The sequence below is a fragment of the Varanus komodoensis genome, unplaced genomic scaffold (assembly GCF_004798865.1).
Source record: "Varanus komodoensis strain SLA01 unplaced genomic scaffold, ASM479886v1 scaffold50, whole genome shotgun sequence".
Taxonomy (NCBI): domain Eukaryota; kingdom Metazoa; phylum Chordata; class Lepidosauria; order Squamata; family Varanidae; genus Varanus; species Varanus komodoensis.
In genome coordinates this window covers 4890582-5034760 of record NW_025336088.1, presented here as the reverse complement: position 1 = coordinate 5034760, position 144179 = coordinate 4890582, and the positions used below count along the sequence as shown (strand labels likewise).

Sequence of the window (144179 nt, the reverse complement as noted above, 5' to 3'; positions counted from 1 at the left end):
GTTTCCTTCCTTTGAAGGTATGATTATGAACTGAGTCTGCGCCAGCGGGATGATGCTGACATCAGCGATCTTCGCAGAGTCTTGGATGATCTCACCCTGTGCAGGGCTGACTTGGAAGCTCAACTTGAGTCCTTGACTGAGGAGATGATGTGCCTGAAGAAAAACCATGAGGAGGTATGGCCCAAACATTGCCCGTATGACGCACAGAATAGTCGCATGGGTGCAAGGACACAGAATTACAGAGATGGGACCACACCGAGGCCATCTAGTCATTGCTGCCCAAAGGAAGGGCACAATCTGTCCAGTAACTCCCTTCTAGATCCACCCCCATGAAGTAGTCCAACCTTCCCCAACCTCAATGTGTTGGAATATCACTCCCCTCATCTGCAGCCATTGTTTGTGCTGGCTGGGGAAGACTGGAGTTGGAGACCAACACGTATGGATGGCCCCTCTTTGGAGAAGGATGAGTTACACCCCAAGCAGAGCAAAATAGCTCAGGGTACTTTATGCAACCAGCTGCACCCAGTGGGTGAAAGCCAAAACTCCTGAGGGTTCCTAATCAGCACAGGGAGATTTACTTCCATTCAGTTCCAGCCATCTGACTCTGGGCTCAAAGCACGCCCTGGTCATTGAATCGCCCCTCCTGTTTTTGCCTACACCCAACAAGTCTCACCTGTGCAACCAGTTTGCAACACTTGTCCACTTCCAGTGAACAGATCACGGCATATTCAGCACTCCATTTTGGTTGCAGAAGCAGATGTCAGGATGAAAGTTTGTGCCCAGCATCCTTTCCACGTCCTCCTCTTTGCTCCCTTCCCCAGGAGTCCTATGCCCTTCGCTCCCAGCTTGGTGACCGCATCAACGTGCAGGTGGATGCTGCCCCGTCTTGCAACCTTAACAGGATCCTGGAGGAGATGCGACGCCAGTATGAGGCCGACCTTGAAAAAAATCGCCAGGAGGTTGAAGACTGGTACTCTACCCAGGTATGGCCCTCCTTGGAGGCCTCTAAACAAATGTACACTAAAAATGTTCTCAATGGCCATCTTTCATGTTAGAATCCCATTCTCGACCCCCACTTTTGTTCCTTTAAACGTATTCCACCAGATGGAAGAGCTAAACCGGGAGGTGCTCTCCAGTGGAGAACAGCTGCAGTGCTGCCAGACCGAGATCATCGAGACACGACGGTGTGTCCAGGCCCTGGAGATCGACCTACAGGCTCAGCAGAGCATGGTGAGCAGCATGTGGATTGCCCAGCGCGCCCCCGGTTGCTCAGCAGCACGTCCACACAATCTCAGCACGTCCTGCTTCGGAGCAGCTGCTCCAAAGGAGCAGGGGAAGGAATCCCAAAGTCTAGCACGTGTGGCACAGGGCTGGAGAACCCGTGGCTCTCCAGATGCCCTTGGACCGCAGCTCCCATCATCCTCAACTGTGGCTGATGGGGACTGAGTACAGCAGCAGCAAAGCAGGGGCCATGGGCTCCCCATCCCTGCATTTTGTACTTATCCTTGGAGCAGAGGAGCCCCTTAGTTCTGCACCATTAGGGTCTACACAAGACAAGAGGTTAGGCTGCCAAAGCAGGTGTTGATGGTTCACTGAGTAACCTGGATCAATTCCTGATCCACCGCAAAGGCTCAGCGCAAGCTGTATGGTTTGCTTAGCTCATTCAACCCTTGAAAGACCCCCGGAGGGCACAGGAAGCTAAAAGCATACCTGGCTGTCACCTTCTTCCACCAGTGGCAAACACTGGCCACCAGGCTACTTGCTGTGTGAGGCAAGGCTTGTTGACCAAAAGGGCACCCTGAAGAAAATGGACGGCAGAGTCCAAATACTGGAAATGGATTTCATTTCCCCTAGTTAATTGTTGATATTTGAAGCTGCTTTCATAATGTTCTATTATAAAGCTATACATATAGATATAGCTGTCAATCATAAGACACTTTGGGAAGACTATGGCCTTGAAAGGCATCTAAGAAAAATATTGCACATATTACTGTGAAGACAGGTTTAATGTGCTTGCATTTGCACTGTGCAGATATGATGGATGAGCAGGGCTCTGCATTCCACAACATCTGTGCAACTTCAGACCTGGTGCAGGTGGGGTGGGGCTTTCTGGGGGGCACGGGAGAAGTGGAGAAGTGGAGCCATCCTACTAGGAATTCCGGAGGTGCACCAGCCCCTCCTCCCCGTGAGCAGGGGTAAAACACCTGTCCGCATAAGGGTTTTGAAGGGCAAGGGAAGTGTGGAGAGAGCTCTTCTTTCCGTGCTTCCTCCAGCATCCCACTGGATGCCTGTAATCTTCCCAGTTTGGAGGGCTTGGCCAGCCACATGGACGGCACTGCACTGCTGCCCCCCCCCCCCAGCTAAGACCCTTGCAGTCCATCGCACCCCTATTGCCATGAGTAAGCACTGCCCGCTGCTACCCTGCTGAAGCCCCCTGCCTCCTTCCACTCTCAGAAAGGTGCTCTGGAGTGTACTCTGCAAGAGACAGAGTCCCGCTACGGCACTCAGCTCTCCCAGCTCCAGTGCCTGATCAGCAACGTGGAGACCCAGCTCAGCGAAATCCGTTGCGACATCGAGCGCCAGAACTGTGAGTACAAGACCCTCCTCGACGAAAAGGCCCGCCTGGACTGTGAGATCGCCACTTACCGCAACATGCTGGAAGGAGAAGACTGCAAGTATGTATGCAAAAGATACACCTGGCATGGGGATTTATATGGCTTTCACCTTGTGAAGCTCACCTTTGCTTCAACCCCAAAGCACACCTGTAGCGGGGATTGACCCAACCCAGAGCTGGAGCACAGCCCTTCCTAGTATAGCTGCCCAACCTGGTACCTTGCAGACTATGATGCCCGCAGTGGGCAGCCAGCAGGGCCAGCGGGGAAGGTTGCCAAGCCAGCGTGTTGGAACTGAAGTGTGCAAGGTGATGCAGCACAGAACACAAAAGGGCTGCTGCACGTAGATGCTTCTAACACGCTGCTTGGAAGAATCTCTCCACACAGAGCTAAGACATTCCCATCGGGTACTTCATTTTGTTCACACAGCTTTAATAGACCGATAGCCATATCCATTCAAGAATAACCCTGCGGCTCAGCTGGGCTGTGATCTGAAGCCCAGATACTTGGAAATAAGGGCAGATGAAGTAAATGGGTCAGCAAACTTACAGCTAGTCCTGTCTAATCTTGGAAGCTCAGCACGGGTGGGCCTGTTTGAAATCTGGATGGGTGGCTTAAATGTTGTGAACTGCCCGACTGTGGGCAGTATAGAAATGTAATAATAACATCCCTAAGAAGAACACTGTTGTGAGAGCAACCACAATACAGAGCGCAGAGCTTTGGTGCCGGACATCTCAGCTCACCCCTTCTTAAAAATACTCTCACGTTGTCAAATGAACTTGCTTGCAAGGACATGGCTGCCTCTCCTGAACGCTGCTATGCTCTTTCTCCAGGCTGCCCAACCGTCCCTGCAACCCGGAGTGCGGGACCGCCATCCGTTCATCCGTCTGCCGCCCAGTCTGTGTGCCGGAGCCAGTCTGTGCTCCTGCCCGCCCTCCGAGCTGCAAGCCATGCGTGCCGGTGGTGGAGCCCAACCTGGCCCCGTCCTGCATCAATCCCGGGGGGCCCATGTATGCCCCGTGCGGCCCTCCGCCCTGTGTGCCCCCTCCCTGCGGCCCATGCCGACCTCCGGTCTGCCCACCCCCTTGTAGCCCATGCCCACCGGGCCCTCGAGTCAGCACCAAGATCTGCCGCATGTGAAACTCCAACAGCATCAAGGAACTGACTGACCCGAAAACCAGAAGAGAGAAAAATAGGGGGGAAGGTATGCTTATCCTGTGCTTAGAAAATTCCTCCAGGTGTTATACTAAAGATGGTGAGCGCTGCCTAGAAGGTGGCTGTGGTAGCGAGGTAATTCCTCCCTTCCCTGCTGCTTTCGTACTTGCTGGGATGCATGGGAGAGCCTTTGGTTAAGTTTGAATAAACTTCTGTTTTCTGGCATAGCAACAACGGGGCCTCTGGGCTGTTTTCTAGGAAAGGGCTTCTGATCACAAAGGGGTGAGATTTTCTGGAGGGAAGCAAAGGGTGGGATCACAGATCTGCCTTCGGCTGACAGAAGAACTCTGCTCACAGAAGATGCCTCCTTTTCAGGGCTGCCCCCTTTGACTCCCCTGCAGTGCAGCTCACCCAGAGAGCTAGAGGAGCTGCACCAGGGAAGAGGGACTGGGAAGCTGCAGGGGCACCTGGTCTCCTTTTGGGTAGGTCCAAAGAACAGCACCCCTCCCCCTTTTGCTCCTCCACACCTGTGCATAGGTGACTGAGCTAAAAGCAAGCACGCACAGAAACAAGGGGCCCTTAAAGGGCCATTCCCCCCACCAGGGCTCCTTTCCAACTCTCTCAACATGTTCTCAAATACTGGCAACAACATCAAGCAGCAACACCCATGAATAGCACGAGGAAGATTGCAGCTACCCCACAAGGAGCCTTGCCAGGTGTGCCAAGAATGTGGGAAAGTCTCACCATCAGGAAATCTTCATGAAACGAAGCCAGGGGCTTCTCTACAGGGGGCTGTTTTTCCAATACAAACCTCCCCCCCCCGCGCCGCTTTTCCCCATTGACAATGGCCTCTACACCTGCTCTTTGCTCCTCTCCTGAATTGCACCGTTCACGTGAGTGGAGCTTCCACATGCATCACGATGGAAATGCAGTGTAACTCACACAGGAAGGAAAAACAAAGTTCCCCCTTTCCCTTCTCCATCGCAAAGAACGTAGAGACTGCGGCTGAGCCTAGCGGCCCTTTGGAGATTTTGTACAAGGCAGCGAGCTGTTACCTCGCAAAAGCTTTACAGCTCCCTTCACCACTGGCCAGCGCTCTCTCTCTCTCTCTCTCTCTCTGTGTGTGTGTGTGTGAGAGAGAGAGAGAAAGAGAGAGAGAGAGAGATCGCTACGGTGGTATTTCAGTACTGCGCCATTTCCTATCCAGTTGCATCTTCATTGATCGGGGCAAGCAGGGAATGGATTGCGTCATTTGCTCCTTCCCCCCCCCCATCTCCCCCGCTACCTCCACTCTCTCCCGTGGGATTTAGGAGACATGTGGTTCAGGGGGACAAAGGAGGCAGTCAGGAAGGTACCACAAACCATTTTTCGGGGGGGAGGCGTCATTTGGAAGTCGGGGAGAGAGGAGGCTGTGGGAGTGCCGGGACAGGTGAAAACAACCCAAGCCCCCTTGTGTGCTTCCCCCTTCTCCTTCCCTGCTCCTTTCCCCCCAAATGTCCAACCAACGGAGGATTTCCTGTTGCCCCCCTCGACCACCTCAATGGAATCGGCCATGCAGAAAGAGACACGAAGGAGAGGAAAAGCAGAAAAGCGTCTCCTCGTCTTGCAGGCACGTGGCGCAGCAGCAGCAGAATAGTACAGGGCAGGCAGTGCAAGCGAGGGGGGCTTTCCACCGCCTCGTCGTTGCCAATAGCGCAACCACGTCTCCAACATCCCCCTTCCCCGGAGAGTGGAACATACCACCACGAGGGGCGCACACCGAGTTTGGTGCCAAATGCAACGCGATAGACGAGATAATACAGTTCAAAGAAAGAGCAAGAAAAGCACAGAAAAGGGGTTGGAGGGACGACGCCATGAAAAGCCCTCACAAACTTCCAGAGTCAGAGCACAGTAACTGCCTTGGGGAAGATCAGGCCCTAGGGGAGGCTCAGGCTCGGCTTTGGCTGGAGCCGATCGGTTTTCATCTCTCGCCGTGAAGAGTCAAGCAAGGTGTTGGCGCCACCTGCTGTCGGAAGGGGCTTCCTGCGTTAGGTTTTCTACCGAAGAGAAAAGGCAGGCTTCCCGCATGGCCAACGAGCAAAAAGCAACTTAACTTGTCCAATTCTTTGCCCTCCCAAATTCTAATCATGAGGTCAGCAGGAATAGTAATAATACAGAGAAAGATTTTGTTTGATGTGGGCCATCTCATTCTAAGATTTCTGCAGAATGTATTCACTCCAAATAAAACCTAGGTTCTATCCATGTCACCATCCAAATAATCCTCTTGAGAGGGAACTAGAAAGATGCACAGCAACCAAGCAGTGTGGATCAGTAAATGGGTGTCCGCTCTCTCAATAATTATTTTAAAGATGTGTGTAAGTGCAGACACACCATTTATTTATTTATTTGGTTATTTATTTCATTTCTATACCACCCAGCAGCTGAAGCTCTCTGGGTGGTTCACAACAGCAAACAATACGAAATATACCAATTAAAACATATTAGAATGTCATAAAAGTAGCCAATCCAAAATTTCAAACCAAATAAAAACCAGACAAACAAAAAGGATGCATTTAAAAGACCCTGTTAAAGCCTATCCAACAACCAGCAGGCCCCAGTAATTAATTAAATGCCCTACAGTAGAGGATGGCCTTTACTTAGTGGCCAAAAGGCAGCAAAGTTGGCACCAGGTGGGCCTCAGTGACAAAAGCATTATCATAATTGTCAGGGCCCCCCCCCCATGTTAGCATTAAAAAGTAAAAAAACAAATAGATGTATATCTAAAAAACAGAGGCGGGGGGGGGGAGGGCAGAAGCATTTAACATTGCATCCAAAAAGATTCCCAAGTCTAACCCCACATCTTCCCTAGATACATCATGGGCAAAGCAATCTTATACAAGCAAGGGCAGAAATATTCATGGCTGAAGAACCAGCTCTATTTCCAAAATCCTACTGTCCATGTACCAGCCGTGGCAGAATAAGGAAAGATGCAGATCCACCCTCCTATTATTTTTCTTATGATCTGTTGAGAATTTGCCTGCAAAAGAAGGGAAGGTCTCTATGCCAGCTCAAAAGCTGACACAGTTTCTTCTCTCTTCAAAGGGGAAAGAGCGAGCTTTGGATCGGGTGCATTAGAAATTTCCCCTGATCTGTCTCTGGGAAAGATGTAGCAATGGAAAGCTTTGTCATCACCTGAGCAAACTTCTCTCTCTGACCATGGAGGGAAAAGTGAAATATTCAGTATCTTTTGGATCCTGGGTCATGCTCTGACCATAGGATTGCAGCCCGAAACAATTGCAGTCAAATCTTCTCCTACCCTTCACTGCTCCTTCTTGGACCTCACCCAAAGAGAGACAATCTCAATGACTTTTAAATTGCTTACAATCTAAGATACACAACTCAAAGAAAGAAAATATACCTTGGACTGAGAATGTAGCAAGAAAACTGTTCAGAACTCTGCATCCAGCACACAGTATCCAGTATGGCCACATGGTGGAACTAAAGTGCTGTTCAACTTATACAAGAAAAGATTTGGTCGTACTCAGAATGTTAGTTGTGGCAACTGAATGCAAAATCTTATTTAGAAATTGTCTGGTCAAAGTCCTGAATTGGGTCTACTGTATCAGGAAAGGTTTCCTCACTGTCAGAGCAATACGACAGTGGAACCAGCTGCCTAGAGAGCTTGTGGGCTTTCCTACACTAGGGACATTAAACTAAACTAAACTAAAAAGTCATCTGAGGGGGATGGTGGAAATTGGTGTCCTACAACAGCAGGGAGTTGGACCTGATGGTCTTCTTGGCCCCTCTTGACTCTGCTATTTTATGCTTTTGTGATCTGGGCTTTGGAGACAGAGAATCTGCTTCGTCCTTAGCATGGCCTCTGCTCTTGGGGCATCACAGCTCTTCCAAACATAGCACGAACATTTGCATATGAACAAACGGCCCATTTTTCAAATTTCTCTCTTCCAAATGAAACTGCCTATAAACAAGCTTATGACAGTGGTCCTTAGGGCTGGATCTGTGTTTACTTATTAAGAGTAGATCCATAGAAATCAATGGGAATTGTTATTCATAATCCCATTGATTTCAGTAAGTTAACTCTTCCAAGTACAAATACGTATGATTTCAGACATTATGTGTCAAAGCCAATCCACATCAAATTCTGCGCATGAAGTCAGGTGCCCATGACTCTCTATGGCATCATGGCTGGGCATCAGCATGGGTGGATTAAAAACACAGCATGACATAATCATGTACAACCACTGACAGCTACACCTGCCTTCACTGTCTCACCCCGGGAGAAAGAAAATAAAAAAGGAGTGTTGTTATTTGTTGAAAGGGTTGAATTGGTGCAGCTGAACCCATATAGATGGAAGGGCAGCAATCTAATCCTCCTAGCAGTCAGTCAACACTAGCAGAAATCCTAGTGGGAATGCATAGCAAGGCTGAACACCATATAAATCCCTTGGATGAATCTTGCACGCAAGCAAAAGCTTTATTGGATCAACAGCACAAGGTGTCAACACAGCTTCCAACTGGTACCTATAAACAGGATGGTTTAGGTGTCTGATCTGGACTTTAAAACATTCCAGTCAGTTGAGAAATGGGACCACACCAGCACAGACAACCGGTTCTACAAATAGTAAAGTGGCTGGAATCTGGAAAGAAACAGGTCCAGAGCAGGAAGTGGGGTGGACTTGAACAAGGCGAGGTCCTGGCACTGAAACCATATTTGGTGATGGGAGAGACCCGATTGTCGCGCTGCGGAGGATGTGCCATGAATCATGGTTCAGTAATTCCACTGGATTGGCAACATTTGCCTTAGCAAGGGGTGGGCGACATGCTGCAGGCATGTGGTTGCTGCCACTCCCAAAATGGGTGGATTCCCTCCACGTGGCTTTTATACAGGCTACAGAGTGCCCAAAGGGTCTACATTAGCTTGTTTGCAAAGTCTAGTAGAATCTTCTTGGTTCTTGGCCTCTTTCTGGAAACCTGGAATCCTTTAGGTTTGTTAACCATATGTTGGCCTGTCTGAAGTTGAGATGCCTTCTGTACTGCCTCACTATGCTCTTTGGTAAGGGTCCTGGTGGTCCTTCACCCCATGTAGGGGCTCATAGCATCAGAGACTGGTTTCCTCCAGTTACTTGTCTCATGGCAACTTTTGTTTTTTGGCCTCAGTAAAGTTAATGATGTAACTGGAGGACAATGTCTTTGGCAAATGCTCCAGCTAACTGTGGAGCACTTACTATGTGGCTAACCCTGATTCTCCAGCAGAACCCCCAAGCAGCGGTGATGGGGAAGGACACACACCTGCCCTAACACCTTTGGTCTGCACCAGGATCCAGATGTATCAGCACATGTAGGAAGCATCAAAGGTTAGTCTAACTCATGACTAGATCCAGATTATGAATGGGCAAAAATGGAAAATTTACAAGAATCTAAATGGAGCGATGCTTCTTAACAAGTCTGCCAGATTCTGGACCTCCCCCTCAAAACTGGATCCCCAGTCATCTTAGCAGTAATAAGTTAAAAAGGTACAGCTCTTCAGCAAATCTCTGGCTTTGAAGACTGAAAGGAGTGCAAGAAACTCACCAGAAAGTAGGGACTTCTGAGAGTTCCATTTGAGGGGTAAAAATCCGAAGCAGGGGCTGAACCAAATGTTTCCATTTCAGCCCCTTGGTTTTGTTCCATTTCCCCCATATCGGCACTGACTTGATTCGCACTAAGTTGAGCCAACACATTAAATTTGGTTTTGAAATTTGTGCAAATTATTATTTTTTACACTTGACTTTCAAAAGCAAGCTCCTCTGTACTTGTTGGAATCTGAAATGAAAGGCCTTGCTTTATTAATGTCCTGGAAACTGTTTCCTACCAAAGGGCAAGCTGTCAAGTCAGAGCGAAGTCATGAGCAGATCTTTCTCATGAAGGAGGGTGGCCAGCAGATGACCATGAGATCTAGTAGTGTTTGGGCCTGACAGTTCTCAGTGTCCTGCACTTTTCTCCCCTTTCCCACACCTCTAAGTGCTCAGGAAAATGGACTATTGCTAGCCAGCCCACTTTCATTTTGACAGGCTCTGTTAAAACTCAGTCTTCCTTTTAAAATTGAGTTTTTGACTGTTTTTGGAGAGACATGTGCACGTTTACTGGATCAACTCAGCGGGTCCCAGTGAGAGAAAGTGTCATCATTACTACTAGATCTCATTATTGGACTGGCGCTGAAAACAAGACATGGTTAGTCAAAAACAGTCGTGGGCTGCAATCTAGTCCAGAGCACGGCAGGGACAGATGCGACCTCGTTCTCTTCAAGAGATGCCCCGCAGATTTTCCGCTGCGTTTGGCAGCGGTCCACACTGAATAGGCAGCCTTGGCAGGCAGAGAGGTCTGTGGACACAGATGCCGCTGGACAAAGTGACGGGCTCTCTCTCATCCAAGTGCATTTGTCTGAAGGTTAAGGAGGACCTGACATATGGGCAGTCCCTTTCAACTTGCAGGCTCCACTGTTTTCTTGAAGAACTCTGCATACCGTTCACCCTTTTACACATTAGGTTGTGGGCTGCAAATGCCAGGAACTGTGCTTCCTTTAGGCTTCTGAATAGACCCCTCACCCACCTAGCACAGCCCACCAAAAGTGGGGAGAAACAAACAGCCTCAATGCGCAGCAGTTGTGGGGCGCTGTGGACAGTCTGTGGTTTCAGCGTTTTTCAGCAGAGGCGCTCTGCAAAGTTTCTTGCACTGAATATTATCCAGAGAGTCTTGATTGTGTGTGTGTGTGTGTGTGTGTGTGTGTGTGTTAAAGTTCTAATAGGCAAAAAGAATGTGTGTTTTTTAAAGAATTAACGAGGTGCAGATATTTAGCATAACAAAGTAGTACAATTACAGAGTGTTGTTTTTGCCCACACTCAACAGAACTTTGATGTATAAAGAGGGATCAGGCAGTCCGCTGTGAAGAAATAGATCAAATGTGCCTCACATGCCCTCTTTGAAAGAGCGAGCGAGTGAGCGAGCAAGAGAGAGCTTTGTTGCCACTCTCAAGTGCTGCAAATGAAGGCTGAGCAGATGTTTGCTCTTCCTGAACCAGGCACTGCAGTATGTGAGGTGATTAATCTTATATAGGCTGGAGAGCTCCACTTTGGCCAGTTAGTGAATGAACTGGTTATTGCTGGATTTCTAAGAAGAATGTACAGCCTGCTGTCAGTCAGAATCCCAAGGGTAGCTCACAATGTTTCAGAAGTGTCGAATGAAAAATGTGCTGAAGATATCAAAGGCCAGAAAGTCCGTAAGAGCAGCATAAAAGCAAGATAAAAATCTGGCCAGATAAAAGAGGTTACAGTGAATTAGAAGGCTTCACAAAATAATAAAGTAGACCTTCATCTGGATCCAAATTTATATCAAAGTAGGTACCAGGTGAGCCTCCTTGATAAGGTTATTCTAGAATCGGGGCAGTATGTCCAATAAGTTCCTTTCCTTGTGAACCATTTGCCATAATTCAGATGGTGAAGGGGCCTCTGTTGGAAGTTTTCAGCGGACCGCTACTCGAGGGGACAAGTCTTCCTCATTGCACAGCAGATCTGAAACTTCCCAGAAGAATGTTTCTGTGAGCATTTCTGAGATGTTCTTCTCAGTCCTTCCCTTCCCAGAAAAAGAAGGTACTTTATAGCATTTTCTCCTAAAACTTGCAACTATATTTGCTGGGCTCCAATTATTCAATGGTGTGAGAAAAACACTCCGTATATTCTCAGAAGGGCTTTGAATTATTATTTCTTAATCTCTCATATCTTCTGATGAGTAATGAGTTAAATTAATCTCTGCTAACTCTGGAAGTGTGTCTGCTTAGCTCAGAGTGCTTCCTTTCCCTTGTACTGCAACCTCTTTGCAGCCTCCATGGGTCAGTGTCCATAGCTGGCACCGGCTGCACTTGGACAGGACACATCCCCAGGGACATTGCCCAGGCAAAGCTTCCCATCCCAGAATTGTGCACCTCTGTGCACCTTTTAAGCACAAGTCCAGCTTAAAAATATTTTTAAAAAATCATAAAAATATGTGTATAGATTAGGGGGAAAATAAAAAAAAGTGGCGAATTGCTGACGGCCCCTTCAATGTGCCACTTGGGCACATTGAAGGGACTGTCAGAAAATATAGGAGGGGGGCTGGACTGGGAGGAGATGTGGCAAGCAGAGAAGGGCTTGCCGTCAACAAGAGGAAAGGGAGACAATCTGGGCCTTTGTTAGAGACTCGTGGGAGAATTGAGGCGCAAGCACTAAGACAACCCATGGTGAGCCCAATTACCTGCTGGGTGCCCCACCGGTTGTTCCATGAACAACCCACATGGTGTAGCTGATTTACAAGGTGTGTTATAATGTTGTGCAAAGTCTACCAAAGACTGTCTGGATGTCACCAAACATGCCATCAGGCCAAATGGGGATTTGAACTACTTCAAGCGCACTACTTTAACCACTCAACCACAGTGTTCTAAATTTCATTAAATTAGAAATATATCCAATTAACATTCTTTAGGTATGGGTTGTTTACTTTTTAATTGCTGCCTTGAGAGCGATTGCCACAATAACCCAAGGGATAATGCAAGACCATAAACAGGAAGGGAGGTTTCTATAAGGCAATTGCCATGGCCACAGGAAGCTTGGTCATGGCCACAGAAAAGGTCAGTAATTTTCTAGCCATTTCCCAGCCTTCTCCAGGTCTCCTGGCTACTGGGAAAAGCCAAAGTTGCCAGTCGTCCATCTGTCTGCCCCAACTTGGCCAGCGACAAAATCATCTGAGACTATCTGGCCCTGGTTGCTAAGTAGCACACATCAGGGAAAATTGTTCTGCTCCCTTGTGCTCTCCATGGGACCTTCACAGAGCAGCAGTCACAACATCAAAATCCACAACACCAGAAGGAACAACATCCAGAGCCTGGGGAGTGGACATTCACCCTCACCATCCCTGCAGGGTCTTTGTGAGTCTCCTTTTAAAGGACTTGTGTTCTCTACAATTCATTTGTGAGTCAGTGTGTTATTCACTTATTCTCAACTAGGTTGCTGCTTGGAGGCTTGTCATGAGACAGGGTACAAATATTTTATATTAAATATTTGTTGGTGGGTCCCTTCCCCAGTTGACCTAGACTTTTGGAAAGACAACAGTCCCAGTAAAGTACTACAACAATTAGCTCTGGTAACTTGGTTACCTTTTCCAAGTAACTACGCTTACTTGGAGAACAACATTGCTACCCAAGGGTACTGCCACAAGGGTACCATTCCTATTGAATTCAGTGGCCTGGTTCACACATAAGGAGAGCCCAGAATATGAGCTAAATATGAGCTGTCATTGAATTATGGATTGACCAAAACTGTGGGTTATCACTGCATGAGATCCCTACACTAACTTTTGTTCTTTATCCATGAACAACCCAGGGAAAGAGCCCATGGTTTGTCATTGGGTTGTAAACTCTGGGCTGTTCAAGGTCAACAGCTCATAGTTAAACTGTAGCATAAGTTGGCACACGATGACACCTCATGGTTTCAGGACATTCCACATTCATTTATCTGCAAATCAAATCACTAGGACCTTCTTTCAGTGCTTGAGCACAACAATGGGATCCACGGCCCATTGCACAAAATCTGAGTGTGCCCTATTAGCTGAAGCAGCAACACATGTGCACTATGCACACTCATGGTTTACACATGTGCCAATAGTCACATCCAACCGTAACTCCCTCAACATCTGCCTATGCTGAACAACCATGTTGCTGGAAAACAGCATCCGAATAAACGTAGAAAGAAACATGAACTCAGATGCAGGGCTATCACTTGCTACACCAATCTTGTGAAAAGTTCTCAGCCTCCCCCTTTCTGAGGGCATAATCCATGCATGTTCAGGCAGAAAAACGTCCTGCAAGATCCAGCATTCTGCTGCTGGCTTCAGGGTGCTGGGAGCTGTGGGACTTTTTTCTGTCTAAACACGTACAGGATTGTACCCCTGAGTGATGTGTCCCGATGTCAAGATGTATATTTCCCTGCCCTTCCTGTTCATAATGTGAAATGTTGTGATGCTGGGAATGAGGTAAATTTGATTACATGTTATAAAAGGGAAGAATGCAACTCAAGTCTGGTATTTTTTTTGGCAGCAACCCCATCTGTATCACAATGTGACTGTCGATCCACCCTTAATTTGTTCTATCTCTCAGCATCTCTCTTTTGTATCTGCCACTCGAAAGCATTGATATGCTAAGCAGATCTGAGACGCCAAGAAAAACCTGTTCACTTCCTGAAGCTGTTCTGTCTCAGTCATATATTCTTCTATTTCTGATAATAAGGGGCTGAGTATCAGTGCTTATAAAGCAAAACCAGCACCAGCCATAAACAGGAAGGAGGCATTGGCAAGTTGGGGGAGCCCTGACGTTTGTAGAAGCAAAGCAAAGCAAAGCAAAGCAAAGCAAAGCTTGAGGCAGTCCCCAGAAACAGCCCAGTGGGAATGGCACATGCTAAGGATGCCTCATATGTTTAGGACTTTGGGATGGGGACTGGAAAACCAGGGGAAGAGGAAATGGAATGGGATATCCTAGAAAATGGCAGAACTGAATAACTGGAACCCTGGACAGTATTCCACAAGGCAACATTTTTTTGCAGCTCCCACAGCAACAATAAATGTGTTTCTAAAAATAACATTATTAATAGAAACCTTAGAACAGTCCCACAGTAACCAAACACACTGGGGTTCTACTCCAAGGCTCCCCATTTTTGAAACTTCCTGTATCAAGGCTTTAAAGTTAAAAGCCATCCTGAGACGTTCTGTAGGGGATGAGAGGGAAAACCTTTTAATAAATAAATAAAATGGAGATGTTGCTGCAAGACTTCTTTACCTGCCTTCCTTTACCTGATAGTGTCTCCCATTCTGCAATGCCTGCCAGGGCAAATTCTGCAGTTGAGGGGTGCTGGGGAGAACCTGGGGTGATTTCTACCAGACTTTAGCTGGTTCTTTCGGAAAAGCTCAGAAAGACGTCAGGTTTTTTTTCCAAGAACCCTCTGTGAAAACTCAGGACAACACACAAAGGGGAGTTCGTGCTTGCTCTGTCGTCGTTAAGTGCTGTCAAGTCATCTCTGACTTCTGGAGACCCTCTGAATGAATGTCCAAAATGTCCTGTCCTTGACAACCCTTGACAATTCAGCTCTTGCAAATTCAAGGCTGTGGCGTCCTTTGTCCAGTCAGTCCAGTTAGTTCCAGTTAATAATGATTCAGTTTATCCAGTTAATTGCCTAGGATTGGGATGAGGTGCCCTGCAAATCAAGATTTGTTGTTCTACTGGCTGACTGAGCCACCCGGTCCACCTTTGCCTTTGGTCCGGGGTGGCCGCAGATACTCCACCTCTAGACTCAGCCCTTCTTGGTGATCATTGTGCTCGCTGCTCATACATGCATGGCTTCATAAGGAAATACGGGAGCAGTGACAGCAAACCAAGGGGTGGGTCTAGGCAAACCTGCAGCATTATTACGTCAGAATGTCCATAACTTACCATATATAGCTCTGCATTCTGAAGAAGCATTACTTGCTTGGTACAGAGGACTAAACTTTATGCCATCTACAGATCTGGCAGCAGCTTGAGTCAACTCAACTGTACCTCAATCCAACACTGACAGTGAATTTTCCTGCACCTTTTCCTCAAAAATAGCTTATAAGGAGGATGCTGTTATTTTGCACATATTTGTATCATTTGGCAGTTGGCATTGTCCGAACAGCAACCTAAGTCTTGGACCAGTCATTCCTTCAAATAAAGGACTGTCCCCTCTAAAGTAAAGCCATGCTAACCAGTGTAATGCCAGAAGGTCAACATCAGCACCTTGAGTAGGGCTTGGACATGAACTGGCAACCGGTTAAGTTCTTTAACACTGGTGAGATACATTCCCAGTGAGCTGTTGCTCTTAAAAGTCTCACAGCTGCATTCAGGTCCATTGCCAGCCTATGTTCAAAGATGGTGCCACATGCAATTCACTGCAGTGGTCCAGCCAAGAAGTGTATGCAAGAACACTTCACTAATCTATTTTCTGCTATTACATTATTTGAGCTATCTCACTAGACTACTATTAGAGCAGACAAACAACAGTGATGATTATCCTTCTTTTCAGTTCAAAGCACCAAAGCAACAGACAAAAGGTCCAAGCCATACAATTAAAATCATGCAAAATAAGAATGAAATCACACAGTATTTCAATAGTGAAATAGCAGCTCTACAGTAGAAGAGCACTAATTCATAAAATTTAATAAAAACAGATGGTCTTTAAGCACTAAAAACTTGTTGAAAGTAAAAAAGGTCTTCATTACCCTGCAAAACACACACACACACACACACCCCTGGGAGGCTTGGCGGATCTCTACAAGGTAGAGATACTACTAGTTTGTTCACACCAAACAAAAGAGAAAAAAAAGGTTCCCATCTCTCCTGCACCTATCTATGCAATCTCATATTACATCAGGATAGACTTCAATCCTTCTGTCCCACGTATACAGCAAGAAAGTAGTCTTGACCGGAAGTAGGAAGGCATCAGTTTAAAAGAGGAATGTTTATTGTGCTAAAATGCTGTTAGTCACCTCAAGAGTTTTTTAGGCTGCAAGTTCCACAAACATATTTAAATAAATAGATAAATAACCTCAGTGCAGGGTCAATTGCATCTTGTGCGACTACAAGCAGGGGAATTGGTGTGCCACCCGAATGCTAATGTCAATCAGAAATTAGCTCTCTTGGCCAACAGTCAGACCTGGAACGCCAAAAGCCAAAAACTCCCCCCAGCCCCTCACACACATTCTTGCTATGAGTATGTACACGCATGTTGCCATGGCATTGACTTAGCATTCACTTATATCACAGAGAGGCCATCCTATTTGGAGTTCCACTGCACATGATTGAAAAGTATGTGCTGTGAAGGCTCTCGTGGCGCTGAAGCTGTGTTCCCACCTTCGCTTTTTCCAACGACTTTGCCATTTCTTTAGCAAAAGCTCTTCATTTCCATTGCACATTTGGCTCACTATTCGTTGGCAAAGGAAGAGTCTCTGAGCATGCACAGAAAGGTCTGTTGAACCCAAACTAGAGACTATTTCCAAGAATGAGCCTCTTCAGCCAGGCTGGTCTCTGGGATATCATAGAGAAAATATTATTTATTTCAATGTCTGCATAGTGGCTGCCAATGCATTTCCAGATACAGTACAAGGTACTACACATTACCCTGCTACCTTCAGGAGGGAGTTAAAGATGTATCTCTTTTGACAGACCTTCCCAGATTAGTTTCCAGATCAGTTTTATTTAATGCTGTTTTCAGTCAAATTTTAATCATTGTTAGGTTAATTCCTTGTAGACCACCCAGAGCCAATGGGAATGGGGCAGTATAAAAATCAAAATTAAAAAAAATCATAATGACCATTTTGCAAGGAGCATTTGGTAAATCTGTTATGGAGCTTTGTTCTGGTTACTACACAATGATGCAGCCACTCCAGAGTATAATTTGGGTCTCTACCAATTGAGCAACTGCCTGTGGTATCCAGTGGTGGATCTTGTCCAAAAAAGCAGAAATGCAAAGGATGTTTTTTCTGGTATTGATAGGCTTCATTTGTTGAACTTCTGTCTTTTGTACAGCATTGGTACCCTGCCTGAAAATGGTGGAATGGTATCATTAGGAAAAGAATCTTACCTATTTATTTACGGAGTAAAATGCTGCTTAATAGTTTAAAATGGAAGTCTCCTCTAGGGATAGACACGAATTGTACTTCAGTTTGTAAACCATCCGAACTTGCCCCATTCACAAATGCACATCAGTGCACACTTGTGACTGCATTTGAAAAATGCATTTTGTTCTGTTTTAAATGTGCAGTTTGAAACCATTTTTTAAAAACTATATTCTAGTCAGTGGGGAAATCCACTCTGTTCCCATAGGAAATTTAATACTTGGAGAGCCTCCCAACAGGTGAGGAAGCATTTCTCCACAGACAAAAGGCCCCTTGCAGATGTTCAAAGGCCCTACTGTTTTTTGTCAACAAAGCTGGGAACAAACCTTGGGATACATTCCAGGAGTAGTGAATGCGTAATACCAGCCTTCATACTCTTTCCCAGTAACTGCGCCTGCTTGTTCAACCTTCCCTCTGCCAGGACAAGTGTTCAAGGCAGCTTGCCCCACTGTGCTCAAGCCAGCGAGGAATTTATGCTGGAAAATCAATGTTTGGGAAGACGATCTTCCCTGCAGAAAGTGGATACGCAAGGGCACAGTTCTTATGCACAACGGAACAATGTTAAGGAATAGCATTAGGGAAAGATGAGATCCACTGATGCAGAAATGAAGGTGCTATTGATATAACAGCTGATTTGGCTGACTTTTAATGATAACAGAACATGGCTATAGGCTGAGAGCAAGTCAGAATTCGTTCGGACAAGGAGTTGCAAAGCTTTGTCATTCACTCTGTCGCCTTATAATTAGGAACCACACTGGGGCTTTCTTCCAAACTATTCTGAGCAGCTATGCCATGGAGAGAGCACCTCCAGCAAGAAAAGAACCAAAGAAAGAATAAAATTATGGGGTCTGAAATAAAGAACAATCTATCCAGGAATGGATAGATATTTTGCCTTCCTAGAAAAATATCTGCACCTGATAACAGCTGTTCTGGAGCCCCACTGGTGCCCTCGCTGCCATTACCTTCCTAACACCATGCATACAATTATTAAGTTACATTTATATCTCACTTTTTACTTTTTGAGAGGAACCTAAGGAGGCCTAAATACTCTCCTGCCATTCTTTATCTGCACAACAAAACACCTACGAAGCAGGTTATGCTGAGAGTGAGAGACTGGCCTGAAGTCACCCAGTTCCCAGATCCCTGGTCCAGCATCACATCGAATTAGCTCTCACATTCTTTTCTGTCTTTTTTTTTTTTTTTGTCCCCCCACGGCCATTAATGCTAGGCAAAGAAACTCCCCTAAGATCACTCCAGAATCTGCTCCACGTTTCCAGATTTTCTCAGAGATTTTTCAAGGGATATAAGTAAGCTTATTTTATTTTAGATTACTCTCTAAAATAGTGAAGGCTGCACCTTCACCTGGTCATTTCAAATTAAGTGCCACCCCAAATGTCATCTATTTTTAAAAGCCAAGTCCTGGTGATTAATCACAGTGCAAACATGTTGTGCAAATGGCGGGTCATTGTAGAAAGCTCCAGGAAGCTCCTGAGAATTAGGAAGAAGACAGCTGCGCAACAAACTAATCTGAACCAACATGGAGACGCTCCCCAACCCAAATACATTTCACTTTCTGGCTGCCTTTGAAGTCTGTTCAGAAGCTGCAGCTTGTACAAAATGTGGCATCCAGATTAACAACCGAACATATAAGACCAGTTCTGGCCTGCTTGCATGGGTTGCCTGTATGCTTCTGAGGCCAATTCAAGGTGCTGGTTTTAGCCTAAAAAGTTTTCTGTGACTTGGGACTACATGATGGATTTCCTCTCCCAGCTGCAGTCTACCTAGATCCAATGGGCAACATTCCATGGCCTTCGTTCAAGTGCCAACGCCAAGAGAGATTCGGCAGGTAGCCAGAAGAGAGAGGGCTTTCCTACGAAACGGCCTTGCCACCAAGGCCGGCCAGCCTGCCTCCAACCTTGTCATCATTTTGGCACCAAGTTAAGAAAGTCTTTTATCTTGGGCTTTTAAGATATACTTGGATATCCAAGGGCGTGAGCGGATTACTCACTCCAGGTGTTTTTACAAGACTATATTTCAGTGTAAGTTGTTTGTCTTTAATTGTTTTGTTTTAAAATGTTTATATTTTGAAAAAAAAGCATTTCATTCTATTGTTATTTTGAACTGAGTAAATTGCCCAGAGGTTCAGTCATTGGGCAATGTAGACGTGAAATGAATAAATTAGAATAGATAGATTACATACCATCTGTCAGCCATTCCCCATCATCTGTTTTCTTGATTTGTTTTAACTTTACAAGAGTGCCCAAAACATTGCTCCCCAAGGTTCAGCCTTTAATGCAAAGGAAACATCTCTAGCACTGAGGAAAATCTTTAAAAATGTAGCTGAGATACCGACATGGCTGGGATCTGCCATGCTGTAAGGCTCGGGATGAGACAATGTAGGCCGGAGGGGAAGCAACCTGATGCTGTGTGCTGCAAGTCCATTAGTCCCTCACCATTAATCATGCTGAATGCAGGTGGTGGGAGTTGTAGTACAAGCAATGCATATTACTGTCAGTAGGTTAAGAAGTGATGCCACGCTAACTGAAGGAGCCTGGAGAACCAAGGCTGCCAAGCCCACCACACTGGTATGAGAATATGGTTTGCATGAACAGCAGTGGTGCTTTGCAGCCCCTGGGGATCAGGGCCAGTGGAGGGAAGGGCATCTCTAGGTGTTGGGTATCTGAGCTCTGCTGTAGAAATGGTGGAACTTCATGTTGGCAGAACTGGCAAGCGGAACTATGGAGGGATTGCCCCACCGTTTCAAGATGGCAGCCAAGTAAGAAAGGCTCAGGGACCACACGCTGACCACTTCCTTAGCCTTGTTCCTTAGCTGCTGGGGCCTACTCCAAGTATCGCTATAACAATAATATTTTAGAGGACTCCCTGCTGGGAGAAAGCCGTCAGCTATGTGCAAGGAGGCTGAAAAGCCATTCCTCTCCAAATCATTTATGTAGCGGGAGGGTTCACCATCATCTCTTGCTATCCAAGTTGTTCAATCATTCAGGAGAGGAAGGAATGAGGCCAAAGTCCTCTGAACAGCCAAAATATTCATGACAGCTTTAGGGCAGCCAAAATACCCCACCCCACCCTACCCAGAGAGAATCTCTCTCACTCATTACAGACTTTTCAGATATATCTGCCTGATTCTGAGAAGGAGGCAGAAGAGCAAGGGGGAGAGCAGGACTCACTGATTTGAGGTTACCTAGTAAGGTACTCAGCCACAGTGTAAGAATCAGCTTGCCCTGGAAGGGTTTTTGGGATGGGATGGGGAGCATGCAAGACCCAGACCTTAGCCCAGTAAGGAGGCAACAGCAGAAATAAGCTGCCCAGTTAGACGGTGGACTCAGGGAAGGACAGGGGGAAGTTTCATGTTTGGATTCAACTCAACATGGACAGTTGCTTCTCCCTCAACTTTGACAGAAAGCTATTTAGAGTTTGTTCTGTAATCTGTTAAGTTTCAATAAAAGAATTGCACTTCAAAATGCTGTCTTCAGTTTGATAACTGGAAAGAAGGAGGGAAAGGACCAGCTCATGACACCACCCACCATTTGTAGGTGGCAAATGTTGCACTGAGATGTGCAGCCTGCATTTCCGCTGCCAGTAGCTCGTTATCAATATATAGGGAAATAATTCTATAATCATGTTGAACACGGGCAGCTGCTACTATTGCCATGCATTTCAGAATAGCTTGGAACAGTAGAGAGGCCAAATGGTAGGACATGACACTGGAAACAATGGCCACCTCCCACTCTCTTTTCTCTTGATGAAGGGAAGGTATCAAGCAATGAGACCACCCAGAGGCTTTGTTAAATACAGATGTGAATTCCCTGCAAATCTAGGATGGGGCAGAGGGAGAGGACCATGTTTTTGAAGTCAATGCAGTAGTGCCAACAAAGCCTGAGATGTTTCCACGGGACCTTTTCAGCTCTTCATTTTGCAGGAAAGTTCAAACTTCATTCTGAGGGAGGACAATGGGTTGCAGAACAGTGCTGATTTGGAAGCTGGTGTGTAGCGCACAATTCTGCAGCATAATGTGTATGCATGATCATGAGAAGATTCAGTGGTGCCTTCAAGCACTTTCAAACTGACCTATACTGCTTCCACACAGTTTTAGAAGTAGGCTGTGCAACAGAATGAAGATTAAACTACCCTCACAAAGAAGAGGGAATGAATTATGAGCATCCATAATAAAATCGGTCCACAAATGTTGGCATGGATTACTAGCCAGCCCTTCTTTGTAGTCATCACCAAATGCTTCACCTTCTGGAGACATTCTCAAGCCTGTGAAGAAGGAAAGAAGAGTGGGAGTGTGTTCTGGCGCTCAGGATGGACTTGCTCAATAACTGTGGAATGATGTTTCTAAGGTCGGGTATTCCTGATGAGCAGGCTAGTGGACCAGCGGTTGTCACCAGGACTGTGCAATGCCTCACCTGGGGACAACAATAACAACAACACAGAAGTAGCACCAAGGATCATGTGGAAGCAACAATATGAAATAGCGACTTGTAAAGTAGTATTTACACTGGACAAAATAAGAATAGGGATAACAACAACATTTGGGGGTCAGTTCCACCTACTCGTATCACACAAACCTCCTATGAACATCTATGAATAGTTAATACTGAACCAGCCCAGCCCTACCAGGATGCAGAGTGAAGCAGGCACTTCCGGCAGCTGATGCTGGGAGGCAGCAGCCAGGTGTCCAAAAAGGGACCTGGGCATCCCATGGCCAGTTTGGCACCTCCTAAGCTCCCTTCAGGTGCAGTGCATGATGCTGTCCCATAATCCGTGTAGAAGACAGGTTCACTGGCCGATCTAGTCAGCTTTTGCCCATGGAATGGGAAAGGATGCCATCTTGTCCTTTGCCTCAAGCAGGAAAATGTCTTGGGCAGCCCATGTACTGGTCAGCTGCAGGAACGACATACCTGAGCCAGGACACACGAGACCTTTATAAAGAATGATCTGTTTCATTAACAGGTCAGGCTTTGGGCATGTGATGCAATAATAAAGAACAAAGTAACTCAGCCCATATGCGGAATGCTTTAAGTTCACTATTATGTATAAATAAACTAATACATACCAATACATTCTAAAGCAAACTTTCAAAACACTCCACATGTCAATTTTAAAATCTGAAATTCTGCTGAAATTTGAATTTGTCTGGAAAATTACTAGAAGTTAGGATGGGGCACAAAGATAGGTTTAACACCAAAGAAAAGCTTGGAAGATATTTGCTTTTTTAAAAAAGCAAGGTGGAATACGCTTCCCATGAGCAGTGCCCTTGATGAAAATTGGTCACCCTGAGGATATTATTAATTTTATTTTAACTGATGTGATTTCAAGCAACATCTTTAGCATTGTGTTTCATTTGGCAGTGCATAATAAACCCCATCTTGTCTGGATTGCCTCTTCTCCACTTCTGCATAGCTCAGTCCTTGGTTTTGGGTTTTTTATATATACAGACTGAGCTGCTATTCATACATTTATGTGCAGCATCTAGCTTCCTGGATTAATAATGACGTTACCTAACTTGCACACCTGGGCTGCTATCAGCACCTGGCATCTGGAGACATCCCTTTTATTTTGTCATTCTGGCCCATCACTGCCAGTAGAGTCTAATTTCCAAGAGCAATTTCAATTCCTAGTGTAGCATTACTCCAAAATATTATGAGAAATTAAAATGCTGGCCCACAGCTGCCTGGCACTGCTCATCCAGACAAGTCCATCTGGTATGGAGACCATTTATGCATCACTCCACATCAAACATACATGGTAATTTGTGCTTTTCTGCTAATATGGAAGGACTTAGTATAATTTAAGCAGAAATAGATATACATCTCACTGTAGCAGGACAGGGTGTGACCAGATCTCCTTTTTTGAGGTTCACCTGGACTGGACAAAAGGGAAATTAAACCAGGGCATCTTCAAACCTGCAGCTGGTTCTGCATGTGCAGAAGAATAGTTAGACAACAGTTCAGATAAGGACCACTAGACTGGTTTAAAGATTGCCCCCATCTGCTTAAAAGGGTTTAGATAACCATATGTTTTTAGAAAGCTCCATATAATGACTTGATAAGTATGCATAGTGCTTTGGGTGGAGTCACAAGTTCTTAACATGCTGGCAATAGATTTTAAATCTGTAACATGCTCTTCCCCCTTAAAGCAAGATGTGAGGAAGCTCAGTCCATTTTCTGGCCTTTGATCCTGTGTGCAGTTCAGGCAGTTTAACTTGCAGCCGCAAAGAGCAAGAGCTAGCACACTGCCTGCACCTTGTCATAAACAGAAACGTGAAGCGGACTCTGGGCTGCTTCCACGCTGCTCCTCCCTTTGGTAACCACACCTCACTGATACCGTGCAAAAGAGAGAGAGAGGGAGAGGAAGAGGGAGGCAGTCAGGAGGGGAGGGGGAGAAGGAGGGGGAGAGGAGAGAGCCCTTCATATGCCCTTGCTGTTGTGCTCAAGAATGACGGCCGCATTTGCAGTCGAACAAGGGTTTCAGAATTGACGTAGAGGAAACACATACTTTGCGATGACACAATCCTTGTTGGCATAGTTGTTCCACAGAAGGAAACTCCCACACGGAAAGGCTTAAAAGTGTGTAAGGGAGGCAGAGACAGTTCTCAGAAGGTGCCAGCCAGTCAAAGGAGAAAGAGAGAGGAGGGACTTAGCCTGCACGTTCAGTTCCAAACAGAGAGGTCAGGATGAGCTGTGGCCAAGGCCTCCACCAATACCACTTTTCTTCTGGATCTCTCGGGGGTGCTGCAGGATGCAGCTTCACACATGTTGGAGATTCCTACACAGCTTCCAGCTTGTATGGAGGAAGAAGCAGTCCACTCCTCCCTGTGTCCTTTGGAGGACCTCTCTGGCTGGCCTCTGATGCAGGGGCAGGTTGGGGAGGCTTTGGCGGTAGCCAAGGGGACCTCTTCCTGGCAAGGAATGAGAAGCAGACCATGCAGGACCTGAACGACCGCCTGGCTGCCTACCTGGAGAGGGTGCGTTCCCTGGAGGAGGACAACATGAAGCTGGAGGGCTGCATCCGGGAGTGGCACCAGAGGAGGGCCAAGGGCACCCCGTGTGACTTCAAGGATTACGAGCAAAACATCTCAGACATGCATGACCGGGTAAGTCAGTGGGATGCCTTGCCTCGCCTCGCCTCGCCTCGCCTCTCCAGGGGGGATTCAAGCAGGCATGCAGCTTGGCTGCACTATAAATATTTGGCATACCGCTGCAAGTGGTTACTTCGGTTGAAATCCTGCAGAGGAAATGTCCTCAAGGAAAGGTGTGGACTCAAAAGGCTAGAAAAGGGGGAAGGGGAGCCAGCCTTGCCATGAATGAATGAATGAATGAATGAATGAATGAATGAAGAGAACATTTGCAAGTTAATTCTTCTCAGATTTTGCTTGGGTGTGTGTGGGAGAAGCATATTTATGTTCCCAATCCCCAATTATAACAACATTACTGTTGTGGGTGTTGTGGTAGTTAAGGCCTTGGGAGCACAAAATATCAATCCATTATGATTTATTAGTCAATCCGTGACAATACATAGCAAATGAAAGTCAAGGCAAAGGAAATATATAACTTACACTGAATCATTTGGAGCTACAATGTTGAATTTAAATGCTTTTACAAGTCCAATGTTATAAAAGTTTGCATTGAACTAGATCTTCCACCTTGCTTGTAAAAGTGTCAGACCACACTACGAAACATTAACTTGCCAAAATATTGAATCCAGCAAGTTAGCATTATTCCTTAATGAGCAATATAGAAGCTATAGTTTTATATAACTTACCTGAAAATGAAATGGGGGGATTTAACATTTAATCCCTACATTTCAGATTTGTATGAAGTATTATTTGAATTCTAAACAGTGAAAATGCTGCTGTTGATTCTCTTTCATGCCAAAGTTATGTATCTGCATCTCTTTTTAAGAACAATTATATATGATCTACTTTCCTCTTGCACGTCACATTCCTCTGAGAGATATGTGTGAGCCCCAAGTGCTTGATAAATTCAGTTCCTGGTATAGTATTTGAGCAAGCAGAATGGATTATCCATCTCAATGAAATATGCCCATGAACATACATCCATAGGACTTAATATTGTGTTGGACATAATCTTACACAGCTGGGATAGATGCTTTATAATTCCAATAGATGCTTTATAATTCCATTGTGATAATATTGTGCAAGCAATATTATCAAGTCCTACTGAAGAAACACAATGCGGTAATCATCATTAGTAAGTGTATAAGTATTTCTACAGGGCCACCCCTATCCTCAGGTAAAGTGAGGTGGCTACCTCAGGTGGCCAATGCTGGAAGATGGAAGCAAGAGCAAGATGCTGGAAAACAGAGCTTGTCCTGACCTGCACCCACCCACCTGAAACCAGCCTTCTTCCCAGTGGAAGATGCTGGCCCATCACTAGTAAAATCCAGTTGTCAGTAACATGCAGCTATCATCCTAGTACGTGGAATGGGATGGGCTGCCACCTTGTCCATCAGCTCAGACGACAAAATGTTTTTGCAGAGCCCTGTCTCAGCTCATTGATCTCCTTGTAGTAACCTGGGCCGGGTTTTCAGGAACTGTAGTCATGGGTACACCTGTGCCTGGGACGACGCTACTTTAGTGTAGGCCTTCTGTACTCAGTTCCCATCCTGTAAAAGGTGAGATGGCTGAGTGAAGGCTTCAACAATAGCTTTCTTCTTGACATTCTGGATTTCTGTGCAGCCTGTTTCTGAAGTGGTACAGTCCAGGCACAGGGTTGCTACCCCATCTGTGATAATTTAGCCTCTTGCAGAGATAGGTCACTATGCCCATATTACAAAGAAAGAACTGAACCTGGCAGATATGAATACCTCAGGACTCCTTATCTACAACTGTCTTTTAGGGATGCTTCTGATATCTCATTTCACTACTTAAGTTTTGAAAATATGCACAGATAAAAGAATCAATAAACAGGTAGAGAAGGTACAGATAAGGTGAACTGCTGGGATAAGCTCCAAAAGCTTGCAAGGCATATGTCTCTTATGCACACCTGAGCCTTCCATGGTTAAAGAAATCGCCACATCCCTACATGGTGTTTTAGGCCATGCATTAGAAACATAACATCAAAACTGCCCCCTATTTATGCCAGGCCTGTAAACAACAAGTCTTCATGGGCAGAATTTTTGTATATTATGGACAAAGGAGACCACAGATTTGCCTATGCATAGCTGTACATTTACAAGTCATGCATGCAATTTAAATAGACATAGAATATGTTAAATAAAAATATAATTCCATTAGAAATCCTGTGACCTGCTAGTGCACCTGTTTGGTCTATTGTCCAGATGGAAAGATGGCTTATGAATATTTATAGGCATTAATGATCATACAACTTCAAGGCCCCTGCCGCCTGTCCATACTGAATAATCTTCAAACCAGACTTGGATGAGACAGCCTTTCAAACAGAGGACTTCCTTCAGTAACGGAGGACACCTGGCTAGACCATTATTGCTCAACACATTGCTTTCAGTATATTTCACTAAACAGTATTAAGTACCTCATGGCAAGCTGGAAGCAATACAGATATATGCATACCTGTTCAAATGAAACCATTTTTGTAGGTCAGTCTGCACCCACTTCCACAACCAAAGAGTCTCAACTACTTCCCCTGTTACATAAATCATACGCAGTCAATCCTCATCAGTTTGCTTATCTCAGTTTTAAGCATGTGGTGCCCAGCTCTGGACTGAAACTACTGTGCACAGCTAGGGGATATTTAATGTTGCACCCAGCCCTTTTTCCCCACTCCTCTCTCCTCTTCTTAACTGGGAGTAAAGATAGAAGGAAACACCTCTATTTGCACCAATAAGTTTCTCTCTGTCTTTTTAGGCCCATGTGTGTGGGAAGGGAATGAATTTTGTGGGTGAGGAGAGTGGCTGGTTGGGAATCTTTAAGCGTCCCCAACCCATGTCTGGATTGTGGCCCCACAGATTCACACTATAAAAAATAAAATGGTGAAGATAAGTGGCACACAACCTAGCAGTGTGCGGTTTAACTGCAAGAACTACAAGAATGTATGACTGAGTACATATAAAGTCGACAATATGGGGCAAATGTTCATTCTGCACAACAAAAGGAACAATCCTCTTGAAAACTAAACAAAACAAAACAAAAATACTTCCCTGTAAATATATAACTTCATTATAACTGCAAAGAATTCTAGCTCCTGCTAAGAATTTTACAAGGAAGCTGCATTTCAGGTTTTGTGTCTCCTTGCACAGCTATGGGGTTAATCCGATGATAAAACTTATTCAGCTAGGCTACAATCCCTGTGACAGATCAGATTAAATTACTTTTTTCACTTCACACTGCCATATAAGGCAAGAAGCCAGGCTTTACGTAATAAAGCTGTGGTTTAGCTTCTGAGGAACGTTTCTGATTCTGAATGGTGGTAACATGTACCTCCCATAACACTGAGAGGTTTTCACAAAGAGCTCTGCACAATAACATGCAGTGGCACCACTCCCAGGAGTTAGGTAATTCTTGCTGCGTGAAGCAGCCCCTGTGTTGGCCCGTGTGGGATGAGAGCCAGAGGAAGGCACCTGAACCAGTTGGCCAACATCAAGGTCTGCTCAGGCTGCCACTCTTTCAGGCCCCACACGGCTTTGCGCAGCCCAGCTTGGAAGCGCTATAAAACCATTTTGAGAACTGACTGCACACAGAGACGGATCTCCCTTCCACATCATCCCTCTCATCAGGTCGCCTCTTCCTGGGCTCTGCCCGTAAACTCTCCCTTCATCTTTTGTTTTATTTAACTGCCAGGATCCCTGCCAGGTGAGGGACTCTTCTTCCTGGCCAAAGTGAATGCTCATCTTAGGTAATGGAGGATAAGGCTTTCAGTGGCTCTTGCTGGCCATGATGGAAATATGGTACCTCCATACCACAGGCAGCATACTTTTCAGGAACATGAGCTTGGGAGTACAATTGGGAATGCATGGCTGCTCTCGCACCCCGTTCAGCAGTTGCACCCCACCTCCAGAGTAGGCTCCCCAGAGCAGTTCACCTAACTCCTTCACTGCAATCTTTCTGGCTCCAGGCAAAGACTGTTCCAAACATTTTTAGTAACTGAACAGAGTTGAACTGGCTTTATTTTTTGTATGGATTTTATTGATGGTTGTAGTCTACTATACTTGTTTAAAATAATTTTAGTTAATGATCTGTGCAGTTGTCAAAACTGTATCATTTTTGCATTTTGTTTGCTTTTATTGGTTTTAATTGCTCACTACAATCCTACATCATAAATGGGGGCTTCCCTGATATTTCAAGGTCTGCTTCTGCAGCCGTCCATGACTGTAAGAAAACCACAAGCAGACTACATGTGGGAATGAACCATAGCTCATCAGGGCCGTCTTAGCAGCATTATGGGCCCCGGGCAAAGCAGTGTCCTGGGGCCCCTACGACAACTACAACTACTGTTAATTTTGGAAGTTTTCCCATTTTCCAAGGGTTAACATACACAGATTAGTATGGGGCCCAAGGGCAAGTGCCCATCAGGCCCATGCGTTAAGACGGCCCTGTAGCTCATCACAGACTTCCCTCTGTCTATTTGCATCCTGTGTCCAGTAACAAAGGATGATCAGGAATTTGGTTTGATCCACATATTAAGGCACACAGAGCTGATCTGCACCACTTAATGTGCTGAGTGTGATCCATTGTTTCATACCTTGCACTTGTGATCTCCAAAAGCATACCAAAATATAGTCACAAATTTTAGGATAGACTACATTTAAGAATGCATACTTTGAGAGCACATACGTGTAAAAATCTGAATGCTGAGAGAAAATATGTATGTTAAATATATATTTAAATAGAATTTATGTGCAGAATTTGAAAGTCTTCGTAGATTAATACAGAATGGAGTTATGAATGAACATGTGAAAAGCTGACATGGATGAACCAGAAATAAACTGAACCCTCTGTTCTGGCTGGGGATGAGGGGAGTTGTTTTCCACCTTATCTGCAAGGCGCCAGGTTGGGGAAGTCTGCTCTAAAGCACCTGGCTATAGATCAGGTGTTTTTCACTCTTCTCCAGCTGTCTAAATAGACTGGGTCTTTTCCTCCCTGCCTCCATGCACTTTAGCACAGAGTCTGCCTCCTCTCCATTTCCTAATTCAAATATGTATATGTGTTACTGCAAGCTGGTCACCATGAGACCTGGTCTGGCCTCAGGCCTGCACTTAGACATATAGCTGCTGATCTGGCAGGTGGAAGAAGCATTCACACATGCCATTTGCACATGCTTTACAGCATGTTTGCTTGTGCAGTGCTGTAGACAGATCTGCAACCCAACAACTTACCAACATGTCATCAGCTGCTTACCCAGGTCAAGCATCAAGGGGAGGCATGAACAGGCCCACATCCCAGCCAGAGGCCCCTTGGAGCACCTCCTGTTGCAGCCTGCCTGTTCATATGCCCCTCACTGTGGTCCAAGCAGTGGTGCTAGTGGGAAGGGGGAGATGCCACCACTTCTTCCTCACTGGCTGTCTGCCTGCTGAGCACACAAGCAGAAGCAGTGGCGAGCAAGAGGATGAGGAGCGATCACAGCTGGTGAAAGGGCAGTGTGAAGATAGAGATACTGATGCGGGGGGGGGGGCACAAAACTGGTGTCTGGTTCAAGGGCCCTCAGAATCCTGGAGCCAATACTGTCCTTACCCAAGAGAAGTGAAGGTTACAGATCAGTGGACCACTGGATGGGAAATACACCAACCTGGAACCCCTTCTGGGAGCAAGCCCTAGGGTTGCTTGGGACAGAGTTCCATGAATTATGAGCCCTACTTTGGTGATGCACTTGACCTATTGGGAAGGTCTTCAGCTCTGTGATTCTGTGATTCCAAATATGCTTGGGGGTGGCTTCTGTTTCCTCTGGAGCATCATGCATGATTAAACAACTAAAAGTAGGCCATTTTTGAAGACTTCTCATTCCCCCCACCCTATCCCAGCATAACCCAGCTTTCCTTCTGATGTGACTCTAGATGATTTTTTTTCACTGTTAGGAGTCAGAAAGGAATTTGCTTAGTTCAACTTGGCTGAAGGCCTTGTGTATGTTTGCATGTACATGTGTGCACCAGTGCACATGTGTGTCAGCATGAGTCAGTATCTTGTCTCCTGTAACATGCGGCTTTGTGGTCCTGCTGGAGCCATTCAGCCTTTTTGCTTATGGTCCTCCAGGAAGCCAAGGCCAAGGGAGGGAGAGGAACAGACTGACAGGTGGAGTAGGTTCTTCAAAGAGATAGCAACTAGCATGTTGTTCTGGCTCCCAGCCACATGCAGATTTGGGCTAACAAGCTTTAGGCTAAGTGACTTTGTTGACAGCCATCTATTATTCAAAATGACTCCAGATTCCTGAGAACTTTTTGATAGTCTCTCAAACCAGAACATGTGATTCCAAGATTTGAGCCTCTGCCCTTTTCCTGTACTGCAGTTCAACAACTGCCACACACCTAACTAGGAATGCAAAGATCGTTAATTGTATTTCTGAACCTACGAGATGTTTAAGGCCTTCACGCTGCACCTTCTGGCAACACCCTGAGGTAAAGCCTTTACCTACCCAGAAACGTTCCCTCTCATTGCTCAATGAATGCATTCCAAATAGGAGTCATCCCAACTCTGATACTACTGAGGTCTTTCAAGAAAAAGCGGGAGAGGACCTCTTTGGAACGCTTTAGGTTCCCAATGAAAAATAATATGCCAAAAAAAAAAAAAACCTCACAGAGACCTGCAGTGTACCTGCTACTCCACTTATCCTGTGGTCAAAACACAGGTCAGTCAGAGAGGCTCCCACACCTTATCTTTTGTGGTGGTCCCCTTAACCACTATCTCAGAAGACTGTAGGATCCATACTATTTAGCTAAAATTGGAGGAACCCACAGGGTTGAGCTTTTCCTTGAAAGTTCTCCCCTGCCTCCACACTCCAATGCTTCAAGCATTCCTTGTTTACTAACTTCTCAACAAACCTGGCATTTTCCATCCCCCAAGCCACTCTTCAGCAACTCCAGTGCATCCCTCTCTTTACCAGGATGGCAGTCTGGGAACATTTCCCATTTAAAGACACAATGCTGCCATCATTTGATCCTCAGTCTTGACCACTGAAAACAGTTCCTACAGCAGCGTTTCCCTCCTTCTTCCAGTGCAAGTGTGGATATGCTGGATAGTGATTCTAATTCACCAGCACTTGTGAACATATCACAAGTGAGTGGTAGTTACACACCATGGAGTCATGCAGAGCAAACACATACTGCCTCACTTATCTATATGCTGATTTGCACACTGCTTTTACATTCCACACACTGCCTCTCTCCTTCCAAACAAGAATACAGGAGCAAACATGTGTCACCATGAAAAGGAGAATGTTTGTGTAGAGGATTTACTGCTTGGATAATCTTACCTCCTAGAAAAGGCAGGTAAGCCAGAAAACATGCCCTCCAAGGTAAAAAGTTACTCACCAGTTTAATTCTTAACCAGAAGGGTATTCTAATGCAAGGTGTGTCTATAGAGACCAGATTAAAAAAAATATTTTCAGATGGGCAACATGAGATTCTTCATCTCTTGAGTGGGGGACATGTAATACGATTCACTTAACATCTTTCCCGGCAGCTGCCTTGTTCAAATGCAGTCATATATTGGAAGTTCAACCTAACAATGGGGTGAGAAATTTTTGCAGGGAAGGAGAATAATACCCCTCATACAGGAACAAAGCACCTGTGGGAAAGGGATGGGCATGTTGCAGGGATCTGGCCAAAAGCTGATTGATTCAAGGGGCCATTGTAATTGCTACCGTCAGTGTTGTCTGTTGTCTGCATAGCAGTTTGGCTCTGACAGGTGGAAGGACATGAAATTTTAAAGAAACATCTTCTCAGCACTAATTTCTTCTCCAGTCAAAACTATACTGTCCCTTTTATTCATAGGGTGGTGTTTCCGGTAAGCATGCATAAGATCAGGCTGTAATTCAGACTGCATGTCAAACTGTGTGGTCCCATCCATAACTGCTCAGGAGTCAGCTAGCCTCTTTGTTTTAAATGGCGATTAACAATGGGACTACCCACAGCACCACCAAAGGTCTCCTTCTTTTGGACATAATCTTTTGGTGGGCAGAGGCCAGCAATGGGTGGGGGCGTTTCTTTTGCCCTCCATCATTCTGCGTTCCCTTTTTTGCCTCCACTTGTGTTTCTCTTGATGCTGTCCCCTTCTTGTGGTCTCTCTGCCACCCTAACTTCTCTGTTGCTGCTATGCCCGTTAGTCTTTCCATCCAGTGACTGCCATAGCAGGGACAGATCACGCCTAACAGAGGCATGAACTTGTTCTGAGAGGGCTTTGAAACTAAACTGAAAGCTGCCCAGGCTATGCTCCTGGTACAGGGGATTGTGGCCTACAGTTAGTCTGATACTTGAGTTAGCATTTGTCCAAGTAGAGAGAGGTGATGGACACACATCTCTGTGGTTATCACACCTGTAAATTCTAATAACGCACTTTCAGATTCAGATAGGCAATCAGTAGCACCCTTGCTCAGGAGACGTTTCCTGCCAGGTATTACAGGGAGACTGAACATATGCCCTTTCTCTTCGTTGCCCCTCCTTCTATGGATAATGATTATGCTTCTGAGAACTTTCTTCAAGCACTGACCAGAGCAAAACAAAAAACCAGGATTGGAAACTTAGATTAGAATATAAAGGTGGTCCATAAAGAGCTCCACCTTTTTCTTTGCTGCCCATTTGGCAGAAGGAGCTGACAACTGTGGGTGAAGAGGCTGGCAGTCTGCAGGAGGAAGGGCAGAGGAAGGCTGAGAGGCAAGTGAAGCCAATGAAAGAGAGAACAAGTCTAGCAAAGGAGGCAAGGAAGGCTGCTTTCCTCTAACAGAGGAATGTCATCACCCAAGTGCTCCAATCTCTGTTTAAAGCTCGACTGAAATTGTTTCCAGTACTCTCTGAAAGTCTACTGTCTGTATTCAACACCTGTTCCATGATGTAATAGGAGGCTAAGGACATTTGATTCAGGATTTGCCCTCTGATAGTTGATGTGATATCAATAGTTGATATATGCAATGGTATTTTGCATTGAATCCTTCTGATGGTTGAGGAGTAGTTTTCAGCTTTCTCGTTCCAAGTGTCAATAGATTTGGGTGGATGAGGGGGCTTACTTGTTCTTGAATTCATGAGATCAAGGGGGATTTTTTAATTTTTAATTTATTAAAATAAATTGTCCATTTATCCTCACAACAATCCTGTGGAGTCAGTTAGGTTGTGAATCACTAACTGGCCTAAAGTTTCCCAGACTTGGGGAAAGCAGAAAATATTCCCGCTTCCTAACTGGAAGATTCCAAGCTGGAGAAGGGAACAGGGGCTTGCTCAGATGCACTGAGTCTGGAACACCAGCCTGGTGCAGGGGGTATCCCACCTTATCCTCTGCTTCATCTGTTTAGCTTGAAGTTTGGTGGACACCATGGACTCATCTCCCTCACCACAGCATGGCTCCTTCCTCTTCAAGAAGAGTGGGGCAAGGGAGATGCAAGATGATAAACCCCAGATCTGTGAATCTGCCACAGAATTCCTGAGCATTGCGAAGGGTTGTGCCACATGGTGTGGGGTGCACTCTCCATTCATACGGGGCACCATTAAACCTCACCATTATGTCTTGTGTACTGATCAGAGTTAAGCACGCTCTATAGCACACACCCAAAATATTCTTCAGTGGCTGTGCATCTCAGAAGAAGATCAGTGTGCTGTGAAAGCTGCTTTTCAGCTGTCCTTATTGGGAAATGCACTGTGCAGTGGGAATGAAAAGGTGTAACGTCGAATGTTATTAGTCTTAGGCAGTTGGCAGCTGATAACTCACCTCTGAGGCTAAATACATTTAAAAATAATATACCTACAGCTTTAAGAGAGTCAAAGCTAGAACTGTGAGTTAAATATTTGATATGTCTAAAATGTGAGTTTGAATTTGGCTTTGAAATTTCTCATTCCAAATTTAAAATGGAAGCAATCCCAGATGTTTGAGTATTTTAGAGTCCCATGGAATTTCAGGAGATTAAAGCTTCCTGGCCCTCAAGGGGAAGGCTTAAGCTGGTGAAACCACAAAACAGATGATCTCAGTACTTGGCATACGTTCCCCAGAAACCTGTGGGAAGGTATTCATCGTTTTGCTAGTGAAGTGTAAAAGAATGACATTGTAAAGTGTAAAAGAATTACAAGAGCACGGTTAGTCTTTAAGATGCCACAGGACTCTTCTTTTATTCTCCTAATCTGATGTGCTAAGAATTAAGATGCTCCCACTACTAGTAGCCAGATGAGATGAGATTTCCACCCTACATCCACAGCAAAAGTAATTCTATCTTGTTATTTCCAGATTCAGACTGGACGGGTTACCAATGCAGGCATTGTTCTGCAGATTGACAATGCGAAGATGGCAACTGAGGACTTCAGGCTCAAGTAAGTTCTTTCTTGGATCCATCCATCCCTGAAAGTAGGAAAGGCCAAGGCCATAGCATGTGATCTGAAGGGTAAAGGAAACCTCAGGAAATATGTAGGACAGGGGTGGGTTGAAGGTAGGTCAGGATGCACTGGTCAATCATGGGGTGATTTGCAGTAGATCAGCAGCAGTTTCAGACTGCCCATCATTTAATAATCGCAATAATAAAAATACTTCCCACCACCATCACTGTAAATTCGGCTGCGGAAAGTGAGAAGGCTAAAGAGTAGAAAAAGACAGCAACACAAAAGTTCAGCCCATGAATTTTTGAGTAGCAAAACACGTCCTATTCCTTAATTTGTGCATTTCTGTCAAACACACAACCACCACCACCACCTTGCACCTGGCTTCTGTTGGTGAGCTAGTGAAAAACAAAGCAGATCCTACAAATGAAGTCTTCTCACATTCGATGCATGTGACACAACCTGTTTGTTCTTATTTATTTCTGCTCCGACTGGAAGGCACTTGGCTGGGGCTAAAAAGCTACCCTAGCCTCTGGGTGGCTATTAAAAGAGTACAGCAGTACGGCCAAGTGGACAGATCCATGTGGATGTGTGCGTTTGCTGAGCATATGCTCAGGACTGGCCCAAGCATGTTGCTGCCTGAAGCAAAAAACAATATGGCACCCCCTCCCATTCCAGGTTCAAAGGCCGACTGGGCTGGCAATTGAGTACTAGCCAACGAGATACTAAGATACCAGACAGCATCCTTCAGTATCTGTGAAGGCAGCAAACTAGTGCAAGGCAGACCATTTAGCACACACTTCTCACCTCCAACTCGCTGGTGCCAGCCCTCGGCATCTGTAACCTAGGCAACTACTTCACTCTACCAAATGGTATGGCTGGCCCTGCACAGGCTTGCTCTTTTATCTATAGAGCAAGAACTCAAGTGACGTTTGCCATCAAAATGAGGGCCTAAAGAATGGGAGACAGATTGAATTCTTTCCCCTGTGTATTTATTTTCATGTTTAAGAAAACACAATCTTGACTCCTCACATACAGGTAAATAAACATGCATGCATCATTTTTTGGCCATCAGTTGAATTTTGACTTTTAGTGGGAAAAAGGATAAAAGGTTTGTAGCAGCCAGGCCACATAGGGCTTCATGCATCCGGATCTGCGACATCTGTGTGGTGTCCAGAAGACAATGGAAAGGCATTGCAGATCTTGGAGCACTGCTTTCAAGTCATGCTCTGGGAAATCTATTCACCACACTTTACAAGAGAGGTTGTCCCATTTGTGGCCAAGTTGAAGTTCCCAAACAGACATCAAGGGAAGCCAATACATTACCCATAACATCAAGGTCACACACCATGGATAACACTGAATCTGACAAAAACAGCCAGTTTTCTCACTGGGAGAAACAGATGAAGAAGTGCCCACCCTCCAGCTGCCACCACTGCAATTAATCCAGGAAACCCCAAAGCTGCAAGTCCGAATGTGTTTCCTGAGGGTTTCCCCTCTTAGTTTGGCACTACTGCAGTGGCCTGTACAGCTGTGCACCTTTATTCCACACTGCGGGGGGGGGGGGGAATGGACTTATATGTGGCAAAACTGCAAGAATAATGAGCTTTTAAAAGAGTTAAAGACACCCTCAAGGAATGTCCCTTGCCTTATCTTGGACTCATAAATCTTATTTGGTTTGGCACAGAGTCCATGCATTCTTAAAGACTGACACTTTGACCAAATCTCTTTCTGCTTCACTTCACCATGGAGCAATGCTGACTAAAAGAGTTCAAGCAACTTCTAGCTGAGTCACTCTAAAGTTGTTTAATGAGGTTGTCCCAAAGTTTGCCTGACCAGATTTTCCTTAGGACAATCTCATAAATGAGCAAACAGTTCAACCTGATCTACGAGGTTCCTGGCAAATGCAAGACAGCATTGGCAGCCAGCTTCCCCAAATGGAAATGGTGTATGTGAACCAGTACACCAAGGAACATAGCAAACTGAGTGACACCACACCAGACCAGGAGTTCACCCAGCTCAGTACTTCCACTAGCCATCATGATTCTCCAGGGCTGCAGACCAGGATCTTTCCCAGCCCTCTGTCAAGGTGCTAGGGACTGAAGGCATCTTCTGCATGCACAGCGTGTGCTTTACCACTGAGCTGCAGAGTTCATGGGGCACGCTACCTCTACCTAATCGTTTTGAAAGCAGGCACTGGTGATTCCACCATGGATCTTCTGCATGCAAAACATGTCCTCTACCATTCAACTATTTTCTTCCCCTGTAAGTCCTCCAGGTCCATTCTATAATGTCCGTCCTAAACACTGGAAAATCCATCTGTCTTAAGAGACTTCATTTCATGTGCTCATAAACACATTAATGCAAGGGAACTGTTTCACATCATCATTCTGGCAGGTAATCTGTAACGTGTAGCGCGAGTCACATTTTCGTAATATACCTCAGGTTACATAGACAGTAGCTCCTCCATCAAATCATCTTGCGCATGAGTTTTCCCTCTAACTAAACTGGGTTTAGAAGCAACCCCTTCAAGCCAAGATTGGTCTGGCAAGCACCAATACTGGCTGATCAATCAACTTCTCCTTGATCGAGTTGCACTTCACTGGATAGCATGAATGCACTTGAGCAGGAAATTGGACCGCATGTTCCAGTTATGTCTTTCTACCTATATTGTTTTGTTGTTATAGCACGAAGGTAGGAGAAGGAAAACAGGAGGTAAGCTGCAAAATGCCTAATCACTCATGATATGGGATTGCTTTATCCTCCCCCCGCAACTACGTATATTGCTCATTTAGTTTTCCTTGACTAAGGTACGAGGCAGAAAAAGCTTTTCGGCAAAATGTGCAGAATGAGGTTGAGAACATTCGTAAGGAACTCGACAACATGACAATCATAATAACAGACCTGGAAATGGAGATTGAAGCTCTGCGAGAAGACAACATACTCCAGAAGAAAGAACATGAGGAGGTAGGACACACTTCCAGAGGTGTCTAGCATGAGGTCCTAGCTTGGATTTTATTTAACTCTTGTGCCTTTTGAGACACCTGGCCCACGAGTTCTCTTCAGTTTAACTCCTTTCAGTATTATTTTGAACATGCTGGGATCCAGCACACAGGAGTGAGTACGATCAGGGTCTCCTGCTTACACCAAATGCAGACTCTTGTCCAGGTCAAACAGCCAGCAAGGACTGACCCTATCTATCTATCTATCTAGCTAGCTAGCTATTTCACTTTAATATGTGAAATTACAGTTTGTGGTTGATCAAAGCCCCAAGTTTCCTCTGAGGCTCCAATCATAAGCCATTTGATAGTTCAGTCACCAATGAAGGAAAATGTCAGCTTAAATGTCCAAAGTGGAGAACAGTTAAGCTTTGTAAGACTCATTACCCAGAGTTGAGCAAACACCTAGCTTTTAATTGACCGAAATTAACCTTGTTATCACACTGAATTTATTTATTTATTAATTCCCTTTATCTCCTGCCTTTTTTCCTCTTGCAAGGAGCTCAAGGCAGCTTCCATAGTTCCCTTCCTCTCCATTTTATGCTCACCACAACCCTGTAAGGTAGGTTAGGCTGAGACGTAGTGAGTTTCATTCAGAAGTGGGGACAAGCACCTAGATTTCCTAAGTCCCACTCCAATATCATAACCGCTGCACAACACTGGCTCTCACACCACACTGGTTCACTCTGCCTCTATAGTCCTGCACAGCACTTCTTCAGTACAAGGTCCCGCCATTACTTGGGTGCCTTCTTGCATCACACTTCAGTGATCAGGAGCTGTATTTGCATAACCACAAAACATAAGGAAGGCCATACAGGATTGAACCAAAGGCTGACCTAGTCCAGGAACCTATTCCCTAGAGTAGCCAATGGGAAGTCCACAAGATTCTGTTGAATGGAATGGCTGTCACATAATCTATCCTCAGCGTTCGGAAAGAGTCCAGACAGTGTCACATACTTCAAGAAGACCTTCTTTGAAGACCTTCATGTCAGCCATTATCACTGGGAAGAACGCAGCGAAATTTCCCACATTTTAAATCTATCATCAGTGCCCTTTTAGCACAGGGGGCACAGGAAAAAACTATTGCTGGTTCTTTCAGAGGTAACAATATCTGGTTTCAGCATTTCAGCTGGAATGCCACCATGGGCATGTTGAGGTTTTTAGTAGGAGATAGGACTGGGAAAATCTTCCATCAGCATTTATGCTCAGTTCATTTTCAGACTTGCTCACTAATTCCACATCAGTGTATGGCTTCAAACCTGCATGAAAATTCACATGCGTTTTCCTGTGCACCTCTGCTATATGCCTTTTTATGCACACTTTCCCTACCATATGCATTTTCGTGCATGTATGCATTCTTGTAAGTTTTGTCACCTATGACAATGCATTTCCAATTTTCAATATTATGCACATTTGTATCCAAGATGTGCTTGCTGTTAGTGTATTGATTTGATCTGCACACCAGCTTCCTACCAAGAAATGGAACACAAGTCATATGGATTTCCCCCTAATGCATGTGTTATTCTGAGTGAAGAACTGCTAGGTAAAATTTGGAAAAGGGAGAATTTCAGGGTCCAGCACGTTTGGTTTTGCTTATTGGTTCATGAAGCATGAATTGGGTAAAGTCCCATAATTTTTTTTGCCTACTGGTAGATCTCACTGCTAAATGAAATGGGATATAATAAATATATAGAGAGTGAAGTGCCAGATTTATTTATTTATTTATTAAAACATTTTTATGCCTCGGGGCGGCTTACAACAATCGGGGCGGCTTACAACAATTGTGTTTCACTGCTTGTGTTTCACTGCTTGTGTTTCACTGCTATTGTTTTGTGCTTAGAAAATCCTCTGGAAGAGATGCATTGCTGTGGTCCTCTGTAACTAAGCAATCAGCACAGTATATCTGAGTTTTTAGGTTCTCTGAATACTGCCTGATTTGAGCCTCATTCTGTGAGCTTCCTCAGAACACCAGCACGATGTAAACCACAGAGTAATATTGCAATGACAGGAGTTTTACCAAACCAGTTCAGCAAGTCTAATAATTAGGTTGTTTACATAGTAATTAGCTGTTTTCATTCAGCTGCTCCTGCAGTAATTACACAGAAGCCTTAAGGTTTTTGCATGGAAACATGCACACATATTTTTCTGAAACCATTGAGAGAGATGAAAGGCACCATTTCATGTTTACAAAAGGATATTGCCTTTCTCACCAGCAAAGGTTTCAAGTTTTATTTCAGGAAGGATCCAGCATTCTTAAGCTCAGTTTAACTGTGCTTCCAATGGTCAAATTTTCCACAAGATGCCTCTCACCTAACCTTGGTATCTTTTCATCTTTCAGTAGAAGGTAATGCAGCTGTAGTTATTATTTAGCTTCATTTAGAAGCTACAGTCTGCCTCCTATTCTAAATGTACCCTGCTAATATAATATGTTGGGCCTAATCTAAGCAATGCCTCAATGGCGGGGAATATGGTTGGTATGTGCAAGATCCGGAGAGCATCCAAAGCTTTTCTAGTTAGTGACTGGATTCACAAAACATGATAACCCACATTCTAGGGTTGAGCGTGGGCTGTGTGAGGGTCACCATTAAAACGGGTTGTCCTGTTGTCTGAATCCAGCTTCAATTCAAAATGGGTTGTTTGTGGTTAACAAACCATGGCTCATCAACATGGCTGTGCTAAGAATACCACAACCACCTATGTTTGAACAACACTGCAGACTCATCTCAGACACAACCTTTGAGAAAGAATGTGTGACACAGGGAACTCCATTCCACTGAAGTTCAGCAAGATTCCACAGCTTCTCTATCCTGCTAAGTGGTCACAGACTGTAGCAGGAGTTTTCTTCCTGATCCAAGAAATATTTTGCACATTTTTCAGGTTCTGCCATCTGCATGATTTTTTGAGTGGGGGGAATCTTGAAATTTGCGCAGATTTTTAAAACGCAATTGCTGATTTTGCACAAGTGTGCACAATCACAAGTCTGTCCATCTGCCTGCCCTGTAGGGCTAGCCATATAGCCCTAAAGTCAATATCCTTGTCAGTTTTATTCTCTACACACATTACTTCCTTTGCCCCAGCAATGCTGCATTCCTTACTTGCCAAAGAATTTGTCAAGGAGTTTGTCAAATGTTGTTGTCACACCAACAATCCCCCCCACACACACACACACACCTTCCCTGGGGAAGCACCAAAGAGAAACTGACAACTTCCTTGACAGACTCAGAATATGGCTCTGCTGAGCTAAATGAAACAGTGTTTTTGGAAGATGAAACTGATAAGGGAATACGTCTCTCTGGGTCTACGCAGTAGACAAACGATTTGTCACTGTGTGCACTTGTGCACTTTAATATATATATGTCACAATACCATTTGTGCATGTTTCAAGATCCCCAGCTCCCAACACTGTGCCAATAGCTGCCATAAAACAAAACAAAACCTGGAATCTGCATTTTGGTTCACTGTGCATACTGGCCCACTCACCAGCGCAGGGTCAAACCAGAAAAATCTGCTGCATTTTCACCCACAAGTGGAATTCTCATACATCCCTTGAGTGCAGGTTGTCATGTTGTGTGAACCCACTTTTTTGTTGTTGTGCCACAGACCTCCATGTCATCCTTTCAGTACTTTGCCCAACATCTGAAAAACCCTACTCTTGGAAACAAGTTTACACAATCTATGAAAATGTGGCTTAGTTTCCTCCGTTGTTCCTAATGCAGAACATGGGCTATTTGGAACACAAATCTGGCTTTGGGCTAGAGAAACCCTGTATGTACAGCCCTGCCCTTTTATTTATTTTTAGATTTAGACTCTCAAGGGCAGGCTAACAGGGAAACCAGGATCTGTGATGAGCTAGTTTGAAAAGAACAAAGCAGTCAGTGCCTAGGTCTGTACTGGAATTACTTTGATGTTCTCATTTGAAGAGGCATCAAGAACATGGATAAAGGGTGACATGGAATGCAAGTACTTGAAATAAAAAAGACTTAAGATCAGATAAATCAGCAAGAGCAAGGGCATGCATGATTCCAAGAAGGATAGGCAGATGGCATTGGAATAGTTTAAGTCTCTTGTGCAAGGAGTCAAAATAACATAAAGATGGTTGTTTATTGCTTTTTTGGGAGCAGGGAAATATTCTTGCTGTCAGAGAGAAGTTAAGTCAACTCCAGATCCAGGCTGGAAAAAATATAGAGAAGTTTTATCACCTTTAAATGAGGATTGCAAACCCTGTTCTACCAACATCAGCCTTGCAGGCACAGAATATGTTGCTGGGCTGTCATTCCAGGCGAAGATTTAGGGTGCTCTTAATCACTTTTTAATGAGTGGGAATGTGAACTACAGAGCCAGGTATTAATTATGCTGAACCACTCTGGATCCACTTTATCTGCTTCTCCATTGTCAGCACAACAATTTCATTTCCAAGCCATGACTTCCTTTACCCCAAACTTTCGCCTATGGAATTGCCTCTCTTTGGAAAGGCACTGCATGACCCAGTACAGTGTTGTACTAAAGAGAAGGAAGGGGTGACAATGGCACACAGAATACGGGTTATTTGGAAAGCCGCTATCTTGCCATGCCAATTTTGAGAGCAAAGCTGTTACTGGCTTCTGTTGAATCACACCTGAATGCGTTCAGTGTCAAGCCTAAACCAAGCACATAAATCTAACATTCATGAAAAGTGACAGAGAGCAAGGAAGCGGAGCACCAGAAGACCTTCTAGGGTTTGTGTAGCCCTGACTCATACCTTTAAGTCAAGGTGTCAGGGATGTGGGCAGCAAGAAACAACGCAGAAGACCAGCATCAGGGCAGCAGAACTTGAGACAGGACAGAGTTCAAAGTCCGGTAGTGAAGTCCAATAGCAAAGTCTAAGTGTACTCACAGAACAGGCCAGGGTCTGGAGCCAGAAGGACATACCAGGGCAGGATAATAATATGATTGTGAACAAGTCAAGGGTCAAGATAAGAAGACAAAGTTGCAGGTACCTTGAGGCAGGATAACTGGGCAGGATACACACCAAGGCAGGATGCAAGGCAAGGGTCAGGCAAGATGCAGGAACCGAACCCCAGTGAGCAAGTAGACTTGCGTTACTGAGGCAGCATGCAAGGCAGGACACAACAGGAAGGAAATGCAGCAGTGCCAGGAGCAGAAGCAAGACGGCCCATGGCTCTGAGCTGAGCCAGCAAGGTTGGAAACAGGAAGAGACACAGGAAACACACAGCAGGAAACAGGAAGAGCCTTGTGATGGAGGGAAGTGCTTGCTCTTATATACAGTAGCTCTTCCCCCAGGGTGCCTTGGTGGTGCTCATCAGGAGCTCCAGCAGGGCCTAGGATTGATCCCACAAATCCTATGATGGGCTTCTGGTCCTGACCATCAGGTGAAGGCCCAGAGCAGCTCCAGGAGACAGTTGATGTAGATGTTTCCCAAAGAATCCATAGAGTGCTAGACAAATATAATGCCTTTTCTTTATACTCATTCAAAGCCTTGTAAGGAGTCTGGGAAATCTCAGGTAGCTTTAGGTCCAAATGATAAACTGAGGGGTTTATCATTTAACTGAACTGAAGCACGTGCACCTAACGCCTGTTCACTTTGTGCGATCCAATTTCTCCTTACCTACCGGGCTTCTGGCCTGCCCATATGTGCTTTAGCAGTGGGCCACACAGAGTACATTTTTTCTTGGCAACTGTTCTGAGCACCTCCCTGCATCAAAGGGTCTTCCCAGCACTTTGGTATTTTTGTCACAAGGGCTTACTTTGCAGCTGTTGGTTGATGCGCTTATGCTCATAACAGGTTCTAGTCAACACTGAAGTTGCAAGTTCAGAAGTAGCCGGCACTTCATATTTTGCATGCAAATCCAGAAATGACACCATCATCCCCATTGTGGTATAGCAGTTAGATTGTTGGACTGGGACCTGGGAGAACAGAGTTCTAGTTCCCACTCAGTGGGTGCCTTTGGGCCAGTCATTCACTCCCCGCCTAACCTACCTCACAGGACTGTTGTGAGGATAAAATGGGAGGGGGAGGAGGCAGCAGCTCATGTGAGCCACCTTGGGTTCCTTGCAAGAGGAAAAATGGCAATGTATAAATCTAAGAATGAGACAGTTTTTGATGCTGATGCTTTTCTTTATGCTACCGTGTATAGGATATGCAAGCACATGGCTCTTCCAAGGAATTAAATGTGAACGTGAAGGTGAAGACAGCTCCACAAGAAGATCTGGCAAAGATCCTGGCAGGGATCAGAGCAGATTATGAAGCAATTATTGAAAAGAACCGCCAAAGCCTGGATGCCTGGTTCCAACAACAGGTACTGTAAGCCCAGTGAGATGGAAACCGCCCCTGACTTGCACTGGAGTACCCAACCCCCACTCTCCTCCAGCTGAGTTAGACTGCAGTTTTCATAATTCCCAGCAAGCACATGCTGGCTGGGGATGATGAGAGTAGATGTCCCCCAGATGTCTTGGGCTGCAGGTTAGAGAAGACTACAACTTTGATAAATTACTTATCTACAAATGGATCTGAGGGTGCTGCATGGCTGTGCTGATTTAATACTACAGGAAGCTGAAGCACCCAAGGAATTGTTTCACACCTATTGTTCCTGTATTCCCAACAGGTAAAATGCCTTGTTAGGTGCTCATAATTAAGAAACCATGAAATGCTTCCTGGTCTGAGCAGCAAGACCTCTCTCCATGGGACCTTATTAACACACAAACCTTTCTTGGTGTCTGCATACAAATTCACATCCCTGCCTGCTTGACTGGACCTCCAAAAGGATGATTGAAACAACTGAGGTTTCCCAGGGGGAGTGTATTTTGTTCCCTGTGGTGCAAAGATGGAGCAGTAGGAATTAGGAAGGGGTCAGCACCGAAGGCTTTCTCTGAAGGCAGTTCAAGGTCCAAGCACTGGATGGTCCAGAAAAACACTGGCAATTGAAGAGAGGCAGAAGCAATCACACAGGCCCAGTTCTGGCACTCTCTGCCTAGAATGGCATGCTCTGAAGCTAGGGCCTTCAGAGCACATCTGCAAACCATCACTGTTGCTGGAGAAATGGGCTACTCATGAGGGCAGTCTTACTGCAAGCATCTCTTTACTCATGAGTATTCCTCTGGTAGGCACATCTTGCCTGCACCGAGGAGGTGGATACTTGGCATTCAGAGAGAGCTCTATCCTCATCCTTAGCCATCTCCTCTGAGAATCCAGAACGCCCCAGAGCTGTTTCTTCCCTGAGGTAGGCTGTTCCTTGGCAATGTTTGGCTCAGGCAACTTCCACCATCCTCCAAAGAGGATTCTTCCATAGGGACATGAGAGGGGAAGCGGGAGAATGCTTTCAAACAGCAGCTATCTAAGGAAGGTGATTGATCCCTTTGGTAAAAGTACATCTATGGGACTTTTATCATAGATGTACTTGATAATAAGGCTAATTATGTTAGCCTAATAACATTCTGAGATCTTATGGGCTGTTTCAACTGGAGCTGATGTGAGATTTCTCAGGTGGGATCTTTCTGAGGTTTTTCCTTTTCTCAGCTTCTGTGAATCAGAAAGCTTCTTTGCAGAATTTTCTCTAAACTTTCTCCTCCATTTTGAATGGGGGGTATTCTATCATTAAATCATCATCATCAAAATAGAGAGAAGCTGTGTGCCACTGTTAATGAGAACCTTTGGACAATTTCTCCCAACCCCCCTGGAAGAATTTGGTAAAATGTCCTGCCATCCACAGTATCTCTGCCCAGAAAAACCAGAGGAGGATTCCAAGAGGCTGGTTGTGTAACCAACTAACAACACCAATGCCAAGCCAGAGCAGGGAAGTCAAAACCATATATACCTTTTGTTCTTATTCCTAAATCAAGTACTTGGTTTGTTGGTTTTGCTATCTGTTTTCTATTCAAAATATTATTATTGAATGGTACTGGGTGAGGTTGAGAAGCCCATACCTGACAAGAGTGAGGCAACCAGGTATACAGCCTTTGTCTGCCCTCCTTAGCAACCCCTCCAAACAGACTGTAATGTTGGCTAGGAAGTAAGCATATGGGGGCAAGTCCAGAAAGTAAGCACGTCTGGAAAGGCAGAATTCTTATTTATAACTCACAAGACTCAGTGAAAAGGGTGGTTCAAAGCATGCCTGGCTGAGTCTTCTCATGGCAATAACAGTTATTACTTCTGCTTGTGTTTTGCAGATTGCAAGTGACTCTTTGGAAGGAGTTCCCAGCCAGGATGAACTACAAAGCAGCCGGAAGGAAATATGTGAGCTGAATCGCACACTGCAAACCCTGGAAATAGATTTTCAGACACAGCTTAATAAGGTAACTGCCAGAGGCACAGGAGGACGTATGCTGGAACAGGTTTTCTGACCCTGAAACACATCTGTCCATATCCTCCTCCGGTTTTAGGCTTATGCACCCACAGCTGACACTGCTGATGCTCTACAGAGGCAATAGAAATTTGGCTTCAGCCAAGAACACAAGCTCTGCTTATGTCTGGGCTGGGCAACCTTTTATTTCTGTGGAGGGCTGGATTCCCTCTAGGATATGCTGTGCCGGGCCTCCTGCTGGCAGTGGCCAGGCGCAGGGCCAAAGCCTGCAAGGTCCATCCTGGCTTGCCCTTCCCCTCTTACTTTTTGCCCATCATCATGCTGCTGGGGAAGGCTGCCTTCCCAGAGGTCTGAAATGAGGGTTTGGCGAGGGCTTTTCATATTGTGCAGAAGAGCTGCAAGAGATTGGGTCCAGAGCCCCGTGGCTCACCCAAACCTATATGGATGTAAATGAATGTACACAGTGGGGTTATCCATGTTTGTCCTCCTGAGTTCTTTTGATGACAACTCATTTTGCTTCATTATAAAGACCTGTCATTATCTGGGGTGGCTGAGCTTAGAAAAAGGGTGAGTAAAAGGAAATAAAGATGCATGGTGTGGCGAAATGAAGGCATTATAGAATAGTAGAATCCAGGATCATCCCATGAAGTTGTTTTCAAAAAGACTCTAGACAACTCAAATGAGGGATTTTGTCACACAGCATTTAAAGTATGAAATTTGCTTCCACAAGATAAAGTAATGGCAACCAGCTTGGATGATTTTTAAAGGGGATTGTAAAATGCATAGAGGAGAAGGCTGCTAGTCCTGATGGTCTATATGCTGCCTTCACTATCAGAGGCAATCTTCCTATGTGCACCAGTTATCAGGGGATTTGGATGGGAGGGTTCTGTTCCGATCATGCCCTGCTTGCAGGTTTCACAAGGACAGCTGGTTGGGCACTGTGGGGACAGAACGCTGGACTAGATGGCCCTGGGTCAGATCCAGCAGAGCTCTCACATTCTTATGGACATACAAAGCAGAGGCAGAGCATAGCAAGGAGCATAGCAAGGTCCATGTAACAATGTGCAGCAATCCAGATGTCTCAGGAAGTTCAGAAGCAGGGTATGAAAGCAACGGACTCCCTGCATTTGAGATTTGGCAGTTTGTTTCCTCTGCACATGGACAATCTCTTTCTATTGCGCCTAATGGCCACTGATGAAAGATGCCCCATGAATATGGCAACTCGTGCATTCTCACAATAACTAAGGTTCATATTTCTCGTGTAATAATTGTATACAGGATGGCGGTTAGCTTCTAACAAGAGGGAAGCTGAGGTTTAAACCTGCCTGGAAGCCCCACCCTATGTCACCAGCAATCTTGCCTGTCCAGTCCTAAATGGATGCGGGCTATTTAGGATTAAGCTGGTGGGGAGGGACAAGGGACTCTGCACATAGTCACCAAAGCCGTTGCCTGTGCTTCTCACCATGGAGCCCTGGCATGGATTAGGCCTTGTTGAAAGTGCTAATCATCGTCAAGGATGTGGCTTTTGGATAATTCCGTCTCACCCTCTTTTCTGCCATTGATTGTACCACAGCCATTCTCCACATGAGGAGTAAACAATGGAGAGGAATGAAATCATACCACCACTGATGTGCGTGGCACTTCATAAAAAACAACTCCTCATTCATTCCTGTAGGTTGTAAGGAAGGAAGTGAGAGGGGAGAGCAGGGATGTTCTTCCAACCCCGCTGAAAGATGACTTTTTCCTCCCTCTTTTCATCCCATCCATTTTCCTTGTGTGTCGTGTCTTTTTAGATTACGAGGCTGTGAACAGGAACTGTCATTCTATTGATTGCATGGAAGCTGCTCTGGGAGCCTTTTTGGCTGAGGAGCTGGACAAAAATACTTGGGCAGTGCAATCCTGTGGCCTCTAGTCAGAGTCTAGGCAGTCATAGGATTTTTTGGAGCCCCAGCTCCAACCTTGGAAACTTGCTCTAAGGTCAGAGCTAGGACTCCAAACTCAGAGCACCCTCCCCTGGCCTCACATCTGGCACAGAAAAAGATGGTGCTGGCTCCATCTCTGTGATGGAGATGGGCTTCTAGAGGAGAGGAGAGAGGCTCCACCAACATACAAAGCTTCCTGGCAGCACCTCACACTCCTTCCCATCTTCTCCAAGGCCAACTAAATGTTTTGCACAGCGGGGAAGTACAGAGGTGACCTTCCTCTCCACATTCCTCCCACCAGGCATATGATGCTCAGAATCCTCCGAGTTCCCAGGGTTGCAGCAATCTCACAAGAATGTATCTAAATAAATGAAAGCAAAAAACAAAGATTGTACTTCTGTACCTATTCACATGGCAATAAACCATACTGAACTTCTTTAAAAACAAAGATTGTAACTCTGTACCTATTCACATGGCAATAAACTGTACTGAACTTCTTTGGAGTAGGAATGGGAATATCATTAACTCTCCCCAATATAAAATACATGTGCGCATTAATCAGAGATGTGATTCCTACCATTGCAGATAGATAGAGGCTGTAATTCACAAATCCACATGTAAATACAGTAACTGCATTTTACTGGATCTTTGTACAGTCACTATACAGGGTCCTTTTTTGCTATTTCAGAAATTTGCCCTAGAAAACAACTTGGATGAAACCAAGTCTCGCTACGCCTTGCAGCTTCAAAGCATCCAAAACTTAATCTCCAAATGTGAAGAAGAACTCAGTGAATTGCGTAATGACATCAGGTCTCAAAATAACCAGTACAAAGTTCTTCTAGGAATAAAAGTGCGCCTGGAGAAGGAGATTTCTACTTATCGCCAGCTTCTCGAAGGAAACATTGATGGGTAAGGCAAAGTTATCCTCTGGGGCAAACATGGGAAGAGGAAATCTGTGTCTGGAATTTGTTTGTTAGGGGTATTTTCTTTATGCAGTGGAAGTGCACAGAGGCTAGTTGAATGAACAAATCTAAAAACAGGCATTGGGCCAAAGTATAGCAGTACACTTTCCTGAAAAAAATGAATGCAGCATTTAGGGTTCCTTTTAGATGGCATGAAACATCTACATACCAGATTCTACCCCTTCAGATGACAGAAGGCATTATACATGCAACCCATCTTGCTGACACACACATGCAGGCATCACAGATGTAGAAAAGCTATTATTCAGGGTCCTTGTTTCTATACATGTTAGCAAGCTACTTCTCTGTGTTCAGTAAATAAGTCTTCTAGAACACACATGGGGTAAAAGGAAAAATAAGAAGAGGCTTTCCTTGGACACTTCTAAAGGAGCAACCACCTTAGAAATATTAGTAAACATATTAAAGTTGGTTTAATACATTATTTTTAGAAGCATATTCATGTTGCCTTTACTTTTCTCATCTCACAGGATGACAGACTCCAGGTCAAACTTTAGAGGTAAGAGTCCTCGGTTTTTGCAGAAAAGGCCTGCTGTAAATGGGAATGAAATTCGAAGAGGATAAGGCTTTTGATGGCGAACAGTCACGAGGACTATATGCTACCTCCAGTATAAGAGGCAGCATGTGGACTTAGGGCAGAGCAAAAGTGGGCTGGAGTCCAGTGGCTTCCCAACCCCAAACTGGAGTCCTCACACAGCACTAGCCCCAGGCTTCATCCTTCCATGGCACCAAATCTTGACAGCAAAAATGGCTGCCAGGTTGTGATGGCGGTCTCTGACTTGCAAACAGTGGATGAGGGCATCCTGATGCTCTCCTTCTAGGCTCCCTGTAAACTTCTGGCGGCCATTGTGAGAAAAGGATGAGGGACTAGATAGGCCTTTGGTCTGATCCGGCAGGGCTCGTCTCATGCTCTTATACTCCTCATGTTCTTTAGCATTCTGTTTATCAACACAAATGTGTAAAATAGTTGTCTGTGGAAAAGGCACAGTTGGACAATTTATGGCTCGGCTCAATTGGGGGTGGGCAACTTTGGGAGGCCTGGGGGTATTTCTCCCTCTGCCCCCTACAGGCCACACTTGTGCTGTTGCTGTCACACTGCAAAATTCAGCATCAGAGACCTCCCCCTGAAAAAATCATTGATTTGTTATTAGTTTTTTTGCCGTGAACTACTATGGAATGGCACAGGAGCCAAATCTAGCTCGAAAGCAAGCTAAAATGGGCCATTGCAGGATTCTGCAGCACTTTGTCACTAATTGCTAATGACAACTTGGTGATTTTTTTGCCACTGCAAATTTTGGCCATGCATGGGTGGGGAGCGGGGGGGCATGCAATCCACAGGCCACGCATTGCTTACTGTTGCTTTAAATAGATTAGGCCATCTGAACAAGAGCTCTGAATATGAGGTAGGTGACCATGAGTTCCAGTTTCATATTCCAGCATCACATTCCACTTAATTCAAATAAAAGTCCTTGAGGGGAGCACATACTATACAGGGGTAAGGGAAACCCCTCAAGCCAGTCATCAGCCAGAATTCTGCTTTTGAGATTCCTGTTTCCCTGTGAAACTCTGATGGGAAGGGACATCTATTCTAATTTCTATTTGTGCCTTGAATACCCACAGGTACCTTAAGATATATGTCAAAGTTCACTGTACCCCAAATACAATTAATTTGGGGCAGGGCTCCAGTCAGGAACAAGATTGATATATGTGAAGGGAAGCTGAGACTGGTACCCAATTATTTAGAACTATGCCTCATGGCTGTCTGTTGGACAGACTTGTATACAGAATTTGACAAAAAAGCTACCCACGACATAATGTCTTATATTTCAATAGTCAGAAACACATCGACATGTGCTATGCTCAGATTTTTCTAGCATGTGAACAAATTTCAGTTTTATGTGGGTCTACTCAGAAATAAGTCCTAGCACAATATCTTTTGGGCATAGATATCACAACACTGTTCCATTCATGTCTATTCAGGAGTAAGCCATGCAGACTTTTAAAGCATAAGCCTTGGGTTTCCATTCCTTCTCTTTACAGGCCTGGTTTAAATAACCTGCTCTTTAAATAGCTTTCAGTGTTAAAGGTCTTTAAATACCTTTAAATCAAAATATTTTAAATTTAAAGATCATGGTATCTAAAGATTAAATGCCTTTAAACCCTCTCTTATCTCTGATGAGAGGGTATTTCCTTTTACTGTGCTGAAGCAAGACTGTCCTTCATCAGTTTTCCAAAGTGGAGCACACAAACTGGGATTATCTTGCCAAGGCAAAGGAAAAAGAGGTGAAGACTTCAAAACTATCTCACAGGCGAGACAGAGACACCCTGTGGGCCAGAGATTCCCCATCCCTGGAAGTACCCTAAAAGTTTTGATAGTTCTTTGAATGGTCACTTAGTCTCAAGCATCTTTATCTAGTGCTTCTTCTATATTACTGCATTTCCAAATTTCTTCCAGATTCAGCGAACCCAACTTTAAAGAAAATTGTGCAGGAGACTGTGGATGGACAGGTAGTTTCCACACATACCGCTGAGATCAAGAGGCAGGTGTGACTTCACTCATTGAAGAAAAGAAGCACTTATATACAGGAAAAACCATAGAAGACTTACTAGCTAATTAAAAGAGTTCTATTTCTTGTAAACATCTCTTGGTGGGGCTTAAAACTTTTTTCCTCAGTATTATTTACATGTTGCTATCCAAACTGTTTGTAATTTAATTTAATACAAATGCAAATCATTGTCATCTTCTCTTGGCACCTACTTCTTTAAAAAACACAAGATAAATAAATATTATTTACTTATTCCTGTCCCTAGTACCTGGACTTTAGAAATAGCAACTTATCAACAAAGGAGCGTGTAGGTCTGAGAGGTCAGAAGTTTTGCACAAACAGTTTGATCTAAAAAATAAAAGGGGCATGAAAGAGGTTGTTGAGGATTTGTAGGATTTGTATAAAAAAACAAGATATGCATTCTGAATTTTCTGGAAAGCATCTTCCAGGAACAAAGAATATTATTTTAAAACCAAGTTAACAGGCAATACTTCTGAAAAGCAGCTAGAACTTGAGAGGACTCATTCACCTTACCTGTGTATGAGGTGGCTGATGAAACCCTGTTACAAATTTTGTTTTTTTTTTTCAAATACAGACAAAACATCTATTCAAAATCAGCCAAAATAAGCAGTTCAGAGGACTCAAGTAAGAAGTTTCTCCTGTAAATTTCCATCAAGCACTTCCTAACCAGGGTAGAAATAGCAACACAATTGCAAACACCTCTTACCAAGAAAGGCTCATTTGAACCATATTGGTGTTTAAGGACAGCTGAAATTGGCACCAGGCTTTTAGAGATCTGCATAGCACTTTATTTATTTTCAGTGGTTTCCCAAAGGTCAAATGCTATGCATGGTGAAACATGGGACTCAGGGAGCTCATGATGGGCTAAGAGAGTCAACATGAGCAAGGTTTTAAGCAGAGTCGTGGCAAGTGCAGGCCAACTGGAGGTAAATTGGCAATGGGCCCTGTGCCCAAAGAACAAGGAATGGTGCTCTTTTCAGTTAATAAATCGCCAGCAATCTCTCCCTTCTTGCTGTTTGCTAAGGTGTAACTCCATTTCAGAAAGCCTGGGGCTAGTCACCGTAATGCAAGAAATCAAGCAATAAACTGTGAGAATACTTTCTTCATACATTGCATGTATATGTAATTTATATATGTGGCTAATGGGGCGGGCTAGAAATTTAACGCATAAATAAATAAAATTATCCATGTCTCCACCCAGTGGGTTCCTCGAGTGTTTTATATCCATATAGTAAGAGTAAAGACATTCCAAAGGAAGCATTCTGAACCATGGGCATATAAGCCCTCTAAATACTTTGGAATACCACTGAAAGCACCAAACAGAAGAACACCACAGCAGGACTGTCAGATGTAGAAGGGTTTTGGCAGGCTTCCGCAAGATAGGGAACTTAGCCCTACAGGGTCCACAAGTGTGAGCATCCCACTGGTGGGGCACCCATTCCCAAGTGGATGCCAACCTTGCTGTACACTGGGGTTCCTTATACCTGAATCCACAGGGAAGTAGGAGGGTAAAAATCCCATGGTGTGTGAAAAGGAATCCATTGAGAATTTGGGAGCTGAAGACAACGTGGGCACCACCCATCCCTGACCCCTGTCCGAGTGCTGGATCTGCAGTGCCTGATGCAGCATTGTCTCTAGTGAAGAGGAGCACACCACTTTGGAGGAAGCCTGCTCCTCTGTCAAAACCTCTTCCTCCAAGACTGCATTAATTAAAACTTTAGACCAGAGCTGTCTTGAAAACTGGAGGACCTTTGTAAAAATATTAACAGCATTGAGAGTATGACTTTGCCGGAGAGAAAATGGCAATGACTTCCTCCAGCTAAAAGAAACCTCTCTCATTTTGACTGGGAGTGTTCCCTCTTCGATAACCAGAACATAGACACCCTTTTCATTTCCCTCTGCTCCATCCGTAGGCCTGAAGGCAGGAACTGCTATGAACTGGCCCAACTTCACAAAGCAGGCATGGACAAGACAGATGCCATTTTGGTTCTTCCGCTTTGTGACTGCGAATGAAACCACTCAGCACTGGCAGGGTTCCATGGAAGCATATTTTTAGGTTGTCTATAACAAAATCTATTTCCATGAGCCAAATCTTTCTCCGGGCATGTCAAGACCAGCGGGTGACCAAAGCCTCGAGTTGCATAAGAAAGGTTCCAAAAGACCTTGAGTAAATTACCTAATGTTTTCTGGGAAGAACCAGTCATACCAGATCAACAGCCTGAGACCAACTGACATATACTTTCAGTTTCACGCCCAACATCTACCCAGCCAGCTAGATCTGGGATTTACTGCTCCTGAGCAGATAAGAATAGGCAGCATGATTTCCTAGTGCCAAAACATTATTTTCATGCACACATACAAATATTTTGCTCATCTTACTAAATCTTTTAAAGCTACATAGCAGCAGCAGAGGAAATGCAAAACAAGAACTAAATAACCGGAGAGCTGAAAGGCCTATTTATGAAGGAAGGCTTACCCAGCTGGAATATTTAAGCTTCACTGAGAGGGCTGATGACCAAAAGTAGTGCCCCAGCTGCAGGCTTGAGGTTTTTTGGAATCCCAAGGAAAGCAATATGCCAGGCCTATCTTTACTTCCAAGGAAGAAGGCTATTTACTGTGCACAGGTATACACTCTTTGCTGCTGACCATGAAGCCTTGCAATCAAAACAACCTGAAAGCTTCTCACCCTGGCAAATCCAGCTGTAGCTAAGGAACTTATTTATTTATTTATTATTTCAATTTATATCCTGCCTTTTTCCTACAAAGGGCTCAAGGCAGCTTACATCATTCTCCTCCTCCATCTTATCCCCACAACAACAACCCTGTGAGGTAGGTTGGACTGAGAGTCTGTGGCTGGCCCAGAGTCACCCAGTTGGCTGCATGGCTGAGCAGGGACTAGAACCCAGATCGTCTGAGTCCCAGTCCCATGCTCATAACCACTACATCACACTGGCTTCTTATTGAGCTGGCAGATTCTTACAGGAGCATAAGCTAGTTGGGTCTTGGAAAGCAGGCCTTGCTGTGCTCTCTGATAGCAAACACCCGCTTATTAATTGCTGTTGATGTTACAAGGCACCTTGGTCCATCTTCTCTGTTGAGCCAGGCTTTTCGACTCAACCAGACAAGATGGAGGCTTTGTCCACAAAATGGAAGACATCCACAGCCTACATCAAATAAATGGTAGCTCTTTGACTGGAGATCCCAATGTCTTCATGTACAGAAGGCAGTTGAGCAAGGGAGAAAAAGGATTAAACTATTTCCCCTGCAGCGAGTCCCCAAGGAAATCTCCCCACAGCCAGCACCCCAAGCAACGTTTAGATGCTCAGGAGAGAACATACAGAGCAAAATATCAATGATTGTACATTCTGCTCTCTGTGGCTTGAGGTTTTCCTTTGCAGCGGAGCAGGATGGAAATATTTGAAATAAGGAATCCTAGTGATGCCCCTATGGTGTGGCTCCAGCCCAAATTCCCCCCTTCCCTTCAGTGGCTGCTTTTGGTAAGAGTAAAAGACATCCATAGCTTCAGTCACAGAACTCATTCCATAATATGTCTATTTGGCACTTTATGGGAAACTTAAGATAGGTTTCTGAATAAGGCTGAATTTAATAGCAATCTCTCAACATACCACAAACATGGCATCCTCCAGTGAAGCTGATCGGTAGCATGTTTGTAATGAACAAAGGACATATTCCTTCATGTAACCCATAATGAACCTATGGTATTTTGTGAAGAACTGTGTCAGGGATGGTTCTGAAAAAGGATTTCCAAAACACATGGAGAATTGTTGTTATATTGTTCTATCTAGAAACAGACACTTCAAACTATCCAAAGAGGTGTTGGTTTCATGTTTGTTCAAGCCTAGCTACCTTTGGCCAAAGCAGAAATGCAAAATGCCCATTATGATTTAATAAGCACCTTCTTCTCTTTTATGAACTGCTATAAATTTTCCCACTGTGCAGAAGCAAGACACTTTCACAGACTACCCAATGCTCTTTCATAATACTAACCGGGAAAGAAGATCAAACAGTGTCGCTAAAGAATTTTCCCATGTCGTGTTTTGCCGACACGAAGCTCACCATCAGGTTCACATTCTTTGAATATCAGCTGTTGGACCATGCATTGAAAAACTTTCAGCATCTTTAAGCAATTAGGGAGAATGGTAATAACACATTTTTAATGTGGATTTTATCTCAAAAGTATGCATTTTGGTAGGATTTTTAAATGTACCAGAATTTGAAACAAACTACAGAAATAGAAGGATAACTGTATTTGGATATGCAAATTAGTCCAAGAAACATTTGCAATTCAGTTTTCTGGAAAAGCATGACAGAATAAAATCTCTGAGTATCCCTGCTCAGCAAGCTCCAAGCTGCCTTTGCCATCCAAAACAGCCTATGCTAAAACTCATCTCCTCCCACAGTTCCACACTCTGTCTTCCTAGTCAAAGCTCAGCTCTCGGTTTTATATCAAGCTTGGACTGTTTACACTGTTTACACTCTCACTTTAAGCAATAAAACAGCTGAACTATGAAATATCTTTCTAATTAGCAAATAAAATGAACAGAGTTGAATATTTACGGATGCAAAGCCAAAATATAAATGAATTGAAATATAAGAGCACTTGAAATACAGGAATTCATGAGGAGAAGGAAAAGTTAAAGGAACCCTGAGGATTTACTCCATGGGGAAAGTAAATCCATAAATGATCAATCCACAAAAGAATAAATCCACAAGTTTACGGATAATCTCATGCTAAAGAAAACCACAAATGGATGGCAACAGCACTGTTTTTCTTTTTACCAACTCCACTCAGCTTTGCAATAGCCACTCCAAGATTTTGTGCTTCCTTCCCCATCTTCCAGCTCAGGTAGAAGGTCTCAGGTAAGCCTTACTCTAGGAAACCACAGTGTCTTCCTAGAGTAGGCCTGTTGCCTAACAGAAGGAAGAGCTGCTGCCAGATGACAGTAGAGAATCTGGGCCAGATCAGCCCTGGCCCAACTCTGTACCAAACTTTTTCATACCTTCACACCTGAGCTAGCTGTCCCTTCCAAAGCTATGATTCCGCTGTGTTAAGCCATAATGCTTAGAAACCCACTGTGATGCTTATGACTTCCTTGGAATTTGAAGTGCAGTTCCAGTACATATCCAAATACCAAAAGGAACATGTTGGTTATCACTTGATATTTAGGTTTCATGCACTTGGCACAAGATGCTGTACCGAAATCTGAGCAAATCTTTCACTATCTCTTGAATTCTTACACCTCCATATTCTGCCCTTTAAATAGGCCCTTGCAAGGCCTGTCAAGCTGGGAAGTTGTTAAACAATGTTCAACGAGATTGCTAATAGAAATAACAGAGGGAAGTGGCTACTGCAAAGTGGCAAACTGGACATTTCTCATTTCTTTAATATCTCTACTCAAAGGATCCGGAGATCTTATCAGCCTAAGTACCTGGAAAGATAGGGACAGTCAGGATAGTATGACCCCAAAGAGGAGATACAAGACACTTCTAGATCCCTCCTTCCAGAGTTCTAGGTAATTCCGCAAGCTCAGGATACACAATATCCCTGAAAGAACCATCTAAGCCTTTCCTGTACTACAGCCAGGAATGGGGACACTCCAGGGCACTTCTAGACTTTGGAATGGAATCATCTCTACCTGCAGTTGTCGATCTGGAGGCAAGAAGGAACATGGAGTGGGCAGCGGCTGCATCTATGGGAACTGCCAACAGGAGACTCTGTTGCTGGGATGGGAACTCGTTTGCCGCCTTCCCACTCCAAATCCAAATGGCCACCCAGGAATATTGGTTACTGCCCAAGACGCTACAGAGCTAGATGAACTACCAATCATGTGCAATATGGCCATCGATTATATCCTTAAAACCAGACCATTTCTGAATGTTTCAATTCTCTCTTTTTGGAAGTGACTGTAAGTCAAGCTACATGCAAGGTAGAACTTCTTTGACTGGAACTCCTGGCATATTTTATTCTGTAAAAAGCAGTTGCACCCCCATACTTGGAACAGAAGAACAGGGTGATAGCTGCTCAAATTGGGTCAACCCTTGATAGCTGCTTTCTGTAAAACAAAGACATTGCAAATTCCAGTTGGAAATCTTGCATTGCATCTAGATTAACCTCTGTGCACTGCCCCAAAACAAGAAGATCTGCTGGGAGCAATATATTTTCTAATTACTTATCATGCATTATGACATTCGACAAGGATCAAATACAATCAATCAGTTGCCAGACCCATAAATAGTTTAACCCTAAGGAAGCAGAACTTCAAACTAGCAACAGATTCATAAACAAGCCTTTCTTCCCGCTGCAAAGGAGTCTCATCTCAGATGAGATGCTGCTTCTTCATACCTGTGGGCGGGCTTATCCTTCAGGGTGGTTGCTAACTTGGTTGAGTCAACAGGTGATGTGGGGAGAGGTGGACCACACTGCACCTCACTCCACAATCACAGCCCCAGGTGACTCATGGAAGCACGCTGGCACTGCCCTCGGAAAATAATCCGTCAAATAATCATGGCAGGACCAGTAACCACATCAGCCCATGGCAAATGTTTTCCGGTCTGAGCACTGATCTTTGACATCACCTGCAAAGCTCCTGGAAGGAATAGCGCTGAGCAAGCAAACTCAGTCTTTCGCCTTCGACGCAAACCAAGCTGCGATTGACATGCACACGCTGGATTTATTTAAATTCTGAATAACTCCATCTGGATGACTTGCTTTAAACATCATTTTTACTTTGAAATGTATATTATGAGATAGCTCTCCCTCTCTCATTCCCATCTCAAGGATAAGAAAGTGTGAGTTTCTGCTGGCCAAGATGCATTCGGGGGACGGGCTCTTTTGGGAACTGTTTTTTAAATGGAAGTCTCTACTTATTAAAACAAACAGAAAATGTGGAGGAACTTTATTTATCATGCAATGCCATGGATTTCAAACTTCTGCACCCACTGAATCTTTTCCATTTCAGCTCACCTGCAAAGGAACCTATTATATCTTTTAATCTTGCTTTAGTGAAGAGAAGACTAAAATTTGTTATTTGTTTTTAAGAAACAGTCTAGCTCTTTAGGAAGACCCATATATAAATGTGATCCAAAGCATTGTTGCTACTGCCTCTCTCTCCCCTCCTCTCTCTTGGGCCCAGCCCTGCATTAAAATAAAACCCCAGCAACACGCAAAGAGAAACTAGGCACGGTTCTAATGGCAGCAATTGCACACCTGCTATGTGACCATGGCAAGATATTTCCCCCGAATTCCCACGGAAATGGGGGGAGTGGTCATCCTTAGACTATTTTGCTCTTAAAGGTTCTCCCACTTTTCCAACGTTAACCTTGCTGTGTTATGGCAAAATGACTATGAGGATTTCTTAGCTGATTCTAAGTCATTTCCAAATGATTCTAAGTTATTTCCAACATCTGAAATGTAATGTTGTAAGTAGCAGTACTTTTCCATTGCCATAACCAGCAATGGCAGCTGAAAAGCCATGGGAATCCCTTGGAAAATCTGTGTCCCACAGTGCAGTCTTGTAAATATTTATGTGAATACAGTCATGCTTAATGAAGACAGAGAGTTTTACACCGTAGCTCATATCCAGTGTGTAACACAGATGAGTCCTGAGCTGAAGCAGCATGTATCAATCTAAGCAATCTATTTGTTTCAGCAATCTATTCATTCCAGCTGACAACTGCATTCTTATAAAGTCAAAGCACACATTTTAAATACATTGTCCCAGGTGATAAAGCCAGCCTGCTGATCTCTCTGGTCCCCAGTCATGGCAAGGACACAGACTAACACTGCCCTGGGACAGTCAAGCAAGACGCTACACACAGCAGTCCCATCAGCAGGGGATATACCAGGTTGGGGGAGTGGGAGAAAAGAACGGTATTCAAGCAGGAGCGCACACTGCAAATGGGCCGTCCTCCCTTTTTCTCTCATGTAGTAAACCGTCTAAGAAGCATATACAGATGCTCAATGCGAATTTGAGCCTTTTGTGCAAGGCAGTTCTCAGGAGTGGTTTACATGACCACTTGTGCATTTAGTTGTTCACAAAAGTGATCTGCTTGTGCTTCAGTTTCAACACTTGAAGCCGACCTTAAATCTTCTGGGAGTTTCTCCCTCCTTCATGGGGAGGCCATGGCAGAAGGAGAAGATGCCGGTACCCTCCTCCCCACCAAACAGAAGAGCTGAACATGTGTCATTATTTCTCATAAAGGAATTACTTAGCCAAATCTTTCTGATCCCCAGAAAGAAAGATGTATCAGTGACTAGGGATACCAATCGTTTGCTTTCCATGTTAATTTTCGATGTGTGCATTCATAAATTCACTGCATTCCATTTCCATATCAATCTGCAATTTTTTAAAAATGCACAAAAGTTGCATTCTTTTTTTAAAAAATATGAATTGCCCAATGCATTTCATCCTACAATATGCCCTTTTCTATACATGTTAACCCAAGATCCATGTTTTTATATACATTCTGGTGTGTTTTTTGAACTGAAAAATGTCACACTCCATTCAGAGAAGTGTGAAACCTGAGACTTAACTGTGTTCTGTTCCACATCTTAGGATGAATCGGGCTTCAAACTGTGCGTCCTCAAGAAGCATTCCTGATCATATGTAAAGGCAATAGGAGAATCCAGTGGAATTGTAAAAAAAGTTGTCAAACTAATGCTTATTAATCAAGATAAAGCAAGCCTTCTGCACATATTTGTCTATATTTCTCTGTATTAGTCCAATTGTATATAAAATATGCTACAGTAATTTGAGCCAGTTAATAGCAATGTGGTTGTTCAAGTTCCATTGAGATAGAGGGGCGAATGTGCAGGTGTGAGACAACAAAGGAGCAACAACAAGAGAAATATGAAGGGTGTGCCTATTTAGGATGAAGACGGTAGGAACAAAACAGTTATTGAGTTCTTTAAATATTATACTATCGGAAGCAGACAGGGTAGAATTATAGAAACAAAAATAATAATTCAGAGATACATAGATCTCCACCTTGGTTTCAGGCACAGTTAATGAGTCACATGAATGTATTCCTTTTTTAAAAAGTTCACTGCATGCAACATATTACAGATATTTTTCTGGATCCTTTTATTCACTGCTCGGTGTTTTGCTTCTTTCTAATTATCTATTTATTTATTTATTAAAACATTTATATGCCACAAGAATGTCACATAATTACTCACAAGAATGTCACATATCAGGTTCCCAATCTAAAGTTTGCCAGTTTCTGCTCATCTGTGTAATTGATGAAAAGCCCTATGCATGAATCAACAGGAAGATATTGGAATTCATAAACAGGAAAACAGGGAGAAGGCAAAACTCATGAGGGTTATTAACATAAGCTAAAAAAATACATTCTCAGCTAAATGGAGTTCAATCATTGCGTCCTTAGGTACCAACAGTGAGGTCACTAATTTCATTTCCTTTGGTATTCCTTGTCAATGGACACACATGAACCGAATGTGATCTCAACTAAACATTGTTCTCAGGGTGGAGCGCATTTGCCCTCCTGTTCCATCTGGTTAAACGGGTTTGCAAAAACTTGCAATACCTCTGAGCAGGGACTGCTGTAGATTGTAGGCTATTGTAGACTCTGTACTGTGCAAACTGCAGGGTATGATCCTTCTATCATATCATTGCCAGACTCCTGAAAAGACCACTGCCTGAGTCCAGCCACTGTTTCTTCCTAAGAAAATATTTCTGTATTTCAAACTAGTATTGTTCAATTTAGTATTCCATTTTAAAGAAGGCCTATTTGTCTTGCACAGTTGCAGACAACTCGCAGCATTATCTTGGAGGTAAATATTGATTTGACATCTTTGAATAAAAGATTAATTCAGCAGAGCAGAAAACAGTTCTTCTCCAGGCAACAAGCAAGACCTGCACTCGGCACCTGTACAGTTGACTTAGGGCGCAAATGCATAGAAACACAGCCCTACAACACTGGCATGATGGGTGGCAAATGCTAGGAGCTATAGGGCTTTTTTCTGTCTAAACCCTAAACCTGCACAGAATTACACCCTTGGAAGTTGTAAGCCGCCGGCGAATGGGGCGGCATAAAAATGTTTTAATAAATAAAAAAATAAATAAATAAAAAGAAGGACATTTCACTAAAACGGAACAACTTTTAGTAGTAAGAGAGGGCTAAGCCCTGCTTGGGGTTTCTTACCATATAAGTATGATGTAAGGATGGACAGATTAATCGATTTCTGGTTTGTGCCAATTTTTCATGTGTCCTTTCATAAGATTGTTCTGTCTTATTTCCAGATCAATGCCTTTTAAAAACCGTATCTAAGTATGAATTTAGATGTGTTTGGAATGCAGATCTCTTCCCTGCCCCTGCAGTTAGGAACCGTGTGTGATTAGAGTTCCAGCAAATGCAGAGGATCCACACACATGAAGCAACCTTTCATCTGTGCCTCCCCACTGCATGGATGGAGGGTGAGATTAGCCAGTGGGGATGCATCCCATGGATGTAGTCCTGTTCCCTGTGCACATGCACCCAAATATCTTTCCACAAGCAATCACGTGCCCAGGTTTGCAGCACTGGCTCATGGTCGCTATGCCACCCCCAAGCCAAGCCCCTTGTGTAGCAGGACACAAAACTCCCCTCATGCGGTCATTCTTCAAGGTCCTGTCACACTCTCCTTAGGAATCCCTCTTTCCCTACTTTCTGTCCCTGGTCCTTTCATCATCACATAGGATTGCTGATGAAAGGAAATTCAGGAAATTCCTAGGCTATTAGCCATGGCTGGCTTGCCTCCCTCTCCATCAGGGATGCATGCACGTTCTCTGGGTTGTGTCAACTATGAGCCATTATTTTGTTGAAAGCATCAAGTGTGAGCCATTACTGTTCAGAAAGTATACTCCCTGTTGTGGCTGGAAACTTTCATGTTGTCTTGAGGACAAATGCATTGTAAACTTGTGGATTAATGCATGATATCTGTAACCAATAAACTGAGATGTATCTATTTCCCTTTTGTGGCCTGGATTTCTGTTCCTGAATGTGTCGCTTGCTCAGTGTTGGTAAACATTCATGCTAACAGCCCTTGACTTTCAGCATGGGACCTACTGGGATTAAATAGAAATATTATTGGTGGCTCTCCCAGTGGACTACAGAGAACACCACTAGTCCACACTGTCAAGTTTAAGTGAGTGATAGACACGTTGGCCACATCAGGCAAGGTTCATTGTGGGCTGGGAGGAAATTAGGCACGGGCTACAATTGTAAGCGCCTGGGGCATAGCAATAGTGTAAGGTTTTCAAACCAAATCTCGTAGCTGACTAGGGCAACAAGACACAGTGTGGAAAAACTCGTGGGACTAAGGCAATTTCTCCCCATCAAAAGGCTCTCCATCTGACAGCTGCCACATGTCTCTTCAACACATCTTTGACGGTCAGCAATCAAACCAGTCAGCAAAGTAACCAAGAGCCTGGAGCCCTTTTAAGGGAGATCTGTGAAGGGATCTCCTAGATCTGGTCTTAAGTTAGGAAGCCTACATTTGTTGTGGTGAGTTTAATATGTAGAAGAACGTTCTGTAACCATATAGGCAGCCTTGGACATAATCCATGCATTGTCACATGTCTTCAATCTGCAGGAAGAGAGTCGTGCAAATTTGGCATTTCAGGCGCATTGCCTCCCACTTCTCTTCTACTTTAGTGACAATCAGAGCTTCACAGAAATCGCACGAGAAGTAAGCCTTATGCAGAGGAAGGCATGTCCCCGGAAGGCTTGCCTCTCTTGAGCCGGCCGCAACATGCAGGCAGGCAGCGACCTCTGGTGGGGAAGCCTTGCAGGGAAAAGGAAGGAAATTCGGCCTTGAAGAATCCTTCGGAGAAAGGGCACATACATCTATGTGGCTTCTGTTTAGGTGATCAAAGGTGCTGTTCTGGTGTATTAGGATACCCGCAAGACAGCTAGGTTGCAGAGTGTTATTCTGCCACCAAGTTGACTGCACTCCCTAAAGCACTATGGCTCAAAAGGCTACATTTTGTTTGGAAAGGCCAAAAGGGGGGTTGGGGGGGGGGGGATCCAGCACACTAGGGCAAAGTGAATCTGAAAGTTCCCAATGAAACCTTCTGTTGAAACGGACATTTATCAAGCCGTGTGAGACCTCCTGAAATTGGTAATGCTCAATCTTGCGTTGGTACCTAATCTTATAAAAACCATACTCACCTCCGTTGAAGCATTTGAAGAGCACATGTGAGAACGAACTGTAGAGGGGGCAGAAGGACATGTTTATAAGCCCCAATGTTGACAACTTCTCATGTTGAATGGGAAGGCCTGAAGGGCTATTCATCACCCAGGGGTGTTCTTTACACTTCAGCTGACCATGCTTAGAATCCATACTGCAATCAGGAACCACAACTGGGCCAGGTTCCCAACACCAAGCAGGGTTTAATGATGCTGCCAGAATCTCCCTTCAGCCCTTCTCATTCACCAAGAGAAAGTTGGAGGTGGAGCTGGTGGAAAAGGGACACGGGGGGCGGAGGGGGCTGGGGCTGGTGCACACAACCCTGCACCCTTCCACATTTTACTTCCACAGGTGTTTTTAATGCATTCAGAGGGCTTGTATCACCTAGTAACCATCTATAAATATCCCCAAGATGTTGAGCATCCTTTATAAGAAATACTTGAAATGCCAGGTAAAGTCTTTGCACCCCCGTCTTTTTCTAAGTAGGAAAAAAACAGTCTTTCTTTATGTAACTGGTAAGTGCCATTCCAAACTCCCCAAATTCAGTGACCCTCTTCCAGCCCTCCTTGAGTTGTTGTGCCTGAGTTTCTTTTGTGCACCCATCCACAGTGATGCCGGCAGACACTCTGCCTGCCTGAGTTTTTGGAGCCCCTTGTTGAAAGCCTCTTCATGCGCCTCCAAAGCCTAATCTCCAGCGATCCCACCTTGCTGTCACAAATGTAGCCTGGTTTACTCAGGAACTCCAACTCTTGAGTGCAGGGAACTCGATTCAGTAAGGTTTTCCACTGCAGGGAACTATCTTCTAACATTTTAAAATAACCTTGTTGTTAAGAATCCCAACACCCTTCTCCATGTTTGGACAGGGCAAGAGGAAGGAAATTTATAATTCTTTGTCTCTCATATCAGCTTTTCAGTCCCCGCTGCTGGCATTCATTTCTACCCCACTCTCCATTCCCTACCTCCAGAATGTCCTTTAAGGGAAAAAAAGACATTTTGTTACCCTTTCTCAATAAAACTCATTTTTGTTTCCAAATTTCTTGTGAAAGTATTCACTGCCAAGCCTAAATGATCCAAAGCTATTCAAATTATAGTCTTTTGCTTTTGGAAAATGTGTTAATTACTCAGCCAGCTCTACTGGACAAACAGCAAACTGTCCTCTAGCAAAAGAACACCAGGATTCCAGCTCTGCTTGCACATATAAATTATATCAACCCCACCCCCTGCCGACACCACCACACAAGCACCAGGCATGCATATTCCAGAAGGGCTTATTCCCTGAACAAGGAAAAGCAACCGCCAGTTATGTATAGTGAGATGCGTCTTGAATTGGGATGATAACCACTCTGGCCTGAGCTGGTCCATGTGCTAGTGCAGTAGATCAGGAACTGGAAGCCTGGCATGCGAAGCAGAACCAGCGGAGAAAGTAACGGCTTGAATCAGTGGCTTCCATTCTGAGTGCATCTTGGGTCCAACTGAGAGCATTCTGCACTGTCAGGCCAAAGCTACATGCCTTTTCTTTTAACAGCTCCCACACTCCAACCAGAGCCAAAGTATGGAGATAAAAAAGGGGCCTAGGGATTTAGGGTTACCTGCCCATTCACCTGAGGAAAAATGGATGACAAAGAATCATTCGTGCTTGGAAGAGATTTATGCAGATTTGTTCACTGTATCTATATTGTAAGATCTTGTGGGATTTTGATGGCACCAATCAGAAGCAATGTTAGAATGGAACCAGTAGCAATAAAGAGAGAGAGTTTCTAATATGCTGCTGAGGGACCTACAGCTGCCTTACCTCCTAAATTATCAGCACCTGATCCCTCAACAGACCAGCCGAATTCAGCTCTATGAAACTGCAGTTCCAGCCTGAATTCATTCAGCGGTCCCAGCAGACTGAACTCTGTTGAACGCACAATCCAATGAGGGCACACAATCCTGTATAAAGCCCTCACATACAAGATAGTTCCTCAGGTTTGGCAATTTGTCTCATGAAGTGGCAAAACAGGGCTCCCCACCACACCACACAGACTTTCTTGGGATTGTTTAGCTTTTGGAGGCAGGGGGATTTCAAGAAGATCCAGGTGGCTGAGGTGTTTTTTCTGCTAGCCTGTTTTCCTTCCTTCCTTCCTTCCTTTTCTAGTCCCCATTCTCCCCCAGCGGCCCTGCTAGGGTTTCTCTTACAGCCTGGCCACATTCCTGAGAGAGCACCCCGGAAACAATTCTGCTTAATAACATGGAGGCCTTTGTACAAGTTTGTATTGGCCATGAGAAATTGTGGCTGAACACTGATTCCCAAAGGTGCACTGGACACCCTGAACTAATGCTGGCTGGAATTAAGAAGACCTCACCACTGTATCTTCTTCAATGCAGGATTTCTGCTTTTTTGTTTCATGCACGTTAAAATGGATGCGACACATGTGAGTTCATGCACAGAAGGGCTGTACCTTCATCCTGGCACTTAATGGTTTTTTAAGTAAATGCTTGAGTAAACTCCAATGGCATGAACATTTCCACACTCCCTTCATGAATCACCAGCATTGTTTCTATAAATATGCCTTCTTCTTTGTCATGCTGCTGAAAGGATTGTGGGAAAAACTGTGAATACTTCCCTGTGCTGTTTCACCAAACACAAACCTTGCCATTAGTGTAACGCATCTTCCTTTGAAAGGGGCAGCTATTTCGAAGGGTTGCTACCTAAATGATATCTTTTCTCAGGAGGAAGAACCATGGAAATGCCCACCAGTTCTTAAAGATGCTTGAGAGATTCATTGTCTCCTGAAGGAATGGATGGACCAGAATGTAGCTGTCCGTGAGCTTTTGCACTGCAGTGCTGAGAGTTTTGGGGTTTAAATATGAATTTTAAAATGTGTATTTTGCAATATAATCCATTCAGACAATGATGTGCATATTTGGAGATAAGTTATGTTTAGAAATGTGGGTTCTTTTTAGAGAAAATAATTTTAGAAATGTGTATTTTGTGAGAAAATGTGTTGAAGAATACACATGATATACAAAATATATAGTTAAATACATGCTCATTTTTTAAAATCCACAGATCTATGCATGACAGAAGAGACTGAGGAATGAACACAGGCAACAATTGCACAGATCTATCTGTTCTTCCTAAGCATTTTGTCCAACAAAAAGGGTACATGAAGTGAGACAACAGCTCCTCAAGTAGGATAGGTCTAAAGCAGCATGAAAGCAATTCAACTACACGAGATGGCAAACCTTCTTAGGAGATTTTAACACTTTTTTAAAATTTTCTGCTTTATACAAACTGCAATACTGAAATGCAAGCAAGATTCTGTGTTTTGCAACTGTATTAAAAAAAACTGGTGATGTGTCTGCCATGTAGCACAACTTTACCACACTGCAAACAGTCGGAGTTTATTCACATGCTTCTGTAATGATAGGATTTGGATTACAAATCATTCTGCAGCTCAGCACTATATGGTAGCTCAGGACAGCTAGTTCTGGATGCCACCCTTTTCTCTTTCCTCGCTGCCATACAACAAGGTTGATCCATAAACCAATAAAAGATATTGGCTGGGTTCCTGCAGATCTTATCTAAGCTATACATTTGGCTATCATATTTCCTTCACAAACCACTTCATTGCTTTTATGCTAACTAGCTGTGCACACACAGAACAAAAATCCTTCTGCTTTAGAAGTAGAACTAATCCAACCAAATGCTTGTCTGGGCTAAGCTTTAGTACACTCCAGCTCTCTGGCCATGGGGTGCTTTCTCCGGAGGAGTCCTTCACAAGCGAGCACTCATTCTCGGACAAGGCTGACTGGCCTGCCACTTGAACTGCCGTCCATTTCTCCTGGGAGATAGCAGGTTGCTCTGCCTCTGTCTGGGGGGCACAGCCGTCTCCCCAGAGGGCCTGGACTCTTCCCAGTCCCTCAGCAACAGATGCTCTGAAGTGCTTCTGGTTTTTAGGAGCTCTGCCCCTTCCCCTGAGGAGGGTTTCTCCAGTGGGGGCATGCATGTAGCTGTTGCCCAGATACTACAGAGACGGTCAAAATCAGAGCTGGGATAGAGCAAGCAATGTTCCTGAAAGACAGCCCTTCTCAAGGTCAGAGTACACTCGTGTGGTGAAACCAGGATTTGTGGTTTGAAAGAGAGAGTGCGATGTGTGTGCTTTGTGGGTGGGGGGTCAGGTGGAGGGAGCAACCAGTAGGAGGGGCAAAGCATCACCATCCTCAGGGTCATTGGTCCCTGGGACAGTGAGAGCCAATGCTGCTGGCAGGATTCACACCCCCACAATAGATGTCAGGGCCAGGCAATTCTGGTTAGGGCTGATGGAAGCTGTAATCCAGAGCATCTAGAGGGCCATAAGATGCCTACCCTGAAAGATGTGAATAAATACCTAGTACATGCATACACACACACACACACACACACACACACACACACACACACACACACAGAGGGCCATATCTTATTAGATACTTTAAGGGACATGGTGTGCATGAAGTGGTATGTCTGGGGGAGGGAGGCCATCTCACAAGTTTACACTGCCCACCCCCCAAGGATGCTCAGGCCCAGTTTGCCTATCCCTGCATCAATGACATCCCGACTGACACAGAACTTAGTCATCTGTATCCCACTCTCAGATACCTGTGCCATTCCCGGTCCATTCTTAGCTCTCTTGTGCATGGAACTCCCTTGTTAAACATACAGGTGGTGCCACCTTTCTCCTTTCTATATATCTCTCCTCAAAGCCCGCCTCTTCCAGAAGTCCTTTGAATTAATCCTTTAATTTTCATTCCTGGCTACGACCTCATTTCAGAATAGACAACCGGATTTGCCCACATTCATCTCTTCCTACCCTCGTCTCTCCCTTCCTGCCCTCTGCCTTCGGGCAGGCACAACCTACCTCACAGGGTGCTTGATGTGAGGATCAAATGGAGCGGAAGGCTATGCAAGTTGCCTTGTGTTCCCCACAAGACAAGAAGATGACATGAAATAAACAGCTGTCCTGGATCACACTACAGATCTATCTCGTTCAGCATTCTGTTCCCACTGATTTCCAGAGGGCGTCCCTAAGCACCAGAGCTTCATCTTCACTGCAGTCATGCACAGGTTGCTCAGATGAGAGCTGGAAAACAGCTGAACAGCAGGGAAGGCAGTGGAAGGCCTTGCAATGATCCAGCTGCAAGCTATCTTTGGTCCACAGACAAGAGCTTTCCCACCCCCAGTTTCCCCAATGGAGCTGCGTGAGCAATCAATCACAAGGGATCCCAGTGCACCGCTGCATCGCTCTCTATCCAAGTTTCTCAGATAAACTCCATCAAAGGAGGCGAGGTGAGCTGCCCTTGGGGGCTTTAACTTTTTCCTGCCCTCGTCTAGCTTACCGAGTGTCTACTAGCAAATTGACTGGGCCCAGAGGAATAGATCACCCGGATTCCCCAGTCACAGCAACACAACCAGCTTCAATTATTGCTTTGAGCTGTTTGGAGCAAGCAGCATCATACTGGGAACAACAAACTTTTGGATGGGCCTCCTTCCATTAATAGGAAGCACATCGTGGGCACTTTGACTCGTTCCAGTGATGATGTGGGTGTGGTGCTTCATCTTCTTCTAATTCCTTCCGCCACACGGGAGACAGTGTGGCGCATATAAAGGCAGTGGGAATCCACTGGGTTTCCAGTTTGTCCTGGATTGGTGCCAACTCACTGCAATGTGAGTCAAGCCCGTTTGCAGACTTCTGTCTTTCAGATGGACCGCTACTCGTGCGTTTTTAACTGTTAAGGAAATTTGCACCAAAAGCACCCCAAAACCGCATTTGCTAGCACAATTTGCACCAATCAGCTGATTTTGCACAAATCACACTTGAGCAACATGGGTTTGGGGTGCTTATGAGTGCAGATAGTTAAAAGAATGTACAAAGAATGACCCCTCTTAGAGAGAAATGTCCACTAAAAAGAAAACTTGGCCCACTTCCTAACTTCATCTTGAACGTGGGCAGGAAATCCATCATGCTCAAACAAATTTCCCTGGTTTGGTACATCCCAAGCTGGAGGACTTCAGGCAGAGGCCATCACTTCAGACTGTTCTAGCTCTGGATGTCCTGTGCTGAGTTAGACTAGATGTTACTGCTTCAACTCGAGCTGAATTTCCAGGATAAGCACAATAGGTCCCAAAAACAACTGTTTTTTCAGGTGGGAGTAATCCAATTTTGCCTATCAGCTAATGCATATTCCCTTCAGCTAATGTGGCTTCCCTTCAACACACGAAGCATGTTTTCCCACAAGAAAACAAGCATACAACTCCACACAGCGATCTTCTGAAGAACTCCCCTTGCCTCAAGACGCCATTGATGTCTCTGGAAAATGCCTGGGAGGGCGATTTCAGATTCTTCTCCTCCCTGTACCAGTCCCATTTCTCTCATAGGAAATCCATGCCAGTTTAAACCACACCCCTCACCTGCAGGGCTTGGCTCCATTAGCAGTGATAAACTCTGGATGATGTCCTTTCAAAACCAATAGATGCAGATCTATTTGCTGTAGCCATTACAGTTGAACACCCAGACTGGGTCTGTGCTGCTTCAGCTAATAAGGACAATGAAGCATTTATTCTCTGGGTCTTTGTTCCAAATACAAAGCAGTGTAGATGTCTCACTCCAGCAGAACTTTATAGAAATAGCATCATGTTTGGGTGAAGTAATGTCCACCAAGCTAACTATGTACATTATTTGCTGCTTTGTTGTCTGAGCAAACAACTTCCTGCCTGCACTTTTGCACACCCTGGCTTTACAGCCAAAATGTCTACAGCCCCTTGTATTTTCATTAGCTTGATAGATTGATGATTAAGCTTGCACAGTGTTTTACAAATTTTCTGTGTTTGCCCCAACAACCTCCCTCTCCAGCAGGGAACTGGCATTCCCACCAGGAAATGCAGCTTCAGTTAAAGCAAGCAGGGCCCAGTGGACTGGGGCATGAAAGGCCTGGTTGTATTTCACACGCTGGGTTTCTTTCCCCTGGATAAAGACTGTGGAGTGTCTGTGACCAGATCTGGGCCCATCATCATCTTTATCCTCTTTATGACTCCTTTTCCTCATTGAAGTCCCAGTCAAAAAGTCCACTTCCCAAAGCTGTATTAGCCATGGGGCTGGGGGTGTCCCTTTTGCAAAAACCAGTAGCTTGTTTGACTAGAACCCTCTTCCCTGCATGGGATGGTCCCAGCCTGGTGCCCTATGGAGGGGCGGGTGGGCACTGGTCACACGAATGGCATTTCTATCTAGCTTAGCCTTCAAGTCAAGAGAGCAAATGGCAGAAAGTGAAGGATATTCCACTGGGCTTCAGATAATGTGGCCTAGCACCATTGTGAGGGGAAGGGGGGCGCTTATGGGATACAAGATATAGGGAGCTTTGGCAATGAACATCCATGCCGTGTTAGAGAACTGTGCCTGGAAGCCTCAGGCTTTGCCCTGCCATTTGCGGCATGATGGCCTGCTGTTGGAGGAATGTTGGCCATTGTCTTCTTTGGAGTGTAGCCACAAGGCTCTGCACGGATACTGCTCCTTTGTTGAGCAAACCTGCTCTTTTATTTGCACTGCACAGGATTATGTGTACCCTTAATCAAAATAGATTTTCCATATAGGCCGTGCTTGGAAAGAGCTATGAAGGATGATGTTTTGTCAGAACCAGCCCGGATGCAGCAAGACATACCCTGCATTGTTGGTGTAATTTCAACTTTGGGTTTATTTTCAGTATAAGCCAAAGCTTTAGTATCCTGCATTTATGCATTGTGTGTATCCTATGTATCATTACCTCAATTGTGGATGTTCAGGGCTGAGTGCCTAGCCTTAAATCACCAATACAGCCCAGCATGCACAGCTGGCCAGGGGAAACCCCCCATGGTTTGTTAGAGACCTCCCAAAAATATTTTAAACCCACCACCCTAAAAGTAACCCAATGAAACAGAGTTCTGTAGCCATGTAAAGCTCACTGCTGGAGCTGGCACATGGGAAACCAGGCTGATGCAAAATGGAGGCTCCTGGAAAAGGACATTGCTGGCTACAATCTTGAGCAGAAGCATCTCTACTGCAAGATTTTGTTGAAAGTCCCACTTGATCTCTCTCTCTCTCTCTCTCTCTCTCTGATATATACAAGCAATACCATCCAAGCTGAGAAGCAGGAAAAATGGGGAAATAGTTTTTTTTCACAATCTAAACAATAAGGGGAAAGTCCATGAGATAAAGGAAGGTTTAAAAAATGAAGTATGCTAAAGAAATGGTACTAACTAATGTTCTAATCCAATGGGGAGGTAGGTTAATAAATAAAATTATATAACTTTCTCAGCACAGCAGATGAATTACCTCCACTTATCTCTGCTCCACCCATTCCACCCAGTTAGCAGAACAAATACCAGGAGGGCACTGAATTTCCACATTGGTAGACAAACTTGGGGCTTTTTGCACACATCCTCCAGTTTGTTTGGGAGATCACTGAACAGGCAAAAAGATGAAAGTATGTTGCCTTAGGAGGTGTGGACTTAACAATCGGGCACTCCCTTTGCCTTGCATATAAGGCCAGTGGCTATGAGCAAGCTGTTCTGTTTCACCTCATCCCCAGAGCAGGTTCAGAGCGAGATCCTTTGGATGCACCATGGCTCTCTCCTTTCGCATGTCTGCCGGACCCCGCCAGTTCTCTTCCCGGAGTGCATATGGCGGAGGTTCTGTTAGGCTCTCCAGCTCCAATAGTGTAGGAAGCTTGGGGGGAGGATTTGGTGGTGGGTCCCTGCTCGGCTTTGGTGGTGGCGGATATGGCGGAGGGTTAGGCAGTGGATATGGCGGAGGGTTAGGCAGCGGATATGGTGGAGGGTTAGGCAGCGGTTATGGCGGAGGATATGGCGGAGGCTTGGGAGGGGGCTTGGGCGGAGGGTTAGGCAGCGGATATGGCGGAGGGTTAGGCAGTGGATATGGTGGAGGCTTGGGAGGGGGCTTGGGAGGGGGCTTGGGGGGCGGCTTGGGGAGCAGCTTTCGCGGGAGTGGAGAAGGCAGCCTTTTGGCAGGCACTGAAAAGGAGACCATGCAGAATCTGAATGATCGCCTGGCTGCCTACCTGGACAAGGTGCGATCTCTGGAGGAAGCCAATACTGAGCTGGAAAGCAAGATCCGGGAATGGTATGAGAAAAATGGCCCAGGGGCTGGCGGCCCAGGGATTGGCCGAGATTACAGTAAATACTACCCTGTGATTGAAGATCTCAGGAACAAGGTAAATGCTCACAGGGTCACCGTACTTCTTTGCCAGTTGAATTATTCTCAAGGTCTTGATAATAATTGATATTTTGCAACACTATGGTTCATGGGGGTCATGGACATGGATCACCTTGATAAGAAGAAATTAGATGAGCTATCCTGTTGGTCTCAAGAAAAGTCAGATATGATAGACAGAGTTGGAGTAGTGTCTGAGAGGCCTGGATTACTTACGTACTTACTTACTTACTCATTTCAAGCTTTTATAGACCATCCCATTGCTAGCATCTCAGGACGGACTCAGGTCTAACCTGAGCTTGGACTCACTGCACTCAGTCTTATTCACAAAATGGGAATTTTGGCCTTTCACCAGGAAGAAAAAAAGAAGAGAAAAGCAGAAATGAAGAGCAGAATCCTATGCATGGACCTTTTCTGTCATAGGATTGCACCTTGCAATCTGCTTAATTTTATCTAAGCTGCAATCCAGCAAACATTGATTTGGGAATAAATTCAAATCAACAATGCTGGCTTTACTTCTGAGACACATGCATCAGACCGGGCAGTAAACTTCTTTCACATTTGTAAAAAGGGGACTTTTTTCCTGCTTGACTATACTGGGGTGACTTTGGTTAACTGAAAGAAACAGCTCTCCACCAACACCTTCTGAAAATTCAGTCAAAACAGAAATCTGCTGTTTAGCTTAACTTTTGGTGTAGTTAGCAGCACCCCATGAAGGTAGGTGCCGGCTCGTGGTACAACCCAGAGATGAAACTGGAATCTGCTCTTCTAACAACATCCCTGTATCAATATAGCAGACTTCCATTGATCACTGGAGAAGAGGATACTATTCCAAAAAGAACAAGGGGGATTCAGAGTGCATGTCTACTCCAAGCGTATGTGCTTTTAGATGTCTACTCAGCTTCATTGCATTCAGTGGTACTTACACCTGGAAGAGTGGTATGTGAGGGCAGCCTCAACATTTCTGAGGCAGCTGTTGAGTGTTCTTTTGCAAACTAAAAAGAAGAATGATTTAATTTGCATGTATTTAGTTTAGAAATATTAGGTACAATCCAGTGGGGCTGCCTGTGATCATAACCTGCCATACCTGAAGGATTATGGGTGTCCTATACAGAATGGGGCAGTGCGGAGGTGATAGTGGCTTCCATACACGCCCCCCCCCCCCCCATTCTATAAAGGGGTCGATTTTGAACAGTCAATTTTGACTGTTTATCGGCTGCATTTTTGAGGAGGCAGACAGGAGGCTGAGGCGCTGCCAGGATACATTGTATTTTGGTGGCACCAGCCTCTCCCCTTCCCTCTCCTACTCCTAAAGCATCAGAGATGCAGTTGGATGGTCCTTTTCCTGCGAGCTGCAGACCACTCCAGGTGTGGATCCCCAGCTCAGAAGTCAGAGTCAACACACTGTCCAGAGGCCTTAGGATGGCTCAGCCCAGGAAGCAGCAGTGAAGCAGCAGTGATCACAGAGTAGTGCTGTGTTCTCCAAAAACAGTCTCCTTCTTTTCCAGATCATCAATGCAACAATTGAAAACGCCAGGCTAATTCTGCAGATTGACAATGCAAGACTGGCAGCTGACGATTTCAGGGTGAAGTAAGTAGCACGGTGTGGTGAAGAGAACAGATGATAGCCCACCTTCACGGCGCTGTTCACGTAGCCCTTCTTCCGCAGAGAGCAGTGGTGGAGTCCACAGTCGTTTGCACCCAGCAGTGCTTTTCCATTAGCAGGAAGCGCTTCTGCTTTTCGTAAGGCCAGACCCTGTTTATGCCCCTTGCCCCACCGACTCACATATCCTTCCTTGCCCCCTGAAAACCTGCTGCTCTGGAACTGTGTGGGCTGTGACTTCCCCTTTCTGTGCAGGGGAAGCGAGATTAGTGAACACTGTACCTTGTCCAAGCAGGGCTACTTCCCATCGATACAAAGCCAGCCCTGGATACAACCCAGTGGCTCAGTTCCTAGCTAGGCTTTCATAAATACAAAGGTTGCTTCTGTTTATAATCATGAGTGACTTCCCGAGGAGGATCCCACTGACAGGAAGAGGAGAGACCATGTTCACTTATCCCCCCCTTCCTCTAACTCCACCCTCAGCCTGTTTCAGAGCAATGTTCAAACCTCCAGGGCAGATTATTTTGGTGGCAGGGAAGTACAGAGGACTGTGCTTGGGGTGCTCAGAAATCCGGGCTCTGGGAACAAACCCCCTCCCCCCAAAAAAGATTCCTGTTAGGAGAGAAAAGGGCTTGAATGAGAGATGACAGAAGAGAACCGGTATTTGACAAGAAGCAAGCTCTCCCTAGAAAGAAACAGAAGATGCAGAATATAAAGCTTTAAGGTCAACGATAAAGAGAAAGAACATGGACGGCGTTTATCACAACCATTTCAATTAGCAGAATGGAATGGAGAACTTGAAGGATACAAAGGAGAAAAGTACTGTGAGCAAAATGAGAAACAAGCAAAAGCTAAGGAGTGGGAGAGTTTAAAACAAAGGTGAATGAGTGAAGATCAGAAATAGAAAAACCAGGTAAAAGAGAATTACACTCAGATCAGGTTACAGATTACTCTTTACAGATTACTCTCAGATCTTTAACAAGAAGAGCTGCATTCCCAGGAACAGATGTTTTCAATGCTCCACATTTATTTGTTTATTTATTTAAAACATTTCTATGCCGCCCCCGTCGCAACAAAGCCTCGGGGTGGCTCACAAAAAATACACAAAAACATACATAAGCAATAACAATATAACAATTTAAAAGAAAAAAAAAACATTTAACCCCCCCCCCCGGTGCATTCTCAGCTAATTTTAAAATCCTAATAAATACAATAATTTAGCAATTAAAATAAGTTTTAAATAAAAAGGTCTTAGTCTGGCACCGATAAACAAATAACGACGGTGCCAGGCGGACCTCTCTGGGGAGCTCATTCCACAGGTGGGGTGCCACCGCAGAGAAGGCCCTCCTCCGGGTACTTACCCTCCTAATATCATTCACAGAGGGTTCCCGGAGAAGGGCATCTGTTGCTGATCTCAAGGGGTGGGAGGGCATATATGGGCGCAAGCGTGCCTTTAGATATCCAGGTCCCAAGCTGTTTAGGACTTTATAGGTCATAACCAACACCTTGAATTGGGTCTGGACTTCAATGGGGAGCCAGTGAAGCTGATGGAGAACTGGGGTTATATGAGAACAATGCCCAGTCCCTGTCAGCAACCTGGCAGCTCTATTCTGCACCAATTGAAGTATCCGGACCATCTTCAAGGGTAGCCCCACATAGAGCGCATTACAGAAATCTAATTGGGAAGTTACCAGCGCGTGTGTCACTGTCATTTGAATTCTTCTTAGGTTTGAGAATGAAGTGGCTCTTCGTCAGAGTGTTGAGGCCGACATCAATGGTCTGCGCAGAGTCCTGGATGAGCTGACCTTGACCAGAGCGGACTTGGAGATGCAAATCGAAGGCCTGAATGAAGAACTGGCCCACCTCAAGAAGAACCACGAGGAGGTATGCAAAGCTTGCTTTCCCTATTTTACATTCCCCCTCCCTTCACTTTTACCCTACGGTGGAACTCAGGTTCCACCAAACCTGCTGTGCTCGCATGTGTTGGGCTATAGCAATGTCTCTGGAGAGGGCAGTCCTTACAGTCCAACCCAACTGGACAGGACCAGCTGCGGGAAGTTGTTCTGTGTTTATCAAAACACACACACACAAAGTGGATATAGTTGGCCACCACAAGAAATAGAAAGAGCTGCTCAGTGTTGGTATACGAAAGTTCCTCAAATCCTAAATGACATGCCCGTTACGGTAGCATCCAAATCAAAGGAGGCTCAAAGGAATCCTTCAAGAACAAGGGCAGGCTATTGGTTTGGGGCACCGTTGCACTGAATATGCGCTGCTTCTCTTTTGTCTTTGTAGGAACTCCTTGGATTGCAAGGCAATGCCACTGGACAAGTCAGTGTGGAAATGGATGCTGCACCAGGGGTGGATTTGACCAAACTTCTGAATGACATGAGAGCACAGTACGAGGTCGTTGCAGAGCAGCATCGCAAAGAGGCTGAAGCCTGGTTCAATGAAAAGGTGAGCATGTGGAGAGAGATTCCTTGCACACATGAAATGATTAACAGCATGTGAAGCTGTCCTACCTCCTGCTCTTCCCTCATTCTGGTTTTTGCTGTTCCAGAGCGGGGAACTGAAAAGAGAAATCTCTTCAAATACCGAGCAGCTTCAGTCGGGAAAGAGTGAAATCACAGACCTGAGAAGAACCCTGCAAAGCCTGGAAATAGAGTTGCAGTCTCAACTTGCCATGGTATGATGAGTGGATCCAAAGGATCTCTAACAAGATTTGCCGAACTATCCGGGATGGAATGTGGGGAGGCGGGATTCCATCCTGCCACAGAGAGGTTTTTTCTTTGTTTCCCTTCTATGGTAGGGAAGGAAAATAACTATCCCAGCCCCAGGGGATAGCATAGATCCTGCTTTGAGCATGTTGGAGGAATGTGGAGGCATAGGAAGCTTTGGATCCATGGTCTTCTCCAACATGCTCCTGGAACCATTCTTGCAGCTGCGGCCATCAAATTGGCAGGGACAATGGAGCCTTCCACCTCTGCACCGGAGGTGTCTCCTCCTGCAGATGTCCTTCAGCACCTGAGAGCTTCCCCTTCTGCCCATGGAGCAGGACATCCACAGCACCCTGTTGCTCCTCAGTACCACTCCTGATGGAGTGAGGAATTGCTTCCTTAGTATATTTCATGTTTACATTTTGCATCGATCACCTTAAAATACTACAATGGGGCTTAGCAAGAAGAGGGACAAAGGTTTACAATTACTTGTGAATCGTGTAAATATGTGTGTTAAGGTGACTCAGTGGGAATGAAAGAGGCTGGCCCAACAGAAAGACACCAAATAAGGTACTGGCTTCAGCAGGACACTCATGTGGATGAGTGTGATTCATCCAGGCTCCAGCCTCAGCAGTGAACTGGATCCTGTGGCTGAATGGGCTGAAGGCATGTTGGTATCTGAAGAAGCGATCCGTGATCTGCTGTGCAGGTGGCAAATTGCCTCTCTAACAAGGCTGGTGGAAGGGTTACAGGCATAAGGCCCTGCTGTCAAAATGTTTAGACTGTAAACTCCAGGCAAAGACCTGTACAACCTGATTGGCCAATTTAAAATGTTAAATCTGAAAAATCAAATAAAAATAACTATCAAAGGAGACTGGGAAGTCAAAAGAAGAGAATCTGTGGAAAGCAAGGTAAAGTGGAGAGGAGCAACTGCAGCTCTGTCACTGGAAGCCTGAGCAGAACCAAAAGCTTTCTGTTTCCTAACAGAAGCTGCCCTTTGCCTTTCAAAACTTCTATTGAATTTGTTTTTTGCTGTTCAAGGGAGTGGTTCTGTGACTCCTAGACATCACCAGGGCAGGGAAGGGGGCGGCGCGCTCTGGACTCCCAGATCTAAGGCCAGACACAGAGCTCTGACCTCAGAGATAGGAATGCTACTTGGACTTGGCGGGAGTGATTGTGGATGCTGAAAATGGCCATCTAGCAAAAATGCCGGAGCAGGAGGAGGGAGGTCCCTCTTGCTCTGCATAGGATAGCCGAAGTCCACTGAGGCTTATGAAGATCTTGACTGGCCTGGACTGCCCTCTAAACTGCTTTACACTTGCATATGGAGTGTTGTGTTGTATTGCATTATCTGTATTTGCAAGTTGTAATTTTATGAATGGCTGTGGACCACCCAGGGAGATTCGCCTACTGGGCAGTACAAAAATGAAACGAAATCCAGGAAACCACATTCCATGCTCCCCTCCTCCCAGTTTTCCATTGCCTCACTCAACGTGAAATGAAATCCCTAACAGCAAAGAGTTTATAAAAGACTCTTTGTCAATCGGAAGGCTTCACTATGGGCTAGTGGAGACCTGACGAACACTGAAACCAACCATTAACGTTTCTGCCATTTTAAGGCCAATCCAAACATCACATACAAAACATTTTCTCCTCCGCGAATTTTCAGAGGGAAACTTTGGAGTACAACATTCAGAGCACGGGTTGTGACCACCTGAGCAGTGGTTATGCCACCAGGTCATCTTCTTTTGCTTCATTTTGACATATTTTGTAATCTTCCACCTTGCACCGTCTCTCCCACCCCTCTTTTTCAACACAGAAAAAATCCCTTGAGGACACACTGGCAGAAACCGAAGGAAACTACTGTGCGCAACTCGGACAAATGCAGCTTCAAATTGGGAACGTGGAATCTCAGCTTTTCCAGGTCCGAGCGGACATGGAACGACAGAATGCAGAATACCAGCAACTCCTGGATATCAAGACCCGTCTGGAGATGGAGATTGAAACGTACCGCCGACTACTCGATGGAGAGCTTGGGTAGGAGAAGCACCAGAATGTTGCAGATGATTGTTCTCTGCCATTTGGTCAGATGGCTGTTACCTGTGCACTGAAACCATGCTCACTTTGCTGTCCCTGATTCAAGCAATGCAAAGTCTAAAATTTCTACGATCTCTTTGCAGCTCGTTCGAAAATTTTTCTGTGGCGAGTACCAAGTCGGTGGATTCCACTCAAGGTAAGCAAAATTTGGGATTACCATTGCACAAGTAGGATCCACAACGAAATGTTGCAGTGTAGAACGTTCCTGCTCAGGATCCAGCAAACTAGGCATGTTGCTTTCCAGGAAACTCCATTCCGTGCCCCTCTCCTCCCAGTTTTCCAGTCCCTCAGTCAGCAATCAGTCAGCATTCCACTGAGCATGCTCAGTCAGCATGAGACTGGTGTGTGTGCACGGACTGTTCCTCCCTATAGGGCGTGCCTTTCTCTCCTAAGTGGTTTTTGAACTCCTGTAAACACCGAGCCTGCTGATACCGCTCTCTTGTTTACATAAAGGATCTATTCTCCGAGAATGGGTTTACTTATTTTGAAGAAGCTTTTCCCAACCATGGGTCTTCTCTTGTTGTTGAGCTACAAATCCCACCATCCGCAGACACCATGACTCATGGTCGGGGAATGATAGAACTGTGGACTAACCATATCTGAGGACCCAAAATCTGGAAAGGCTGGTATTTAGGATGGTGAGAACAGGGGCATACCTCTCAAGGTTTTAATCCTCTGTCAAGGACAACGTATTCTCCCTTTTTTATTAGCTGTTCTTTTGCCTTTGTTCCCTTTCCACTGTCCTGGATTCTTGTTTGGGGTTATTCATTCCTGCATATATGTAGACCATCTACTGTAGTAGTTCTCATTGCCTTTTAGATTTACTTTCTGCCTCCAGAGACCTAGACACTTTGTCTGTCCACACTCATGTCACATCATAGATCCATCAGTTTCTGAGAGGTCATGATAAATTTTACTTTCCCAGGGTACAATTAATGCCCTCTGCTTTAGATGCACAGAAGCCTCCAAACTCAGAGGCTAAAGCATCCTAGTGTCCCCCAGTCAACATTAGATGGCCATGGGATTGTGCATTTAATGTCAGGAGGTGAAAATGTTTGCTCACATTGCTTCGACTGAGTGTATCTAAATGGAACACTGGTTGAGAAAGGAAACATTTGTATGCATTTTTGTCGTTTTCCTACTTAGATCCAAACAAAAGCAGAAAGATCAAGACAATAATCGAAGAGGTGGTAGATGGCAAAGTAGTTTCATCCAGAGTTGAAGAAGTTGAGGAGAAGATGTAAGGAAGTGTGAAATGTCAATGATTCATTCTACAAGGTCAAGAAATCATTAGATTTACTGCCTTCACCTTTTTTCTCTATCAAGTACAAAGATTAACAGAAGTAAAGATACATTTGGAATTTCCTTTTAGCAAAATGATTCAATAAAAGCTCTACTCCAGCATCCAAGCTATATTGTTGAAAGATCCCACAAAATTTTAATATGCTCACCAATTATTAAGCCCAAGACATTCTCTCTGTCGCACACACACCACTACATGTATATGTGTCTATATGCAACAAGTTTAAAAAACAGACATTGGTAGCCCATGAAATTGTCTCAGTTTGCCCACAAAAGAATTAAACAGGCTTGTACTATATCGCTACTCAGAATATAACATTGTGGTGAGTCACCTGGGGTCACTCAAGTGAAGGGTCTTTCCAAGACAAGGGAAATTGATCCAGGACAGAGGCTGTCAGCAAAGCAATAATGATAAAAAGGCAAAAGGACATGTAAAAATGCAAAAACCAGGCAAGACATTTTATTTAATGGCATCTAATGTGAAGGTACAGAAGATTTTTTTTAAAAGACCACACCAGGTGAATATTTATAGCCTGGCCACACGGAGAATAAATGGAAACATTAAAGGAAGAGCAGAGCCAGAGAAGGTTTTTGCAGACAAATGTGTGGATTTGCTTGTTTGTTTTACATAGAGAAATGAAAAATGAGTAAGAAATAAATGCATATATATTAAGGCAAGAGGTCTACTAAAGTAGGTTTCTACATCTAACCACAAACAACACAGTTCAGACTAGAATTTCAGAAAGATAGATTGCCATCTACTGGAAACTCAAAAAACACAACCATTTGAAAGTTTTATGGAAAATATTTTTTGCACCAGTTCAATGCTTCTGAAGCAGATTGGTAGGATAGTTCATTCACTGATTCACGTAGCTATGCTAATATTTATGAATGCAATTAATGTAGTGGCAAACTAAGCAGTTATGGAATAAAAAGAGGAGTCTTCTTACGGACGACTTTCTGGTTAAAGAACAGAAGATATAGAGTCGGAATAAATGGCAATTTCTCCCAATGGACCCAGTGGAGTCCCTCAGGGTTCTGTATTCGTTTCAGTCTATTCTAGATCATTTATGGAGGAAGTAGTGAAGTGGCCAGGTTTGCTGATGACACTAAACCCTTTAGGGTGGTTAAAACTAAAAGGGGTTGTGAGGAGCACCAAAGGGATCTCTCCAAGCTGGGAGCGGGGGCATCAAAATGGCAAAGGCAAAGCAATATAAGCAAATGTAGATTAACGCATATTGGGGCAAATAATCACAATTTCAAGTATACACTGATGGGGTCTGAACTAGATGTGATTCAGCAAGGAAGGGACCTTGGGGCAGCGGTGGACAACTCAGTGTAAATGTTGGCCCATGTTCAGCTGCTGTGGAGAAGGCAAACTCCATGCTAGGGCTAATTAGGAAAGGAATTGAAAAGAGAACTGCCAAAATCTTACTTCCCTTATACAAATCTTTCGTGCAGCTGTGCTTGGACTATTGTGTTCAGTTCTGGTTGCCTTACCTGACAAAGGTCATTATTGGTTTGGAAAAAGCACAGAGAAGGGCAACAAAAATGATCAGGGGGCTGGAGCAGCTCCCCTATGAAGAGCTGCTACAACGACTGGGACTGTTCAATTTAGAAAAAAGGCAAGTAAGGGGAGACATGATAGAGGTGCGTGGTCTGGAGAAAGCAGAGAGAAAGACCATTTCCTCCCTCTGCTGTAACATTCAAATGTCATGGTCGTCCCATGAAGCTTACTGATGGAAAGTTTCGGGCAGATAAAAGAAGGTACTTCTTCACATGGCATATAGTTTAACTATGGAATTCATTGCCATGGGCAGCGGTGATGGCTGCCAATCTGGGTGGCTTTAAAGGTGGACTGGGCAGATTCATTAGGGAGGAGGCGATCAGTGGCTACTAGCCCTGCTGGTTATGTGCTACCTCCTTTACCAGAGGCAGCATGTCTGTATACCCCAGTTGCTGAGGAGCTTGCGCAGGTAGAGGTCTTGCACCCGTCCTGCTGGAGGGATCTTGTGGGCAGCTGGTTTGCCACAGTGTAGACAGAGTACCAGACTAGAAACACAGAAACAGAGCGAGTCAGAAGGGACCTCCTGGGCCATCTAGTCTGACCCCCAGCTACAGCCGGCTCTGCTCATGACATGCCTACCGTGGGCATGTCCAGCCTATCCTTGAGCACCCCCACCAAGGGGGCTTCCACCACCTCCTGTGGAGGCCCATTCCACACCCTCGGGGTCCTAACTGTCAGGAAGTACTTCCTGGCATCCAAATTGAACCTTGGTTCCCTGAGCTTGGCTCCATTGGAATGCATCCTAGATGGATCTTGGGTCTGATACTGCATGGCTTTTCTTATGTTCGTATGTCAGCAGGGAAATAAATAAGGATAAGAATAAAGTGTTGGATATGACATATGGGATCATCTGTGATATTAACAGAAGCTTTTTCAGCAGAGCAGAGAAGGCTAGATAAAGGGCAAGAGCTGTCAGCTGGTGGTTCTCCAGAAGACCTACAGTTTGTCACCTACAGGGTTGTGGCCTACAACTCTAATGACCCTTCACACTGACTAAGGTGGCTAGGACTGATGGGAACTGGTGGCCAAAACATCTGGAGGGCCACAAGTTGACCACCCATGTTATACAGAGAGGAGAGGAGAGGAGAGGAGAGGAGAGGAGAGGAGAGGAGAGGAGAGGAGAGGAGAGTTAGGCAAATGAAGGTTGGGTGGGTGGAGGGACCAGTTCTTAGTAGGGCATCAAAAGTTAGAAAAGTTTCTAGAAATAATTGTTGGAACAGGTGTGGACGAGGGTGTGGTAGTTATGTTGCTTGGCTGGATGAATGGCCAACAGAAGACAGACAAAAGCATAAATTAATACTGAGCCTGAGAATTAATTAGCTCTCTCCCTCCATCCTTCCTTTTGGTCCATCCCAAACAGTTCAATAGCCTGACAGCCTGAGTGGAGATATTGAAGCCAAGCCTGGAGACCAGTGGAGTTAACAGCCTAACAGAAGCAGTGCAGCCAGACAATCAAGCGTTAGGGATGGAAGAGAGCTGAAAGAGGAAAGAGTTTCAGGCAGGGTGGGCAACATATGACCGCCCTCCCGCAGGGGTTGTTGGGTTGTTGCAGCTCCAATTCTCTCTCACCATGGGCTGTGCTAGCTAGGGCTGATGGGAGTTGTAGTCCAGTCACCACTGGAAGGCCAGAGGTTGCCCATCCATGGCCTAAGCAGAGAGTAGGAGTAATGGGAGAGAGCAGGGCAGACATAATTCTGATGAACCTACTTAAACCCTTCTGACTTAGGGAAAAGTAATATTTTTATAATAACCGTAAAAACAAACATAATAAACAGGGCTGCAATTAATTCATCAGATCAATACATTTAAAACCCTTGGTTTACTAAAAATAATGCCCCCAACTGGGCAGACGATATTACTGAGAGATGATAGCTGTATAGATAATTTGGATTCTAAATCCTTATGAAAACTGCAGAAAGCAACCTTCTCCCTTCTCTCACACATGAACTGTATACCTCTTCTGTGTTTTAAGTAATCAGTTATTAAAACTGGATGAAATACGCTTACTTCCGAAATATTACCTCTGCCCATATGCAAATTTAACTGAGAGATGAACAGACGAATTCTATACTCGATTCACACTGGAAATGGAGATACGCCATCCTTCACCAGAGTGGAAGAATGGCCACCGTCTCTCAAGTGCCTTCTGCACTCCAGCTCAGGGTTTTCCACCCTTCCTTAAGATCTTTTGGGTTGTACTTCTGCAAGGGTTCTCCTAAGCCTGTTCTTATTTCCATCCTGCACACAGCTCTTGACATCTTGCCTTCATGAGGACTGCTGCTCAGAGAATGAATTCAATAGCAGCAGACATGCCCCAGAAGGGATTTTGGCTTAGCCTGGTGACTTTAAATGAAATTGCTACACAACTTCCTATCTCAGCCACTAGAAGCAACAGTGTCAAAGATATCAAAATAGAAGATAGAATGGAAAATAGGAATAAATCCTATAGCCTCCCGGCACCATCTGGGATGCCATAGGATTTTTCAGAGCACAGGCATGAATGCCCTCCAATCTGGGCACTCAGGACCTGAAGGCAGAGCTCTTGCCCTGCCCACTTGCAGCTGAAGCAGGAAGAACCATGTTGGGTGCCCCTTCTCCTGAGGTCACAACAGGTCCTCAGAAGGCAAAAAAGGGACATGCTGGGACCAGGGAAGAGAGGAGGCTACAGCCCTGGAATTGTACACAGTCCCAGCCTCATTCCTGGCACTAAATCTAGATGGCCAAACCGGCTATCTCGATAAAATGCAGGGTGCGAGGTGGAGCAGCAGTACAGAGCACCACCATGCCTTGGGCCTTGCCCTGGATGCTGGGAACTCTGAGTCTGGAGGTTTATGAGCAGCTGCTGCAGGAGCAATAGGACTGCATTTGAAGGCCATGCAAACACACAATTAGAAAATTCTTGGAACAAATAGAGGACAGCGGTATTGGTGGATTTTTTTTTTTTAAATGCACAGATGTCTCTAGCAGAATCCCTCACTCACATTTGTCAAGAGGTGGGAACATGCTTCAAAAGCGACGAAGAAAGCCCTTCAATCACACACACCTTTCAAGGTGGGTGACATAAAATGATTCACTTGCTTTTCTCCAATTAAATTGGACTACTAATTCAATCACAACTATTTTCAGCAAAGGTATAAAAAGGTCATTTGGCCTTGGAACAACATTCTACATAATCAGTGCTGAAAAGTAAAGATCCTCTGCAGCAGAAATACCTGGTGGGTACTAATACAGAATTAGCTTTGTAGTTTTTTGAGGAATGCTGAGAGCTTTGGCTACTGGGCAGCATATTAATGAAATAAGGGAGACAAAATCCACTCTTAATTCCACTGACAAGGAACTGAGGAACAACCAGAGTGCCAATTCCAATTTTAATATTTCACTGGTATCTCTAGAGACAGACAATATTAAAATGCTGATAAACCGAGCTTGTGGCCAAGAATAAAATACATGCAATGAACCCCAGGGCTCCATTCTTTTGTCTAATTAGGTGGTTTGATGATGCTTTGAACGAGTTCAATGAACAGAGTATCCACATCCTTATGGCAAGGCTCCGAATGCATCTACCAAACAGCCCAGAGTCTCAGTCATTTTATTTCATTTTATTTTAATTTTTATTATTAATGCAATGGAACTGGTCTTGTCTGGTCCTTGCCATCATGCCTAGGTCAGCCCTCAGTGGAAAGACTTTTGATCCCAAGTCCTGAAGGATTTTTAGTATACCTGCTTCTGTGCACCTTGCAAGAATATGTCATTCAAACTATAAAGGTACATCAAGATATCCAATCACCAGGTTTTCCAAGTAATGGTTACAAGTGATCAAAACCAAACTCTTCCAAACCCCACGAATGAATCAGTCTAGCTAGTCACAATACCAGTGAAAGAAAGAACTGAAACGTGGAAATCAAAAGGCCCTCAGAGGGAATGCACAGAAAGCTGCAAGAAAGCCAGGGCTTCATAAACTGGGTGTGGATATGTCCATATATAGAACAGCCACTAAGGGCAATTTCCAACATGGCTGCCAGTAAGCCACCAAACTCGGAGGTTTGTAGGCATCTGGAGCCCAACCAACATAGGAAGAACTGTGAGGACAGATGTGAGCCTCTGCAGTCAAAGTCTCTACATTTTCATTAAAAGTCACCAGGCTAGGCCAAAATGTCCTCTGGAAAGGCTTAGACCCACCATCCTTCCAAACCCAGGAGCAGGATGAATGCTGAACCTGAGACCAAAGCTGAAAAAACAATGCCCAGCTTTACAGAGCTTTGCTTGCAAATCAAGCATACTTTGTGCAGGAGAAAGGCAAGAGCATGATTATTAAAAATCATGCTTGTTTTTGATCTGTAGCTTTAAAAAAACATCAAGCCCTCCAGCCATTCCCAAGTGGTCTGCAAAGAGAGAGAGCAGTTGCCTCTGAGCCTTTCATGATATGAGAGAACTGCTAAAAGCCAGAAAATGTAAACCAGGAAGTGAACATTTATCACTGTGCAGAGGGGTTGAGCCATGCTCATTCTATTCTGCATATCATACTTATATCCCACATTTTCCTGCAAGGAATTCAAAGCATCTTACATAATCCTGCTTCTCTACCAGTCCATTTTCCCTTAACAGTGTTCCAGGATCATAGCCAGAACTCCAAACTTGGAGGTTACTCCCTCCACCCCAACAGTGGCTTTGTTCTTTCCGCATCAGCTGAAGCCCCGAGAACAGAAGACCCACCTCAGGTGAGTGATGTGGCGAGAGGGGAGGAGTGAGGATCCTCTGAGAGACGATGCATCCCACTGAGGCCTCTTCTTCTTGCAAACAGGGGCAAAACACTGGGACAACTCAAAGCAGCTGTTTTAGAAACACAGAAACAGAAACAGAGCAAGTCAGACGGAGTCTCCTGCACCATCTAGTCTGACCCCCAGCTACAGCCAGCACCACTCACGACATGCCTACCATGTGCATGTCCAGCCTACCCTTGAACACCCGCACCGATGGAGCTTCAACCACCTCCTACGGAAGCCCATTCCATACTTCCTTACTGTCAGGAAGTACTTCCTGGCATCCCTTGGTTCCCTGAGCTTTGCTCCATTGGAATGTGTCCTGCCCTCCTCCGCAGGGGAAAACTGGTCTCTCCCCACCTCCGTGTGACACCCCTCACGTACCTATATATCACCAGCAGATCCCCTCAGAGTCTCCTCTTCTCCAGGCTGAAAAGACCCAGCTCCCTCAGTCTCGCCTCATACGGCTTTCCCTGCAATCCAGCCACCATCCTTGTGCCTCTTTGCTGCACTGATTCCAACCTGGCTATATCCTTCCTGTAATGCGGAGCCCAGAGCTGAACACAATACTCCAGTTGAGGGCACAGCAGAGTCGTATAGAGCGGCAGTAATGCCTCTCTCGATCTAGAAGCCACGCTTCTGGCTATGCAACCAGGGCACTTTTGTGGGGCAAGAGATGCACAGAGGCAACATTCGCCTCTGCACACCTTCCATCCTCGAATGGATACCCACGGCCTCTGCATTCAGTCACAGCTGGCCTCATTGGATGGTGCTGTGAGTCTGCTGGAATGAAAATGACAGAAAGCATTGTGGCACCTTAAAGAAATAACACATTTATTATGGATATCTCTATTACTCCATGATACTCGTAGATTTGTTAAGGCACCATAAAAGCCTGGGTGGTTTTCTCACTGTTATTCAAGACTGTAGCTGCCACCAACACCAATGATGCAACATTGACCACCCTCCTAAACCCTTCCCCAAAATACTAGAGCCCTTTTCAGACATCATCAGTTTCTTTGAGGCGTGTGGGGGAAGGGAATGGCACCAACTTGGCGGGCTGCTGCCCAACCTATGTACACAGATCGTACTAAACCGCCTGGGCGTGTTCTCCTTTTGTACCTCTTTGCTGTGCGACTCACAGGATTTTACAGTGATCCTTGTTTGTTCAAGATGCTTGTGCCTTTCTAGGGCATCTCCTAATACAGCTTCTCTAATGCAGCTGGTGTCCTCGCCTTCCAGACCGCCATGCTGGCTGGGAATGATAAAAGATGTAATCCACATTATGTGAGAATACAGTAATTACAGCAATAATAATAATTTCTGAACTTGCATCTGCACATATAACAACCTATGCAAATCACCATCTTTTTCTGCCTTTCATTTATTTTGGGGATGCATTTTATTTATTTGTTTGTTCAGAAGTGGTCATCTGATCTCATTCAGCTGCCTCTTTCTCTACCACTCCGAGCAGTGAGAAAAGAGCAAGGTGCATCAGGATTGTTGGGCTGTGTGTATGAACCAGTACACATGACCTGGGTTCAAACAACATGGCAGCCCAGATTCAGTGATGGAGGATGGGTTGAGTGTAGAGCTATAGGTTGCTCTTGAACCCAGCCGCTCTAACAAGCAATGCCTTGTTAAGCTATGCTGCTGTTAACAAACAACCTATGAAGGAAAGCCATGGTTTATTGTTGGGGTGTGAACCATGGGGTTATTCACCATGGTTAGATAGCTCAGCTGGGTTCAGGTAACATGACAGTCTACATCTCAACCACAACCCATAGCGCAACCCATACTCAACCCTCCAGTGTGGGTTATGGTGTCTGAACCCAACTGTGGTCCCAAGCTCAGAGCTGCTGTCACATAAGACTCCTGGGGGCAAAAAGAATGCGCACCCTTGCCTAAAACGCTGGGTCAAGAGCACATGCTGACACAGCATGGCAAGCCTCCAAGGAACATTAATATGGATGGCGAGTGTCATGTCCTTATGAACCCATATTAGTCAGATGAAGGCGTTCAACTGTCAATGAAACCGGGAAAAGTTACAGCAAATATCATTCACATCCCAGATATGGTGACTGTGGTTGATGGAGATGACTAACAAGTTAAAGAAAACTTTCCTTTGTGGTCTCAAAGCATGATTTATGTTTCAGGGTTTGGCAAAGTGTATGCATTGCCATGTGTATATATATATAAAGCATCATTTTAACTGAAAAGGAGATTAAGGTAGTCAGCGGTTATGTCAGGCCTTAGCTAATTAGTGGGGCAAAAATGACGTCATCTGCCCTTTGAAAGCAGGAAAAACAATTAGCCAGCACACATTTAAGTGCATTGTCACATATTCAACTGCCACCAGGCACTGACAGAATAATCATTTCCAGCCCACAAACATGACACTGGATGACAGTGATCACTTTTAAAACTGTTTGCCAAGTATCAGCTTGAATTACACCCAATGTATGTTTTGACCTTAAGACCAGACAGAGAGTTTGCCTATATAGCTATGAAATGTGGGCAACTCAGATAGTTTGGGCTCCACATAATTTTGGGAAACCTTTCCTAATCCTGCTTGCTGGGAAAATGAAATTTTAAAAAATGGTGCGTTCCCACCTGTGCTTTACCAGGGTGGTTGGATTTTCACATCACTATGGCTGCAATCCTCACACACTTACTTGGGAGTAAGTCCCACTGAACCCAGTGCGATTTGGGGTCCTTCTAGACAAGGCCTTTACACTGTTTTGGCCCTGCCTCATTCACATAAGCTCAGGGCTTGGGGAGGAGGGTTCAGATGATGACGTCTTCCACTCATGATGCTCCCATGTTTGCTCAACCCTTCTGTCTTTTCCTATAATGTAGAAAATCCTTTGAGTAAGGTGGGGTGGATGGAGCTGCTGCATGATGCCTCCTATTGCTAGCTCTAGGAGCCATCCCTCTGAAAGCACCTTACTTCTGAGTAGACATGCCTAGGATTGCACAGCAAATCAAATCGGCTGATGCTCCGACAAACAAGCAAAAGTTAGTCACCTGAAGTTTTCTAAAACGTGTCATATTTCGATGTTAAACTGACATATTATAGTTTTGAATGATACAGTGCAAGCCTCAAGAAGCAGGCAAGCAATTGCCAATCAGTGCCTTCTAGGCGATCCTTGCAAAGTGCAAGAGGAGTTACTAGACAGCCGTCGAGTTCCCCTGCACAACTGTCAGAAGTCTGTGATCAACAACCTCCAAGGGGATGGCATGTTCAATAGTACCAAGAGGGTATCACTGCGCCTCTCAATCCTGAAGATGGTGATCACACTGGACCAAGAGAGGAAAACTGCCTCTTTAATAGCACTTGGCATGCCCCAAGGGGCTCATGCAGGTCCCTCCTCAGAAGGGAGGGTTGGAAACAGACTGGCAGCTATCTGGGATGTGTCTGCGTGTGCGTTTCATTTGCTTTAATAACCCCGTTAATGATGGCAGCAGAAAACCAGGTCTGCATTCCTATTACTATGGCATTATGGCTGCCACATACACACTAGCTCTGCCATATTTGTCCATTTTTGCATGAATCAAAGTCTTAACGTTTCTACACACTTTTCTGTGGTGATCTGGTTATTTCGATGTTTGCTCATTCATTTTTGTCATATATGACTATTTTCCTTTTTAATTATGCAGCTGTTTTGCTTGTTTGGTTTTGTTTTGGTTTTGAAGAAGTAACAATCTCTAACTCTTGAAGTTGTTGTTATGAGTTGTCTTCACTGTATGCTGTTTATACATAGAAAGCTGCCCCATAGATTCAATCAACCAACTCATGTGACATTCTCTCCCCCTCTTCTATCATGCCCCAATACACCCACTGTAAACCAAGCAGCAGTGTAGCAATAGGGCACAGACCAAATCCCAGTTCAGCATTGCAGGAAATTTAGAAATTTTTAGAATCTAATACAATCCACAAATTTCTGAGAGGGGACCATTTAACCATTGAGGGGACCATCAATCAGACTCTGGGACTGAGGAAAGTCAAGTTCCCCTTCCCCAAAAGGATGCAACCAGCACCTGAAATGAGAGGGAGAGGGAGAGGGGGAGAGAAGTGAGGTGATTTCAGAGTGGGAGAAAAAAGGAGGCAGGACGGTTAGGCCAGACTCAATTATGTCTGCTTGAAAAGAGCTCTAATGGGACCTCATCACATCAAATTCACCTTTGAGCACTAAACCAACTATATCCACCATCTCTAAGCCAGTATCTTGAGGAATGTTAGGTCCTGCTACCTCTGAATTACGCCCCCCTATTTTGTCTCAATCATGTAATTAAAAATTAGTTTGCAATTTTGTCTTTAAAAAGTTGCAAACCAGAAGTACTGTCTCCTGACTTTTTTGGCAACTCCCCTAAAAAATGTTTAGGTTTGCTATGGGCCTGTCCACCCCATCTTTGGACATTTTTTTTTCCCTCAGGGGACTGGCTTGACCACAACTTCATACAATGTTGGGAAGGAACTCTCCTGGAGCTCCACAGGTCCTGAGCAAGGCAGAAGAATCACAGTTGCCACTTTTACCAAGGATTTTATGAAAGTTTGTTCATAGTGTGAGCCTTTAGCACAGAAATTTCCTTATCAAGCTGTGCTAATATTCACAAAACTTACTATAATTATGGGAGATGTAACCTTTTGGTAAGCACTGTAAAAAGTGATTGTGAATAAAAATAATTTAGGTAAAATAAAGACAAAAATACGAAGGCACTGAATATCAACAGATAACATAAAATAATGTACGAAGCAGGAGAGCTATAAAAGGAAAGTGATTACTTAATTTTGTTCCACAGAAGAGACAAAGCTATAATGAAGGGCTTGACCCACACCTCCACCTACTTTTCACCTCAGCATAGTGAATAACCAGAGGGAAGGGCTCAAATGCACGAATTGGGATTAGCTATTAATTATTATAATTATTTAATGATGGGGTAGGCTAGTAAGTTAGCACAAAACCTCGTACACTTAGGAGCATGATGCAACTTGAACATCGTATATAAAAGGGCGAGGGATTCCCTTCTGAGGACAGCCTCAGCTTCAGCCGCATTCCCACAGAGGGCAGGTTCTCTGCGCTTTGCCCCACGACAAAATGAGTTTCTATAGCCAGTCATCCAGGCAAGCATGTTCGTCCCGCAGCAACAGAGGAATGTCGGGGATGGCTGGTGGTGGAGCCTGCAGCTTGGGCGGTGGATCTGGTGGCAGGGCCTTTGGGGGAAGCTCCGGTGCTAGTGCTGGTGGAGGCAGGTGGGCTTCTGGGGGCGGCATGTGCAGCTTCAGTGGGACATCCGAGAGCAGATGGCAGTCCAGCGGCATGGCGTGCAATGCCGGCGGGTCCTCCTGGGGCTCTGGGGCCGGATGGGGCGCTGGTGGCGGAGGTTCATTCGGAGGCTTCAGCAGCTTTGAGAGTGGGGAAGGTGGGATTCTTACCGGTGACGAGAAACAAACCATGCAAAACCTCAACGATCGCTTGGCGACGTATATGGGCAACGTGCAAGCCCTAGAGGAGGCAAACAGTGAACTGGAGAAGAAAATTGAAGAATGGCTTGAGAGGGCGAGAGCAGGGCCCAGAGGTGGCGACCAGCGTGATTACAGTAAATATTATGCAACCATCGATGACCTTCGTAAACAGGTGAGAAAAGGAAAGTCTATGTGGCTATGCTTCTCCCTCTGTTTCATCTATTCTGTTTATCGTATGCTAAGATTGCATTCACATTTGTTTATATGGTTGTCAGTTGATGAGGTTGACAAAGGAGAGGGTTAACAGGGCCAGAGTGGCTGCCAATGTTCTTCCATGATCAGGTTCTCCCGTTGGCAGGAAAGTGGCATGTGGTCGGGGGGAAAGGACAGCCATTTTCCAAGACTTTCTTTTGGGAACAGGACAGAGGATGAGATTGGCTCTTTCTGAACTCTGGAAAGCTCCTCTGTGGGAAAGGGGAGTGCTTATTTATAGAGGTCTGATGGAGAGGAGTAGAATTTGCTCTGGAGTGTTTATGACCATGCTTACCCTGACACTCAATCTGTGCATTTGTAAATCAACTTAAGTTTCGGGTTAGGGTTAGGGTTAGGGTTAGGGTTAGGGAGCAAGCTGCAGGGTTAGGAGCAAGCCCTACCCAACTCAGTGGGGCTTGCTTTGAAGTAGACATGTGTAGGGTTGTACTTTTTGTCTCCAGTGGTCCTTCCTTCCAAAGAAAACAGAACGCAAGTACTACTCACTGCTCTGGGAAGTGAGATACACTCAACAATAAGCATAACATCATTTGGATTGAGAAAGGATGGAAGGAAGGAAGAACATGAGAAGTTCATGCAGTGCAGTACAATTCAGGTTTACCCAGAAGTAAGTCCAACTGCATTCATTGGGATTTACTCCCATGCAAGTGCACATTGGATTAGAACCTGGTGCAGCACAATATTGACTGTTATTATGTGTGGTCCAGAAATCATGATCCATAAGACTGACCTGCGGAATCCACAAACATGTCCTACTGGATATGTGCAATGCTTTGCCATGTGTTTCTCACTCCTATTTTTCTCATAATGACCCTGTGAGGATCAATTCAGCTGAGCGACAAGCCTGACCCAGAAGTGTCCATCCTTCACTTCCCATATCAACTTCCACATGATCCCCAAAAGGAAGACAGCATTTCTGCACAGTTCTAGATTGCACAGGAAGTCTACCTGATTCGAGACAGCTCCCTGCGCAAGAAGGAACCCTTCTAATACACTTAGGGCTGTGAGCTGGTGGGGTGCAGTGGTTAGACTGGGACTCAGGAGATCCGAGTCTGAGTCCCCAGTCAGCCAGGAAGCTCACTGGTGGACTGTGGGGCAGTCTCTGACTTTCAGCCTTACCAACCTCACAGGTAAAATAGAGGAAGGGCAACATGTTTGCTCCTTTAGATTCCTTGCAAAAGGAAAATGTTGGGAGTCAAATGTAATAATGAATAAAATCAACAAAAATAAAGAGAGGGGACAAAGCCAGTGTGTTTTGCCCAGTTACCATTCTAATTGCTTCTACTGGGCTAGGGCAAGGAGGCAGTTTCTGAGGTGTCCTTCTTTGACTTGCCAAGACTCCAAAGTTAGCTTCATAGCTGAGCTGGGAGATGAACCTTGCCCATGTCCAGATCCACAATTCTATTACAGTCACTATTATTGTTGTTGTTGTTGTCATTGTATTATTATTACTGTTGTCATTATTTTCAGATAATTACTACAACTACAGACAATGGAACACTCCTTCTGCAAGTTGACAATGCTCGGTTAGCTGCTGCTGACTTCAAACTGAAGTAAGTGAGGCAAAACAAGCAGATGCTCCGCATTTTGTTCTTTCCCGAAAACCTGAGAGGGGAATATCCTCTGGTGTGTACATATGCTAAAGCTGAAGTTCCAGCTTGCCTGTGCGCAACTGATTCACATCTGTCAGCTGTTTGCGCTTGGTACACAACATCAAATAGCTCAACACTTGACTAATTTAGTGCGTGTTTCATGACCTGTGACAAAAGCATTGCTAATAGGAAGGCTATAATCCTACACCCAGTTTCTTGAGTGTAAGCCCCACTGAACACAATGAGATTTACTTCAGAGAAAACACAGACAGGAAAATTTTGGACATTTGCTTTTAGGAAACTTCAGATAAAATGTGAGAGCACGATCCTAGTGGGCAGCTTTCGAACAAATGTTATAAATACTAATAAAACCAGGGGTGCAAGCTGATATTCAAGCAGAAATCAGCGAAGGTGTCCTATGAAACACCCACAAAAAAGAAGAAATTTTACTCTCGGTTTTCAAGTGTGTTCCACACAACTGCTGACCATTTTTCTAATCACTTTTGTTCAGGTATGACAATGAAATGGCCCTTCGCCAGAGTGTTGAAGTGGACACCAATGGCCTACGGAAGGTCCTGGATGAAATTACCATGACAACCAGTGATCTTCAAATGCAGATTGAAAGTTTGACTGAAGAGCTGGAGTATATGAAGAAGAATCACGAGGAGGTAACACAGGTCTTAGTTAACCAGAAAACATGGACTTGGTGCGTTCCCTCAAGGCAAAGTTTGCAGTCCATCGATGGCAACGGCAATGTTCTCACTGGTGTCAGTAGAAATGGGTTGTCATATTTTGGGTTTGAGAAGGCAAGACTCCCTGGGGAAGACAAACATGTTAGGGAAAGTTGAAGGCGGAAGAAAAAGAGGAAAGCCAGTGACAGGAGGGATTGAGTCCATAAAGGAAGCCGCAGCTGTGGATTCACAAGAGCTGATCAAAGTTGTCAAGGACAGGATATTTTGGAAGGCTTTCATTCAACTTGACAGCATCTAATGGCAAGAAAAAATTCAACTCTAGCTGTGCACAAACAAGGTGTTGACGTTCTTAATGCTCTTAATGGAGCAAAATACACAATGGGAAGAGTTTTGATCCCTAGTATATTGGATCCTGTCCCTTCTGGAGTCTTGGCCAATCAAAAATGCATTGTTTCTCAGCCAGGACATGTTCCCAGGAACCTCCTACAGTTCACTGAGGCAGGGTGGGCTTCCAGAAATGCCACAGCATTGCCTCAAGATTCAGATCACAAGGAGGGTGGCCATTTATTCTGCTTTACAGGAGACAGTCCTTGCTCAGAGTGCCCTCCTTGACCCTTGCAGCTAGTACAGAAAGAATTGCCCTGGCTGCCTCTCTGAAGCTGTAAGGACAACCTCAAAGGACAGTGGGCGCAGCCTCCTTCCCTCCCCATCTGTGAGGACCTGGCCAGGTGAAGGCTTTTCAGGGCAGGAGGAGCACAGAAGGTCTTCACCTTGGCACTCCTCCCCCCCTGCCTGGGATTCCCACAGCCCTGCAAGGTCAGAGGGTTCTAGGCAGCCTTGCTGGGTTGCATCCTAAATGGCACAACATGCATGCTAAAACTCTCCTTGCTCAGAGAGTCTTTGACCAACGTGCAGCATAGAAATGCTTTCAACTATAAATAGACAATGAAATAGAAATGACTACAACTTTTTCAAGAAATGGCCTCTCTGAGAGTACAAATGCATGAAAGCGGAAAGGATTATGCCAGAAGAGCAGGTGGGCTGGAGGCTGTTGGTGTCCCAGCCTCCGTCCCTCCCTGGGCTTGGTGCTCACCTGGATGGCCAGAATGGACGGCCAGGTAAAAAGCATGGGATGAGGCACAGCAAGAGTGGGGATGCACATAAATCTCTAGGTTCCAAGGCTTGTGTGCATCCGACAGAGGGGCCATTGGCTTGTGCCAGTCGTGGGATAACACAAAGTTGTGTGCTAAACAACTTAGAGACTGCACTACATTGTAAGAAGAGGGCTCTGCATTTCTCAGTGCCTCGGCCAGAGAAAACCAAAATCCTTGGAACCAAAGTGATGTAGAAAACATCCGATTATTCTGAGAAAGTCCTGATGTTAAAGATGCATGTTTTATTAAAGAAATTGCTATTGCAGACAGTTCAAAAGAACATCTTTATTGATGCAGGAGATGAACTTCGAGACTGACACCACGGGTGGCGGCATTGATGTGCAAATGAACGCTGCTCCTGGAGTCGACCTGACTGCACTTCTCAATAAGATGAGAGCTGAATATGAGGCCCTTGCTGAGGAGAACCGACAAGATATTGAGGCCTGGTTCAACAAACAGGTAAAAATGTTCTTGGATTAGGGGATTGCCACTCAAGAGATGAAGCTCTTGAGTTCTCTCTCCATCCTTCACCCTGCACTGAAAGGCAGGCAGGGCGGGAGGAGGCAGAGGCAAAACTCACTCCTTTTCCTCTGCTGCTTGATATTTTTGGCTTGTCGAGGTGATCCAGCTGGTTGAGGGTAAGACAAGTGATGGAGAGGCTTTAGGATCCAGCAGATCCTGGTCTCTTCCCCTTCTCCTTCTGCTCCCTGCCCACCATACCAACCCCCTTTTCTTCTACCTAAGCCCCTCCAAAATTGGCACTGTGACCTCCAGGAAGCAGCTGCTACTATGATCTCTAAAACACCTGCGGGGCAGGGGTAGGAAGAAAGCAATCTCGGATACCCACTCCCATTGTCTATGGCCTGAGGAAAGGACTCTAACAATTCTCTGTTATATTAGACATTGCCTTGTAAAGAAATTACTCCATTTGTTTGCATTAAGCAAAGTATTTGTTTTCTATTGTTTTGATCCAGTATTATTAAGGATGGTAAGCCGCTTTGAGTGTCATTCTTGGTGGAAAGGTGGAATTAAATAAACAAACTAAAGTAATTGCAATATTTCAGAGTCAAGAACTAAATAAACAGATCAGCAGGAACGTCGAAGAGACCAGCACCAACAGGAATGAGATTACAGAACTGAGACGCAGCCTGCAAACCCTGGAAACTGAACTGCAATCCCAGTTGTCTCTGGTATATGATTTTTTTAAAAACCATAATGTTAAAAGATGCTTCCTGCTGATTAATTTGCTTTGCTTTTAGCCTCTCTCAAGCTTAAGACAAAATGATCCAGCTCACAAAGACTGCTTGTCTAGTCCTGCACTCCAGATTTGAGCCCGCAAATTGAGTGAAGCTCCGAAGCATTGGCTCATGATGTATTTCTTCCCTCACTTTGCGTGATTTAGTGGGCAGTCCTATGTGTAGTTACACAGAAAGTACCCCTACGATTTAAGGGATCCAGTGTATCCAGTATTTCTGGACTAAGCAGTAAAGTGCAGCCTTCTAGAGCTACTGAAGCTATTTGATTCAAATGATGGATGCTGTGACACTAAATGATGGGAAAAGAGTTTAAGTGTTGGATCCAGGATTAGGTATACTTAGATTAGACCCATTGAAAACAATGGTCTTAAGTTAGTCAGGATTAACTCAAGTTCCTTTGATTTTAGTGGATGACTAAATCTGGATTCAAATGTTAGTTAGCAGATGAAGTCAAATTTGGAGAAATCTGGCAAAATGTCTGGCAAAAGATCTTGCAAAATGTCATAGTCTATCCATTAGAAAGTTGACCTCAGAATTTAAGACATTTGAAGATTCCTTTCAACTATTGGACAACATTGTTAAAAAAAAAACACCTAAATTCTACCATATGGCAATAAAATGCTACATATAGAATACCACAGCTGAGAATCACAGATTTGCAAAATGACTGAATACTGTACAATTATTCAGCAAATAGTTGAAGGAGGAGGATGAAAAAATAAATATAAGATGTTGGTGAAGGTGTAAGCTACGATATGCCAGAAGCCCTCTGCTCCTTTCCTCACTGTCCACAGGACAAGGAAGGAAGGAAGGAAGGAAGGAAGGAAGGAAGGAAGGAAGGAAGGGGAAAAGGAAGGGGGAGAGGGAGGGGGAGGGGGAGAGGGAGGGGTTTCAGAAAGAAAGTGAGAAAGAGGAGGAAGAAAAAGGAAGAGAAAAGGGGTACCCCCATTCACTCCTTGCCCACTGCCAGCCTACACATCCCCCTTAGCGTTTGTGCCGGATTACCCCAGGAGAGCTGCAACCCTCAACAGAGAACACCCACCCGTTTGCTCTTGGGCTTGTTTTCCATATTCCACTTCCATCTTTCCTCAGAAACAATCTCTTGAGGCCACCCTAGCTCAAACGGAAAGCCAGTACAATGCCCAGCTTTCCCAGATTCAAGGAGTGGTCAGCAACGTGGAAGGCCAAGTGCAGCAGATCAGGGCGGACATGGAGTGCCAGAATAGAGAATATGAACAGCTTCTGGATGTCAAGATCCGTCTGGAGAATGAGATTGAGACTTACCACCAACTCCTGGAAGGGGGAGACAGGTAAATAGGTAGAATGTGGAAGAAGCCTCCTATTCCTACATAACTGTGACCTTCCTTTATGCAAGATGACCCTTTATCTGAGGCCAGGTTTACAGACCTGTGTCCATCCAGATATTAATGAACCAAAGCTGCTTTCTTCCATGAGCACCAGCCAATGAAATCTGAAAGACTGCAGGATTTCCACTCTTGATCTAAATAAGTATCATTCATACATACTTGATAGCTCATCTATGAGCTATTCAACTCATGATGGACATGTGACTGGAAACATTGTATAGTGCTTGCTGGAACCAAGATGATGCTTGCTTTCCCACAAGCTTACCTGCACACTGTGTTTATAGCCAGCCTTTCCTCTTGTGAAGAATCCAAGGGTTCCTCACCTATCTCCATTTTACCCTTGCAACAACCCTGTGGGATAGGTTAGGCTGAGAGTAAATGACCGGCTCAGCATCACCAGTGAGCTTCACAGCCAAGTGGAAACCAGAGCCCAGATCTCCTGAGTCCAGCACATGTATCATGACTGGCTCTCTACTGATTAGCAATAACTACTTGTTTCACACAGCATGGTTTTCAAAATGACTCGCAATTCATAGCTTAGGACAGAACCAAAATGCAGGACAGAACAGCAGCAGCTGTCATTTTGGTTAAGTCTGCCCAAGCTTAGACAACATAGATATCTCGTTAGAGCCATGAAGGCACAACAAATGAGGTTCGCATACTGAATTCTGGCCATCCTAAATCTATTTATGGGACAGATTAAATGACACTTTTAATATCATCCAAACTGTGTTATAAGTCAGTTGGTTAAGCAAGCAGCTTGCTATAGTATTTTCTTAGCACATTTTTAATCTGAATCCCATATTATAACCACAATAAATCAATAATTTACTTAAGTAGGTACTGTGAAACTATAAAACTTTTCTCTTTTCTCTGTGTCCTGAGAATAACATGCATTAGATAAATATGTTTTTTCTTTACTATTTTCCAGCAGTTCTGCAGGTGGAAGTTTTCCTGGATCCAGAGGTTCAGGAATGAGAAATGTGGAAACCATTTCACAAAGCAGACCTCAAGGGTCAAGATCTACAGAACAAACATCAAGGAGAACAGCCTCTGTAGACACAAGATCTTGGAGCCAAGAACAATCCACCTCTCAAAGCAAAAGTTCTGGATCTGGAGAGCAAAAATATAGAGGTGCTGGATCTGGAGATGCAAGACTTAGTTTAGAAGGTTCCGGTGATGCAGGATCAAGGCATGGAGGTGCTAGCAGAGGTACTAAATGTTGTTCTTATTTTTCCGTGCTTCTAAAAACAAATTGATCTTGCTCATGATGTAAAGGACAAGATAGTGTGAATAAGGTGTTCAGTAACCACTCCAAAGGTATGTTGTATTTAAAAGGCATTGAAAATGTGGCATGGAAAATGCTGATTTACAAAAAAAATCATTTTAGAGGGATAAATATAGGAATAATAACATGAGCATATCCCAAAGCTTTCTGCAAATGCTTGTCCAGTAGAGAATTCAATACGACCACTGAAACTGCAGCTCCTCCGTTGCCCCGGCCCTCGGTGCTTTCCTAGTGCCATTTGCAGGGAGCAAGGGCGCACAGTGCCATTGCACCAATGAGGCAGAAACCACGGAGGTTGGGATCAGCAAGTGCATTCCCACTACCACACTGAAGGACCGTCTGCGTGCGGCCTCAGCAGCGCTGCGTAGGAAAGGGAGGCCCAGTTGTAATGCACATGGGATTCCTTTCAGAACAAAAGAAAAAATACGTGAGGGGCCATAAAGTTTACACCTTATAGATGCTTGCACGTTCTAGCTTCTAATCATTACATGAACACAGACAAAGCTAGTCTTTCCAGACTATAATTGTGATTGTAGGATACCTTGTGAATATGATTTCAGAGGAGAGTCAAGAAGGTCCATTTGACTTGGTCAAATTTTAAGCAGCCATTCTTTAATAGTATGTATAGAGGCATTCTTTCACTTTCCAGCCAGCAGAATTAGACAGAGTCAGCTAATTAAAAGAACTGTAAGAAATTGCTTGCAAATTACTTTAAAGACTTGGCTGAGTCAAATGTCAGGTCCTCTCCTGTCGTTTTGCAAAAGCTTTGAACTTTCTGTAGTCAAAACAGCTGAAGTTTAAGAAAAGTCCAGAAAACACTGTCAGATCTCTATTACTGGTCTTAACTTCCAGCATTTAAATGTAGTAATCCTTTATGTGATCTTTGAGAAGGATTTGGAGTGGGGCCATAGCTCAGCATTGCAGCATATACTAAGCATGCAAAAGGTAGCCAGTCCCTGGTATCCCCAAGGAGGACTGGGAAAGATTCCTTCTTGAAATGCTGGAAACCCTTTGCCCGTCATTGCAGAGTGAGGCCAGGCAACCTTTAGGGTCCAGGGGCCACAGCGCACCCCCAGTGACCATGCCCAAGAGAGACCCAGGCCAGAACCCCTCCCCTCCCCTTCTTGTGACATCACTGGCACTGTGGAGTCCTCTCTTTTTCCCATGCAAGGAGAGACACAAATCCCCATCCTCAGCCTACATGGAAAGTGGCTCTGTGCTATTTGCCCTCCTAAGGAAGATAAGATGTGCCTGGAGGAATCCCTCTGATCAGAGATGGCACTGGGGATTCGTCTTTCAGAGGCTTGGAATGTGCTCAGCCCTCCATGGGGCAGATTGGACTTATCCGCTGCCCAGGTTAGGCCTGTGGGCCAGAGACTGTCCTCCTCTGGTGTGGAATCTTCACCCTAGAACATACTGAGATAAATGGTCCATTGGTCTGTCTCAGTCACAGGCACCTTCCTATGTTCCGAAAGAGCACACGTTTTTCTATAAGGTTTATCATATGCTTAAATAAGAGTTCCATGCTCTGGCTCTGCATGCTTAAAAAGAATTGCAGTTCTCCTAAATGTCTGAATTTTCCCTCTGACACAGATCCACAAAAAAGAAGAGTGATCAAGACAATAGTGGAAGATAGAATTGGGGACCAAGTTATCTCAACTCATGTCCAGTCTGTGGAAGAAAAGCCAATTAAATAAGCAACTTCCAATCCCAGCTGGAAGTCTTTTAAGCATGCGATGGCAAACAGATGAAAAAGGCTATACAATGCTACAATTAGAATTCTCTTTCTTCCTGTGCTCCTTCCTTTCTATGCTGCATTTATGGGCAATTTGCTTCCATACTACCGAAGAGCAAAAGTGCTGGCTTCATTTTCTGCTGTTCCACAATAAACATTTTCCTTCTGTTGCAAATGAAATGATAGTTTTGGTCATGACATTTAATCTGAAATGGTTGTCCATCTACTGCCTATTTAGTTCACCTATGATTGCTAGTCATTGGGGTTATTTAATTCTTATTTTTTAATCTTTAATTGATATTATTTAATTTTTATTTCTATCCCATGTTTCTTCCACCATGAAACTCAAGGTGGCTACATGAGGTCCCCAGGTCATCTCCCCTCCAACCACTGATCAGACCTAAAACTGCTTAGCTTCAGCAAGGTGGCTGCTTCATCCATCTTCAGATCACAACCTGGGGTGGATGTTCTGTTCATTTGGTTTACATTTTAATGTGAATATAACAAATTAACACTTCCCAATCACACATGCAAACCAAACCACATTCCTGAATGTTGCCATGCAATTGCACATCAATAAATTAATGCAAAGATATGTATAACATGGGGAGTGAGCACAATATATGCCCAAAAGTCCTTGAGGCCAGTGCCTGTCACACTGCAAAAGCAAGGGGGTTTCAGAGGCGAGTAGCCACAACACAAAAGGTCCTCCCTCTGGTTGCCATCAGATGCACCAGCACAGGAGGCGAGACAACCACGGAGGTCTTGTTCCGTGGATCTCAGTAAATGGGTGGGTTGGTAGCTTATTCCCCAGTTATTTAGGACCTTATATATGTTAGGAAAAGTCCCTGAACCCAACTGGGTAATATGTGGGCTCTATACATCAAAATACTCAGTACATGAGAATACACAAAAGTGGAATCTACATATTTGCAATAAAATGGCGTCCTTAACTCAGTGCACGTGAAACCAAAACTTTGTCACCCACCTATTGTAAAACCACCCAACCCTGGTACCCTCCAGATGTGTTGAACTTTAGCTTCCATCATTCATGGTCATTGACTGGTTGTGACTGATAGGAACTGGAATGTGGCGGCATCTGGAAGGCATCAGGCTAAAGAAGATAAATGTGGTCCTCAGAGTATTCTCATGTATCACAAGCTCACATTCAACCTATCAGAAGCCATTCTAGTTTCATTACCAGTTGATTTCTCATTAACTAAGAGGGTGCTGGTGAGGATGGCCTTTCACTCCATAAAAATCAAGAATGGCATCATGTCTCAAACTGCAAATAGCCCCACATTTAAAGATGATCAGTGTTACTCACATCCAAAAACTCAGTGAAGTTCAACATTCTTGTCACAGCAAATGCACCTTCCTTGGACAGAAGATATAGAAGTTCCAGACTTCTGTATGGGAAAAGTATGAAGGGTCTTGGCACAGTGGCCAGACTCCCACTGGTTGCTCAGGCAGATCATGGCTGGCTTTTGCTCTTCATTAGAAGTATGGCAGGCATAGAAAAAGTCCTGAATCTGTTTTTATGAAATGCCTCATAAGTGGCTTAAGCTGAACATATGTGTCAGTCACAAGGTCGAATTCCGGACAGTCCAAAAGAACCCAATATTTCTGTTTCTGCCATGGGACCAGGGATGGAATGAAGAAAGAAGGCAAGAGCATAAGAAGAGCCATGCTGGATCAGACCAAGCATCCATCTGTGAACAGCATTCTGTTCCACAGCAGCCAAGCGACTGTCCAGAGGATCCCACAAGCAGGGCAGGAGTACCACAGCCCCCTCCTGCCCAACATATACCTCATTTTAATATTCCGATGAACTTTTCACAGGGTATAGGGAAACTGACTTCTCTCAGCTCTCATATTGTCTGTAGTGCCTGATCCCGCCTCATCTTGGTTGCTAAGCAGAATCAGGCCTGGTTGAAATCTGGATGGGAGACTTAATTTTGTAAACCTCCTAGAGAGCTTCAGCTACGACTGGTATGGGAATGCAATGAATAACAACAACAAAATAAGCAAATCTGAATTATTTGTATCCTAACACCCTATATCTACCCAAACTTTCTGGCTGACTGTTGTCAGCCAGTTAACCCTAAATTGTCTCCTTTATTTTTCATGAGATCACCGAAGTCTTCAAGATGACATGATTCAATGGAAGTGATATCCGCACTTGCTTGATACTCCTTCATTCCTGAAGCACTGTTTAAATTTCTCAAGTGTTCCCACTGTCATTAAGCCAGCTGTTGAAATACCTTATGTTTGTTGAAATCCTGACAATGAGGAAGCAGCAGCAGCCGCAAAAGCTTCAGGAAATAAAATTAACCTCTTGCTGATTCAAGTTTGGCATTATAGCAAAGTGCTTAGAGGAATACTAAGAAAATAATGCCCCCACATAAGACGGACAGCCTACATGGCGCTTTTGCAGAGATGCAAGCCACACAGATCTTTGCACCACCCAGGCTGAGGAAATAACAATAAATGGGAACTATACTTAAAAGCAGTTTTTCACACCCTTCTGTCACAAAAGAATCTGTGTTGCAAGTGCAAGTGCAAAGGAACAGGAATGCAAGGAATTATGTTTCTAGTGTTGTGCTAAAAAAACAAATGATGATGGGACAGACTTGGGAGGAATCACTCAACCTTGCCGAAAAGATAATGAAAGTGTTGGCCTGGTGAAATCCACCCATTCTCCATCTTGGGGGGGAAAGTCACAAATGGCCCAAGGGGAAATGAACAAGACGGAGTCCTGGGGTTGGTTATTAGCATCCATCAATCATGCATGTTTGAAATGATAAATTCTCCAAACAAACAGTGCAGCTATGAAAAGATGTTCCGAAGAAAGCACACGCCCTTAGAAAATCGGCTTATAAAAGCTTGAGATAGCTGTTGTGGTTCCAGCTCTCTTTGGGTGACAGTTTTGCTTTTGCATCCTCCCTTGAAACTTCCTTGAGATCATGTCTTACTTCAGCCGTGGATTTAGGCAGGTTCCCTCTTCCTGCAGTGGGGGGGCATCCATGAAACTTTCTAGCTGTGGTGTGCATGGTCTGGGTGGAGGGTCCACTGCAGGGAGCTTTGGTAGTGGGGCCACCTGGGGTGCTGGATCAGGATGGGGTAGCTTTGGAGGTGGGACTGGGGGTTGCTTCCATAACTTTGGTTCTGGCCCTGCCGGCGGTGATGGTGGACTTCTCTCTGGTGGGGAAAAAGAAACCATGCAGAACCTAAATGACCGTTTGGCTTCCTACCTGGCTAAAGTGCGTGCTTTGGAGGAGGCAAATGGCGATCTTGAATTAAAAATCAGAAACTGGCATGAGAAACATGCACCCCGCACTGACGGGGGACTCCATGACTACAGCAAATATTACGCCTCCATGGATGACCTGCGAAATAAGGTAAGCCAATGATCTTGAAAAAGGTTTTGAAAAAACGAGGATGTAATTGTAACGTCAAGTTATTAACAGTCTTTATACTACAGAATGATACTGGATATAACATGAAAAGTCATTAAAAAGGCAGTGATTGTATCCAGTAATGCAAAATATATGAGATAATTTCTAAAGACTGTGAAATTCAGCTGGACCTTTTCATAAGTCCCGCTAAGCAGGAAAGGAATCTGGGTGTTCCGATCAGTCCCAACTTGGGATTCATCACATTCCAAGCCTGTATAGATGAAAGATTGCCTGGGGGTGAGGCACTGGAAACTGCATGTGAACTGGAGCTCCCCAGACATCTGATTCCACATGCCACCAAAATTATTTTAGAAGAAAAGTTGGTCACACTGTATTAAAAGTGGTCCTATGAATGAGCTCTAAGGATGCCTCTCTCCCTCATGTGGCTTGTTCCAAAGGGCACCCAGATCTGCAGTGTTTTGAGCAGAAAATTATTCATGAATTAAGCAGCTAATGTAGTTTGTCCCTGCCCCATCCCATCCCATAACCTGTCACAACTTGGGGGTTGTTAGCCCACAGAGTGCCTTGTCCCTCATTAAACAGAGACAAGCTTTGGCCTGATCGGTTCGGGCAGACTTCATAGCATTGCCCTGTCCTTTCCCCTCTGTGATCTTTAATTAGAAGAATCTCCTCCTCATTCCCAGCACTCATCCTTGGAAAATCCCCTCTCCATGAAAGTCAGGAGAGAAGAAACAGGGTGCATTTCAAATGCCTCCTGAAAATGCACCTGTTCACCTGGGCTTTTTCTGGCTTGCAATGACGTTAATCACACTGTTCCATCTTAGTACTTCTTGCATTGCTCTGTACTACTATTGGAATTGTTTTTAATATCATACTTTCAATGTAATTTGTTATATATATGTGAACTGCTTGGGGATTTTATTATGTTAAGTGGTATAGACCTATCAAAGAAGAGGAAGAGGAAAAGTGCCTTTGCACTAATCACCCACTGTAGATTTCCCGCAGTCTGCCAACTCCTTGGGCTTCCTCCTGTGCTCTGTGGGAAGCAAATTGCAGACTGTGTCCCAAGCCTCAAGGGGCTTCGGAAATGCTAAAAGCGGACCTCCCCCTGCTTTTTAAAGAGGATTCATGGGGTAAAGGTAGGGGTGCACGTTTGCTCTTTCCCAAGCCCTTGGAGGCTCTGAAAAGGCAACAATGTGCTCCCCCATGGAGACTCAAGGGGGGAAAGGAGAAAGAAGGGATCTTGTTGCAACTGGGGACTACCAAAAAAGAGTAAACAGGAATCTTCTCCTTTCTCACAGGGGAACTGCTCCACCCCCTGATCATTTTGCTTGCCTTTTTCAGTAATTTTCCAGCTCCCAATTTACATTCTGGTATTTTAAGAGATTGTACTATAGATCTGTATGAGGGCAGGATGGTATTGGCAACTTTACTATTAGTTCCTTTCCTAATTATGCCTAATATGGAGTTGCATTTTTCACAATCACTGCACACACCAGGTTGACATTTTTATCAAGCTGTCCAGCACAGCACTGAGCCAGTACATTATTCATATTCCTACGAATATCTAGTTAACATTTGGCATATCTAGTTAATGGATCCCAGGATTGGAAAAGATTTGAACTGGACCATTTCCAGCAGCACTTTCATGATTAAAGTAATGTGCAATTTGAGCCTTATGAGCCTGATTTGCTTTCTTGTTACATTAAGAAAACAAACCATAGAACAATCTTTGGTAACAATTACTAGTACACATCAGTATATAAACAAATGTTGCTTTTTCTCTGAGCCAATTTCATTCCATTCATAAAATGTGTCCTAATGAAGTCCTAGTGAATTTGCTAAGCATTTCATATTTCAATGTTCCCTCCTTCCTCTATTCCCCCCACCCCAATGTAGATTATTGCTGCAAATGTTAATAATGCCACAGTTACACTGCAGATAGACAATGCCAGGCTAGCTGCTGACGACTTCAAAATGAAGTAAGTTCTTTTAATCTAAGCGGAGTACACTTAACTTGATCCGGGGATACTGACTGTGTTCACATGTAATAGAGGTATCCACTGGCAGTTCAGTGGTTAATTAACCCACAAACTGAGGGGATGCCTGCCCACTGTGCAAGCAGCTTCCGCTTGCCCAGAACTACTCAAGAGTAGTTCCATCCTGTCTGTGGGGTGTGAGTTACATAACCCCAAGCTAAGACAAGAAACAAACATGGATGAACTAGAGGTTGTTCAATCTACAAATAATCTCTGGTGCTCAAATTTGGATGCCACAGAAACAGCCTGTGAAAGTTGCATTGATATGCTGTTCCAGGGAACTGGAGGTAGCTCTACGTGTGGGTTATTAACCCACAATTTGCGGTGGGACACCACTGTTGTATCACAACAGGATCACGGACGAAAGCCAGAACAAGGACTAGGTGAGGGTGCTAGCAATCAAGGCATTTTGTACACCTATTGTTGGGTGGTAACTGGTAAGAACAAGAGAGAAAACACTGGGAAAATATGGGAGCATTGCAAAAGAAGATGACGCACCAACATACAACACCCTGTAAAATTTGAAGAAAGGCCATTGTGTGAGAAAAGCTTCATCTGGAAGCACGCCTAGACTTCTCAAGCAAGGACAATCAAAGGTCCTTCGGGTAACCTTGCTGGCTGGGAAATGTTGGGAGAGATAAGAAGTTTTCCTGTCTAAACATGCATAGGATTGAAGCTTTAAGCACTGTTCACAAAATGTACTTTTTTTTTAAGATATGAAAATGAGCTGTTCCTTCGCCAGAATGTGGAGGCAGACATAAATGGTCTTCGTCAAGTTCTGGATGAACTGACTCTATCCAAGAGCGACCTAGAAATGCAGATCGAAAGCCTGACGGAAGAACGGGCTTTCCTCAAGAAGAACCACGAAGAGGTAAGAGGTCAGCCATTTTGTGGACACCAGTTACACTACCCTGTTAAATTATCACAGATTAACTCTTTCTGGTACGTTGAAACTTCGAATTTAAGAAACATTCTATTCCTTCATTCAGGAGTTTCACCAAGGACAAACTTCCTCAACAAGGCTAGCAGTCACTAGAAAAAGTCTTACCGTTAGGCAGAGCGAAGCAGCAACCTCAAGCAGGGAAGGAGGCAGCCTTTATCCTTGAACCCGTGACCTTCTCCATCCTCCTGAGCCACCCGTCAGTGCTTTCTTGTTGCTGGCTAAGGTTGGCTGACTGAGTAAAGAGGCAAAGAGGTGGCCAGCCCTGGCCACACACTCCAGCACGCTTCACAGGCTTACCTGCTTCAGGCTGCTGGCAGGACACACAGCAGTGCTGCTGAACTGTGGCATCTGCCTGAGCAGGCAGCAGGCAGGAACCCAGGTGAGGTGGATACTGCTAGCTGCACCCGCACAGTGCTGTGAGCAGAGCTCTGTGGGCCACATGGCCTCCCCACTCAGTAGCCGTCAGATGTGGCAGAGGCCGCGGACCGAGTCACTGTGCCAAAGAAAGATTCTGCTGCCAGCACGGAGTGGTTGGTATTTGCTACAGTTGGCAAACAAGTCAAAATACTAGCATAGATCAAGAGTTAAAGGAGGACACACCGTATCTGGGACAATTAGAGCACAATCCTATGGTCTCCTGGCATCAACGGGGGGACCAAAGGATTTTTTCTGCGTCCATGCAGAAAGATCCTCTGACTCAGCAGTCAGATTCTGAAGATCAGGACCCCGCACTCCTCCTTGCTACTGGGCCTGGGGTGGGAGGACTGGGCTGAGGGTGGGGCAGGGAGAAGGCTGGGGCCGCCGAGTTCCATTGATTGCGACTGGCACCCCACCTGCCTTTCCTCCTCCTCCTTGGCCCTAAATCTAAGCAGCTGAAAGCCATCTAAGTAAAATGCAGAGCACAAGACACAGCAGTGATACGGCACCCTGCATTTGATGCTCGTAGGCTTCCAACAACAGGAGTATACCTTCCACTGCATGCAACAGCACCAAGGGGAAGTATTACAACCCTTTCACTAATTATGTCATATAGGGTATTATTATTATTATTAGAACTTTTCTATGCCGCCCCTTGCCGAAGCCTCGGGGCGGCTTACAACACAATAAAATACAATACAAAAATAGCAATATAAAATTAAAATTAATAATATAAAATAAATAAAAATATAAATGATATAAAAGGAGTTAGAAAAGTTATAAAAGAAAAGAAAAGAAGTCGCCCTGGCTAGATAAATAAGTAAATATTGTTAACAATTAAAATGACGTTTAAATAAAAAGGTCTTCACCTGGCGCCGAAAAACAAATAACGATGGCGCCAGGCGGACCTCTCTGGGGAGCATATTCCATAGATTGGGCGCCACCGCAGAGAAAGCCTTCCTCCGAGTACCTACCCTCCTAATTTCTTTCACGGAGGGTTCCCGGAGAAGGGCCTCTCCCGCAGATCTCAAGGGGCGGTCGGGCATATATGGATGTAAGGTAACCAGGTCCCCAGCCATTTAGGGCTTTATAGGTCATAACCAACACCTTGAATTGGGCCCGGACTTCAATGGGAAGCCAGTGAAGCTGTCGGAAGACTGGAGTCATGTGAACATAACGCCCAGTCCCTGTCAGCAGCCTGGCAGCTCTATTCTGAACCAATTGAAGTATCCGGACCGTCTTAAAGGGCAGCCCCACGTAGAGCGTGTTACAGAAGTCAAGGCGGGAAGTCACCAGCGCGTGTGTCACCGTCACCAGGCAGTCGTACTCCAGGTAGGAGCGCAGCTAATTAATCAGCCGAAGCTGAAGGAAAGCGCTCCTCGCCATCATTGTCACCTGAGCTTCCAATGAAAGCTCTGGGTCGAGGAGTACTCCTAAGCTGCGGACCTTGTCCCTAAGTGGGAGTGCAACCCCATTCAGGGCGAGGTCAAATCCACCCTCTCCGAAGCCCGATCCGCCAACCAACAGGACCTCCGTCTTGTCTGGATTGAGCTTCAGTTTATTGGCTCTCATCCAGCCCATTACCTCGGCCAAGCACCGGTTCAGCACAGCCACTGCCTCACCTGGATTAGTGGAAAATGAGAGGTAGAGCTGGGTATCATCAGCTTACTGATGATTCCTTAGCCCACACCTCCTGATAACCTCTCCCAGCGATTTAATATAGATGTTAAACAGCAAAGGGGACAAAATGGACCCCTGTGGTACTCCATGGCATAGCTGCCATGGCGCAGAGCCATAGTCCCCCAGCACTACCTTCTGGAATCGGCCGTTGAGATAGGAACGGAACCACTGCAAAGCCATGCCTCCAACCACCAATCCCGCTAGCCTATCCAGAAGGATACCATGGTCGATGGTATCGAAAGCCGCTGAGAGGTCCAGGAGAACCAACAGGGATGCACTCCCCCTGTCCTTCTCCCTGCACAGGTCATCGTACAGGGCGACCAAGGCAGATTCAGTACCGTACCCGGGTCTGAAGCCGGACTGAAATGGGTCCAGATAATCAGTTTCATCCAAGAGTGCTTTATATCACCATCATTTCACCTCATTCTACAGTTTTTTACTTAAGGTCCAGATGTCATCTTCCACTTGTAATTCTCCCACATTTACCCACTTCTTCTCTATTTTTTTCTTTCTAATTTGCCACAGAGAATCCACTAAGGGTGCAATCCTGTGGCCTCCTGGCATTTGTCTGCAGGGCCACAGGATGATTCAGCACCTGAGCTCTAAGATCCTGCAGAAGGACCTGGGCTGGCTTCCAAGGCCACAAATGCAACTTGGAGGAGAGAAATAGGGCATGTCCTGGGGATCCCCCTGCCCAGCATTTTATCTAGATGGCCAAAATCAGTTGGCTAGATAAAAATCTAGGCAGAAGGTGTGCCAGGGCCAGGGGTGTGCACGCATCAAGAGTCAAGGTGATGGAACTGTGCCCTTGGGGGGTGGGCGGGGAAGGCAAAGGACTTCTAAAGATGAGCTCTTTCAGGAAGCACCCACACTTTCCATGGCATCATGGAAAAAAATTCTTCTTTTTGTTTCCTTGCTTTCAAAAGGAAAGTAATGCTGTTGCTCATGGCTGATCTCCAGATGTGCTGGACTACAACTCCCATCATGGATGGTCATAAAGGTGGAGGATGATGGGAGTTGTAGTCCAGCACATCTGGAGGGTGCCATGTTGCCACGGTCTGTCCATGGGCATCTGTTGCCCTTTGTGTGCACTCTGTCGCACAATGGCAAGGAATCGGAGAAGTATCTTGTTTAACAAGGCCCAGAGATACAGAACATAGACTGTTGCCTCCAGAGGGGAAATGTTATTATCTTGAAGGCGCACAGGCAGTGAAATCAAATCAAAAGAAACCATTCCCATGAAAAGCTTAATAGTTAGAATGGAACAAAAAGCCCCTGCTCCTATCCAGAAATGGATCTGCATTCATGCATCCATTACACTGAATTCCTATTACTTCAAAAGAAAATGTCATGATCCAATACCAGTGGTATTTAACATTGTAGAAAGCCTATGAAATATTATATTCCTAATGATTAAGATGAAGAGAAGTGAGGAGAGGGGGGAATACAGGATTTCCACAGTCCTTAAGATGCACAAAGGCAGTACATTCAGCCAGATTAAGAGAACTGTGAACAAAATACAATCATCCATTAACATCAGCAAGTGAAATGAACCTGTTTGCATAATGCCTCAGCCATACAGGCTTAAAGCAAAGTGATTCATCTAGTTAACAGGTCCTGACTTATCCCTCGAAGAGATTGATTTCACATACTCTCGTGGAGACGGAAAATCACAGGACTGCAAATGTCGGGAATTATGACCCTTTGGATCAATAGAACATATAGAAAAGCAGAGAAGGAAAAAAAAGGGGGACTCTGGTATAAAAGCCATGCCTTTACTTACTCCTGCAAAGACATGGAAGAAGCTTCAGTAATGTGCCAGCTTAAATGTCTCATGTAGAAAATCCCTGGCTATATGTCTCCTATTCTTAAACATAAAACCTTTAAAAATCAGCAAAAATTGCAATTTCAAGTATATTGGATGTCCCAAGATCTTTTTGATTAGGGCTTAATTAAATCCGCCAGTTGCTGGAGGAGCAAGGCTGCTGATGTTTCTCTTCTTCGTATGCTTTGGCAATGCCCAACGGCAGCTCCCTTTTGGAAGGAAGTAATAATCAGATAAATCTGGTGATGGAAAGTTCTCTAGTATGCAAGGATACACATGTTCCTTTGAATTACCTACCCATCTTTTAGAATTTAAGACAAGGTCAGTGTAAAGGGATTTCCTGTACCTTCACAGCTAAAAGACTGATACTACAACATCAGAAGATACATAGCTGCCTGCAATAACACAATAGAGTTAACAGAAAATTTAATGAAACTTTCAATTTTTGAACAAGTGGCTTTAGGTATAATTTACAAATGGATAAATAGATATATTAAAATTTGGAGTGCTTTTCCTGTGGTTTACACATAGCTGTTTTTAACAGTGGTAGTATATTCTGTTATATACTAACATATGGAGATATATTAATGTAATAAGTGCTATGGGTCTTTTAATTCAAAAACCTTAAAACAGAGAAATCCTTTGAAATGAGGACTAACCACTGTGAATATCCTTCTTTGAGATGGAGAAACACCCATCCAAGTTATTTACCTGTGGCTTCTTTTACAGTACGAACTATAGTGTAGTTGTATTTGCAATAATGCAAGCATATACAGTTGTATATTTAATAATGCAAACATGTTATGTAAATCAAGTCAATCTGACAACATGCAGAAAATATAAAAACTGATTCCAGCAATCCTTGTAAAACTGCCAGTGTGCCTTTTTCTTACTTATTTTGTTCTCTGCCTCCCTTTCCCCTACACAGGAAATAAAAAGTTTGCAAGGCACAACTTCTGGGGGTGTTAATGTTGAAATTAATGCTGCCCCGGGAATTGACCTGACCATGCTTTTGAACAAGATGAGAGCAGAATATGAGGCTCTGACAGAGCAAAATCGCCAAGACGCTGCAAATTGGTTCAATGAAAAGGTAAAAATGCAGTGGTGTGTCTAGAACTTTGCAAGCAAAGTACCATGTCCAACACCAGCCTTGAGTTTTTAAAATGATATCTACTGACTTTCATTAGTCCAGCAATCTCATTTTCCTCTTTGTGAAATGCAATTTTATGACCCCGTCTTCTGCCAATGCATTCCCATCTCTCTAGTATCACTGTTAGAATCCATTATTCTTCCGTTGCTGCTGCTGTTGCTTTTTTTATAATAGAGCCTACAGCTCCTGTTTGACAGAGAAATACCGAGACAGCCCTCATCAATGTCAAGTTCAAAGTGTTTTGCTCCATTAGCCCTTCATAGATAGTTTTATCTGGCAGTGTTTTAGCTGCTGTTGTTTTAGTTGTTTAATCTACTGGCTTATTTTTTTAAGGTTTGCATTGCTTTATACATTCTTATTCTTTGCTGTTGAAAGATGCACCCTAACAAGCAGGACATACGTATATTTATAAAAGATGTACCAGTAAGGGATACTCACGTGCAAAATATCAAAAAGACTCCTGAGCTTTGACGGCCCTTCCAGATGGTGCTGGGCACTAAGAACCTGGTGCCCATAAGAAGGGATCACAAGTCCCTGACAAGCCTTGAATATCTGCAGAGGGCCATACTCTTCCTCTTGCCATTATGGGGGTGTCCATCTATTATGAACTTAGGAGCTTCACTTTTATGAACAGGGTAGAGATCATACATTTCAGCTATATCTGAATCTTGTGCATATGATTCAATTAAAATCTGCTATCCAATTCCTGCAGAGTAAAGAATTGAATATGACAATCAGTGTGAGTACCAAGGAGACCAACACCAACAAGAATGAGATCGCTGAACTGAGACGCACCCTTCAGGGTTTGGAGATAGACCTGAAAACTCAACTTAGTTTGGTATGGACAGAGACCTCGGCCAGAGAAAATGCTTGGATTTGAAAAATTAACCCAAACTCCCCCTCCCATCATAAACTCTTATATTCTGTAAAGAGTAGTTAAATCAGACACAGCATACCATTTGCTAAAGCCCCTCCTCCAGATCTTGGTCAGATGTAAAATCCCCTGAATCCCCTTCATAATTTGCATACACATTCAAAAGCTGAAAAAGTTTCAGGCTAGCTGAAAGAATCAGTGACCCCTGGAAACATCAAATGCTATCTATATATCATGCTGGACTAGACCTAATGGACATGCGTTGCTAGACAGCTGATTGCAGGTGAACATTAGGAAAAGCTTCGGGACAGCAAGGCTATGTGAACAAGGCAACAACACGGTTCCCTGGAGGGGTGTGGGGCTCCTCCTTACTGCAGAACTTTATGCAAAGGCTAAGGGGATGGTCCAGCTCTGGACTTCCTGCACTGAGCCAAGGCTTAAAATGGTTTAGGCTTCCCCAACATGACGCCCTCCAGATGCTTTGAATGTCAACTCCCATTGGAGGGCAGCAATATGGAGGAAAGCTGGCCTACACAAACCCCTTCCAAGCCTCTCATTCATCAAAAGCTGCTAGAATTGGGTTGTGCTGGCTAGGGATGCTGGGGATTGTAGTCCAACAGTTCTGGAGTCCACCAGCTTGAGAGAAGACTGGTCAAAAGTTTGACTAGACATCAAAGTGGTATGCTAAACCTAAAGGTTTAGACATACCCAGTGGAATTCTGGTCTTGCTTTTCTTTGCACAGCAGATTCACATTCCATAACAAAATCGAAGCAAGCTTTGAAAAACCACCCTCCCTTCTGCCCTTTGTCCAGGAAAGTGCTGTTTGCAGTAAGCAGTAAACTCCTGAGCACACATAAACCAGGGAGGGAGTTTGCAGCAATAAACTGGGGCAGACATGTCCTGGACTAGGGCCACATCTTGAACTAGGGCCCTGCAGCTGCTTTTCCTTCAAAAGAAGAGTGGCTTGTTTTAAGCTTGCTTTTATAAAAGTGAATAAAACCGTTGCTGGGCCCCTTGTGAGAAATTCATGGCCAAATGAGCTTGAGTTCTGAGGTTCTTCATATCCCTGGGCACTGTATATGCCAGACCTTGTTTCCACATAGGAGGAATGCAACAATCTATATAATCTAGCAATCCATTCTTCACTGGGCCCACCAGGATCCCATCTGTGGGAAATCCACAGAGCAGTCACTTGTACATTGCCATAAAGAGGGTGCAGATCTGTGCATGCTGGTTTATTCCTATTAATGCATATTTTGAGAGAGTTGCTATAATTTTAATGGAAATAGAACATATTTTGCCACAGAAGGGAAAGCTGCAGCCAGCCCACGGCCTGGATATGAACGGTTGATGGGAACTTCAAGCCCCCTGCTGGCTCTACCCTTCTTATGGTTCTTTAAACTGGGCTTGAACCAGCGGCTTCAAGCAGAGGCCACCTCCAAACACAGGATGGTCTCCTGTCAAGTGCATCAGGGTAGGAAAGGCGGACCTGGAGCTTCAACACTCAAATTTACCTTCTGGAGCTCAGTGCAGAAGGCGTACACCTAAACTAAAAAAAGCTCTAACCTAGGAAGTTACCCCATGTTTTCTTCTTCTGGTTACTCTGAGCTTTCTTCACAACAATAGTATGATTTGGAGGTGAGGAGTAATCTTGTTGTGACTAGCTCTAAATAAACCCTTCCTGAGCTTCCATGGATCACTCAGAGATCTAGCAATAGATGAAGCTTTCCCTTCTGCCACCTCTCAAACAGAGCACAGTTTTCTGTGAATCAGGGCGCAATGCTGCTCTGTTCAAGAAAGGTAGCATGGATAAGTGTCTCAGATAACCTGGGATTCCTTGGTGATTGTCCATCCAGGATATTCTAGGTTAGCAACCTTTTGAGATCTTGAATGTGTAGAAACCGTGTTAAGATCGCATGCCTGCACTTTGTCAGAGGCATTCGCTCGAAGGCACGCTGGCAGAGACGGAAGGCCGCTACTGCGCCCAACTCTCCCAAATGCAAGGGCTGATCAGCAACATGGAGACGCAAGTACAGCAGATCAGGGAGGACATGGAGTGCCAGAATGCAGACTACAGGAAACTCCTGGACATCAAGATCCGCCTGGAGAATGAGATCGAGACCTATCGGAGCCTGATTGATGGAGAGGCAAGGTAGGCTGCATCTTCTTTTTGCAGGAGTCACTTCTTTTTTAAAACCTGATTTCAAAATGAAATAAAGGTTTTCCTTACAGCAGGTTTCAAGTTGCCCAGAGTCATAAATAATACAAATGTTTGTATATCAGATGTTCCATAAGCCAGTATAAATATACAAAGCACACTAGCATAACTGCTTTATGATGTCAGGGCAGAATGCCACGTTATCTGTAAGCAAGCACATTCCTTCGTACAACTGTTCGGCTCAACCAGCACTAACAGAGCTGCATGCAGAGACAAAGACTCCGGAGGCTACGGAGATTGCCTGGTATGATTCTTATCATACCAGGCAATCAGAAAGGTGCTAGTTTTAACTCTCAGATTTCTTGTCTATCAGAAAGGTGCAAAATAATTCCTTAAAGTCACATTTGTTCTAGGAATGGAATTGGAGAATCAGAGTGGTTAGAGATGGTCAAAATTCTTTTACCTTCACCTCTGAGTTCAGTTCCTCTCATTCCCATTCCTAAATTTCTTTCTTTTCGTGAATCCAAAAACTGCACATTTCAGTGTGAGTTTTTAAAGTGTGCTCCTAAAATGCACACTTTACCCACATAGACTACAGTATGAATGTGCAATTTTTAAAATGATACTGTATAATGATGATCAGGAATTCTGGGAGCTCTTTGGAACATTGTGCTCCAATTTGTGATTGTGTTCATGTTTGGGATTGTGAATGGGGCAAGCCTGAAACAAAAAAACAAAAACAAACCTAAACCAAATTCTCATAGATTGTTAATTTTTCCCCATAGAGGCGCAAAGCAGGGGCACACAGCTACTTTAACTCCCGGTTGACTAAGAGTTTGAAAGAGCTGGAAAGAGAATCACAATCTCATTAAATATCCTCCTCCTCGATGTATTTGTTCTTTACAAGGCTGCAAGCAACTTCCAACAATATCAGGACCATTTACACAACAAAATATAGCATTTAAAAATAACAAAGTTACAAGAGAGGAGGAAGTTTAAACAATTCAATAATAACTAAACTGAGGTCAAAAATATTGAATGTTGTGACCAAAACTTTTATGAAGTGGCTTTTGGAACTTCAACAGATGAAAATGAAATTCCTTGCCTGCTTTATCCTTTGGTGTAGTTACAACTTGCAAAGCAATCCTATGTCTGTCCTACTGAATTCAACATACTCCCAGATAAGTGTACATAGGACTGCAGCCTTTTCTTTCTAAGACCTTTCTAATTTAGTGCTGTCTTCCCTGTCCCTTATTATAAAATAATGTAATGTGCCAGATAATGATTCTGTACCTGGTATGTATTTCTGAGGTCTCAGATTCGACGCCTTAGTACCTCCTCAAGCGGCCTCAAGAACTTCACAAGAGGTTTTTAATTCCTGGAGATCAAAGGGTGCACTGCTTGTGGGATCAGCTCTAAAGATCCCTGTGACTAAAGATGTCTTCCAATGATGCTTTCATGAGGTTGGGGGACGGAAATTTGAGGTACAATACTATGGGCATTCTGCAGTATACATTTCTGAGATACTTGGCTGTTCCCCTAGGAACACCAGTGGCATCACTTAAGGGGAATGGTCAGTCCTTGCTGTATTTAGTGCAGAAGCTGTAAATGCCAAATGCTAAACGAAAGGCTACTAGTGTGGGAGAAAGTCATCTCCCTAAGCTACATTAACAGGAAGCAGCAATGGGACTGATGGTTCCTGAGTTGCATCTTGTCATGATACTTTTGAAAAAGAGAACTATCTAAACATCTTGTTTTTCTTTAATGAACTGGATGCTGGTTCTGACTTTGACTGCATCCATTCGCAGAATCTTTTACAGTTTAAGCCTGTTTAAAATAACCCATAACCAACAACAACACCTGTGTGATATAAGCATTTTGCCCTCTGGATGGCCTTTATGGATCCTTTATGGTGCTTTCTGTTCTACAGTGTCACCAGCATGATCAACTTAGTCATAGATTCTTGGGGTACTTGAAGTATCAGAGATGCTATTTGCTGAAAGTAACACAATTGTCACATGCAGAATGGCCTTTTTTTACCATAGTCACAAGAAAGTTATTTGGCTGAGTCAGCAGTCAACTCTGGAGCTGCATTAATTTTAAAATTCCATTTGCCTGGAATATCATGGACACAATTCTGTGTTTAGGTGTTATGGCTATAATTTATTTCATGTAGGGACTAGGTGCTACATGAAATAAGTATTTTGGACTGGTTTGCTATTATTAACAATGTTGGAAATGGAACTAAGCCAGAATAACCAGAACAAACCCATGGCCTCTTACAGTGAGTCTGGAACAAGAGACAGCAGAAGACCAGGATCACGAAATCTGGGTTCTGGAACAGGTTCTGGATTAAGAGGTTCAGGATCTGGCAATGGAGATACTAGCAGAGAATCCAGTTCCAGAGGAACTGCAGCTACAAGCACCAATTCCACATTCAGAGAGAAAGGTAAATATCATTGATGGAGCTTACGGGCTGATTCTGATGCTCCATGGATTCCCCCACTTCCCATTCAATCAAAGCACAGAAGAAAGACAAGAATGGATGTCATCTGTACATCTTCCTTGTGAACAGGATTCAATAGGAAAGATGTACAGAAGTTCATTGTAAACATCCAAGTCCTGGTACCTGGCACACATTCCGAGACAACTTTGACAACTCATCAAACTATCTGCAGGCAAGAATGGTCAAAGCTGTCAGTTTCATTTCTGCTGCATTTGAGTTTGTCAAGGCTGAGTTCTTCCCTTCTAAAACACAAAAAATGCAAATGTCAGTAAATTCTTATCAAAAAGTAACTGAAACAAAATCCGTGCCTCTCTGTATGAGCCAAACTCAGTAGGTACAACTATTTGCAGCATGGAGAGCCACATTGTTTCTGCCTGCTGGTCGGAAAGAGAGGGATTCAGACCCAAAGTTTTAGAAGCTAAGACCACAAAGTCCTGGGACTAGGTGGGGGCATTCTGGCAAATTCTTATCAAGAAGGACCTGATAAGAAATCCCTACTCATCCTTGATGTGAGCCATCTCAAGGTGTGCACAGGTGCTGCAAACTACAAATTGGACAATGCTGTGTTTGCATGGAAAGCATCACATCGTTTCTAATTTCTTCCGCCTGCAGTCCTGTTGTATGGTATTTATTTATTGCATTTAGAAGGCATCCAATTGTGTGAGGCACAGGTCTATAAAATTTGTGTTAGGACAGCTGACCTCATCTTAATTTGCAAGTTCCTCACCAAGTTGCAAATCCATTTTTTCAATTCAGACTCGTGTTGCTGTCATTACAGATTCTGAAATAATAACATATTTATACTTGTAATGATTCAAGTGGTTTGAGAGCTTTTAAACTATTTTTTCCTCAATTTTCTTTAACTTCATGGAAGATTAAAGCTAAGAAGGCTTTCAAAACGGAGCTACAAGTGTTCCAATATGATCTCATAATTTTGTTTCCAGGAAGCATATGGAAAAAAAAGAATCCAGAAATTGAAAGGTCATGAAATCTAAAGTCCTGAACAGGTTCAAAATTGAGATAACATAAGGTCAAGGGTAAGGGTCTGTGATCTTGTAGCTTCATGCACTGGCAACTTGGCATCTTCCGGGTGTTTTGGATTACAACTCCTATCTGCCACAGCCAGCATGGCAAATGGTCAGAGATTATAGGGCAGTTGCCCTCAAAAAGGTCCAGACAACACTGTGTTGTCTACTCTTGCATTCAGTATTATAGCAGAAAAGACTCACAGGTGGATTTTAGTAGAAATACCCTGCTTTGCTGTTCAGAAGATAAAATACTTTTGTAAATACTTTTTTGTATTTTGGATGCTTTTTTGCAAAGAATTCTTGGCATCTGCACTTTGAATGACTTGCGTTTTGTTTGCTTTTCTTTTAGAAGCAAGGAGAACAAGAGTGATTAAAACAATCATTGAAGAATTAGATGAGCACGGGCGAATCACATCCTCCAAGGTCCAATCTGTTGAAGAAACTCAGTAATATAAACATCACAATGGCAAGCAGGAGCACTTTTTGGCTTCTGCAGATGTTGCAATGTAAGAAGACTACGCATGGCTATTACAGCTAACCTACAAACCTACACTGGAAATCTTTCCTTCTCTTAAGATGACTTCTGCTTAGACATTCTCTGCTTTCTTAGTGTTCTGTTACACTGAAAGTAGTTTCTCTTAGTAATGTTTCCTAGTTAACAGTTTCTGCTCTTGCAATCATTAAAAAATTCCTTGATTAAAGGCATTTCCAAAGCTGATTTTATCTGTTGCAAACAACTTAATCTGCCACCCTGGTAGGGAAGGCCTTCCTCCAGCCCTTCCTCCCTCTGCAACTACACAGTTGGCCTGCAGCTTCATGGTGTTCAAGCCCACAATCCAGATGTCAGATCCTAGACTATTAGTCTGGGGTTTCTTAGTGAGGAACTTAGCACAACTGAGGGAGGCCACTGCGGTAGCCTCAGGACCAGGGCTGGATCTCGCCTCAAACACAATACACAATAATAGCCTGAGCCTATTATTTCTTTAATTTATTTCCTATTATGACATTTATATCCTGCCTTTTTTCCTCTTGCAAAGTGGCTTACCTGGACGTCCTCCACACTTGTTTTATCCTCGCAACAACATCCCTGTGAAGTAGGTTAGGCTGAGAGGGAGTGCCTGGCCCAGAGTAACCCCATGATCTTAATTTAATGACTTACGGGTCTTAACAAGAGACTCATTTAAGCATTCCATTATATTACTTTGGCCCTGACACACATGACTAGCATTTTTCTTCTCCCACCACCTTGCCATGACACGTTTACAGCTTCTTCTACATTCCTGAAAAATTAAATTCCCCCCTCCCCCTGCCAAAGAAATGCCACACCTGTTTTCCACTCCAATGGAAAAAAAGGGAAAGGGAAAGTGAGGGGGACAGGAGAGAGAGAGAGAGGCTCTATGTTCATCATCATGGCTACAGGGCCAAGATGTTTACTATGAGAGCAACAGAATAAAGTTTTATCTGGGAATAAGCACCATTTTTTGTGGAGCAGGATCTTCTCTATTTAAAGTAAAGTAATCCAATGAACTTCTTTAATTATAAACATGTCCAGCCAGCTGATCCCAACCACAGGAAGAAGAATAAAAGATGCTACAGTGAGCAGCATCAGTCCAGCTGACGCTTACATAGCCATACCCATGCTGAGTCAGGTGCTGATGCTGGCTGGGCCCTTTGGCCACTATCCCATCATCCACCACTCTCTTGGTGCTCACTCAGGGGGCTGCACCACCGCTTGTGTTCAGAAGATAGGATACAAAGCTGCAGAAAACTGGTCCATGAAAATTTGCAGTGCACACTAAAACATCAGTAAAATGCAAAATGTCTCTTAAACATAGCATCACAAATTATCACACATCAATGCGACTAAAACAGCTTAAGGTTGTCAGCCCTAAGCTTTACTGATGCAGAAATAATTAACTGTGCGCCTCTCGTTTTACAAACAGACGGAAGTGAAACGCTCACACCATCAAGTCTCATCACTGGCATGCTTATAGCAAAAAACAAAACAATACTAAACCCTGAACTAGAAAGCACTCTTCTCAGTCATGAGGTGTGTTCCAACTTGCTAGTCTTCCACAGAAGTATGAAATGAGAAATGCTCAAAGAGTAAATCCAGGCAGAGAAAATCATCTGCCCTCCAGGTGCTCAAGAGCACTTTTCCACTCAGACAGAACAGTGCTGGCGGCAAACCAGATGTCTGAAGCCCGTTTCCAAAGCACCGATCGCATTGCAGGAAGCCACGGCTCATCTGCCCTTGTGGCAAATGCTCCAAGCCACTGGTTTGCCACGTATGCCACATTATCTGGGCTTCAAAATGGAGAACACCATGGGCAACCATTTCAGCAGAACCGGCCCTTGCTCTTGACATGTGGCAGAGGCAGAAAAAGGGGGCACAGTGAGAGAACCAGGAGCATGTGGGGTGCCCCTTCCTACTGGTGCTGTGGTTCCTTGCTCAGCCACAACCGGGTGGCCGCAGCAGTGAAGGCCATTACACCTCACCCAGGTGGGTCACAAGGATGTATGAAACTGCTTTATACCGAGTCTATCTAGTCCGGAACTGCTGACTCGGGCTGGTAGAGGATCTTCTGGGTGGTGGGCTGGTGTTTTTCCACCCCTTCCTGGAGATGCTGAGGCTTGAAGTAGGGACCTCCTAAATGGAAGGCAGATGCTCTACCACCAAGCCACGGCCCTCCCCTAAAGAATTCCAGAGGAAAGCCCAGAAGGAAAGTTAGTGGGTAGGAGCATCAAGGAACGGGAGAGTGATGCCGCTGACAGATTCATGGCCAAGGGTCCCCAGACCATGAGCCGGTGCCGGCCTCAGTGGTCCTTGCACACAAAGAAGTGCAAAAGATGATGAGATAAGACCATGGAGAAGCCAAAGAACACCGTTTCTTGATCTAGAAGAAAGACACCATCAACTGCCATGAGGTACAAGGCCATGACCAGCTGGCTGGGTGGTTTGTAGTTGTAGGCTAAATAATAATAATAAATTGGTTTAATTTTAATTTTAATTCCTCCGCATTGCTGCCATTGTTTCATAATTCTTGTAAACGGTTGCGTTTATTGTCTCATGTAATCAATTTGATTTTTTTGTTGTTGTGTTGAATTTTTATTTATTTTATTGTTATTAGTTTTGCTTAAAGGCTGCCTATTAGCATCATCTTCTCTGGGCGGCCAGAGATTTCATACTTGATTTTAGATTCCATTTAAATGTCTCTTGCATTTCAGTAAACAGCCTTGAGAGTCTCTTATGGCCAAGTGGCAGTACAGAAATTTAGCAGCAGCAGCAACAATGGATGTCATTCATCCACTGGATGGGACCCTCACTTCAACTGCCCCAGTACAGATGCAAGACAACTGCCCCAGTACAGATTTAGACAACTGGCAGCATCTGCTCAGGCGCTCCACACGGGTGCACACCTCTAACTGATGGCTGACTTGGTACATCATGAGCAACAATCCCAGGCACAGTTAACAGCTCAGAACTGGGATGCGTTTCTCAGGCCTACAAAATATATGGCCAGGAGCTTAAAAATCTGATCATTCTTCCAATCTGGGAAATCACTGAGGGCTACTCTTGGTAAACATTGTCCTGCAAAGTTTAAATAGTGCATTATACCACTATACAACTAATTTTCCTACTTGACCCATTGCAGAAAGATCTGTGGGTAGAAACTAAATGATTGAACATTAGATGCAAAATGTTTTCACCATTGTCTCTTTTTTTTCTTTGATGGAACATTTTCTTGCCCTCTATTATACTTTGTATGGCCAAATAACATTTTCTCAGTAGAAAAACAAAATTAAAAGATGAAAACATTTCACTTTCCACTGTTAGGTTAACAGAGTAGGAAGTACCACTTGGCATTTTTAATTCAACCCAAGAAAAAATGACTACAAAATTTCCCCAGCTCCACAGAAGTATCACAAACCCACAGAAATCACAGCATTGTTGATCAGCTACAAAAGGACATTAAACTATCATAAACACTATTTGGCAATATACAATAGCAAACTATTTGTCAGACAACACACTGTTTGAAAATGTGAAAATGGGCATAGCTGCATTAGGGCCACATTTTTGCAAAATTAACACAGGCTCACAGGCTGTGTGAGCTTGAAGTGTACCAGAAAAGAGGGTGTGAAGTGAAAAGATCATGCTGTGCTCTTTCATGGAAATTGCAATTGCAGAGGAATTCTACAAAAGTATTGGCAGTAGAAATTTGGATCTATATGTGAATTAATTGCCTAATATTGATGATGAATTCTTGCATCTGCTAATCCCATTCCCACCTCTTCTCATCTTTTGGAGCTTGTAAAGACAGGCTGCAAATCAGATTAAGAATGGAGATACAACATCAAAGATTTTTAATAAATATATCCAAGCAGGCAAACTGCAATTTCGAGCCAAACTTTGACAAGGTATTTGACATCTGTTGTTCTGGTAGATGAAAAAATTAATTCCCAGTTGAAGAGTATAAAGTATGTGTTGTCCATACATGTCACTTGAAATTTTGCTTGGCTTCCTCCTTCATTTAGAAGGGTTATGCCCAGAGGCTGGAAATGTTCATGAAAATGTAAACTAACTGAAGTTAAAAGATGAAGAGAGAAAAAGGAAAAGTGTTGCTCATGAAAACAATAAAAAGAAAAGTAAAATGTTTTTGGCTCCCTTCCACCCAGTTCCATTTAGAATGCTGGCATACTAAATAACCCAAGGATATATATTTCTGTGAAATGAAGCAATATCAGATTTTAATTAGACAAAATAATTGCCTAATTATGAATATTAAGACACTGACTTGGCAAAGGATTGCTTTTGCCACGATGGGGCGGAAACGATACACCCCATTAGCTCTCTATATAAGCATCAGAAGCCCACCACTTTGATGTACTCTTTCTTACTGCCTTGCTTTGCTAGGACATCAATCATCCTTCTTGCTCAGCCACCATGGCGCTCTCCGTCCTCACATCTGGCTCTTCCCGACAGCTGTCTTCATACAGCATTGGAGGTGGTGGTGGAGGGTCCGTCAGGTTATCTACTAGTGGAGGATACAGTGGCGGCTCCAAATTTGCTGGAGGTTATGGCGGAGGTGGTTACAGTGGAGGAAGCCTTGCTGGGGGATATGGAACAGCCCTGAGCACAGGCCTGAGTGGTGGCTATACCAGCACCAGCTTTGGAGGTGGCTATGGCGGTGGCTACGGCGGTGGCTACGGCGGTGGCTCTGGCGGTGGCTTTGGTGGTGGCCTTGGCGGTGGCCTTGGTGGTGGCGGTGGCTTTGGCGTTGGTCTCGGTGGTGGCGGTGGCTTTGGCGGTGGCTTTGGGGAGGGAGAGGGCATCCTCAATACCAATGAGAAGCAAACCATGCAAAGTCTGAACAACCGCCTTGCGAACTACTTGGATAAAGTGCATGCCCTCGAGGAGGCAAATGCAGTGCTGGAACTCAGAATCAAGGAATGGTATGCAAAGTTCAGCACTCCTCGAGCTGACCCTGACTACAGCAAATATTTTAACATCATTGAGGATCTTCAGAACAAAGTAAGTCATCAGAATGCGTTTGCGTGATGTTGGCACATGAGTGTGCACTCGGGCCTCATTTCACTGGTACGCATAACAACTTCTCAAGAATCTACAATTAAACTGTAGTTTCTTCTGCTTTACTCTACAGGACAGCCAGCTTGTAAACTTCTCTGCATCCCTGTGGTGATCGTTGTTCTGAGTATTCTATACATAAACTGCTCCCATGTGAAAGTTAAACTTTGCTTACTAAAAATTGCTGGGTCTCAAATTCTTCCAGGGAATGACTTGATGTGTAGCTGCACCTCACTGCTCTTATTCTCATGGTGCAATTACATTTGTGAAGCAATTAACTGCAATTCATTGGCTATTGTGTGCCCTTGTTGAACAAACCTGTTTAAGATTTGAGCAGGCATATTCCAGGTTAAAGGATGCAAAATTATTTTGTCCAGTACTAAAGATTGAGGGTACAAAACCATAACCATGGGAATCATCTACAGTTTAGGCAGACAGTTATCATTTTTCCTAAGTGAAGCAGCTTTTTCCCCATGTGAAGACGTCATACACCCTAGAGATGGGTATAGATTGTCATTAAAGCAGGGCCGTCTTAACGCATGGGCCTGATGGGCACTTGCCCGTGGGCCCCATACTAATCTTTGGAAAATTGGAAAACTTCCAAAATTAACAGTAGATGTAGTTGTCGTAGGGGCCCCAGGACACTGCTTTGCCCGCGGCCCATAATGCTGTTAAGACGGCCCTGCATTAAAGCATTGGTTCTTGTGTTGCCTGAACCCTACTGGGCTAACAACTTCACTGGCTTGTGAATGACAAACAAACCATGAAGAGAACCAACAGGCTTTGGCTTAACAAACTTTGTTCAGCATGGATTGTGATCTTGGCTTGGCTCAGACAACATGATAGCCAATGATTCCACAACCCATGGTTCTGAAACAACCCAAACTCAACCCTTTAGTTATTGTGTCAGCTGAAGCCCACCATTAGGGTGGTCTGCTCAACCACCCAACTGATTCTCCAAGATCTAAGGCAATTGCTAATGCACTAGTTGCTACCTGAGATCTTCTATACTGAATAAGAGCATAGGGACTGAACCTATATCAACATAAAAAGCATGCGCCCTGTGCCTGAGCTACGGCTACTTACAAGCGATGTGCCTACATTTTTCTACAGCAGAATTACTGGCTCATGCGTGGCTGGAAACTGGGGATGGGGGAGAAAGAATATATTCTTAAAATGCTATTAATGCAATGCTTTAAATGGGCTTAAATATTGTAAGAAGGAAAAATAGAAAAGGAAAGCATTGAGGGAGGAATTGTATGATTTAGATGCAAGGTTTTGGAACAGAAAAATAGTTTTAATTGTGCCTTCAAATGCCTTTGGGTGCAAAGGTGGGATATATACCACATCAATGAAATTAATTCATAAATTAATTAAGACATAAAAGTGTAGTTTAGCTGAGTTCTTGCAATGAAGAAATACAAAAAGTACAACAAGGAATATAACTTTCTATAACAAATTGCCCAAAGATAATATTATTTTAGAAAAAGTACCGTGCGAGACAGCTAACGTTTTCTAGATGTTCTGTTTTAGTTACACCCTTGGGATAAACTCATCTTAGATATTAGCAAAGACTCTGCTCCTTCTCCCTCTTTGCAAAGGCTTTGAAAGGCACTCCTACAATCTCACCCTGGGAGCTATTTGTACTTCTGCTGTAACAGATTCCATGCAGGTATCAATCCCCACTGTGCCCGTCCCACCATGAAAAACCAAAAGTATCTAAATATCCTCTGGCCACATGAGTTGGTTACCTTATGTCTATCCTCTCCTTTCTTTTCCTAGTGTTCCTTTCCTTAAAGCTTTACAAGATGTTTCAGTGATTCCAGTATATTACTTTGGCGTAAAGTGTGCCAAGTCCCAAGAAATACCAGGAATAATGGCTGTAACAAAGCTCAAAATGAAAGCTGAATCAGAAGAGGATGGCTAGTACGTTTAGTATGCACCCACCTTTTATATGGTGCATTAAATGAACAAACAAACAAACAAACAAATAAATATGTTTGCTTGCAGATCCAGAAACAAACTATTGAAAATGCTGGGATCGTTTTGCAAATTGACAATGCTCGACTAGCTGCCGATGATTTTAAACTTAAGTAAGTACCAAATTCCTAGGACGGGAAAGGAAGTAAGAGATGACCTCTGCACTCGCTCCCCTGCCCTGCACACCTCCTTTTTTGCCAGCTTTGGAGCATTTGCAGAAAGCAAAAGGCCTCATTCTGATCCACAGGTCATTGCCTGTAATTATACAACATCTGATTTCTTTTACAGTCAGTACAACTGTGTTACTCTTCGTATATTACTTTTAAAGGTATGAAAATGAGCTGTTCCTACACCAGAGTGTGATGAGTGATATCAATGGCCTGCGGAAAGTCTTGGATGACTTAACCATGAATAGGTCTGACTTAGAGCTGCAGATCGAAAGCCTGAAAGAGGAGCTGACTTACCTCAAGAAGAACCACGAAGAGGTAAGGGAAAGGTCTCTCCAAAACTTCATACCAGAGTGAGGGGAAGGGGTGTGTTTCAGTCCTGGCAGTGGTCCAGTTCATTCCAATCAGCTTCTGGACCTTACATGTGCTACTGACATCAAAGCAAGACAAGCCAGAAATAGCTGCTTGCATTCTCCAGCAGTCCAAAGGCACAGTCCAGCTAGACTTTCTTTTTCCCCTTAACTAATTTGGAGGAGTGGGCAAAAATTTTAAAAAAATGAAGAGAAAGGATGAGATGGTTAAGAGGGGAAGAAAACCACACCTGGATTTCTATGCCTGGGGCAGGAACTTTGCACCATAGCCTCATCCAGCATCAAGAGCAGCAGGAGAATCCTATGCCAGTGGTTTCCGCTGGGGCTCCTTATCCATTGCAAAGTTTATCTTGGGCTTTAAATGAGCTATCCATGGAGGGGAGCCTAGTTCAGGGAGTAGAGTTCAGCAATAAAGACAGTTCCTCTAAAGCTGTGATAAGGAACCCCACTGACAGAGGTCACCAGCCTCTCCTGTCTGGGAGACGCATCCTATTTTTTCTCCCCATTGTGGAGGCAATGAAAACTCCATAAACACAGGCACACCTGCCATCTGGTGGTCAATGGAGAACATTGAGCAGAAAAGATTTGTAACAGATTCTCCAAGAAAATGGTTAGCAGTTCTTGAGCTCCCATTCTGGGGGGAAATATATATGCATGCCCCTCAAGTGCACCTCCTCCTCCTCCTAATTCCCCCACACAAAACTATCCTGCTTTTATTTTTCCACAGTTCCTCAACTCCCACATCACAAGACAGGTTTTCTAACAAATGCAACATGCTCTTATGTTTTCGAATGTTTATTCATTCATGCATTCCATTTTCAGTGTAAGGTGCTATGCCACGGGAAAACTCCATTCAGTGCTTCCAAATTAATTTTCAGATCCAAAGAAATATTAAGCAGTAATTTTCCAGCAAGGAGCTAGTGAGTAGTAATTCAAGGGACATGTGCATTTTCCAGGTTAAAGCATGTGTGAAAAACTGTATTTAGAGTTCCTAAGGTGCTTGAAAAAAGAAATAACTGAAACATATAAAAAGACTGGCAAAGCCTATGTATGCACAGATCTCATGCATTCCAAGGGGGTTTCACATCCTCTTGTCACCTAAATGGCTGGCTTATATTGTTTGCTATCAAAAATCCACTGGGCCTTTCCTATTGCAGGACCTGAAGAGTTTCCGAGGCTTATCGAGTGGAGATGTCAGCGTTGAAATGGATGCTGCTCCAGGACTTGACCTGACCAAACTCCTGAATGAGATGAGAGCACAGTATGAAGAACTTGCTGAAAAGAATCGGAGAGAGGCAGAAGAACAGTTCAACAGACAGGTAAGCATGTGCCCCATGCCACAAATCCTGGGGGATACGCAGATTATCTAGCCCACTAAACACGCTTCCTTTTTGATATCTTTGTCTCAGGTTGGAACTCTGAGACAACAGATTTCGGTCAACATGGATCAACTGAACACAAGCAAGAGTGAAATTTCAGATCTGAGGCGTACTATCCAGGGTCTGGAACTGGAGCTGCAGGCCCAGCTTGCCATGGTAGGTGCATCGTCATCCCACCTCAGGTTCTTCAGAATGGTCGTGCTAGGGCTGTAAGAATTAGATTTTGGAGGAAAGTGTCCTCAGTTCATATTTGGATCGGAGAGCTGATTCCCACGACCAATTTGAATGTAGCAAATGGGTCTGCCACTTGGCCCATTTGCTCATTTTGCAAACCCACTAGCACATACCAAGATGGCAATGCAACACTCCTGATCTGATCCACAAATTGAGCCTTCTTGATGTGACAACAAACAAACAAACTTCCCCAACAGTCTTCAGCTCACATAGCCCTTGGGCTACCAGGTCCATAACGATGAATCATGGAAAGCGCCATGAAAACGAAGTTGCAGTTGAAGTCAAAGAGGAGAAGGGTTAGGAGGAGAAACCAAAATTTTATTTATTTATTTATTTATTAGAACATTTCTATGCCGCCCCTTGCCAAAGCCTCGGGGCAGTTTACAACACAATAAAATACAATAAAATACAAAAATAACAATATAAAATTAAAATTAACAATATAAAATAAATATAAAATATAAAAGAACCCACGAAGGTCAGGGGAACCAAAGCAAACATTTTGAAGAGTTGCAAGGCAAACCACAACTTCAATGATTTCTACATAAGCAGTACAAATATCTTCATAGGTACCTTTGGCTAACTCAAGGCTAATAGCAGCAGCATGAGTGTTTTTTTAAATGTAACTACATGCAGGAGAGTTGATCAGATTCAGTTTCTACTTTGTAAGAGAGCAGAGTTTAAATATTTTGCTCCTCGTGGTGGCCCCAGTCTAGGTCAGAGAGCTGCAGTTGCAGTCTGCATTCCAAGGAAAGCTTCAGCTGCTGAGTCCCCAATCCAAAATGGGACCTTAGAGGCTGAAGATGCCCTTCCCTGCACTTTGCTAGTTTTAACCCTTAATGTTAGCTTATTTCCCCAGTGAACTTGGCCAAACCCCAACCATAATTTAATCGTGTGTGCAGAGATGGATAATTTAACTACAATCACTATACTCACCAGCCTCAGAGTAAGCGCCAATGAATTTAACTGGACTTAAGTGTGTAAAAATGCATGGACCTCTAATAGGTGAAAGATACACAAGCACCAAGAAGGCACAAATCAACAGATTTTCAACGGGATTTTACATGTTTTGTTCAAAATAAGAGTTTTCATAATACCATTTAAAATACTGTTCTCCCCTACAGCTTCCTACGGTCCTCTATGCTCACTAATTGCTGCTATATTTTTTTCTTCCTGCCACCCATGGCTCCATCGCCCAACAGAAACAATCTCTTGAAGGTAGTTTGGCAGAAACAGAGCGAAATTACTGTGATCAGCTCGCCCAAATGCAGGGGCAGATCAGTAGTTTAGAGGAACAGCTCATGCAGCTCCGCTCTGAAATGGAAACCCAGAATGTGGAGTACCAGCAGCTTATGGGCATCAAGACCCGTCTGGAGAAGGAGATAGAGACCTACCGCCGCCTGCTGGATGGAGAAGGAGGGTAAGGGAGGCGTGTCACATTCAAGTGAAGAAACCACATTCTCACATTGGAAACAAACACACGGAGTCTGGTAGTCTCTTGCAGGCTAATGAAGGTATTTGGGTCCAATGATTTTGTGCACCTGAATCCATGAAATACTGTCCTAATACTTTTGCCAGTCTTTAAGGTGCTCTTCTTAGCAGCAGCAGTGTGGGTGTGTTGATTTGCACAGCTACAAAGCCCTTTGGAAGAAGCTTCCAGAGGCCTGAGATGGGATCCAGAATTAAGCAAACCCAGAGTGGGCCCATTGAAATCAGTGGGATGGAAGCGAGTGGTGACCAACTTAAAGCCAAGCTGTTTGTCTCATTCATTTCGATAGCATTATCCTACATGCAACTAAGTATTGATCCAATCCATTCTATTGACCTACAATAAGGAGCTTTTCCACACAAGGCTGCAAAATGGCCGTTAACTGCTGTGCGTGCTTTTGGTTCCCTCACAGAATCAATATTAAAACACTACGTGATGCGCATGTGCCCCTTGATGGCACTGAGGTATCATGGAATAGCACAAATACACAAGAAGAAATTGCACTTTCTTTTGCTTTCCTGATGAAATGCCCCTTTTTCCTTGCTCTAAGAAACTCCTGAGAAGGGCAGGTTAAACACAAAAGCAAAACCGGAGGGGCATAACATTAACTCAAGAGCATAATAAATGCTTCATGTAGAAAAGATCGGTTTCCACTCCACTTTAGCAAGAAAGACGGTGTGCAGGGACACCGTGTTCCTACACCACCACTTTTGGGCACCGCTGGAGTGTTTCTTCCAAGCTACAATCCTGCCTGCAATGCAGACGAGAGTGTGGCAGGGCATGAAAGAAATGGAGAAAACTAACTTTTCGTGCAGCCATGCACAAAGAGTAGGATAAGATACAACTTAAATGTTTATTTTCCCTGATCTAAGAGTTCAGGATACAGAGATACATTTTTGAGAAGCGGAATCAGATCTTGCTTTAAGTAGGTCAGGCAGATATGAGAATCAAAAAAAAATGCCTTCTCTGTGGCAATACACACAGTGGAAATCTCTACACCTCCAAGGTCTATTTTGCCTTATTGCTTAGAGTGCTTGATCACTGAGTTAAGACTGACTTATGTAGATAAGACTAGGGCATGCATTCTGTTTCATGTTTCTAAAAGTTTACTGGGTTTTATACTATTACTATCATTTTTTCTTTTATACCCTGCCTTTTTCTTCTCTGAAGAAATCCAAGGCAGCCTACATCACTCCTTTCTCCATTTTATCCTCATGACAACAACCCTGTAAGGTAGTTTAGGCTGAGAGTTAGCAACTGGCCCAAAGTCACCCAGTGAGCTTCAGGCTTGAGTGGGGACTAGAACCCAACTCTGCTAACCACTAGGCCACATTGACTCTATTTTACTGTGATTTTAGGGGTGGGGGTTAGGGGTTGGGATGCAATCCTACGGATATTTACATAAAGTCCTACAATTCCTGGCATTTTCCAGTCAGCATGGTTATTCTCCATGATTTTCTAAATATTGGTTTATCTGTAGTGTATTAGAGCCAAACTAAGGCTAGGCACACACACTTAAGTGGGAGTAAGGCTCAGTGTGCTGACATTTCATTTATTTCATTTCTATATCACCCACTCTGGGTCCCAAAATTACAAAACATAATCTAAAAATCCTCTGACATATACAATTTTGAAACCATGTAAAACAGCTAGAAACTATTACCTGATATAGCAAGCAAATTAAAATCGCACCATATTCTCTCTGTGCCTGAGAACACAGTGTTGAAAAGATAGCGGTATTGGCGCCAAGAGGGTCTCAGTCATTCCACATCAGGGGGCTACCACAGAAAAGACCCCCTTCTTGCCACCCTCTGAGAGCCCTTTGAAAGAGGCACTCAGGAGGATAATAGGTAGGTTCCCAACCGAAGTGCTCCATCCAGGATTGTGGTTGTGCGCTGTGTAAGACTTAATACTATTTACTCCTAAGACTTTATATAATTTACTTCTGAGTAGTGATGTACAAGGTTGCATTGTAGATTTGCCACACTGAAATCCCATTGAAATAAATGGGTTTTATTGATAGGATTTTCACATTGATTCCAATGGAATTTCACTGTGATTGACTTCCTCTGGAACCAACCCACTGTGAGTTAACCTGAGTGCTTTCTTGAGAATGTAAAGGAAGCAAGCAAGGAAGGAAGGAAGAAAGGAAGGAAATATTGCAAGTAAGTATTGCCTTCGTCCCAAGATGAGTGCTTGGCGACAGAGACAGTGCACCTCATGCCTCCCTCCGTGTACTGACCCTTCCTGAATTTAGAAAATCAGCAGAGGCCTAAGTAACTTATTCTGAAAGAAAGGCAAGGCTGAGCTGAGTACCAACAGTTGTGGTCCATGCTTGCTCGTAAGCACTTTGCTGTCATTCTTCACTGCTCACTAGAAAGCCAAGCATACCATGCCAGCATATGTCACAACCCCCTTCCCCACGTTTCTCTTTTGCAGGGGCTATGGATCTGGATTTACATATGACTCTACAAGCTACAGCTCTATGGGTCTGGGAAGCTCTGGCAAAGGTAATTAGATAATTGCACGGCCAAAGATATGGCCCCTCTCCTTCCACCTCATAGTCCCCTTGCTTTCAAACCGGCCTTGCCTGTATCTTACCTCCATGCCAATGGCAAACTGACTCTCCTATTGCTTATTTATTTTACGTATTTATTTATTTACATGCATTTCTAGGCCGCCTATACTTGCCAAGGCCTGCCTTCCTACTTTTGCCGCTTGTTTCTGATTCCCCCTTGCTTCTTCTATGCAAAGACCTACTCAGGACGCCCCCTTGTGCGCAGAATCTCTGTGCAGGTGCGGCAGTGTGTGTCGAGATCCAGCGGAGGGACGATCCAGCTGGAATCTGGTTCTCTTGCACTTGCTGAACTTCCTTCTGACACTCAGCCCTGGCCAGGAAGCAACCTGAGCTGAGATCAGGTGCACGAGTGCTTGGGAACACCAGTGGATCCCCTCCTTGCACAAAGCATACGAAGTGCGCGATCCCCTGTGCCAAGTGTGGGAAGCTCGCAAGCGGCAGGTGCAAAGCCGAACTCCACTTAACAGTGGCAGGCAGTGTGTGCCCAGATTCCGGGCAGATGCTCACTGTGGGCAGACAGAACATGAGCCCGAGTCCAGGGAGCCATGCCAGGAAATCCGATGGATTCCCACCCCAAACCCAATTCCTCCCCCATCACTCTCATTCACTGGCAAAATGTATTACCAGTGTGGAGGGGGCACATGACTGCTGGGTATTTTGGGAGTGGGGGGCATGGCTGCCCATGGGGGGCACTGCTCACTCCATCAACCCAAAAATGGTATTCATATGAACAGTCCTCTTGACCCTTCACAGCACTAGGGCTTCTCCACACATGTCACTGTTTGTGCATGCGTGACTCCCCATTCCTGGCAGCCTGCCGGGGCGTTTGTACTTCCTTTGCCTCAGGGCTACTCCCATGAGTTCAAAGCATTCCTGCAGCTTTTCTTTAGAACAAGGAACTCTGGCATCATCAGAAAATGCCAGAATCAACAAGAATGAGAAGCTGGTGCAGTTTTGCTATTCTGCTGTACCCTAGCATCACCTTGTTTTTGTGCAATGGAATGTACCAAAAGGAAGAGAAAGGACAAGGAAGTGGAAAAAAAGAGAAAAAATGTAAAAGAACTGAACTTAACTCCACAAAGATTCTGGAAGCAGAAGCCTTGCTAAAGTGGCAAACTAAAGGCTTCCTGTACAGAAGCCCCAGAGACCCTGAGTTTCTTTATGAAACTTATCTCGTGCCTCCTCTATCACAGATCTGTTCAAAATTAAAACGCATTGGAAAAATATAGGCTTTGCAAAATTTAAATTGCCTAGGGGTTTTTTTTAAGTGACTGACATGCAAACATTTTAGTTGATCATTCTCAGCACTGCACTACTGCGGGATCAAAATGTATTTTCTTTTCATTGGCACTAATCTAAACAAAATGCCAGCAGGACCAATCTCAGCACCTGCCAATTCCTTATAAACCAAGTAAGGTACAAGAGATTTAAAGGGTGGCACATGTTGGGTGGGAATAGGGAGAGGAACCTATTCCCCATCCCTGTTTTTCTCCAGCTGTTTTTCTTGCAGCTGGGATTACTTCCACTCGCATCCTGCGAGGAAAACAAAAGGAGAAAAAACAAGATGGAGAAGTAATCCTGGGAAGAAAAGGTTGAATGGGGAAAGTCGGTTTCCTTTCTTCACAATATACTCTCATCCACTCATTTATAGGAAATCAGGAATCTGTTTACTTGTAAATTTGCTACTGTCATGTCTTATCAGTCTTGTCTTATGTCTCATCTCCACTATTTAGCAATGGTTTTTTTCTATTTAAAGCAAGCAAACAAGCAATCACTCCAAACCAAGTATAATTTACAAGACTAGAGGACAAGCAAGGATCTTTTCTGAGCACCGATGTAACTATATTCCCCTTTTGCATTTTTAATTTTCAGAATCACTGAAAACCAGAACAGTTAAGACAATTGTGGAAGAAATGGTTGATGGCAGAGTTGTTTCATCCCAGATCAAATCAGTTGAAGAGAAGCCAACTAAATAAGCATCAGGAAACTGCAAAGAATATTTTTTTTCATACCTGGCAGCGAAGCAAGGAAAAACCTTCAAGTTATTTCTTTTCCGTAGATATGCCTCACTTGTACCCACTTTTCTTTAAGCAAACCCCCAGAACACGTTCTTTTTAGCTGGAATAGTTCAATAAACCTTTTTTGCTATTTGCATACAGCAAACACTTGTTGACTCAGTTCCAACATTTTCCCAAAGCAAAAGGAAGCACACGATTTGAACAGGATGAGCTCATTTCAGCAGAACAGAGGTTATTTCTCCATATTTCTCCTTGTGGGAACAGCAGCTCCGCATGCCTAACAGCAAGAGTTATCTGAGGGATGCCATCTGAGAGCCACTAATTCCTTTTCTTCTGTTACTAGGTGTAGCCCCAAGAGTAATGATCTGCGGGGATTCAGTGCAGGGACTGGATGAGGGGATGCCCTCGCTGGTGGCAGTCCCTTGTCACTGTGTGTGCAATCAAGTGTGCCAGGTGGTCAGCTGGTGTCCCCTCCCTGACGGATCACTCGGGTTTAGTGAGAAACAGATGCAGGCAGACAGAACATTCTTGAACAGGATAAAGCCATGGCAGGGCCATTGTATGCTTAGCAACTCTAGACCATGTTGGAACGGAATTCACATCTGTGCAATAGATGATCATTACAAAATGGGAAGGCAAGCGACATCTCTGAAACCATGCAATCTCACCAGCATTTATTTTGCAATCTTGTGCATACCTGCCAGAGATTAAGTGCAATTGAACTTGCACTTAATGGGTGCAAAGTTTGCAAAGTTTTGGGTGCAAAACCCAAAACTTAATGGGTTTTGCTTCTGAGCAGACATGGATAGGACTCCATGCATTCTTCCTCATCTTTTTCAAACATAATCACTCAAGCAACTATTTTGTCGCTGGTTTAAAAACAAAATGCATGTTTTTAATGGTTTCAGTAGCAACCATTGCAAGATTTGCTGTGCAACTGTAGCATGGCAGGGTGAAAAGCAGAAATGAAATGTTCTCTCAAAATGGCCCCATTAAGGAATTCTTGGCACATGATTCTGTGGCGCCTGAGGTCAACAAACCAGAGTGGGACCCCCACTTATTTAGCACCACAGGAAATATATGGCACCCTAAACTAGCATGTATCTGTCCGTGGAGCATGTTAACATGTATCGGTTGGCTCCATGGAGCCATGCCTTGTCCATGAGGCTTGGAAATGGAACATGCTCGTATTGCATTCAACCCCAGGTAGGAACAGATGATCATTTAAGCAGACATCCTTCTCTATATCTGAACTGAATGTGTGGGAAAAAGCATAAGTTGGACTACAATTCCCAACATCCATAACCACTAGGCTTAGTAGCTGGAGCTGATGGGGACAGGAGTCCAACATCCAGACAAGTTCACTACTTTCTCATTTTGTAGGTTGCAGACCTGCTTGTTTCCCAGCCCAAGCGGAGCTCCAAACACAGGACAGCAGCAGACTTCTTGCTTTTAAACCCAGGTCCGCTCCATTAATCCTTTGTCCCCACTGTGTAATTCTGATCCTGACTGCACTGCCCTCACACCTCCGCTGTTTGCATGGCAAACACAGCTCCAGCTCACTCCACTGGGAGCTTGTTGACCAACAAATACACACCCAAGAGCTCTACTGAGCTGGACCAAGGTTTTTCTGGGTCAGCATCCTCTTCACACAGAGCATTTTCGCACAATCCATTTATGTACCCTCATGACTCCTTATTCATGATTGCTTATTGTTTCTTCAGATGACATTGTGATCCTCTAGTTTTGCTTCCATTTTTTTAGACCACTTTCCTGGGGTTTTTTTTTAGACCAGGGAAAATGGGGTATTATTTCTGATGGTGAAAGAAAATGTACTTTCCAGTTTGTGTATTCGCGCTATCCTGCTATAGCATAGCATCACTTTAAGGTTATGTGGCAGAAAATCAGGACAGGGCTAGCTCCTTGTGCACAGCTAGGATCTCAATTCTGCAACAAAACTGAAAGTAGATGCCACGATTAACAGCCACATATAGGAAAGGTCATAGTGGCCAACCATCTGATTATTGGCGTAGCAGGTCTTGATCATGACAATGGGGCCAAAGGTTTAAAGACCCCCACTTCCACCTCACATTCCCAGTTCAGATTGTCCCAAAGAAAGAATGACGAAATTCCATATATGAGTCAGCTCTTACACTCACAATTTTAAAAAAATGCAATTTAAGCAAACAAACAAAAATGAAATTCACAACTGAGCTAAGAATAATTCATGCGAACTGAACACATTCGTAGAAGATAAGAAAATGTTGCATAATTTATTGTGATCACCTAATCTTGGTGCCAAATTATAAGCACAATTTGTCATATTAGAGATGTCAGGAAAGCGTGTGTCGTTTCAGAAAAGCGCCTGCTTTCGTGTGCCAACACTGCTCCTTTGTGACCCTACAGAGACACTGCTACGCTCTCCTCCCTCCCTGGCTTTAGGCTTTTTCTCACAGTACTGGAAACCACTTGAGAGAGTTCGGCATTGGCTATCTGCCCAAGCATCTGGTTTAATCTCTGGTGAAACAGTATTGTAGCACCAACAGCTGAGTGAGAACATGGTTCTTATCATGAAACTCGACAACGAGGATGGCAAGTTGTTTCAAGAGGCTAATCAGAGCAGAAACATGAGCACTGAATTCAGCCAGAGAGTGTGGCAGGCTTAAAATTTCAGCTTGATGCAAAAGTCAAACTAACATATTTACAACGGAATGCCCCTCCACCCCGTGATCTAGATGGGAACTCTGGCACAAGGAGAAGGGGGCCTCACCTCTTCCTCCCTGCACTGTTTTCCTTCCAAAAATAATCCCAGTGCTGCTCTTTGCATAGCTCTCCCGAAGGCACTTTTTGCAGCCTTCATTGTGAGAGGGAGTCCCCAGAGCTCAAGTGCAGAGGCTTTTTTTTTTTTTTTCATGTAAAAGGCTCCATATACACAGGGCACCAGCTAAAGTGATCCATGAACGACAACTGAGACTCCACCCCGCTCTGCCCCTGGAATAGATTCCAGAAAAAATTGAGGCAGGGGAGACTTTTCCACTGCTGATGGGCTGCTGTCCAGTCCAAATTAGATCTGCAAGCACCTGCTCTAGGGTTTTCAGACAGGAAGCCAGGCAGGCGGACAGAGGGTTATTCCCAGCTACATGCTATGCGATTAACCTAATATATTTGACTTGTTTAACCTGGTTTTTCCAGGTTCCTCATTCATACAGCATTCCTGCACAGATAGAGATTTCCTGGTGCAGTTTGTCTCCAACCTGGGGAGGGCAATAAAATAAATCAAATCAAGTTTCTATCTGCACCAGCATGGCCCCTGCGCAAGGATGACATGCAACTTCGTGAAGCATTCCATATTTTTTCCAAGGTTCAATTTAGATGCCAGGAAGTACTTACTGACAGTTAGGACCCTGACCCTGAGGGTATGGAAGGGGTTCCACGGGAGGTGGTTGAGGCCCCATCGGTGAGGGTGTTCAAGGATAGGCTGGGCATGCCATTGGTGGGCATGTCGTAAGCGGAGCCAGCTGGAGCCGGGGGTCAGACTAGATGACCAGGAGATCCCTTCTGCCTCACTCTGTTTCTATGTTTCTATATATTAGAAAAATATTCTTGCTTTTAATGGATTGCCACAGGGCCACCTCCCTGACAAAAGAAAGAAGGGTACATCCCAAAGACAAAGTGGATGTATTTCAAAGATGCTTTATGGACATCTTGAAAGAAAAGGAAATGCATAATTTTATCCAACTACTCTCAACTTTCCTACTGTACTTACTGCCTCCTTGGGCTGTGTCAGAAAAAAAGGATGTGATCCCTCTTAACTTTAAAAAGATAACTTCATTGTGGACTATTTTTTATCTATTGACTTATCAAAGTTCTGCATCACCTATAGGTTTCCATCATGGTTTACAAAACTCCAAATAATAAAAATAGCATCATAAAATAGAATAAAAGCAGCCATTAAAAATCATAAAATAAAATAAAAACAGCCATTAAAACAGCAGTAAGAGGCAGTCTTCAAAGAGTGGGCACATTCTGGAGGAGGGCTTTCAAGTAGCTTCACAGAGATATCTGGATTGAAACACCATGATTAAATACTTTTTAAATTAAAATTGTGCCATGGGACCTTTGAAATAAGTCTTGTATGCCTTCTACAGAGAAAATATACTGCATGACCATAGTGGTTTTGGAATATAGTGCAAATTTATCCCTGCCAGAACACCTCAGGTCTACAGAATTCTCCCAAGCAATTGCAACATTCATGATAGGTTGGAATTAAAAGTGGTTATCCATGATTGCTTGGCCCAGCGTCACTCCTGCAACGCAGCAAGGTAGTTCAAATTTGGCCAATGCATTTATTTGGGAGCTGTCCAGATGGCGGTTTTCCACATCCATTTCTGTGCCACAGTGAACACTCCCTGGGTTCAGAAGCCTAGCATGCCAGGTATGGGAAATGCAGAACCCATAACATTCCCATAGATCCCTCTCAGCTATGTGGATCCAGCCAGAACTACCACTGGACTATCCCCCATGTCTAAAGTATCACTTCTACTCCTGGAAAAGGTGTGCTATTTGGACATGACTTTGGCATCCAGCCCTTGTTTATTTAAAGCTCTTCTCTTATGACTTTCCACTTCAAAATATGCCCAAGGCAGTTAACAAGTAACAACTGGTTTAAAAAAATTAAGATCACTTCAAAAATCACTTTAAAATACTCTTAGTTTCCAGCTATTTCAATTTGGTAGCAACTGCACATTCCATTCCATTGAGGTTACTGCTACTCCAGGTTCATTCACAGGGGATGCTGTCTGCAGAGAAAGACCTGTGGCTATACCTTGCCTGCTTGAAAAAATTAAGTACAGGTTAATACTGCTAAAACTGGGGAGTCTCTACCCAATTATTCCATTCTGGGGGCACTAGCAGGAATTTATTTGACTCTGCACTGTCTTTGTAATGTTGCCAGCTCACCTGTTATGCTGGATTTTTAAAGCAAGAACATAATCTGGTTTCCAACTGAATTTACAGTGGGTACAGGGTGTAGAGTTCACCAATCAGCAGAGGAGGGGCATGTAAATCCTGTTGCAACTTCCAGTAAATTCCAGTTGCAGCTTCTCCAAGGTAAGGGATGCTCTTGATTTGAAACAAACCAATTTGGCTCCCTATCATTTTTCAACCAATCCTGTGCTTGTCCTAGATATTACTGTTCCCATCAAAGCAAACACTGAAAACACCACCAGATTTCTCAAGCTTTCCTGTCCTTTCTAGAGAATGAACAATGTTTAGGTATCTTCAGAATACACCTGTCCCATGGAATAATATTGCTGGAGCAATTCTGAAAAAGAGCACCTCAGCCTGCACTTCTAAACATCTGAACTTGGAAGCAAGTCCCATATAAGTTGGGGATTAGCCATACCTGGAGTAGATTCACTGAACAGGGAGCTCAGAGGTCATCTAATCCCTAATTTGGGTAGTATAAAATGAGTAGATGAATTCAATACTATCTCAAGCATTATCTTGTTTTGTGAAATGTACCATTGCATTTGAAAAATCAACAACTTTTTTTAAATGGAAGAGATCATCTAGTGCAACCTGTTGCTCAGTGCAGGTCATGTGGCATGCGGCTACAGCACCTCTGCCGGACAGCCATCCGGTCTCTGCTTACATACCCCCCACAAAAGAGAACCCACAAACTCCCACAACAGTCTGTTCCACTGCTGAACAGCTGGCACAGTTGGGAAGTTTCTTCTAATTCTTAGTTGAAATCTGCTTTCCTGAAACTTGTACCAGCTGGTTCTTGTGCTGCCCTCAAAAGCAACAAGGAACTATCTGCTGTGTCTGCACGACAGTCTTTCAGATATTTAAACAGTTCTACCCTTTAATCATCTCTCTTTCAGCTAAACATATCCAGCTCTCTCAACCACCATTCTCAGGACTTAGTTTCCAGATTCCTCAGCAGCCTAGCTACTTTTCTCAAGACATGCTTCCATTGGTCCCTGTCCCTCTTAACATGGGGCACCCGGAAACACAGTTCTCCGAATGCATAATGACTAATGCAGAATAGAATGGAATGCTTACTTCCAGGATGGTTCTGTTACTGCAGCCCAACGCTACATCAGCTTTCTTAGCAGCTGCATCACACTGCTGGCTGATACTCCACTTCTGATCCATTTAGATACTTAGGTCCTTTCCACGTGTGGTATTTTGAAGTGGGTTGGTGGGGGGGGGGGGTAAGACCATGAATCCCACAGTCTAAACCTGCCTTACTGCAACATTGTTCTTACCAGATCAAACATTCAAGAAGCAAAATTGTGATGGTACCCGGACAAGCTTATAGGGTAACACACAAAAAAGTCATTTGGAGATTTGCTTTGGGAATGAGGAGTGTTACGCCTGGGGTCTAGGAGAAGAAGAAAAGAATTACTCATCTACAATTACAATATTGTAATGAATTTTTAACTTTGTTCCACCCTACTCTGCCCTCCGCATAACAAACACTCCTAGGGCATCAAATGGCAAATGGACATGGTAATGAATTAAACACTTACTTCAGGGGGCGGAAGAGAGGGAGAGAAAACCAATTACAGCTTAGATCAGCTGAGTAGACAAAAAATATATTTTGCTACAGGTAGGAGGAACTACAAGAGCAACACCCTAATGATGCTATATAAAAGGGAGAGTGACCTGGCAGCATACCATTTGCCTATCCGGCGATTCTCTCCGTGCTCTTACTCTGCCTGCTGCCTTTTAGCAAACACAGCCCTTGACTACAATGTCTCTTCGGATTTCAACTGCATCCCGGAGGATTTCTTCCCGCGCTGGGGGTGATGGGGGTCTCAGACTGTCAAGCGGCAGTCTGCATGGCTTCGGTGGAGGATCCCTAGTGGGGATAGGCAGTGGCTATGGAGGGGGTGTCTGCGGCGGCTTTGGTGGTGGGGCTGGTTTTGGTGGTGGGGCTGGCTTTGGTGGTGGAGCTGGCTTTGGTGGTGGGGCTGGCTTCACTAGTGCTTCCATGGCAGGTGGAGGTTATGGGGCCAGCTATCGCTCCAGCTCAGCCATCGCCTTGGGAGGTGGCTTAGGAGTGGCTGACAGTGTCTTTTTGGCCGGTGCTGAAAAGGAAACCATGCAGAACCTTAACAACCGTCTAGCAAACTACTTGGACAAAGTGCGTTCTCTGGAGGAGGCCAATGCTGAACTTGAGCGTAAAATTCGTTACTGGTATGAGAAAAATGGACCTGGAGCTCCAGGAGTTATCCGTGATTACTCTAAATATCACCAGATAATTGATGATCTTCGCAACCAGGTGAGAAAATGAGATGTTCTGAAACATTGTGTAGTTTTTGGAGAGGACCTTCTCCTGGGGAAAGTCTCACTGCAAGAAACAGACATCTGCAGAATGACATGCTCATTTACAGCTTCCATTCATTTCAGTGAGCCTTGTGAAGTTGCCCCTTTGCTTGTATTAGAATACATGCATAAAGCGGGCCAGTCAAAGGAACTGGCTCAACCTAGTTCATCACTCTTATCTCCCCCAGAGCCCTCATGACCATTCATGTCTATAGCGGTTATTCCTGACGTCTGGCTAGATACTTTAGGCTTCAGTTCCCATCTGCCCCAGCTAGCAATACTGGGAGTTTTGGACCAAAGCATCTGGAGGGCACCATGGTGGGAAATGCTCATCTGTATCAAAAATTCAATGTAGTCAGGTGACAGTTGCAAAAGTGTCCAATGTGATCAGGGAGAGAAATCAAACTTGGATAATTTCTCTTTCCTCGCATGAGCAGCCCAAAACTGCAGCTGAAGTACAAAGTCAATGTAATTCTACTTTCAGTTCAAACTGATCTGCTTCATAAAACTGGATTGCCCAGTAATTAAAAATGCTAATGATTCCTGTTTCTTCCAAGTTAACATGCAAAATTGTTGATGCTTATTTCTGTTAGTGACAAGGGCCACATCAAACAGAAGCACTTGAATTTAAGATGAATTAAATCTCTTCTCACCATGGATACAGATCAGATTGGGCATTAGTTGAAAGACAAGCATTTGAGTAGAAAAATTGCTGTAAAAACCAGATTGCCTATATTTATTTGTCATATTCAACACATTTTAGGGTCAGCAAAGTTTTCAAAACTATACTGGATCCCAATTTTTATTTTGTTGTGAAACTCCCAGAAAGCTTTATCTATTGGGCAGTATACAGCCATGAATTTTTTTGCAGGGAGGTGAGAAGGCATTAATCTCGATTATCTTCTGATGTTCCCCTACTAAAAATCCTGATCCATTTACTAACAATCCTGATCCAATCCTGATCCGGAAACAGAAATGTGTCATAAACCCCACCTTATTCTTTTTCACT

General features: G+C 44.3%; 7 protein-coding genes and 1 non-coding gene across 13 annotated transcripts in view; all 8 read left to right on the top strand.

The window, feature by feature from the left end:
• The window catches only part of LOC123031710 (keratin, type I cuticular Ha4-like), an 8767-nt gene extending 5015 nt beyond the window's left edge, over positions 1-3752 (top strand). The window contains exons 3-7 of the mRNA XM_044446947.1: positions 18-174; positions 822-983; positions 1105-1230; positions 2455-2675; positions 3446-3752. Of these exons, the coding sequence (XP_044302882.1) occupies positions 18-174; positions 822-983; positions 1105-1230; positions 2455-2675; positions 3446-3752 (973 nt within the window). The remainder of the gene's footprint in view (positions 1-17; positions 175-821; positions 984-1104; positions 1231-2454; positions 2676-3445) is intronic.
• Positions 3753-24093: 20341 nt separating this feature from the next.
• On the top strand, positions 24094-51918 carry LOC123031717 (keratin, type I cytoskeletal 23-like). Its single transcript, XM_044446964.1, has 8 exons — positions 24094-24576; positions 34837-34919; positions 37733-37889; positions 44056-44217; positions 46085-46210; positions 48829-49049; positions 49591-49619; positions 51576-51918. Exons 1-8 carry the CDS (start codon positions 24157-24159, stop codon positions 51668-51670), a joined length of 1293 nt encoding a protein of 430 aa, XP_044302899.1. The 5' UTR covers positions 24094-24156; the 3' UTR covers positions 51671-51918.
• A 20596-nt stretch (positions 51919-72514) lies between these two features.
• Positions 72515-80783, top strand: LOC123031712 (keratin, type I cytoskeletal 12-like). Its single transcript, XM_044446952.1, is given in 8 exon segments — positions 72515-73123; positions 74631-74713; positions 76453-76609; positions 77021-77182; positions 77286-77411; positions 79262-79518; positions 79650-79675; positions 80686-80783. Coding segments are annotated over 8 exon segments (1518 nt in total).
• Positions 80784-92363: 11580 nt separating this feature from the next.
• On the top strand, positions 92364-98913 carry LOC123031732 (keratin, type I cytoskeletal 10-like). Its single transcript, XM_044447000.1, has 7 exons — positions 92364-92443; positions 92486-92807; positions 94376-94458; positions 95009-95165; positions 96641-96802; positions 97408-97533; positions 98692-98913. Exons 2-7 carry the CDS (start codon positions 92490-92492, stop codon positions 98911-98913), a joined length of 1068 nt encoding a protein of 355 aa, XP_044302935.1. The 5' UTR covers positions 92364-92443; positions 92486-92489.
• Positions 98914-105210: 6297 nt separating this feature from the next.
• Positions 105211-116493, top strand: LOC123031718 (keratin, type I cytoskeletal 10-like). The gene is made up of 6 exons (XM_044446965.1): positions 105211-105390; positions 107308-107390; positions 108162-108318; positions 113241-113402; positions 114175-114300; positions 116272-116493. Exons 1-6 carry the CDS (start codon positions 105211-105213, stop codon positions 116491-116493), a joined length of 930 nt encoding a protein of 309 aa, XP_044302900.1.
• An 8484-nt stretch (positions 116494-124977) lies between these two features.
• LOC123031731 (keratin, type I cytoskeletal 47 kDa-like) lies at positions 124978-135793 on the top strand. The gene is given in 7 exon segments (XM_044446999.1): positions 124978-125565; positions 127630-127712; positions 127928-128084; positions 129295-129456; positions 129547-129672; positions 130953-131166; positions 135660-135793. Coding segments are annotated over 7 exon segments (1464 nt in total).
• A 3288-nt stretch (positions 135794-139081) lies between these two features.
• LOC123031841 lies at positions 139082-139190 on the top strand. Its single transcript, XR_006416397.1, has one exon. It is a non-coding gene; the product is annotated as a U6 spliceosomal RNA (small nuclear RNA).
• Positions 139191-142595: 3405 nt separating this feature from the next.
• Positions 142596-144179, top strand: part of KRT24 (keratin 24) — a 9981-nt gene continuing 8397 nt past the window's right edge. For all 6 annotated transcript variants that reach the window (XM_044446958.1, XM_044446960.1, XM_044446959.1 and 3 more), the window contains exon 1: positions 142596-143126. In XM_044446958.1, coding sequence (XP_044302893.1) covers positions 142596-143126 — 531 coding nt within the window. The remainder of the gene's footprint in view (positions 143127-144179) is intronic.

Coding starts and splice junctions, on each gene's coding strand:
- LOC123031717 (XM_044446964.1), top strand. CDS start 24,157: ATGAGCTGTGGCCAAGGCCTCCACCAATACCACTTTTCTTCTGGATCT. Junction 46,211..48,828: donor TTCAGACACAGCTTAATAAG/GTAACTGCCAGA, acceptor TTGCTATTTCAG/AAATTTGCCCTAGAAAACAA. Junction 49,050..49,590: donor CTCGAAGGAAACATTGATGG/GTAAGGCAAAGT, acceptor CTCATCTCACAG/GATGACAGACTCCAGGTCAA.
- LOC123031732 (XM_044447000.1), top strand. CDS start 92,490: ATGGCGTGCAATGCCGGCGGGTCCTCCTGGGGCTCTGGGGCCGGATGG. Junction 92,808..94,375: donor TCGATGACCTTCGTAAACAG/GTGAGAAAAGGA, acceptor CATTATTTTCAG/ATAATTACTACAACTACAGA. Junction 94,459..95,008: donor GCTGCTGACTTCAAACTGAA/GTAAGTGAGGCA, acceptor ACTTTTGTTCAG/GTATGACAATGAAATGGCCC.
- LOC123031718 (XM_044446965.1), top strand. CDS start 105,211: ATGCAGAACCTAAATGACCGTTTGGCTTCCTACCTGGCTAAAGTGCGT. Junction 113,403..114,174: donor CAAATTGGTTCAATGAAAAG/GTAAAAATGCAG, acceptor CAATTCCTGCAG/AGTAAAGAATTGAATATGAC. Junction 114,301..116,271: donor TGAAAACTCAACTTAGTTTG/GTATGGACAGAG, acceptor GCACTTTGTCAG/AGGCATTCGCTCGAAGGCAC.